This window comes from Anolis carolinensis, unplaced genomic scaffold (genome assembly GCF_035594765.1).
Source record: "Anolis carolinensis isolate JA03-04 unplaced genomic scaffold, rAnoCar3.1.pri scaffold_8, whole genome shotgun sequence".
Lineage (NCBI taxonomy): Eukaryota > Metazoa > Chordata > Lepidosauria > Squamata > Dactyloidae > Anolis > Anolis carolinensis.
Genome location: NW_026943819.1, coordinates 12,457,088 through 12,582,833, shown reverse-complemented (window position 1 = coordinate 12,582,833; position 125,746 = coordinate 12,457,088). Strand labels below are relative to the sequence as shown.

Below are 125,746 nucleotides of genomic sequence, written 5' to 3'. Positions count from 1 at the left end.
GCAAATCATAGTAGCTCTTGTAACCGCACCTGATTAACATGCTGAGAAAGTGGGCAATGGAGCAGACATAGAGGTCCAAAGATGCTGGTGGTCAGCTATGGACTTTGACAGAGTGCCCATAGGCTGGGAGAAGGAAGATAGCATAGAAATGAGGGAGAAATAATTGATTTTCAGAAATACTTTGCACAGCAAAGAGTGGACATAATTGTCAGTCTTATACATATTTTTTGTGTCAAGAGCGACTTGAGAAATTGCAAGCCACTTCTGGTGTGAGAGAATTGGCCGTCTGCAAGGACGTCCCAGGGAACGCCCGGATGTTTTACCATCCTGTGGGAGGCTTCTCTCATGTCCCCGAATGGGAAGCTGGAGCTGACAGATGGGAGCTTACCCTGCTCCCCGGATTTGAACTGCCGACCTTTTGGTCAGAAGTCCTGCTTACATACATCTTGAAATACATTTGTCTAGGATTATCCAATTACCCATATTTTGTTGAAAAAGTTAACAATCTATAAATTATTAAATATCAACATTAGTTAATTTTTTTATATCTTTATCACTAGCCATCTTTATCTTTATCAATGTTTGGTGAAATTATGAATGGATCAAACTGGATGGTGAACAAGGTGGGTTTGGCCTAGGCGCCCAAGTTTTAAGAAGCATCTATGAATTGGGCACTAGGTGGCAAAGGTACCTAGCTTTCTGAATAGTCACACCCCAGGTTTTATTTCTGGAAGTTTGGCTTTGGGGATTTTTTGCATAACAGAAGTGGGAGCAAAGCAATAGGAGGAACAGAACACCAGGGTTGTGTGTGCATCCCTTTTATAATTCAAACAAGAGCCCTGTTTTTCTTAAGGGTTCTTGAGATAAGAATGTCTTGTTCCAGCCTTTTTATGAGGAGAGCAGGCTTTTAAAAACTGTATTCACTGAGAATAAGTATTAGTTGAGCTAATTTGGCCACCCAGTTTTGAAAGCAACATCATTTAAATGGCAAGAACAAAGTCTTAGCCAATCTACTAGTGGCTTAAAATAGGTCTTCGGAGGGCTCCTGCATATCAGTTTCTCGGGCTCTGAGAAGACAGGGTCCTGCTCATATAAACAAACATATCAGAGCCTGACTGTAAGGATGCAGTGGCATTAGAATCTGCAACATTTGTGTAGGTTATTTGATCACAAACCACACTTGTCTCTTCCACACCTGTTTTCATTTACACTAAAGGCACGAAGTATCAGAATGAGTAAAACACTTCATTGAGGTATGGTTTTTCCTTTTTGTTTAATTTACATAACCACTATAACAATATAAAATATACAAATCCCAACCTTACAACTTAAATAACATAGCCTGCATAAATGGCTGCTAATAGCAAAAGGCACTGTCATCTATGGGGCACACTGGAAGTTTCTTATCGGCAGAAAAATGCAGGCTATTCATCTTTGGTAATAACCCATGGTAAGGGATCGTGTGAGTTTCAAATGAATAATCATTCCACTTTACAGGAGCTACAAAACCAAGATCAGTTCATTTTTTCTTTCAATTCTTCTTTCTTTTAAGGGACAGAGGAATGGAAGTGATCATTTTTTTTTAAGTTACCAGGTGAGGATCTTTGACAATGAGGCAAAAACACCCTTCATGGTGAGCCATCTTGTAATTGAAATTAGTAAGGATTCAAAGCCAGCCTTGTGCCTTCCAGATCATTTGCACAACAATTTCCAGTACAAATCCACTACGCTTCAAGGCAGCATATCCCACTGCTGATGGCTTGCCATCAGGAAGTCCTTCCTAATGTTTAGATGGAAAAGCTATGCATTACACCCATACCCCTGATGTTTAGCTCTACTGCAAATTCCTATAATCGCACCATTATGGTGTTTTTATTTCTCTTTGTCTGCCATCCATCCTATGGAACCCTGGGATTGGAAGTTTAGGGAGTGGCATCAAGAGAAACTTTAAGTCCTAGGGTTCCACAGGATGTAGGAGCCATGATTCTATGGCAGCTAAAGTGCAATACGAAAATTATACAAGGGTGGGTAAAAAAGTTTGGTCTCCTGTGTCATAAAAACGTTATGAATGAACATATAACAGCAGAAGTTGCTACAGATCATAGCCTGAACTATCCTATGACTATGTTGAATGGTAGTTTTGTGTCGAGAGGATAGTTCAGGCTATGATATGCAGCAATTTCTGCTGTTATAAGTTCATTCATAACATTTTTATGACAAAGGACGCAAAGCTTTTTTTACCCTATCTCATAATTGCATAGTGTAAATAGCCCCATAGTCTTTCTGTGGTAGTTGGAAGTATTGGGAACATGAGGTCTTCCAGATATTACTGACTCCCAAGTCCTACCAGGAGTAGGAATGGCTAGAGTAGCAGTTCATCAACAAACACAGAGATATCGCTTGCTCAGCAGAGCTTCTGTTTCTTCTTTTTCTTCTTGCTGGGTTTGTCAGCTCCTCCTTGGCTCCCAGTTTCAGGGAGCACTGTCAGGGAGCTCTGGTCCTCGGTTTCCGCCTGTCGCCTTTCCATCACCGCCACAAAGAATCCGTTGGTCAGCGTTTCTTTGGGCGATGCTCGGAGGCAGCACTTGGCCTCTGCAAAGACCCCAAGGCCCCGGGGGGTCCAAGATGGGAGGGCTTCCACCAGCCGGAAATCTCTTCCGTGCTGCTCCAGGACGTCGCGCACAACCTCCTCGTTCTCCTCCTGGTGCAAGGAGCAGGTGGAATACACCAAACGGCGCAGGGCCGGGAACTTCAAGGCATGCCCAAGCATCCTGCGCTGGAACCCGGCCAGGGCCTGTAACCGTTGGGCATCCGTCCTTTCCTCCTCTTCATACGGCAGGCGCCCCACAATGCCAGACCCGCTGCAGGACGGATCCAGGAGGATGTATTCTACGTGGCTGTATTTGGGATCTCCGGGATCGGTTGCCAGGAAGTCCTGGTGCGCCAGGTTATGGCAGGTGACCCCAGCTCTGGCCAACATGGTGCTCATAGTGGCCAGGCGCTTGGCATCGAGGTCAAAGGCAAAGATGCGTCCCTTGTTGCCCATGATGGCAGCCAAGTGGCTGGTCTTGTTGCCGGGGGCGGCACAGGCGTCGAGGACGTGCGATCCAGGTGTTGGGTTGAGAAGGAACGCCGGCAGGCAGCTGGCCTTGTCTTGGAGGATGACATGCCCAGCTTTGTAGAGCTGGTCCTCGTGTAAATCCGTTCCTGGGGGGAAAATGAGCACTCCAGGAAGGTGAGGGTCCAAAAGGAAGGTCTTCCCAGACAAGGAGGCAACCCCCTTCATCTCGGGAGAGGCCCTTCCTTGGTAAACAAAGCCCTGGCGCTTGAAGTAGTCCACTGCGTCATCGAAGCGTGTCTTGATCGTGTTGACACGCACATAGCGCGGCAGTGTGCCGTTCCCGCCTCCGCCTGCAGGGGGCGGCAGGAGGTCCTCGTCGCGGCTCACCCCTCGGCGGACCTTGAGGCGGGCCAGCTCGGCCTGGAGGCGGGCGCGGTGCTTGAGCAGCGGGGCCTTCCACGGCCCGCCCCCGCGCAGCCCTTTCCCGAAGAGCAGGTCGTACGCGAGGACCTTCGCCAGGTGAGGCGGGAGCTTCTTCTCCGCGCGGAGCAGGCCCGACGCCTCCAGCAGGGCCTCCAGCACCGGTCCGAAGCGGAGCGTCTCCGAGACCAGCGCCAGGAGCAGGCGAGGCCCCGGGAAGCGGCTCCCGTAGACAAGGGCCTTGAGGGAGCCCGAGCGCTGCTCCAGGCCCGATAACACCGAGGCGGCGGCCGCGTAGAGGCCTGGGCCGGAGGCCTTCCCCACGCCCGCGCGGCCTCGCTTCTCCCTCATGGCCTCAGAAGCCGGGCTCCTCGCGAGGTCTCAGGGCGCATGCGCGACGAAGGGAGGGGGCGGAGCAACTGCGCCTGCGCACAAGGCTTGAAGCTCAACATGAAACTAAACCAAAGTGAGTGTAAGGCAGGCATGGGCAAACTTTGGCCCTCCAGGTTTTTGGACTACAGTTACCATAATTCCTAGGAACCTCCGGTGGCCTAGGGGATAAAAGCCTTGCGACTTGAAGGTTGGGTTGCTGACCTGAAGGCTGCCAGGTTCGAATCCCACCCGGGGAGAGTGCGGATGAGCTCCCTCTATCAGCTCCAGCTCCATGCGGGGACATGAGAGAAGCCTCCCATAAGGATGGTAAAACATCAAAACATCCGGGCGTCCCCTGGGCAACGTCCTTGCAGATGGCCAATTCTCTCACTCCAGAAGCAACTCTGGTTGCTCCTGACACGAAAAAAACAAAACAAAAACTCAAAATTCCTGATCATTGGGTAAGCTCGTTGAGGCTGCCGGGAGTCGAAGTCCAAAACCACCCAATGTTGAGAATCACATCCCGGAGCAGTTCCCAAATGTTTATCCTATAGGTTTTTGGGACTCCCAGCGTTGGAAAAAACACATTGGCCAGTAGGAAGTTAGGAGTTGTAGACTCCCTTAAAAGCCACATTCCCTAAAGCAGGGGGTCCTCAAACCCTTTAGACCAGGGGTCCCCAAACTTTTTAAACAGGGGGCCAGTTCACGGTCCCTCAGACCGCGGGGAGGGCCAGACTATAGTTTTTTAAAAAAACTATTAACAAATTCCTATGCAGTGCACACTGCACATACCTTATTTTGAAGTAAAAAAAACAAAACAGGAATAAATACAATGTTAATCATAATAAAAATAATAAAGAGGATTGGAAGAAACCCCTTGGGCTATTTAGTCCAACCTCCTGCCTTTGTACACCAAAAGCACTCACAAAGCACCCCTTAATAATTAATTATTAATTAAATAATAATTAAAATACCATTATAAACAAGCAAAGCTTTGGAAGGCACGCACCAGGCAACAGAGGAGACAGGAAAGGTGCTCGCCTTTCCCTCCCACACCGCGCACACCGTCCTCGGTGGAGGAGGGAGCTGCCGCTGCAGGGGCCAGATATATGGCTTCGATGGGCCACATGTGGCCCCCGGGCCTTAGTTTGGGGACCCCTGCTTTAGACTGTTGAGGGGCCGAATTATCATTTGAAAAAAAAATGAACAAATTCCTATTCACACTGCACATGTCTTATTTGTAGTGCAAAAAACAACAACAATGAAGAAATAATACAATATTTAAAAAATAAAAACAATTTTAACCAACATAAATTCATCAGGACTTCAATGGGAAATGTGGGCCTGCTTCTGGCCAATGAAATAAGCTAATTAGGATTGTTGTTGTGTGCCTTCAAGACATTTTAGACTTTGGGTGAGCCTAAGTCTAAAATTTATTTATTTACTTACTTACTTATTTACATTCATTTACTACATTTATAACCCGCCCTTCTCACCCTGAAGGGGACTCAGAGCAGCTTACAAATTATATGTACAAACAATATATTATATTATTAGCATAGCACAATATTAGCATTATATATTATATACTATTTTGAGCTATACCACTATACTGTAATATTATTAGTAATATTATATGTAATATATAATGTAATTATATGGTATTAGTATTATATTTTATTACATTATAATATTATCAATATTATATGTATATACAGCATATTATATTATTAAAACTGATATACAAATATTATATTATAAAACTGAATGCTTTGAATGAGATTTTCCTGCTTCTTGCAGGGGGTTGGACTGGATGGCCTGTGAGGTCTCTTCCAACTCTATGATTCTATGAGGGCGGGGGACAGGTAAGTGACCCTGGAGGGATACATCTGGCCCACGGGCCTTAGTTTGGGGACCCCTGCCCTAAAGGGTGGCTCTCAAACTATGATACTCTAACCACCTGGAAATGAATAAAATGGCTTAACCAGTCGCTGCATGCACTGAATTCACCAGTATGTGATAGAGGGATAGTATGAATGCAATGCTTCACAAAAATACACTACTATTTCTTACTCGTGCAAATGAACTTACTTTGGAGTTTCATGAACCAGTGTCTTGGCTTCTGGGGCTTGAAAAAAGGTGTCACGCGATGATGCAATAAGCACTATGGCCAGTAGGGGGCAACAGGACACTCCTTTGGATTCTTCTTACCCAACCAATAGAAATTGAACATCACTCTTTAACCCAGAAGGATAAAATCTGAATCCACACTGCCATATAATGCAGTTTCAGAAGGCAGATTAACAACATCGAACATGATGTCATATGATCTAGTTAATTTGCTTTTTGAAATGCAGTGTTCCCTCACTTATCACTGGGGTTAGGTTCCAGGACCACCCACAATAAGTGAAAATCCTCAAAGTAGGGACACTATATTTATTTTAATATTTATACACTATTTTAGTAGTTATACACTATTTTAAGTCTTTATCAACCAATCGTGTGTTGATAAATTGCTTCCTTCTACCATTGCCGCTTGGGCTCCTTTTCTCTCCCCTTTGGCTTCTCCTTCCTCCCTTCCTTAGGCTGTAAATTGTATTTTTTATTATTTATAATAGTGTTGTTGTATGTTTTCCGGGCTGTACGGCCATGTTGTAGAAGTATTCTCTCCTGACGTTCGCCCACATCTAGGGCAGGCATCCTCAGAGGTTGTGAGGTATGGAGAAACTAAGCAAGGAAGGTTTATATATATCTGTGGGAAGTCCAGGGTGAGGGAAGAACTCTTGTCAGTTGGAGGCCAGCTTAAATGTTGCAGTTAATCACCCTAATTTGCATTGAATGGCTACATCTACTAGCTACTTTCTGCCTGGGGGCATCCTTTGTTAACTGCCCCTGGTTCCCATGTCTCAGAGTGTTGCTTCTTATTTACTGTTCTGATTTTTGAGTTTTTAAATACTGGTAGCCAGATTTTGTTCATTTTCATGGTTTCCTCCTTTCTGTTGAAGTTGTCCACATGTTTGTGAATTTCAGTGGCTTCTCTGTGTAGTCTGACATGATAGTTGTTGGAGTGGTCAAGCATTTCTGTGTTCTCACATAATATACTGTGTCCAGGTTGGTTCATCAGGTGCTCTGCTAGCACCAAAATATAATGATATATTGAAAACATTGACTACAAAAATGCATTGGATAATCCAGAACCTTGGATAAGGGAGACTCTACTGTACTTTATTTTTATACCTTGCTTCCATCTCCCCGCAGGTACTCAGAGCGGCTGACATGGGGCCAAGCCCAAATTTCCACAATAAACAAAATAAAAATACATTCACAATTAAAACCATCATTAACATTTAACATTACACAGGTCAAACCAACAATTAACAGCAATATAATGGTAAGTAAAAGGAGCCCCCGGTGGCGCAGTGTGTTAAAGCACTGAGCTGCTTAAATCCTCAGTTAAACCAACCTCTGGCTGATCTACAACAGGAGAAAAGTGAGTTTTTGAAATATCTTGCTTTAAGCATGGAAACCGAATCCGGTCTACCCTTATGCCAGCCGCGGCCAAAGGAGAGCGCGCGGGAGTGACGGTTGAGGAGAGGGGTTGTGGGATGTGTTGGGCGTGCGCCTGTCCCTGTGTGGAGCATGCGCAAAGTGTTGTTTTCTGTATTTTGGGTTTTGTGGGTCCTGGTTCGGGTCCAGATGTTTAATTTTGCTGTAGGAACCTAGAGGCAAGGATGCTGAATTGTGTTGCCAAATTTCTAGGTTCTGGGGCTTGTACTTTTGTTGTTTAGCAGCAGGGGGCGACACCATTAGTCTTTTATATATATAGATAGATGTTACATAGAATTCCTGACATTGCTTGTCATCTGATTTCTTAAAAAGCACATCCTCATGGCATGTGGCTGGGTTTTTTGTGTTCAACTGCTCTGTAAAAAAAAAGTCTTCTGAAAACTCTGGGAGGCTTATGAAAGAGCTCTCTCATCCAACTTTCTTCTTTAATGCTTTGATTTCATTGATACGACCAATCCCTCCACCAATTGAGATTTCAACTATTCCATGTAAAACTGCTGTTAAAAAAATAAAGTCCGTTTTGTGACTTCATAAAGAATCCATTTTCTCAAAGCCTACTGTGTTACAGACCACTGAAAGCACTAAAGTAGTTTGCGCTCAGTAAACAGAGGAGAAGAGGAGGAACCTTTCTCTTCCCAGTAGGTTCAGGCCAACTAAAATGCTGCAACCTCTCCTAGTTTTGCGGTCTCATGTGTCCCAGTTTTCCTCTTCGAAAAGCCAGAGGGTATGCTTTGTTTGGGTTCTGGGGAGAAACCAGCAGTTTGCCAAGATGTTCTAGAGTTCCAACTTTGAAGGATCGCTTAACTGGAACCAGCTGACTTAGTATGTGGCTATTGTTACAAAAAATTGATTAAGAGATTTTTGACTTCATTTGTACATGATTAGGGAAATCCCCAGGCTCCAATGCAGCATTGGTTACAGCTGCTAATTATTCTGGGCCAAAGGATGCTGGATTTAGAGCTGGAGGGATGTCCAAATCATTCACACTTACATAATTACAAAGAGGCAGGTTTCTTTTGCAAAATGTAAGTAAACAAATGATAACATGTACTCACATAAAGTCTGGGAACATCTCCCCTGGAGATGAGTCCCACCCATGGGAGAAAAGCGGGAGAAAAATAAATAAATACTGGCTTCATAATCTATAGCATATTTAGGAATAAATTCAGGAAGAAAATAAATTAAGGGCACCTTCATTTTATACAGATACGTAATACATATACCTCACTAGAAAAGAATGTCAGGGTCTGAATATGAGGATGTGAAGGTGGCGACAAAGAGACTTAATGCACTTTTACATTATATCCAAAGTATACAGAATTACCTTGGCTTAATTGGTAAAAGACCCTAGAGGTTTACAAATTCTTTTACCTTGATGGGGGGTTTAAAACAAAAGATGATTAAATACTAAATTAGCTTATCATGCCCTTTCTTACACCTCCTGAACACACCTCCTTTTTCCATTTGTGGATCTTTCCCCCTTCCTTTGATTTGATCATGTGGAATTCATTATTATTATTTGTTGCAATTTTTATATTTTTGCGTTTTATATATGTAATTTACTGTATATATTTTATGCTCATGTGTTTTTGAATTTGTCAAGCCATCAGGAGAGGCAGGTAATAAATGTACTACTACTATTATTATTGACACAATAACATAGTATGACACAGCAAACAAGATAGATATGCTGGATTTCGTATCACAAAATTACAAGTCCAACACTTCCCAAGTGTTTAGGATTGTGTGATGTATTTTCAGATGATGCGTGCAGATCCCAGTAGGGTGGCCTTTTGCAGTTGGCAGATCGTAATTTTGTCAATGTCTATTGTTTCCAAATGTTGGCTGAGATCTTTTGGCATGGCACCCATTATTATTATTATTATTATTATTATTATTATTATTTGGTGCAAGTTTTTATATTTTGTGTTTTCTCTATGCAATTTACTGTATATATTTTATGTTCATGTGTTTTTGAATTTGTTGAGCCATCAGGAGAGGCGGGTAATAAATTAATAATAATAATAATAATAATAATAATAATAATAATAATAATAATAATAAATAAACTTTATTTTTATATCCCGCCCCATCTCCCCGAAGGGACTCGGGGCGGCTCACAACAGGGACAAGCCCGAACAACAACAACATATTTAACATAAACTTAAAACATTCCAACAATACACAAAATAAAATAACGGACAAATACATTAAAATCCAAGCAGATAAAATCAGAGTACAGTAGAGTCTCACTTATCCAACACTCGCTTATCCAACGTTCTGGTTTATCCAACGCATTTTTGTAGTCAATGTTTTCAAAACATCGTGATATTTTGGTGCTAAATTCGTAAATACAGTAATTACTACATAGCATTACTGCGAATTGAACTACTTTTTCTGTCAAATTTGTTGCATAACATGATGCTTTGGTGCTTAATTTGTAAAATCATAACCTAATTTGATGTTTAAGAGGCTTTTCCTTAATGCCTCCTTATTATCCAACATATTCGCTTATCCAACATTCTGCCGGCCCGTTTATGTTGGATAAGTGAGACTCTACTGTAATTAAAAGCAACCCAGTGGGGACAGGTTTCATAAAGTGTTGTATCATGGAAATAAGTAGCAGTGATAAAGTGCCATATGCTTTTAAAACAGAAAGAAGTATTCTAATAACAGCTCTATTGGGCCTGTTCGTTTAAACGCGCTCTGGAACAACCATGTTTTCAATTCCCGACGGAAAATGGGCAGAGAAGGAGCTAACCTGATCTCCTTAGGGAGAGAGTTCCAGAGCCGGGGGGCCACTGCCGAGAAGGCCCCCTCCCTCGTCCCCACCAGCCGCATTTGAGACAAAGGCGGGAGCGAGAGGAGCGCCTCCCCGGATGATCTTAGGGTTCGCGTTGGTTCATAGGAGAGGAGGCGATCACGGAGATAGGCAGGTCCTGAACCGTTTAAGGCTTTATAGGTAATAACCTGCACCTTGAATTGGGCCCAGAAACTTATTGGTAGCCAGTGGAGCTGTTTAAACAAAGGAGTTGACCGTTCTCTGTAACTAGCTCCTGTTATTAATCTGGCTGCTGATCTCTGAACCAACTGAAGTTTCCGAACTGTCTTCAGGGGCAGCCCCACGTAGAGTGCATTGCAGTAATCCAGCCTGGAGGTGACTAAGGCATGGACCACTGTCATGGAACCAAGTCCCAGGGCTGAATTTCCAAGCCCTGGACTTGGAGTCATAACATAAATAACCCTGAAAGCACCTGGCGGGAGAAGATAGAATGAGCCTGGGAACTCAGGGTTGAAAGTATAAACAATTATAATTGGTATAGTGTGTGGGAATAGTAGAAATGTGATACAAAGGGTGGGGTTTGATGATGATATTTGCGTGTGGTGTTACGTTGCATCAGAGGTGATAAAAATGAGTGTATTAGGTCATTAGGTCATTCTCGACTTTTCCAAAGTCATGTATTCTTCAATAAAGATTGGATTTGAGAGCAGCTATCTCTGATCTGCGTTCAGACTGGTCCTTTGAAGTGAGCCTGACATTTAAGTCGAGAATCCCGTTCTCACCCTCCTGCGAATTCGCAGTGAAGTGATAATGAGTGGAGAAGGAGATCAAAGCCCAAATGGAGCAGAGAGGCCTTTGCCAGGGGCCCGGCCGTTGGAGGAAGAGACGCTGCAAGCCATAGCTTCCTCTACGGGGTACCCCAGGCCGAACGGCGTGACCCAGAGGATTCCCAGAGGAGGAAGAGGCGTTTCGGCGGCGGCAGAAACCAGTTGGGGATCTGGAGGAAGCATGCCGGGGACCGTGGCCCTGCGGTTATCCATCCTGGAAACGAATTTATCCAGGCTGTCGGAAACCGTGGGGAGGTTGGTGCCACTATTGGAAGAGAATCTCCAGAAGGAGCCCACCCGATATGGCGCCGAGACAGAGCCACGTAAGGAAGAAGATTGGAGCCAGAGGGGCCAGCGCGCCTCAACGCAGAGCCCCGTGGCGGCGAGGAGCGAGGGGGATGAAGAATACTGGCAGGAACTGGAGTTCCGAGACAGAATGGCGCGTGAAGTGGAGCGCCAGCAAGCTCTGGGAACTCTGAGGCCGCCAACTCCAACAGAACTTCCAACCCAACTTCCAACCCCCCGAATGGGCGTCGGGGTGGAAAGACCACTGAGGCCAGGGATCGGGTCCAGTGGATTAGCGGACGAAGGCGGAGAGGAGCCGGAGATCCAGGAAGAGGAGGAGGATGTGCCGTACGACGAGGGAAGGCGAGGTGCGGGGGCTACAGCGAGGCCCGCATTCGGATGGGTAGAAGGGCCGACAGCAGCGGCAGAATTTCGGGAGCCGCGCAGAACGACCGCCGGAGTGGGGCGCGGCGTGTTCAAAGGGGCCGTCCAAGGAAACCCGATGCAACCCTTCCCCATGCCTCCCAGACAGCAGCAACGGGCCGCAGAATGGATGCAAAGGAGGGAAGATCTCAAACTGGAATACGGAGGGGAATCATCTGAACTGAACTTTTTCCTAATTAGCATCAGAGGATATATAGAAGACAATGCACACACATTCCCCTCCGAAGCAAGCATGGTTCGGGCCATCGGCAACACACTAAAGAGAGGAGCGGCCAGCTGGTATGTGCAACTACATGCCAGACGCGACCCGTGCCTGAGGTCAGTGCCCCGCTTCCTCGCCGCACTGGAAAACCGGTTCAGAGACCGGCTAGAGCAATTGAGGGCTCGAGACCAGCTTAAAGGAATAAAGCAGAGGGACAAAACGGTGCCCGAGTACGCAGAGGAATTCCTCCATCTCGCGGAAAAGGTACCAGAGTGGTCTGAAGTGACCAAAGTGGAGATATTCAAAGAGGGACTACGCCCCGAGGTTTTTAGTTGGGCGGCGCATAGAGACGACCCAGAAACACTCCAGGGCTGGATACAACTAGCGGGGCGCGTCGAATCCACCCTGGCCCAGGTGAAGCGTTTCAGGGGCGGCGGCAGCCAGCAAAGACCGGCGGCGAGAGGTCGAGGAGAAACGAGGAAGCAGGAAAGGCCCGGAGGGAGGCCGGGGATCCCCTTCAAAGGAGATGACAACAAACCCAAGCCGGGATGCTTTGTATGTGGGAAGACGGGCCATCGAGCAGCGGAATGTTGGGCCCGGAAGGGGGAGCTGCCAAAACCCTCAAAGCCCAAGCCAGCAGCCGGGAGGCGAGCGGAGGAGGAGGTGCGAGCCCCAGAATCTCCGGAAAGGCTGGTGAGTCGAGACAAACGCATGCTAGTAGTGCCAATCTGCCTATCGGGGCTAGAGAATCGGGCCACCTGCAGGGCATTCGTGGATTGCGGTTGTTCTAGGAACATTATAACTCCGGAACTAGCAGGAGCACTGAAATGCCAGCAGACATTACTTGACTCCCCAATTGCATTTTCGCAGCTAGATGGATCAGTTGCTGCTGGGGAAGTATCTACAAAGGAAATACGAGGGGTCCCATGTAAAATAGGCAAATGGGAAGGAAGAATATCCTTTGTGATAGCCCCTATTGCCACATACCACGTAATACTAGGGATCCCATGGCTCGAACAGGCAAATCCTGAAGTAGATTGGAGAGGAAAGAGCCTAGCATTTAAAGAACAACAGACGCAATGGGAGATAAGCAAAATAGCAGGAGAGGAGGACGAGGGAGATGAAGCAGGTGAAATAGACCCACAGCTATTGCCACCTGAATACAGAGACTTTGTGGATGTTTTCAATCAGAAAGAGGCAAGTAAATTACCTCCCAAGAGGAATATAGAAGTAGAAATTGAAATAACCCCAGGAGCAAACTTACCAAAACCAAAAGTGTATCCCATGTCTGTTCAGGAGAAGGAGGAATTGAGGAAATATATTGATAAGAACCTGGCGCGAGGCTTTATTAAGCCATCCAATTCTCCTCTCGGAGCCCCAGTGTTATTTAGGAGAAAGAAAGACAACTCCCTAAGATTGTGCATTGACTATAGAAATTTAAATGCAATTACTAAGGACAATAAATACCCTATGCCCTTAGTAAAGGATTTAATTACCGTATTGAAGAAAGGGAGCATATTTACTAAACTTGATTTAATTGAAGCATATCATAAATTAAGAATCAAACCTGAGGATACTTGGAAAACTGCATTTTCCTGCGCATTCGGCCATTTTGAATATAAAATTTTGCCATTTGGATTAAAAAATGGCGGCAGTTGCTTTATGCAGCTTATAAATGAAATACTGCACCCATTGTTATACCGAGGGGTATTCATATTTCTTGATGATATCTTGATCGTGAGCGAAGATAAAGAAAAGCACGTGGAATTGGTCCGGGAAGTTTTGCAGAGACTAAGGGAAGCAAAGCTGTACGCAAAACTGTCCAAATGTGAATTTAATAAAACTCAAATTGACTTTCTGGGGTATCGGATATCTCCAGAAGGGTTAGCTATGGACCCGTCTAAAGTATCAGACGTAAAAGAATGGGGAGTACCTCAAACAAGGAGGCAATTGCAATCATTTCTGGGGTTTGCAAATTTTTATAGATCCTTCATAAAAGGCTTCGCGCAAATAACCGCACCCCTTACTGAACTTTTAAAAACAAAAGGGAAAGGGGAGACAGCAAAAGTGAAAGCTCCTGGCGCCAAACTGAGTTGGACGCAAGAATGCCAAAAGGCATTTGAAACCCTAAAAGGATGCTTCACAGAAGAACCCATCCTAAAACACCCCGATATCAGGAGCCCTTTCATAATCCATTGCGATGCTTCAGACTGTGCATACGGGGCAGTACTATTGCAAAAGGATCAAAATGGGAACTTAAAACCTTGTGGATATTTGTCCCGGAAGTTCAGTGAAACTGAAAAATGTTGGCCCATATGGGAAAAAGAGGCATTAGCCATATTAAAAGCCTTAGAATGCTGGCGACACTTCCTCGAAGGGAGCGGAATCCCATTCGAAATTTGGTCTGACCATAAGAACCTCCAGTATTTAAAATCTTCTCGAAAATTGTCCCCCAAACAAATTAGATGGGCACAATACTTCAGCAGGTTCGATTTCCAATTAAAGTTTTTCCAAGGGAAGCAGAATGTCTTGGCAGATGCTCTTTCACGCATGCCTCAACACGAAGGCATGACCACAGCAAAAGAGGGAACAATATTCTCTGATAAACAATGGGGCTTAGCTGTCAGGACAAGAGCGCAAACCCAAAAAGAGAACACTGCTATTATTGAACTCGACGGGGAAAATAGTTGGGGAAAAGAACTGAAACAGTCTTATGAAGGAGATCAGTGGATCGCATCCAACGCAGAAAAGGGGGAGCAGAAGGGGGGATTTTGGTTTGTGAACAAGAAACTGTATATCCCAGCAATATTAAGGATTAAGATTTTGCATTGTTTTCACAATAACCAGAGCGCTGGTCATACAGGAATTACAAAAACAACAAAGGCAATAGCAAAACATTGTTGGTGGCCAGGAATGAGGAAGGACATAAAGAATCATGTTGTTCAATGTGATGATTGTGCCAGAAATAAATCGAGGGGAGGGAAGCCAATGGGATTATTACAAACAGTAGCAGAACCTACCAGACCTTGGGAATGTGTAGCTATGGACTTTGTGGGGGAACTGCCGGTTAGCAAAGGACATCGTTATATTTGGACAGTATTAGACCTGTTTTCTAAACAGGCCCACTTTATAGCACTGACGAAATTACCATCGGCAGAGAAACTAGCTGAATTATACATAAACCATATTTACAAACTTCATGGATGTCCCAGTAGAGTAGTCAGTGACAGAGGGGTTCAATTCACAGCAAAATTTTGGGAAAAATTCTTGGAAATGCTAGGAGCAGAAAGGAGTCTAAGTTCTGCTTTTCACCCCATGACAAACGGGGCAGTAGAACGTACTCAACAGACGCTTGGGCAGTTCCTTCGAATGTACTCTAATATGAGACAAAATGACTGGTCTAGGTGGCTGGCTTTTGCGGAACTAGCTTTTAATTCGACTATACATTCAGCAACAAATAAAACTCCCTTTGAAGTAGTTTACGGGTATGAAATACAGCCTCTGCCCCAGTTGCCAAGATGGACAGAGAATGAAGAAACAGGGGCAGGGAAATGGAAAACTCAAATGCTAGAATGCTGGAGTCAAGTGACTGCATCCTTAAAGGAAGCACACAAAAAGTATAAAACGTTCGCAGACAGAAAAAGGGTGGAAGGCGATAAATTGGGGAAAGGAGATCTAGTGTGGTTAAGTACCCAAAACATCAAATTGGGGCTACCTTCGAGAAAATTGGGCCCCAAATATATTGGACCATTCAGAATACAGGGTGTTATCAATGAAGTAACTTTCCAGTTGGCATTGCCAAAAGGTTTAGGGAAAATACACCCAGTATTCCATCGCAGCTTACTGAAAAAGTATATGGGGACTTTGGACAAAATGGACACATAGAGTTATTGTTTGATTTATTTCAGGATTGTGATGAAAGAAGAACCGAAGAGGAGGACGAAGAAAAAGAGGGCGCCATGTCATGGAACCAAGTCCCAGGGCTGAATTTCCAAGCCCTGGACTTGGAGTCATAACATAAATAACCCTGAAAGCACCTGGCGGGAGAAGATAGAATGAGCCTGGGAACTCAGGGTTGAAAGTATAAACAATTATAATTGGTATAGTGTGTGGGAATAGTAGAAATGTGATACAAAGGGTGGGGTTTGATGATGATATTTGCGTGTGGTGTTACGTTGCATCAGAGGTGATAAAAATGAGTGTATGTAAACATTAGGTCATTCTCGACTTTTCCAAAGTCATGTATTCTTCAATAAAGATTGGATTTGAGAGCAGCTATCTCTGATCTGCGTTCAGACTGGTCCTTTGAAGTGAGCCTGACAGACCACCATGGCCAATTCAGACTTCATGAGGTACGGTCGCAGCTGGCACACAAGCTTTAACTGTGCAAAGGCCCTCCCAGCAACCGCCGACACCTGAGCATCAAGTGTCAGCGCTGAATCCAGGAGGACCCGCAGACTGCGGACCTGCGTCTTAAGAGGGAGTGCGACCCCGTCAAGCGCAGGTTGCCACCCTATGCCCCGATCGGCCGCACGACTGACCTGGAGGACCTCTGTCTTGTCAGGATTAAGTTTCAGCTTATTCACCCTCATCCAGTCCATCACAGCGGCCAGGCACCGGTCAAGGATCTGAGGGGCTTCCTTGGAGTTTGGTGGAAAGGAGTAGTAGAGTTGAGTGTCATCTGCATAGAGATGGCACCCAACTCCAAAACTCCGGATGACCTCCCCCAGCGGTTTCATGTAGATGTTAAAAAGCATGGGAGACAGAATAGAACCTTGCGGGACCCCACAGGTCAATGGTCAGGGGTCCAAGCAGGAGTCTCCCAGCTTCACCAACTGGGAACGGCCCTCCAGGAAGGAGCGGAGCCATTGCAAAGCAACACCCCCAATACCCATTCCGAAGAGCCGTCCCAGAAGGATACCATGGTCGATGGTATCGAAAGCCGCTGAGATGTCCAAGAGAACCAACAGGGTCACACTCCCCCTGTCAAGTTCTCTGCGGAGGTCTTCCACTAAGGTGACCAAAGCCGTCTCCGTACCATGACCGGGTCTGAACCCAGACTGTGATGGATCCAGATAGTCGGTCTCTGACAGGAACCCCTGGAGCTGCGAGGTGACCACTCGCTCCAGAACCTTGCCTAAAAAGGGAAGGTTTGAAATTGGCCGGTAGTTGTTAAGAACCAACAGGTCAAGGGACGCCTTTTTCAGGATCGGTTTAACCAATGCCTGCTTTAAGGTAGATGGAAAAAGTCCCTGATCCAGTGAGGCGTTTATTATCCCCACGAACCAATTTGCCAACCCCCCACTAGCAAGTTTTATTAGCCAAGATGGGCAAGAGTCTGAAGCGCATGTGGGTCGCTCTCACAGCTCCAAGGATTCCCTTGACATCATCAGGGTGAACAATCTGAAATAAATCCATTAACACTGGACAAGCAGGTGCCTCGGTCACCTCCACAGATACTGCCTTAAGGCTGGTGTCTAAGTCGCGCGTATCCGAGCGACTTTGTCTGCAAAGTGATGGGCGAACTCGCCACATCGAGTTGTCAGATGGCAAGGGGCAGCCCCCCCGTCACAGGGGTGGAGGAGCTCCCCCACCACCCGAAACAACTCAGCTGGTCTGTAATGTGGGCAGTCGAGAAAACTTTCCTGGCTGCCTGGAATGGCGCGGAGTAGGCCCTAAGAGAGGCTTTGGCCCGTTCTCGGTCGGATACGTCCTGAGATTTGCGCCAGATGCACTCCAGTCTCCGTCTTGTCTGCTTCATCACAGCCAGCTCCTCAGAAAACTAAAGAGCTGACCTGACTCTGCGAGACGATAGGGGACGTTCATCATCATCATCATCACCTTGTAGACTGCAAACTGTTAGCGGAGCAGCAGCAGACAAAACTATGTAGTACTTTTCAACTATTCTAAATCAAACTTGTCATCTTCTGTGACCCTAAAGAACTCGCTGACCGCTTGCTTTTGAGATCGACATAAATCTTAAGACATGATGCCCTTGAGGCCAGTGTCCATGTTTGACTAGAGCACTCTTCAAACAGAGCTAAAAGGGGGAAACTGCTGGTGTTCTCCACCAAGCCATTCTAAACAGTGTTGGAGCCACCATGAACAAACACCTCCCTGCCTTTTCCTCGCCTCAAATACAGAGGTGGCATTCTCTGCAAGCCAAACAGGATGGCCTTTGCAATATCCGAGAGGATGCTTGCTTCGGCCGTTACCATTCCAGCTCCTCGGCCATTTCCTTTCCAATCTCTCTCCCAAGTCTTTGGCTCCACGGATCCAAAGGGAACCGAAATGTGAAACCCTCCAGCCCATCCCTGCCTGAGGGTTACAATCCAAACACTGCTTCCCAAAGGGCCTGAGATCTGTGCAGCGTAGGTTCCTTTCAACTCCCTCCAAACCCTCTCAACACGTTCCCAGATAAACACTGACTCCAAGCCCTTGGAAGCCTCCAGCAAAGGCAAACAGAAAGGTGACTTACACAGTGTTGTAATAACACCAGGCTCTCCATTATCAAAAGGGCTTGGCTTTTCTCAAAGCAACACCGCTTGGAAAACATTCTGGGTTCATTTAAAGACTGAGCTAAGGATTATAATATATTTTTTATAAAAAATAAATAAATGAGAATGCCTAATTTTTCTGGACTAAGCAGTTTCAAGACTGCAAGCTACAGGGACAAGTATGCTGAAATGCTACCAAATTTGCTATCGAAAATGACCACACCTCTAATAGAAAGAGAGACATAGTTCTGCCACTGAGGGAATCAGTTTCCCCAAGGACGCAAGGCCAGAAGGGACCACGTTGGCTTCCGTCCCTCCAGTCTTCCTCGGCCACCCCCAGATTAGAAGCAGCAGACCCCCCCCCCCCCCCAACTCCATAACTTCCAACTCCCCACACATACACACACTCCGGTTCGGTTCAGCCCGAGCCAGTCCACCTCTTAGATCATCCGGATCTCAGCTGGAGATTGCTCCATGCTATCCCCCTCCACCAATTGGTGGTCCATCTTATTTTATTATATTGTTACTCATTTTATGTTTTAAATGAGCTTTTATGGATTGATGTATTGTTCTGCACAATGTCGTTTTATTGTGTTTTTACTCTTTGTAATGTTTTAATTGTTGTACTTTGGTTATTGTTTTCGGGCCTTTGTCCTGTGTTAGCCGCCCCGAGTCCTAGCCTGGAGATGGTGGTGGGATAGAAAAATAAAGTTACTTACTTACTTACTTGCTTCATGGCCCCACTCACTTGGACCATGGGTGATGGGATTTGTAGTACTTTCAATTGCTACAGCTCCCACTGGACACTGCCATGCCCACCAGTGACGGAACTGGACCTAACTTGGCACACAGAACCCCCATGAACCCCTTTCCGTCCTGGAGCAGATTGGGGGAAGATGGACCAAGTAGCTTCACTCACGTCTTGCTCTGGGAGTTGTAGTTCACCCTTATACAGACAGCACTGAATCCAGCCGACTTCGAATCTGGATCAAACTTGGCACACAGCCCCATCATGCCCAACTGTGCATACAGGCAGAGTTTCGGAGTGATTGACCTTTGGCTCTGGGAGTTGTAGTTCACTCTTATACAGACAGCACTCAATCCAGCTGACTTTGTATGTGGACCAAACTTGGCACACTGCCTCATCATGCCCAGCTGAGCATACAGGCAGAGTTTCAGGGTGATTGTCCTTTGGCTCTGGGAGTTGTAGTTCACCCTTATCCAGACAGCACTGAACCCAGCCGACTTCAGATCTGGACCAAACTTGGCACACAGCCCCATCATTCCCAACTGTGTCTACAGGCAGGGTTTCAGGGTGATTGTCCTTTGGCTCTGGGAGTTGTAGTTCACCCTTATCCAGACAGCACTGAACCCAGCCGACTTCAGATCTGGACCAAACTTGGCACACAGCCCCATCATTCCCAACTGTGTCTACAGGCAGGGTTTCAGGGTGATTGTCCTTTGGCTCTGGGAGTTGTAGTTCACCCTTATCCAGACAGCACTGAACCCAGCCGACTTCAGATCTGGACCAAACTTGGCACACAGCCCCATCATTCCCAACTGTGTCTACAGGCAGGGTTTCAGGGTGATTGTCCTTTGGCTCTGGGAGTTGTAGTTCACCCTTATCCAGACAGCACTGAACCCAGCCGACGACGGATCTGGATCATACTTTCCACAGAGAAGTATGTGGCCATACTTGCCACATGGACCTTGATTTTGGGAGTTATAGTTCACCTGCATCCAGCATGTACTGACCACTACTGACATCACATGTGAACCACGTTTGGCACACAGACCCAACATGGCCAATTGTGCATACAGGCCTGCTTTGGGGGTGATTGTCCTGGGAATTTGGAAGTTGTAGTTCACATTTATCCAGACAGTACTGAACCCAGCCGACGACGGATCTGGACCAAGCTTAAGTGATATTTCCTCACATTCCAAAACAACTCAATGCCTTCTACGAATAACCCGGGCACCGCCGGGTCCCCACTATTATAAACTGTAAACAAGTACAAGGGGATGGGATAGTGCGAATAGTAGCTAAGCAAGAAGGGCAGAGGAAGCAGAGCAGGGGAAGAAGGGAAAGAGGGAAGGGAGGGGAAGGGAGAGAGAGAGGGCAGGGAGACAGGGCGGTGCTAGGACCGCGCGGGGCAGGAGATGGGCGTGGGGCGTCCTGGGCGTCCTCCTCCCGAGCCTCGCGCGGGCCATGCCGCGGGGCCAGCGACGGCGGGGCGGGCGGCGGGGAGCCTGCTGTCGGGGCGCGGCGAGGATGGGCTGAGCCCGGCTCTCCGCCGAGGAGGATGCGGCGCCCGGGGCTGCTCCTGGCTTGGCTGCTGCTGCTGCTCGCTCTGTGGGTCCCGCTGCGGAGCTGCCCGGTGCCGGTGCGGGGCTGCAAGTGCGCGGGCGGGGAGCGGGGCAAGGGCTCCTCGGCAGCCCGGAGGAGGGTCAGCTGCAGCGGGGGAGACGCCACCGACACGCCGCCCGCCAGCCTCCTTCCCAACGGCACCGTCGCCCTGTGAGTAGAGGGTATTACTGTATCTCTTACACTGTGTCAAACAGGCATGGGTAAGCTTGGGTTTTGGACTCCCACTCCCATCATTCCGAACAGCCCCAGGCCCTTTCCTTTTCCCACTCAGCCGCTTAAGCGGAAAAGGAAAGGGCCTGGGGCTGTTCGGAATGATGGGAGTGGGAGTCCAAAACCCAAGCTTACTCATTCCTGGTGTAGCTGCATCCTCAGAGACCAATATTACAATTAATCCTGCAGGTTTTGAAGCTGCAAGGCTTTTCAGTACTAATTGCAACATTCACACTTGCCTCAAACACACCAGAGTTCTTTCTTTCTCCCACCCTGGACATCATTCCACAGATATATAAACCCGACTTGCCTAGTTTCCAACAGACCTCACAACCCTGACATAGATGTGGACAAAACGTCAGGAGAGAATGCTTCTGGAACAGGACCATACAGGCCAGAAAACTCACAGCAACCCAGCGATTCCGTGAAAGCCTTCAACAACACACTCTTATTGTTAATACAGTAGAGTCTCACTTATCCAACATAAACGGGCCAGCAGAATGTTGGATAAGTGAATATGTTGGGTAATAAGGAGAGGTTAAGAAAAAGCCTATTAAACATCAAAATAGGTTATGATTTTACAAATTAAGCACCAAAACATCATGTTATACAACAAATTTGACAGAAAAAGTAGTTCATTACACATTCATGCTATGTAGTAATTACTGTATTTACGAATTTAGCACCAAAATATCACGATATATTGAAAACATTGACTACAAAAATGCGTTGGATAATCCAGAACGTTGGATAAGTGAGACTCTACTGTAATAATAATAATACTAATACAGTAGAGTCTCACTTATCCAAGCCTCGCTTATCCAAGCTTCTGAATTGTCCAAGCCATTTCTGTAGTCAATGTTTTCAATATATTGTGATATTTTGGTGCTAAATTCGTAAATACAGTAATTACAACATAACATTACTGCGTATTGAACTACTTTTTCTGTCAAATTTGTTGTATAACATGATGTTTTGGTGCTTAATTTGTAAAATCATAACCTAATTTGATGTTTAATAGGCTTTTCCTTAATCCCTCCTTATTATCCAAGATATTCGCTTATCCAAGCTTCTGCCAGCCCGTTTAGCTTGGATAAGTGAGACTCTACTGTACTACTACTACTACTACTAATAATAATAATACTGGGATCTGCACATTGAGTGCTGTGCCAAAAGATCTCAGCCAGCATTTGGAAACAATAGACATTAACAAAATTACTACCTGCCAACTGCAAAAGGCCACCCTACTGGGATCTGCACGCATCATCTGAAAATACATCACACAGTCCTAGACACTTAGGAAGTGTTCGACTTGTGATTTTGTTATACGAAATCCAGCATATCTATCTTGTTTGCTGTGTCATACAATAATAATGGTAATAATAATAATAATAATAATAGTAATAATAATAATAATAAACTTTCGGGGTGGCTTACACAGGGATGAGCCTGAACAACAACATAATATAGCATTACATATATAAAATTTAACAGCAATTTAAAACATTCCAACAATAAACAAAAACGACATAACAAGACAATTTAAAAGCCTGAGCATCAATTTTGCACACGGCAAAATCTATTGTTTTAGATGTCTGATGCATAGTGAATGTGGTTAGTGGTTTGAGTTTTTGTTTACTGATGTATTGTTTATTGTCACTGTTTTTTATCTAATATTATCTGTGAGCCGCCCTGAGTCCCCTTCAGGGGAGATGGAGGTGGGGTATAAACGAACTTATTATTATTATTATTATTATTATTATTATTATTACTAGGCGAGCGATGCGTCTACACTGCAGAACTTAAAGCAGCTTGGCACCACTTTAATGGCCATGGCTCAGTGCTGTGGAATCATGGGAGTTGTAGTTTGGCGGGGGACCATCACTCTTTGGCAGAAAAGGCTACAGGTCTTGCAAATTCCATAGCACTAAGCCGTGGCAGTTAAAGTGGTGTCAGACTCCACTAATTTTGTAGTGTAGATACACTCTGAAATATTTAAATTTAATTCCCATCCTCTGCTGTTTTCTCTCCGAGCATCCAGTACAGCCAGTATATGGTGGTCCTTGGTTGGCTATGTACACATAGATACTTGAAAATACTGGATTGATGTGAGTTTTCTGGGCTGTATGACCATGTTCCAGAAGCATTCTCTCCTGACGTTTCACCCACCATCCAGTTCAGCCAGTATATGGAGGTTCTTTGTTGGCTACATACACATAGATAGTTGAAAATACTCTGTTGCTGTGAGTTTTTTTGGGCTGTCTGGCCATATTCCAGAAGCATTCTCTCCTGACGTTTCGCCCACACCTAGGGCAGGCATCCTTAGAGGTTGTGAGGTTTGTTGGAAACTAGGCAAGTGGGGTTTATATATCTGTGGAATAATGTCGAGAGTGGGAGAAAGAACTCTTGTGTGTTTGAGGCAAGTGTGAATGTCGCAATTGTCCATCTTGATTAGCATTGAATGGCCTTGCAGCTTCAAAGCTTGGCTGCTGAATGTTTCAATAAAAAGCCAGTGAATACCATAAGAGGGAAAGAGCTAGTGAGGCTGCATTGGTCCACCTAGGCTGTGCTGAGATGCCACCCTTTATGGCTTGACAAAAATATATATATTTTTCCACAATGATGGCACATAATGAAAGTGGGAGGCTGTATATCCAAAGCATGCGGTTATTACTCCTCCCTTCCCCTGTCAGAAATCAGGCCGTCTCTTTTCATAAAAGTCTCGCCCTTGTGCCAATTTTCCTTTTAGTGGAGGAAGGGACCTTTCTGCCAGAGGGGTTCACCCTTGTGCCTCTTTGCAGCGGGGCCTTCAAGGAAATCTCTGCAGCTGAGTTTTGGCAGGAAGACGGGGAAACTCAGCTTGAGACGCAGAAAGTTAATACCTCACATTCAGGACCGTGGCTCATAAAGGGGAGCGGGGCACACATTCCTCGCTTTCTCCTTTACTAATGAGGATGGAAACATGCTTGTAGCATATAAGTCGAATAATCTAAAGATTGACAAAGAGAGTCTCTTTCCAAGACCAGAGGAGATGTGAAGTTAGTTTATAATCATCATCCCCAATGACGGATCCTTTTGGCTGGAAAGCAAGCTATAAAAGCAAAGCCATTTCCCTCCAACGTGTGTTTACTCTGGTATTCAAGTCCATTTCCGTTTCCCATTCTTTATTACTTTTATACACTGCAGAGGCCTCCCACAAGCCTGGTGCCTTCCAGATGCATTGACTGCAATCCTCTTCAATCCTAAAGAGTAAAAATCAGAAATCATAAGATCTACATGAGAGAGAGTTGGAGAAAAGTGGTAGAAAATGTTGTACGCTGTTAATGATTTCAAATTAAAAGATGTGCAAAACATTCAGAGCCATGTGTTGTCGAAGGTTTCGTGGCCAGAATCACTGAGTTGCTGTGAGTTTTTCAAGCTGTATGGCCATCTTCCAGAAGCATTCTCTCCTGATGTTTTGCCCACAACTATGGCAGGTTTTGAGGTCTGTTGGAAACTAAGCAAGTGGGGTTTATATATCTGTGAAATGATGTCCAGGGTGGGAGAAAGAACTCTTGTCTGCTTGAGGCAGGTGTGAATGTTGCAATTTATCACCTTGATAGCATTGAATGGCCTTGCAGATTCAAAGTCTGGCTGCTTCCTGCCTGGTAGAATCCTTTGTTGGGAGGTGTTAGCTGACCCTGATTGTTTCATGTCTGGCATTCCCATGTTTTTTTAGTGTTGTTCTTAATTTGCTGTCCTGACTTTAGAGGTTTTTTTTCTACTGTTAGCCAGATTTTGTTCATTTTCATGGCTTCCTCCTTTCTGTTTCTACACAAAGAAGCCTTTATTGGCACGTGTTAGCTGGCCCTGATTTTTTCCTTACTAAAAAAAACACTGGAATTCCAGACAAGAAACAATGCAAGTTCCACGAAGCCACCCTGAATAAAACTGAACTTTTAAAAAATCAAAAATATTATGACTGGTCACATAGACATATTGTATAGTTTCTGCCACCTAGCCTTCTAGAGAATTCGACACATGCAACTATCAGGCCCTGATTGTTTGCAGTCTGAAATTCCCCTGTTTTCTGAGTGTTGTTCTTTATTTACTGTCCTAACTTCAGAATTTTAAAATACTAGTAGCCAGATTTTGTTCATTTTCATAGTTTCCTCCTTTTTATTGAAATGGTCCACATGCTTGTGGATTTCAATGACTTCTCTGTGTAGTCTGACATGGTGGTTGTTAGAATAGTCCAGCATTTTTGTTTTCTTGGATAATATGATGTGTCCAGGTTGGTTCATCAAATGCTCTGCTATCATTATTGATTCTATTGACTGTGCGCAAGATCAGGTTCTTCCAGCAGGAAGGAAGCATGTATACTCATCACTTTAAGTCTTGAAATATACGAAGATTCAAAGTGGCTCACAACTAAAAGCATTCAAATACAACTTAAAATATACAAATATTAAAACAACATTACATAACATTAATATTGTTTCCATTAATATTTAAACAATCCAGGTTAAAACCGTAAAAGCATATAAAACCACATCACAAAATCTCAGTTGCCCTTGATGGTCTTAAACACCTTCACCTTTAAATGCCTGCCTGAATAAAAAGGTTGTAGCCTGCCACCGGAAAGACAGCAGGGAGGGGGCCATTCTGGCTTCCTTGGGCAGAGAGTTCCAGAGTTGAGTTGGGTGCCACATCTATAATGATTAACAGTCAAGAGGCAGCCAGGCTTTGAAGCTGCAAGGCTATTCAATGCTAATCAAGGTGGCCAGTTGCAACTCTTGCCTCAAACAGACAAGACATCTTTCTCCCACCCTGGACATTCCAGATATAGAAACCCATTTGCCTAGTTTTCATAGACCTCACAACCTCTGAGGATGCCAGCCATAGATGTGGGCGAAGCATCAGGAGAGAATGCTTCTGGAACATGGCCATTTAGCCCAGAAAACACACAGCAACTCAGTGATTAACATCACTTTTAAATGTTGGCATTACACCGCAAAGGGACTGACAATCGTTTTCATTGCAATTGCAATGTAACATTATAATCATATACCTTGCCATTGTGATGTAACATAAAGTATCTTTGTTATTGCAGGAAGAATTTAAATAACTCATTATTTGTAGCTAGTTAGTAAGATCAGGTTCTTCTTGAGTGCCCTACATCCAAATGGAAACATGTAGCCAAACAACATCACAAATGAAAACATGTGGCCAAACAACATCAGCGTTTGGTCAAGATGGCAAAACATATTAATAAGGAAGAACAGACAAACTTGGAAAGGTTGTAGAAGTTTGTCCTGGCCTGAGCCAACTTGGAAGAGCAAGATGCTGATTTTTCCTTGTTTGACGGAGTGCACTTTGGACACAGTTTGCAGCAACAGAAGTAATTTGGAGACAGAGGGGGAAAGTGGGTGGACAAGAGAGAAACTGGGACCTTGTGAAGGTTCCTGAAAATGTGTAATGGCAGAGGATGAATTGGAGCAGTCCTTGCCAAATCAGAAGACAATGCATGTTAGTGCTCAAAACCCTTCTGGCTTACAAATGGACTTTGCTGGCACATAGCTCTTGGTTTTGTCCTTTGGGCAGCCTGCGATGCCTGTCTTTCAAGATGCTGTGAGGTGGCAGGACCTATCTGGGCATGTACTAACAAGGTTTTAATTCTCTCCTTCGCTGGCCGACCCCTGTGCTAATAGCTTAATGGAAAAAGTACTGTATTCCTAACAAGAGACAGATAGCTCTATAAGGTCATAGCCAGCCGGGCTGTCTCTCACGCAGGAGCCCAAACCTCTTCCAGATGTGGAATTTGTGAGTGAGGCCTCATTTATGCGCCCAGCGTGATTGCTCTGAAATTGCATATTGTCTGGGAGGGGCGAGAGGTGCTGAGAGTGTGGGGAAGAGAAGAGAAGAGGAGATAAAGTTTCAGCTTAATGTCAATTTCTAGGTCTATTAGAACTCTCTACTGAGGTCCTTTTTCTTCTGTGCCTTTATCTCAGTGGATCCATTCTTAAGGAGGTTCCAAATGTCCAAACTACACTACAGGTCTGCTTAAAGATTTTTGTCCCATCTCTCTTTATAAGAGAGATTTGTGGAAGAAAATTATTGCAGTGTGGGATTTTAAAACAGTGTGTCCGAACAACTGATGCTTCTTGGATTTCTAATGTTCCAAACCCTACAACTGTTTGGATTGGATAGAGAGGTTTCCGATTAATCCTCTGTCATTCTATTTTTTCAGCATCTTTTAAAATGTCTCAGTTTTTCTCTCTCATCCTTCCCCTTTGTCCATTGTTTACTTCAATTACTGCAAATCAAGTTCACAATGTAAAACTGATTTGGACTCTAGTTAGGGAGGAGAGGGGAAGAAGGGAAGAAATTTGTTTTTCCTAGCAAGCTCAGGCAAAAGCAAACTCCAGTAGCCTCTTCCAAGCTATTTACTAACCTAAGCAATGATTCCTGTTTTATTTTGAAATTTTTGAAATGGGTACACTTACTGACATGTGTCTATGGTTACTTAACCAACATTTAGAGTAGTTTCAATCCCCACAGTCAACGTGAGTGGACTATATTTGGAAGAGTGCTGCATTGAAATCCGCCTTACTCTCCAGGGAAACAAATCTGAATTTCATAATATCCGTTTCATAATATCCGTTCCTGATATGTAAATTTCCTTTAAAAACTACCAAGTATGCTTGCTGAAATTTAGGCGAGTGATTATACGTATTATTGCACATGAAGTTTTACGTAACTATTTGTATATTATGTCTTTTATAGGCAATTTTAAATGGTAATTTTTGGACTTCTCTTTGGTATCCCCTTCGAGACCTCGCTTCCACCCAAATATTCTATTTCCACTCCCTCTTCCACATCTCTCTCCCTTTCTCTCTCAAATTCTCCTCCACTTTTCTATTGATTTTTCCTCTCCTTATTTACCTTTCCCTTCTTGTGAAGTGCTCTCACACTGGGTTGCTGTGAGTTTTCCAGGCTGTATGGCCATGTTCCAGAAGCATTCTCTCCTGACGTTTTGCCCACATCTATGGCAGGCATCCTCAGAGGTTGTGAGGTCTGTTGGAAACTAGGCAAGTGAGGTTTATATATCTGTGGAATAATGCCCAGGGTGGGAGAAAGGACTCTTGTCTGCTTGAGGCAAGTGTGAATGCTACTATTTATCACCTTGATTAGCATTGAATAGCCTTGCAGCTTCAAAGTCTGGGTACTTACTGCCTGGGGGACTCCTTTGTTGGGAGGTGTTAGCTGACCCTGGTTGTTTCCTTACTAAAAAAAAAAAAGGTGTGGGGGGGGGGGGAATTCCAGACAGGAAACAATACAAGTTTGATGAAGTCACCCTGAAAGAAACTGGGCTTTCAAAAATCTAAAATATTTTAACTGGTCAGATAGACTATGTATAGAAACATATTGTATTGTTTCAGCCATCTAGCCTTCTAGAGGTTCAATGCATGCCACTTCTTTTGGGTCTGACTAGAGTTTGGGATCTAGTTTGATTTGCAAATGGATTGGCACAGCCCAGCAACAGTTAACCAAATTTCCTGCCTCTTTTCAAAGCTTGGCAGCGTAAAGCATACTGTATGACCACCCTTGTGTCATTCACAAATACTAACTGGGCGATCCCTCTGCACTTTAAAAGCACTGAACAAATTGGGCATTCCATCCAAAGCATGTTGGGTCAGAGGGAGAACTGCATGGGAAAACATAGCAGGGTTTTGGTTCACATCTTTGCATCTTTAGAGCAAAGAAAGTCTACTTTTTAGACCTTGCTGGCCTGGGGAATTTTTGGAGTCAGAGCCCAAAAAATAACTTTCCAAAATCTTGGTAGGACACTCCCCTCCACACACTCTTCATGCACTGAAAATGGCCTGTCTCTCATTAGCTTTGTATGCATGTGCTTTGAATTACTGCAGTCTTAACAACAAGCAAGAGCAGAGCTAGGAAAGCGAAGGAAGCATGAGACCCTTTTCTTTCAACTCCCTCTTTTGCTATCCAAAGGTGGTCAAGGAGAGGGCTGCTTTTTTGCCATTTCCTTCCCCCCATCTTTTGCGGCACACCTCCATCCTCCTGGCGGCTCTCTGACTGAATTTCCCTATATCCTTTTTAGGTCTGGCTCAGAGGAAGTTTATTGTTTTAGCGGCCCGTTTCTGGAGCTATTATTTATCCAAGTGGATTCCAGTGTGCTTGAGAAAATAACCTTGTGTTTTCCTTTCAGATTCTCATTTGAGGATTAGACAGGGAGGGGTGTGTGTGTATGTGTGCATTGCCAGCAAATAAGCCAGACTTTTCAGTCCCTTAGTGGCCAGTGTGTGCGCAGCTCTCGGATGGTGTGGCCACAAGAGATTTGTGCCCGGCAATTAAATGGCATTAGCCTCAAACTGCAAGAAACTCAAAGTGACTGTTAAGGCTGCTTTGGAGAGGGTTGGCTCAGAGTGGGACGTGGCACTAGATCAAGGCTGGGCTTTTAAGGAAATCCCATTTTCTAACCAAAGGATCGTATTGGCCCTTGCTTTGTCCAAGGGGAAGCCCTGCACGACAGTACATGTTTGCCTAGTGGCCTACTTTGCTGGTTATTCAGTTTGACCGCAGTTCTTTCCTTCCTAATCCACACATTGTTTGCTGGGATCTCTCCATCCTTCACTCAATTAGGCAATGACTTTATTATTTGGCTTTGCACTCCCCAGAGGTAGGCCAGCACAGATCGTGGGATGTTGCTTCCACTCCTGCTGCCAAATTGTGGTGCGGTCTCTTTCCCTCACTAACGACAAAACATTCAGGTGGAGAAATGTGTGGGGCATTGCCATTTATTTCCATATTTGATTTAAATAAACAGTTTCTCTTAAAATAGTAATTGTATTAATATGGGGTTAAAATATGGACATGGTGTAAAGCAGTCAAAACAATGAAAAACACACCACTTAAGAAAATCTATACACATAATAAATGTGAAAATCTGTATGTTGTCCGTAGTCGCCTCCAGGTCATGTGGCCAGCATGAGTGCTGTTACCTTCCCGCCAAAGCGGTACCTATTGATCTACTCATATTTGCATGTTTTTAAACTGCTAGGTTGGCAGAAGCTGAGGCTAACAACAGGAGCTCACTCCATCCTGCAGATTCAACCCACCAACTTTCTGGTCAGCAAGTTCTGCAGCTTAGCAGCTGGATCTACACTGCCTTTTATTATTTATTTATTTATTTATTTACAGCATTTATATTCCGCCCTTCTCACCCCGAAGGGGACTCAGGGCGGATCACATTACACATATAGGCGAACATTCAATGCCTTTTAACATAGAACAAAGACAAACAAACATAGGCTCCGAGTGGGCCTCGAACTCATGACCTCCTGGTCAGAGTGATTCATTGCAGTTAATTGCAGCTGGCTTGCTCTCCCGCCTGCACCACAGCCCGGGCCCAGATCTCAGGATCTGATCCCAGATTATTTGCTTTGAACTGGATTATATGAGTCTGCATGCCCCTCACTTCTTACTTGCAGTGCCATTGGTTGCCTACTGTGAGAACAGGATGCTGTACAAGTTCTGCATCCTATTTTTAATTCAGCAGCCATTCTGGTGGCTTTCAGAAGGGCAGAAGCAGAGTCTGAAGATGATGACCCTGCCTCTACTCAGTCGATCTTCAGAGCATGCGGGTACTTTTCCATTTGTTTTTAACCCCCACCCCTCCTTAATGCTAGTGATTGTTTCTACATTTTGAACTCAAAATTCCATAAATTATGTTTATGCTTAATAATCCTTTTTGTCTGTGGCCAGTTGAGACAGCCAATTGGGTTTCAAGTGAAAGAGGACCTTCTTTCGTGTGAAGAACCTTGGTGGATTATTTTGAGTGGAAGACTTTGCCAAACAGTGCATCCCGCATTCTGGCATCAATTATGTGCTGGCTGAGGATGGGGGAATTGTGTTTTCCCAGCAATGCTATTTTGTGGTTTAAATGCTATGAAAATGCAGTTTGTGGAAGGGTTATAGCTCAGCACAGAATGCATGCTTTGTTTAGAAAAGATCCCAAGTCTAGAAAACATTCCTGGCATCTTACGATGAATCTTGTCTAAACCAGTATAGATCTAGGATAGCGAATGAATGGCTCTCCAGAAGTTGTTGTACTTCATTTCCCATCATCTCTCACCACTGGTTTAAGATGCTTAGGCCTGATAGAAGTTGCAGTGAAATTATTCTTGTGGAAGACCATGTTCCCAAAGCCCCTGATGTAGATCTTAGTGGACGAGTTTGCTTAATTGCCAGTTCATTGGTCCATTTCTGAGCATTCAAATTCATGGATTAACTATGTACAAATTGCAGGATCCATGCTTCTCCTTTCTTCTTCTCTCCATGATATGTATTGCATTTAGTGCAGAGAGCTTGGCTTACTTAAGAGAAACTCCCCAGTTTAAACTAGCAATGGCAATGAAAGTGCTGTCAAACCTATTTCCAAATTGGCTCAGGCAAAAGCAAGCTGTTTGTGCTCTCTTCTTCATTGTTTGTCATTTTGAATCACACATTGATGTTGCTTGATCACATATGTTCTGGTTTTGACATGTAAGATGTTGGAGGGGATGCTGCTGGGGACTTTGTAGAACAGCCTACTCTCTTTCATAAAATGCTCACGATATTTTGCTCTATTATCCCCATCCTTCACTATGTAGGCACTCAAATGAGTCTGAACTAATGTCCAATTATTGAAAACCTGATTTACTCGCAGGCTTTCTAAGGCAGGCATGCCAACGAGACCAAGATTAGCTTCTTCCAAGACCTCCTTTCAACCTCTTTCTCTTCACAATATCAGTCCAGTTCTAAGCCAAACCCAGAGTGCACAAGTCCTGTGTAAATAAACAGAACAAGAAGCGGGTCAATAACAGGAAACTGGCTGGTCAGCACAGGCAGGAGACCAGTTTAGTCAATGCTCCATCGCCAAACAGGCTGTGCCTATTCACAACCTGGGTCTGTCATATAATCCTGTACGCTCAATCACAAACCTCTGGAAATGGCTAGTTCTGAGGAAAAGCTTCTTTGGGACAAATAAGGAAAGCTCTGCTTGCATTTACGTTCTGATTTTTATAGCCTGATATGGATACCTCCAGAATGTGTTTCTTGGGTTAGACTGAGCGATGAGGGAGAGACAAATGAGAAATGTCTTACATCTATAAATATTTATGGGTATGCAAAATTGATGTGAATGTATCTGAGTGTAAAGACACCTGGAAGATTGGAGTTTTGAAATTGCTGCTCTAGATCCTACATTCAAGTCAACAAGCATGTAGACAATTTCAACAGAAAGGAGGAAACCATGAAAATGAACAAAATCTGGCTACCAGTATTTAAAAAAACTCTAAAATCAGGATAGTAAATAGAGAACAACACTAAAAAAAACCAGGAATTCCAGACATGAATCAATCAGGGCCAGCTAACATATCCTAGAGGAGCCCTCAGTAGTGCAATGGATTAAACCCTTGTACTGGCAGGACTGGCAGTTTGAGTAGGGTGAGCTCCCATCTGTCAGCTCTAGCACCCCATGTGTGGTTATGAAAGAAGGATGGTAAACATCAGGATGATAAAACATCAAACATCCGGGCGTTCCCCGGGCAACGTCATTGCAGACGGCCAATGCTCTCACACCAGAAGCAACTTGCAGTTTCTCAAGTCACTCCTGATACACAAAAAACACCTCCTAACAAAGGATTCCCCCAGATAGGACGCAACTAGGTTTTGAAACTGCAAGGGAATTCAATGCTAATCAAGCCATTTGCAACATTCACACTTGCCTCCAGCAGAGAAGAGTTCTTTCTCCCACCCTGGACCTTCCACAGATCTATAAATCCTACTTGCCTAGTTTCCAACAGACTTCACAGCTTCTGAGGATGCCTGTTATAGATGTGGGTGAAACGTCAGGAAAGAATACTTCTGGAACATGGCCATACAGCTCGGAAAAGTCACAACAACCCAAATTTGCATTGACCACAGATTCATACTGGAGGGCACACACATTTTTAGAGAGCACATTTTCACCAAGTCCGTGAATAATCAAATCTATAAACGTCAGGACCATGAATGTGGAGGGATGACTGTAATGTGTTTCAGCTAACATTCTTTTTTCAATGGTGATAGCAAAGTGAGCCCACTCCAAAACTAGCGTGATAAAGATACTTCAATGGCACGGTGTTTCTTTTTTTACTTTCTAAAGTAATTTAAAGAGGATCTAGAGAAGTGTTTTGTCCCAATTTTATGCCTTTCCCTCAATAAAAAAGGAACACATAACACCATAAAAGTGCCACGGATGTACCATGCAATGGCAGCAAATTACTTTCGAAACAGCTGCACTGAGTAATAGAAACAAATCATTTTTGTTAGCATTCTGAGCTCTGATTGTTTGAAGCCATGAGAGTGGGCAAGAATAGTTTTCTCTCCCTCCTATTGAATTGCTTTCATCCATTGGGTCCTGGTCTTGTCTGGCCTGCGAGATAAGAGGATGGGCGGAGGGACAGGCAGAACATCCAGGAAGGAAATTCAGGCTGCACCCCCCCCCCCCTCGTTTGCTTGGACCGTATTCAAACCCCAGGCAGGATTTTGCTCATTTGATTTTTAGCAACCCTGACCCAGCTCCTTTGAGCCCCTCCTTGCGCCTTCAAATGTAATTGCCTTTGATGGGTCTGAGTCTCATTTGAAAGTGAGACTAAGGCCCCCATAATTGTTTAGGCGCCTTGGGAAAAAAAAGATTTTTCCCATTCCTGCCGTAATCTTTTGGGTACATACTTTTTTCATTAGCATAGTTTCCCTTTTAAACAAATGAGCCAAAATTCTGCTGCATGTGTGTTTTTTCTCATGCAAGATCAGCCTCATACTAACAGATGCTGGAAATAGATAGACCTCAGGGTTTGGTTTCTTCCTATGACTCCCAGCTCTTTCTCGCTTGAGCCCATGCAGGGCATCCAGACGTTTCCCTCTTCTTGCACATAACCCTGCTTAGCTGTCTTTCTAGTCCTCCTGGTCTCTCTGGCCTCATTGTTTGGACAATGTTGTTTGTTGCCAAAGTAAATTGGAGAATGCGAGCCAATTGCAAGAATGTTGTAATCTCAGTGAAGGACAGCTGATGCCAGAATCATGGAGTCTTAGGTCCCTTCTACATTACCATATAATGCAGTTTAAAGCAAATAATATGGATTTTATATGGCAGTGTAGAAGGGACCTCAAGGGCCATCTAGTCTAACCCCCACCACATAAGAATTCACAATTAAGGATGTATCTGCTCAGTAGAACAAATGCAGTTTGATACCACTTTTATGGCCAAGGCCCAGGGCATTGGAGTCACAGGAGCTGCATTTTTACAAGGTCTTTGGTCTTCTGCCAACCTAGCAGTTCAAAAACATGTAAATGTGAGTATATCAATAGGTATAGAGTATATCCCACTCTAGTGGGAAGGTAACAGCACTCCATGCAGTCATGCCAGCCACATGATCTTGGAGGTGTCTATGAACAACGCAGACTCTTCGGCTTAGAAATGGAGATGAGCACCAACCCCTAGAGTCAGACACGGCTGGACTTAATGTCAGGGGAAAACCTTTACCTTTAACTGGTCTTCTCTGCCACATGTCAATTTCCCATAGATAGGAGTATAATCAGCCCTCCATATTCATGGATTATGCATTCATGGATTCATCTGCAACCATGGCTTGAAAATATTAGAAATGCCAACATCCAAAAGCCATTTATGCTGTATAAGGGACACCATTTTACTATGCCATTGTATATAATGGGAGTTGGGTATTCATGGATTTTTATGTCCATACGAGATCCTGGAACGAAACTTCAAAATATACCAGAGGCTCACTGTAATCTATTGGAAGGCCATATGTCCATAGAGACTGGAGGTTATAGCATATAGATGAGTCTGACCATTGTAATCCAACCTCTTGTGTCTATTACACCACCCATCTTATTGTATGAAGTTAGGCTGAAAGCTGCTCTAAAGATTTCCTTTCACAAAGGGAGAGTCCAGCGTTTTGTGCCTCAGGCCCCTTCTACACTGCCATATAATCCAAATTATCAAAGCAGATAATCAACATTATTGTGATGACTCATGGGCCTTGTAGTCCTGCTCATGACATTGTGATGCCTGATGAAGAAGAAAACTTGGGTTTTTTACCTTCCCAGTCAGAACTGGAATCTTCTCAGCAAGATCTTTCCCAGGCAGATCTGGGAACCTTGCACCTGCAAGAAAGCTGTGTCCCAGAAGTATGTCAAACAAACCCTGAGCCTACATCTCCTGTGTTCTCTCGCCATGAATTTTGTAAACAACAGAGAGGTTTGGAAGCAGCCTCGCGCAGGAGTGCTAGAATAACAGCTAAGAATTTAGCCAATTAAGCCTGCTTTTCGTGAGAATCTTTAAGGAGTCAAACATCTGGCCTCAGAGTTTAGCTTTCGTTTCTGGTTCCCAGAGAACTGCTTCGGCGGGAAAGTTAGACTCTATATAGGTGTTTTACCCGCGAAGTAACTTTGCGGAGTCAATTCGTCAGCCTCCGGAGCGAGTTGTGTCTGGACAGCGCGCTCCGTTTCAAGCCTCGTTCCTGCTCAAGCCTTGTCCTGGTTTCCAGCCTTCGCTCCTGTTTCCCAGCCTTTGTTTACCTACGGACCTTGCCTTGTTTCCCAGGACTAAACCTTGCCTTGTTTCACGGATTTTACCAAGTTATTCCACGGACCTTGTTCTTGTTCCTCGTTACCTTGTTCCACGATTCAAGCCTTGTTTCAAGTATCAAGTTATTTCCTAGCCTTGCTCAAGTTCATGGACTAAAGGACCTTGCCATCTCCCCTCACTTTGCCTGGCAAAGTGAGTGTTTCGGTTATTGGATTACAACTTTGGACCTTAATATTTCATATTGGACATTGTTTCTTTGGACTAATTCTGACCTTTCCTGAAAGGTCTAATTCTGGACTATTTTCTACACTTGTTTTTATTAACTTTATATATTCCTTCAATAAAGATATTAGATAGATTCTGGCCTCTGTGTATGGTTATTGGTGCCTTGCAGCCTGGGTCCTGACAGTTTGACTCCGCCTCCCTAAGCACCAATTAACCTCGGCCAGTATGTCTACCGGAGCCGGACCTGGACCGGGCGGCCAGCCGATTACCTACACCATCGACAAGGATGAGGTGGACCGAATCCGTGATAAGCTCAATGCACAGGATGGGGAAATAAAGGGTTTGAAGGAACGCGGAATCCGTCTTCCGGCCATGGCGTTGCCAACCAAGTTTACTGGAGAAGCTTCTAAGGTTCATGTTTTCCGTCACCAATGTCAAGCTTATCTAGAGGCCCGTGCTGCCGAGTTTCCCCAAGAAGACATCAAAGTGGCGTGGGTTTACAGTCTTCTAGACGGGCCAGCGGCCAACTGGGCGACGGCACTGTTCGACCAAGCCTCTCCACACCTAAGATCAGCGCAACGCTTCTTGGACCACCTTAAGGAGACTTGGGGAATCGAGGACAATTTGGAGACAGCCGGTCACAAACTCCGCCGCCTCTTCCAAGGAGACAGACCCATGTCTCAGTACATAGCCGAGTTCCGAGTGCTGGCCCACAACACCGGCTGGAATGATGTAGCCCTCAGAGGACAATTCCGGGAGGGTCTCAACATCGAAATGCTGGAGGAAATCTCCAAGGTGGATCCTCCCCAGACCCTCGAAGCACTCATTGATCAATGTTTACGGGCTGAAGTCATGATTGCCAACAGGAAACAGTGGGTTCGAGGCCAGAGCGGTAGAGCTGGGGCAAAACCCCCCGCTCCCGCCAGCGTTCAGCCACGTCCAGTGTGGAGACCCCCACCACCAACCCCATACCCCAGAGGAAGCGAGGAGGTGCCGATGCAGTTGGGCAACGTGCGTCCCAGACTAGATGCCGCCGAGAAGGCCCGTCGTCAACGCTTAAACCTCTGTTGGTACTGCGGGAACGGGGGCCACTTCGCCAGAGAGTGCCCAGCCAAAGGGAAGCCCGCCGCCCGTCTTGCGGCGGCGTCCTCCACGGAGACGAAGGCGTCTGAGGCGGCTGGCACACAGCCGGCGGGGGAAGCCAACGACCGGGCGTAGAGAGGCTCGCCAACCCGGTCAAAAAACCCATTCAAGAGCCGCCAACCGGGGTCCTGTTCCTTCTAGTGGTCACCTTATGGTCAGCAAAAAAGGGACCCGTCATGATCCACGCCATGATAGACTCCGGAGCCACCAACAATTTCATTGATAGAGAGTATGCCGACTCTCTGGGATTACAATATCATGACTTCAAGAATGCCCGTGTAGTGCAAGCCATAGACGGCCGCCCCCTCAAGACGGGCCCCGTAAGCCAGTGGTCGGAACCCACCAGGATGTGGATAAGAGAACATATGGAAGAGATTTCCTTCTTTGTTACTGAGGTTCCCCATTTCCCTGTGATTTTGGGGATTCCATGGCTGACACTTCACGACCCAAGCATCTCCTGGTCCAACAGGGAGCTGCAGTTCGCTTCAAAGTACTGCCAAAACCATTGCCTCGTAGCCAAGGTCTGCCATACCACAGACACCGAGCCCATTATCACCTTGCCAAAGAAGTACTCCGAGTATTGGGATGTATTCAATGAAAAAGAAGCCGAGAGACTACCCCCACATAGACCTTATGACTGTGCCATTGACTTGGTGGAGGGGGCCCCGATCCCGCGAGGGCATCTCTACTCCCTGACTGAACCGGAGCAAGAAGCTCTCAGGGAGTTCATAGAGACAAACCTTCGCAAGGGATTCATCAGACCCTCTCAATCTCCAGCCGCCTCCCCGGTGATGTTTGTGAAAAAGAAGTCAGGAGACTTACGCTTGGTGGTGGACTATAGAGCATTGAACAATATCACAAAGCGAAACAGCTATCCCCTGCCTTTAATCTCGGACCTTCTAGACCGACTCCGAGGAGCCAAGGTCTACACCAAGCTGGATCTTCGGGGGGCTTATAATCTAGTTCGCATCAGAGAAGGGGACGAGTGGAAGACCGCCTTCCAGACTAAATTCGGATTATTTGAGTCCCGAGTTATGAATTATGGATTATGCGGAGCTCCCGCAACGTTCCAGCATTTTGTCAATGACATCTTTCAGGATTATCTAGATCGGTTCTTGATAATCTACCTCGACGATTTTTTGGTGTTTTCTAGATCACAATCAGAGCATGAGAACCACGTCAAAATGGTGTTACAACGATTGCGGGATCATGGGCTCTATGCCAAGCTGGAAAAATGCGCTTTTGATCTACAAGAGGTAGATTTCCTGGGGTACCGCATCTCGCCTCTAGGGCTCTCCATGGACCCGGCAAAGGTTTCAGCAGTATTGGAATGGCGGGCGCCAACCAACAAGAAAGAGGTGCAGCGTTTCTTGGGGTTCGCGAACTATTACCGCAAGTTCATTCCAGATTTTGCCCGCTGGTCTGACCCAATCACCAGCTGCATCCGTGGGAAACAGCCCTGTCCAGCCCTGGACAGATCAAGCAGAGAAAGGGTTCCAGCAACTAAAGAAATTATTCACGTCCCAGCCAATTCTTCAGCACCCAGATCCTGAAACCCTTTTTGTTGTGCAAGCAGACGCCTCTGATGTGGCAATTGGGGCTGTACTCCTACAACCGGTGGGAGATCACCTTCATCCTTGTGCCTTTTATTCCCGTCAACTAACAGCACCAGAGAGAAATTACACCATCTGGGAAAAGGAACTATTGGCCATAAAGGCAGCCTTTGAAACTTGGAGACATTGGCTAGAAGGGGCCAAATTTCCCATTGAAGTCCATACTGATCATCGGAATCTAGAGCATCTAAGAACCGCCCGCAAACTAAATCAGAGGCAACAACGTTGGGCTTTATTCTTTGAACGTTTTAACTTCCAGATTCATTATGTAACCCCAGCTCAAACCAAGCAAGCAGACGCCCTGTCACGTAAACCGGAATACGCTGCAGGACGCAAGGAGACCTTTGAATCCCAACTATTACAACCCGAGAACTTTGCCACGCTCACAGTGGGGAACACCAAATCCACTCTCATTGATTCAACTTCTCCTACTCTTGGACCCCTCTGTGCTCAAGAAATCAGGGCTAGTCAGCAAGCAGATGCCTGGGCGCAAGACCAACTCCGTCAAGGATTGCAATTTCCCTTCTCACTTAAGGATGGACTGCTTTGCTATAGAAATCATGTTTATATCCCACCAGGGCAGGGCAGGGAAAAAGCACTTCGTCTGTGTCATGACTGCAAGCCAGCAGGGCATTTCGGACTATTTAAAACCATGCATTTGATCCTAAGAGATTTCTGGTGGCCCAAGATCCGCAAGGATGTGGAAAAATATGTCAACACCTGCCCAGTATGCCAGCGCTCCAAGACAAGACGGGAGAAGCCCTCAGGGCTTCTGCATCCCCTTCCTACTCCATCTCGCCCATGGGAAATAATCTCTGCGGATTTTATCACTGACCTACCACCTTCCTGTGGATTCACCACGATCCTAGTGGTGGTGGACCTTTTCACCAAGTTAGCCCATTTCATTCCCTGTGAAGGCCTTCCCACGGCCAAAGAGACGGCAGATCTATTCCTCCAACATGTTTTCAGATTACATGGATTGCCCAAGAGTCTGGTCACAGACCGTGGATCTCAATTCACCTCTCGTTTCTGGAAGGCACTACAAAAACTATTGGGCATAGACTCTCGTTTATCTTCAGCTCATCATCCTCAAACAGATGGGCAAACGGAGCGCACCAATGCCACTTTGGAACAGTACCTTCGCTGTTATGTAAACTACCAACAGGATAATTGGGCTTCTCTATTACCACTGTCAGAGTTTGCCTACAACAATGGAGTCCAGGCTTCTACAAAAGAAACGCCGTTCTTTGCAAACTACGGCTTCCATCCACGTTTCTTTCCCCCTGTCATTGAAACTTCAGAAGTCCCCGCAGCAGAGGATTGGCTGCAGGAACTCACAGCGGTGCAACAACTTTTGCTCCAACAACTAGACCAAGCCAAGGAGGACTATAAACGTCACGCGGACAAACATCGCCAACCGGGCCCCGAAATCAAGGTAGGAGATCGGGTTTTTCTGTCCACTCGCTTTTTGCCCTCCCATCGCCCTTGCCCGTTTCATTGGCCCCTATCCTGTGGTGGCGCAATTAAACCCCGTGACTTTCAAACTCCAACTTCCGCGTTCAATGCGCATTCACCCAGTGTTTCACCGCTCCCTGCTCCTTCCGGCGGATGGTGTGCGTCCTGATACAGACCAACCGGCCCCCCCTCCTGTTTTGATGAATGGGGAGGAGGAGTTCGAGGTTGAGGACATTTTGGATTCTCGCTTTCACCGCCGCCGCCTGCAATATCTCATTGACTGGGTGGGTTTTGGCCCTGAGGAACGTTCTTGGGAAGACGCCTCCACAGTCCATGCTCCTGATCTGACCCGTCGCTTTCATCAGACCTATCCCGCCAAGCCACGACCTCGCGCCTCGGGGAGAGAGTCCCAGTTTGGGAGGGGGCTTGAGGAGGGGGATAGTGTGATGACTCATGGGCCTTGTAGTCCTGCTCATGACATTGTGATGCCTGATGAAGAAGAAAACTTGGGTTTTTTACCTTCCCAGTCAGAACTGGAATCTTCTCAGCAAGATCTTTCCCAGGCAGATCTGGGAACCTTGCACCTGCAAGAAAGCTGTGTCCCAGAAGTATGTCAAACAAACCCTGAGCCTACATCTCCTGTGTTCTCTCGCCATGAATTTTGTAAACAACAGAGAGGTTTGGAAGCAGCCTCGCGCAGGAGTGCTAGAATAACAGCTAAGAATTTAGCCAATTAAGCCTGCTTTTCGTGAGAATCTTTAAGGAGTCAAACATCTGGCCTCAGAGTTTAGCTTTCGTTTCTGGTTCCCAGAGAACTGCTTCGGCGGGAAAGTTAGACTCTATATAGGTGTTTTACCCGCGAAGTAACTTTGCGGAGTCAATTCGTCAGCCTCCGGAGCGAGTTGTGTCTGGACAGCGCGCTCCGTTTCAAGCCTCGTTCCTGCTCAAGCCTTGTCCTGGTTTCCAGCCTTCGCTCCTGTTTCCCAGCCTTTGTTTACCTACGGACCTTGCCTTGTTTCCCAGGACTAAACCTTGCCTTGTTTCACGGATTTTACCAAGTTATTCCACGGACCTTGTTCTTGTTCCTCGTTACCTTGTTCCACGATTCAAGCCTTGTTTCAAGTATCAAGTTATTTCCTAGCCTTGCTCAAGTTCATGGACTAAAGGACCTTGCCATCTCCCCTCACTTTGCCTGGCAAAGTGAGTGTTTCGGTTATTGGATTACAACTTTGGACCTTAATATTTCATATTGGACATTGTTTCTTTGGACTAATTCTGACCTTTCCTGAAAGGTCTAATTCTGGACTATTTTCTACACTTGTTTTTATTAACTTTATATATTCCTTCAATAAAGATATTAGATAGATTCTGGCCTCTGTGTATGGTTATTGGTGCCTTGCAGCCTGGGTCCTGACAATTATCTGCTTTGAACAGGATTACAGCAGAGTCTCACTTATCCAACATAAACGGGCTGGCAGAATGTTGGATAAGTGAATATGTTGGATAATAAGGAGAGATTAAGAAAACACCTATTAAACATCAAAATAGGTTATGATTTTACAAATTAAGCACCAAAACATCATGTTATACAACAAATTTGACAGAAAACGTAGTTCATTACACATTAATGCTAAGTAGTAATTACTGTATTTACGAATTTAGCACCAAAATATCACAATGCAATGAAAACATTGACTACAAAAATGCATTGGATAATCCAGAACGTTGGATAAGTGAGACTCTACTGTATATGAATCTACACTGCTATATAATCCAGTTCAAAGCAGATAAACTGGATTTTGTATGGCTGTTTAGAAGGGGCCTTTGTGTGCCATCTTGTGAAACTGCAGTTTGAATGAGTCTTGTCTCCAGAGATCGTATCTTCTGAAACCTGCAAGATGATTTCTTTACCCTTTTCTCAATGAAAAGATGAATCGGAGGTTTCCCAAAGCTGTACTATATTATACTAAAAACTAGACTAAAAATGACTCTGGGGATGTTCAGACAAGGCGGAATGGGTGCAGAGATCGAAAGGGTTAAGAATTCTTGGAGGCCATGTTGGCGGCAGATCAGAGAGACTACTGATTTCATCTCAACTATCCAGTTCCTTGCCTTTTCAGGGAGGTGATCTGGATTTTGTGGCAGAAACTTGGAAGGTCCCTAGTTTGTCTTACAAGCTGAGCAAAAACAACCCCCTTGTGAACCCATCCTCCCACATCAATGTACAAAGGTAGCAAGCTCTGGCTTGTTGACTCTAGGTCATTGGGTTCTTTCCATTCCCAGCTAGATTGCCAGATTGCTGTCCATATATGAGCAGTAGATACATGTGGTCTCCTCTCCTGGCAATGAAAAGGGTGACATGAGGAGCTTCAAAAACAATTATTTCTGCTGGATCAGAACAAAGCTCTTCCTTGAATTAGGTTGGATGACATGGGGCTGGAACTGGGAAGTAATAAGTCACAAGTAATAAGTCCCTGGCAACTAGAACCTGTTTGATAGCAAATGTAAGCAAAGTTACATTTCAGAAGAAATGCAGTATAAACTAGAGAAGACATCATGCTCTTCCACACAGCCATATAACCCAGAATGTCAAGGTAGATAATTCACAATATCTGCTTTCAACTGGATTATCTGAGTCCACACTGCCATATGATCCAGTTCAATGTGGATTTTATACAGCTGTATGGAAGGGGCCATTGATGTAATGAGTAACTTTTGTAGTTACAGTCAAAACTTGCCATTAAAGGCACTTTCTGGGGCATTTTGATAAGAATTGTTCAGATTTTATGCCAATGTCCAATCCACAGCATTTGCTGACTGTCTGAAGCAGCGGTTCTCAAACTCCAGGGAGTTTTTGGGGCTCCGCGAGTGCCCCACCTCCTCTGGGATTTCTGTTGCTGCTGCTGCTGCTGTTGTTGTTGTTACAAAGACTGGATGGCTGTCTATTGGGGATGTTTTGATTGTGTTCTTCTTGCTTGGCAGAAGGGGGTTGGACTGGATAGCCTCGGGGGTCTTCCAATAAATAATGTTTACTATTAGTATGTGGGATGTCACAGGTACTTTGGGCATTCCCTGTTAGATTTCCCAGTTCTGAACAAAAATAGCTGGAACGAACCCTTCTTCTAGAAGTTCCAAATGCTTTTTGCAATACCCAAGTTTCATCCCTTGGCAGTCTTTAAGACTACATAATGACCGGATCAACTTTGCATATTAGATGTGTGTGGATATCTTACTATGTGGCCTTGGGGCAGATGGCAAAAAAAGGCGTCTTGTCTCGTAAAGGCAGCTGGAATTTCCTCTTTGAACAATAGGGAACTCTAAACTCTATTTTCCACTATTTGTTTTGTTAACAGCTTCCTCCAGTTCTGAAGCACATTTAGATGCGCAAGAGACTGAAACAGTGCTATCATCTGATTATGGGATTTTTTTAAGTGGCTGAGGGGGGAAAGGAAGGGGCCTGAGGCTGTTAGGGATGGTGGGAGTTGAAGTCCAAAACAGCTGGAGGGCCAACGTTTGCCTATGCCTGCTGTAGAGGGAGATGGTGGCTGGTGGAAACTCAAACAGGAATACTTTAAAAGCAGCAACATTTTATTGATGGTCCATCTAATGACATGCAAGGGAAGAGGAACACCGTGATTTCTCCCCTGGTTCCTGCCCGTATTTTATGAATGAGCAGTTTGTATTCAGTTTGCTTGAGGACATTCTGTAAACATGGTGACAGTACTAGAAATCCTCTGTTCTGGAAATCATCCATCTGTGTTTCTTATTAACAACCAAGAAAGCAAGGCATTTAAAAGTGAGCATGTACCTTGCCTTTGCAGAGTATGTCGGAAGCCTGGTCCTGTGTTTGTCTTCCAAACCACGATTGGCTTGTTGCTGGGAGAGCTTCTCTGAGCAGTCAAGTCCCTTTATCCTGTGTGGGTCCAGGGTCCTCCCACCCCCCTATCAACCAAGTCAGGGTTTTGCCAGAGCCAGAGCAGAGGGCTTTCCGGGCCTCTTTATCATAAAGTAAACAGTTTAGCGGACCACAAAAGCAGCCTTCTTTGGGTCTTAGTCCCACGAGGGAGAAGCCAGCTGTGCTGAAAGGAGAGGGAGAAAAGGCAAGCACCCACCGGTTCCCTCAGCCGCTCATTAAGAGCTTTTCTAATGAGCAATTAGCATTCCCAAACAGCGCCTTCTGTCAGGAGAGCCACCGGGCAACCCCCCAGCTTCTGACAGCATGTGGCTGAGAGCCACTCCAAACTCTTCCCATTCTTTCAGTCGAAATGCCTATTGCCTTCTCTTCAAGAGGCCCTTTGGCAGGCATTGGAGCAAAGCCACAGGCCGAGAGGCTGCTGCATTCCGTTACAATGGGAGATGGCGTTCCTGCTTTGGTCATCCCAAGGGAAACCCTCCTCGCCTCCTGTAAATATGCAGCATTTCTGGCTCTGCTATTAAATAGTTTGGCAATTCCAGTGCAGGGCTCTCTCTATACTTGCAGTTTGTCCAATAACAGGCAAACAGGTTATTATACTAGAGGTTGCTTCCTGGATAACATTTTCTCACAAATGATTTTTATTGTGATTTTCTCAACAAACAAACAAACAAATAAACAAATATACATTAACCATAAGACAGTATAACAGACAGGGACAGAATTGAAGGACGTGGAGGGGGGGGAGGGGGGGGAAGGGGAAGGTAGTGGGTGGGTGCGTTAGTTAACTTCCATTTCTAATTCTTCTTACATCTTTTAATCAATCTTTACTTATTTGTATCTTATTCCTTAAATAGTCCTCAAAACTGGTCCAGTCAGTAGCTTTCACAAATGTTCCATTCGTTCTTTTGATCAGGAAGGATAGTTGGTCCATATTTTTGATTTCCAGTAGTTTTTCTAACCATAATTCTTTTGTTGGCACTTGTGTGGATTTCCAGAGTCTTGCGATCACGAGTCTTGCTGCGGTAATAAAAAGGGTAAAGAGCTTGTCTGTATTGGGGTCGATCTTATCCCTAGGGTCGTATAGACCTAGTAAGAGCAGTTCTGGTTTTTTAACAAATTTAGTTTTCAATATTATATTACTCTCCTCCAAGATTACAGTCCAAAATTTTTCTAATTTCCTACACTTCCACCACATGTGGAAGTAGGAGCCTGTATGGGTTTTACATCTCCAGCATTTATTATTTATATTTTTATACATTAGGCCAATCTTTTTTGGTGTTAAATACCACCTATGTATAAGTTTAAGCCAGTTCTCCTTCAAGTCTACAGAGTATGTGTATTTGATTTTTTTATTCCAAATGGTTTCCCATTCATACATCTGAATAGGTGTTTCTATGTTTCTCGCCCATAGTATCATTGCATTTGTTACGGTCGCAGTTTCCGTATCCCAGGACAGTAGGTTGTTATACATTATACTTATATTTTTCTTATTTATAAGGATAAATTTGTCCCAAAATCCCTGATCTTGCTCAAAACCCACCAGATTATCTCTTTTATAGGCCTCCTTAATTTGAAAATACTGATACCAGGACACATTTTTGTTTATCTCTTGTATTGTTGTTAATTCCTTCAATTTTGGAGGGGTTTTTTTATCATTCTCTATAACTAACAATTCTCTATATGTGGGCCAATTTCTCCACCCTAATAATCTTCTATGGTTGGCTTCTATTGGGGATAACCATAGCGGGGTTTTGGTATAATACCGGCCTTTATACTTATCCCATATTCTCAGGAGGGCAGATCTTATAAAATGATTACCAAATTGTTTCTCGATCTTCGTTTTCTCGTACCATAAATATCCGTGCCAGCCTTTTCTCAATTCATGACCTTCCAAGTTTAAAATCTTAGTTTTTTCTAATTTAATCCAATCTTTTAACCAACAAAGAGCACACGCATCGTGATATAGTTTGAGGTCTGGTACACCAAATCCGCCTTGGTTCTTCCATGAGATCATCGTACTATATTTTATCCTAGCTTTTTTATTCTTCCAAATAAATCTCATAACTTCTTTTTGCCAATCTTTAAATAATTTTGTACTTCTTATAATTGGTATGTTTTGGAAAAGGTAAAGGAATTTTGGGAGAATATTCATTTTTATTACTGCTATTCGTCCCATTAATGAGATATTTAAATTTTTCCATTTTTCCAAATCACTTTTAATTTCCTTCCAAATTCTGGTGTAGTTTAAATCAAGTAGTTGGTTATTTTTTGCTGATATCCAAATCCCTAAATACTTTATTTTGGATGGTGTTTCCAGGCCTACGATGTCCTGTAGCTCTTTTTGTCTCTTTTTGGACATGTTTTTAGTAAGAATCATTGTTTTCTCTTTGTTAATTTTAAGGCCGGCAACCTTTCCGAATTCTTCAATTTTCAAGATCCAATTTTGAATGTTCTGAATTGGGTTTTCTATGATGCAAATAACATCATCCGCGAAGGCACGATATTTATAATCTTGTTTGTCTAATCTGATACCTTGCAAGTTTATGTCTTTTTTAATTGCTTTCAGGAGAATCTCTAAGGCCATAATAAATATTAACGGCGAGAGGGGGCATCCCTGTCTCGTTCCTTTGCTGATTTTAATTTTATTCGTTTCTTGCCCATTGATTTGTATTTTCGCCCATTGATCCTCGTAGATACTGTTGATACCATTTTGGATTTGTATACCTAGGTCTAATTCTTGAAATAACAATTTAAAAAAAGTCCAATTCAAATTATCAAAGGCTTTCTCTGCATCCACAGAAAGAAAACCTACTTCTCTTTGATTGTGTTGCTCATAAAATTCCACGGCGTCTAATTATTCTTACGTTATCATTGATGGTTCTGGAGGGGAGGAAACCTGTTTGGTCTTCTCCTATCCATCCATCCAAGAATTCTTTAAGTCTATTGGCCAGGATTTTTGTAAAAATTTTGTAATCAGTATTTAAAAGCGATATAGGTCTATAATTCCTGACTTCGGTCAGGTCTGCACCTTCTTTGGGTATCATTGTTATAGTTGCCTCCTTCCATGACTCTGGGATAACTTGGTCTTGTAAAGCCTGATTCATTAATTTTTTTAGGAATGAGATCACTTCTGGTTGTTCTAATTTGTAAAAGCCTGCTATAAAGCCATCTGGTCCTGGCGTTTTATTACTGTCTAGGTTTTTTATTGCCTTGAGGATTTCTTTTTCTGATATTTCCCTGTTAAGATCCAGTCTTTGTTCGTCTGAGATTTTATCCAATTTTTGTTTCCCTAAGTACTCTGTTATAGTCTCCGGATTTATATTATCTTTAGAGTATAGATTCTCATAAAATTTTTGAAAGGCCTCTCTTATTTCTTTGTCCGAATTTACTATTTTTCCCTCAGTTTTAATTTTCATGATTTGTCTATTTTGTTTTTTCTTTCTTATTAGCCTGGCAAGCCACTTCCCTGGTTTATTTGCGTTTTCAAACGCTTGTTGCTTGACCCATTTAATTTGTTTGGCCACCTCTTCTAGGTCCCGTTTTTCTTTCATTTTAACTAAAAGCGCTAGGTTTCTTTTTATCTCCTGATTTTTGGGGTTAGTTTTCAATTCTTTTTCTTTTGCCTCAATTTCTTTATTCAACCTGCTCCACTCTAAATCTTTTTGCTTTCTTTTGCTGGAGTTTAATTGTATAAAAAAACCTCTTGCTACTGCTTTATAAGCATCCCATACCATTTGGGGGTTCGTTTCCCCATTATCATTTATACTAAAGTACTCTTTAGTCAAAGCCTTAATTTTGTTAATATCCTGCTCCTTTTTGAGTAGGTTTTCGTTTAGCCTCCATTTTTTTGAAACATACTTCTTGTTTATTACCATTGTTAGTGGGCAGTGATCTGATAAATCTCTAGCTAATATGTCTATATGGGATATTGTTGTCAGCAGTGATTTAGAGGTCCAGATCATATCGATTCTGGACCATGCTTGATGCCTGTTTGAGAAGTGTGTGTAATCCTTTCTCTTGGGATTTAATTCTCTCCATGGGTCTATTAAATCATATTCCTCTTTTACTGCTATAAGATTTTTCGGTAGGGAGGATGATTCTTTCACTCTCTTAGATCTATTTGTTTTGTCTAACTCTATGTCTAATACTCCATTAAAATCCCCAAGAAGTATCATATGGTCAAATTCTGTGTTGTTAATATTTTCTCTCAATATTTTGGTGAATTTTGTTTTGGGGCCGTTAGGCGTGTAAATGTTACAAATCAATATTTTTTCCTTTTCAAAATCTATAGTTACCGCAATTACCCTGCCCTCATTGTCTTTAAATGATTCTTTAGCTGGGAATTTGTCATCTACATATAAGACTACCCCTCTTTTCTTAACATTATCTGCCGCAATAAAAGATTGGCCTAAATAACCCTTATTTTAGAAGCTTTATATGCTTGAGGTCTATATGTGTTTCTTGTATTGCTATAATGTTGTATTTTTCTCTTCTTAATTTATTAAATAGTCTGTTCCGTTTATTCGGCGCGTTTAACCCATTAACATTATTTGAAAAACATTTTAATTGACAACTGACTTTACTCATCTCTATGGGTTTCTTCCTCTTCCTGTTGTTCTCCCACATCCGAGTCTTCTTGGTCCGTATTCAAATCCAATTCGGCCACTGTTGGGTCATTGTGTTTGGGTGAGTCGAATCTTCTTTTCTTGGTTTCTTTAGGATTTTTACCGCTGCCTGATGATGATGATAGTCTGTTTACGTTTACATCTTTCTTTAGCATTCTAAAGAATTCTTTTGCTTCTTCTTCTGTAGTTATCCAAATTTTATCATCTTTGTATGTTGCCATTAGGCCTTCATATTTCTCCCATCTGCATTTAATTTGTCTCCTCTTGAGTTCGTCTGTGAGGAAGTAATACTTTCTTCTTCTGTTTAGCGTCGACTTTGGGTACTCCTTTAAGATAATCACTTTCCTCTCTTTGTACCAGATTGGGTTCCGAGCATTTCTTCTTAGCACTTCATCACGTGTAGTTTTTTTCAGGAAGTGTACAATAACATCCTTAATTGCTTTGTTTTTTTTGTAAAATTAGACTGCACTCTATAGACTCTATCAATTTGCCCACAGGCCTCTTGCTCGGTACATTGTAGGAGTTGGGCTGTTAATTGTGTTATCACCCATCCTATGTTCTCCTTCTCTTCTTCTTGCACATTTCTATATCTCAATTGGAATTCTAATGCTTGGAATTCCAATCTTTCCTGTATTTTTTCCAACTTGGTCCCCTTTTCTTCTATGGACTCAATCTTTTCTTGCAGTTTGCTTTGCGTTTTGTCATTCTTCCTGTTTGCTATTTTTAAGTCACTTATGTCATTAGAGTTTTTTATAATTTCTTTCTTCATTGCGCCAATCTCCTCTCTCCATTCTCTCTTTAAATCTGCCATTTCTTCCTGAAATGTTTTGTATTGCAGGTCTTGTTTCTTGGCTATCATTTGGACCTCATTCTGTAGAAGGTCCTGCTTATCTGAGATTTTCTTAATCTCTCTTAGAATATCTTTTAGACCCCCCTCCTCTGGAAGTGAGGACCTTCTTACATTTATTCTAGAGTCCATTTTCTCTTTCTCTAATTTCCACTTGGGGGTTGTCATTGCTGGGTTTTGTAGTGGTTAGTGACGCAGATAGGGCTGCGGGTGTCCGTTCTTTTACCCCAATATGTATGGATATCGATAAGTAGACCAACCAGTTATTCCAAACCTTCAGCAAGCAATACTGCTTTGGAACTGGGTTGGGCCTCCCCGCTTCCTTTTTCCTTACCACTCTCCCGTTTACTCAGCCCCGGGCCGTTCCGTTTGTTTACCGCTTCTCCCTCTGCTCCGTTCCGTGGTTCGGTGGGTCCCTACTATGGGGGAACGGCGCTTTAGTTTATTTGTTTTGTTTCGGTTGGCTCTGGATTTTGCTGGGGTTTGCGTTGTGCCTCACTAAATGGTGTCCTCTCGGTAACGCTTGCCCGTTCCCTGGGTTCCTTTCTGTCCCTTCCGGGTCTTTAGTAGTTGGCGCTTACGTCAGAATCCGCTTCCTGTGATTTGTTTAAAGAAGAGCACTCTCTAGACAAAACAACATGGCGTCAAGGACATCTCTGCTCTCCCGAGGCAACACAGTTCCTCGTGGGACCCCTCCTCTCCACCTCTGCGACCTCCACCCCACGAACTTTCCTCGGTCGCTTCCTTTCCTCTCGTCTGGCGAAGGAAACCGTGCGGGTTCGTTTTATTTATTAGTTTACTAGTTTACTAGCTAGTTCTTTCGGCTAGTTGTTCAATTGTTCAATAGGCGCTTGTAGTCACCCGCCCGTCAGTTTACCGCGGTTACTGACTTTTAAATAGGGGTCATTGTTTCGGACTATTTATTTTGCGGTAGCACTCGGCTTACCTTTTATTCTCCTGTTAATAATTGTGCCGTGACTAGGCTGGCAGATAGTGCGGTCGATTCCCCGCTTCCCGCCTGTCGACCCGCCGGTCTTGGTTCTCCGGACCCGCTAGAACCTCACCCTTGAGGGGTGAGGGTCGTTTGGGGCCGTCGGAGTAACCGATGATACCAGCGTCTCTTCCCAATTCGATCCAAGGGAGGAGAGGGAGCTGCAGCTCTACCCGGTCAAACTTGCGGTTGGTTCTCCCAGAGCCCTGGGTGAACCCAGCCTGTCGCCATTGTCACGCCACCGGAAGTCCCCCCTGGATAACATTTTCAAACTAAAAAAATAATATTAAACTTATTTTAAGATGATGATGATAATGATGATGGTATGAAACAACCTGAGTTAATCATGCAGTTTGGTTCTGTTTAACGATATAATCAGGGATACTGCAACATTACAGACCATTATATGATCATGCTGACTTTGTGAACATAGGCTTTATTTTGAGTTCATCATTATCAACAATTCGTATGTGTATTCAATGCAGAAATATGATAAATAAAAAAGGCATTTTTCATGGAAATGTAAAAATACTGTGGAATAAGAGAGGTTCATAATTTCAAACCTATTTTTGTACAGGTGTCCTACGGGACATACAGAATTACACTATAGAATTAATACAGTTTGGCAATCTGTTAACTGCCATCGCTGGACTGAATTATATGAACTGGATAATATGGCAGTGTGAACTCAGATAACCCATTTCAAAGATGATATTGTGGATTATCTGCCTTGATATTCTGGATTATTTGGCAGTGTAGAAGGGGCCCTAGAGAAGTGTGACCTTCTTAGAATATCTAGATCCTCCAGCATCACTTTGTGATCAACATCTGCTGGAGATTAACTATAAAATCATGTTGGGAGACCTAGGGATTCATATTAATCAAATCTACAAAAGTTAAACCTGCAAATGCAGAGAGCCTACTGTAGAGGCTTATTTCAAAGTACAAATGCAACTTTCAAAATAATATCGTCAGGCCTGAAATGAAAATGCAATAAATGTATCTTGCCATAATAGAGCCAGATAGTGACCAATTCACCTGTGTTGGTGCACCTGAATTTGTTCAATCTGTTTTGGTGCATGTGAATTTTACATGCATGACATGGTTTTCAAATATTTTCTCAGAATGGGAAGGGATTTACTAAAACGACTTAACCTTCTGTTTCTGCAAAAAACTGGTCCACCAATTGTTAAGCATAAATACTTATCCATAACATCAGTTGGATGGGGTCCAAGGCTATAAAACCTTTTGAATAGTGGGATGATGAATGAGTGACTCCAACATACTTTGAATTCCTTGAATGCAACTGTTATACTGCTCACCTGTTGCTATTTTGTACCGCTGTTGTCTTTTGAATAAGAATGGGAAGAGATAAAAATGACAACATCACAACCTTGAACCACAACCTTGGAAAGAGGATTGTATTGAATATAGAAGTTGAATTAGGGGGAAATGATGGATGATATGTACATATGGGGCTTATATATGTAGTCCATCAGATAAATGGTCCCCAACCTTTGGTCCTCCGGGTGTTTTGGACTTCATCTCCCACAATTCCTAACAGCTGGTGATCTGGCTGAGATTTCTGGGAGTTAAAGCTCAAAACATCTGGAGGATGAAAGGGTGGGAACCACTGCATTAGACCAAGGTGAACTATCATAGGACTGGTTTAAAAAAAACCTTGTGAAATGCATTCTTCCAACCAAAAGCAGGTATAGAAAGCATATATATTAAGAGCAGGTTGTCTCTGAGCATCTTTTGAGTTGTGGAATTTGTGACCAGTGCTGGAATTTCAGAGTCTTCTGTCACTGGAATCCATCCCTTCCTAATGTTATTTTGGAGACTTCTAATTTGGGAGAAAAACATTGTAGTTGTTGCTGCTAAAGTTGGGAGTTGGAAGCCCTTGCTGATCTACTGCAAATCATTGGAAACTCAACCATCAAATCCAGATGCACCTTCTACTCAGATTGTCCAGTTGTCATTTAAGAAGGACTAACTTCTTTGACATACAATCACCGTTCTTTAAATTCCTTTTTCTCAATCCCAAGTTTACACCTGCCAAATGTCACCGCTCCTCAAAGAACTGGCGTGAGAACAAGCAGATGTTAATAATTGATGGAGCATTTTGCATATGGAGATGTATATAAGTGAGATAGGCATCCCTTATCTGGAATTCCAAAAGCCAAAATGTTCCGAACTCCCAAGTTGTTGTCATGGATAGTTGAGATAGGGACACCTTTTCTTTTTGATGAATCAATGTATACACATTTGTTTCATGCACAACAGTATTGATAACATTGTCCAAAAGCGCCCCAAGGATATGTGTATAAATACATTTTGTTTTGAGACTTGGACCCCATCCCCAAGATGTACACAAATTCCAAAATCAAAATCCAAAACACTTATGGTTGGATAAGGGATACTCAATCTGTACATAGCTTGGTAGAACATCTTCATGTTGGCATTCATTTCATACATTATTCATACGTGTCATTCCTTGCCATTCTCTCCCCATAGAGCTGGATATGGCTGAGGACCACACAACTAGCACCCACCGACTTCAAGCCATGGTTGTCTAGTTAACATAGAATTAATAATTCACTCTCTCTTTCTCTCTCTATAGGCTCTTGAGCAACAACAAGATAACAACCCTAAAGAATGCCTCTTTCTTTGGACTACATGCTCTTGAGAAGCTGTAAGTGCCATTGTGTATTGTATGCAGTTCTGGGTTTTTTATGAAAAACTGGGAAATTATCAGTCAAAATGCTTGGAGCACACAATCAGCTACTATAAGAAGCAGTGAAGAAGAGCACTTAAATTTTACTATAGCAAATGAAGGATATGTTTTGAGTTTTACACAAGAAGTTAAACCCTTATGCCGACTGAACTGCTGACCTGCAGGTTGGTGGTTCGAACAGGGTGAGACGGGGTGAGCTCCTGTCTGTCAGCTCTAACTTGTGGTGGCATGAGAGAAGCCTCCCAGCAGGATGGTAATACATCCGGGCATCCCCTGAGCAACGTCTCTGTAGACGGCCAATTCTTTCACACATTAAAGGAACTTGCAGTATGCTAAAGTCACTTCTGACACGATAAAAAAAAGTTTTACACAAGTTGAATGTTATTTCCTGGGTATCCAGTGTCCTAGTAAAGAAATACTGTATACAGTTCCTTATTCCTATATAAAGTATGTGAGTATTAGAAAATAAGCAAGTTTCGGTAAGAAATTCATTTTACTATACATACGCATGTATAAGTTTGTTTATATGTTGTTTCTATTTATCATGAAAGAATTCACCAACTTGCACAAACTTCTTATTTGGGAAGGAAAGATCATATTATTTTAAGAAAAATCCAGTGCAAGAGAAAGTAGGACTCATACTTTCCCATCTCATTACTAAAGCGAAACTCTGGGGCAAGAAAAGATGTTGGATTATTTTGGATCTAAAGGAGAATCTTTGGGTGGCAGGAGTACCATGAGTAAACAAATGTGATGCAATGTTTGGATGTTGGTTGGGATTTTGGTTTCTTGTCTCCACCAAACCATAACACTCACTGAGTGACCGGATGCTAGCCTTCCTCGCTTAGCTCACAGAAGTGGCATGAGAGTAAACTGGGAAGATGGGCAGCCACAGATGTAAATATAAGCTTAGCGGATAAAAGATTAAATAGAAATTTAGCTAATAAATACATAAACAAGGAGCTGTCGTGGTGTAGCGGGTTAAGCTGCTAAGCTGCAGAACTTGCTGACTAGAAGGTTGATGATTCAAATCCGCAGGACAGGATGAGCTCCCGTTGTTAGCCCCAGGTTCTGCCAACCTAGCAGTTCGAAAACATGCAAGTGTGAGTAGATTAATAGGTACCGCTTCAGCCGGAAGGTAATGGTGCTCCATGCAGTCATGCTGGCCACATGACCTAGGAGGTGTCTATGGACAATGCTGGTTCTTCGGCTTAGAAATAGAGATGAGCACCACCCCCCAGAGTTGGACTCGACTAGGCTTAATGTCAAGGGGAAACTTTTACTTTTACCTTACATAAAAGAAATTCATTTAGAGTGAAGCGCATTTTGACTTGAGATGGAAGGATGTTATACCTTCAGTCCTTCCTATTTGAACTACTAATGAACTGGAAACAGGAGGGAAAATAAAAAATGTCAAGTTCCTGGGAAAAGAAAACTAACTTTTTTTCCCCCCTAGCACAACTGTTCCCAACACAAATGGAAGTCCTCCTTTGGAGGAAGTGTCTCCACAGACACATGCCTCCCCTTTTATGATTGATTTCCCACATTCACGTCCATTTCATCTTAGAAATGTGAAGAGCCAGTCCGGAGACTGGGTGGCCTCCATGCCTCCAAAGAAGGAACCAGCCTTGTTCCTCTGTCAGAAGACAAGGCGGATCTGTGGGACTCAGTGTGAAAAGGAACATTGTCCCCCTCCAACAAAGTCAACCTTCTTATCTCCTCATGAAAGGCATCTTTATAGTGCAAACGTTTTATAAGGAGAGGTTTGTGTGTGTGCATTTGTCCTCCCTCCTCCTATACGGATTGGATCCGTAGGTGGGTGAGGAAAGGGTCCTGTTGCTACACTGAGGAGGGTTTGTTCCAAGATCTTGAGTTTAAGTAAACCCCTGCATTCCAAGAGGAAACGTGTGACGATGTCTTCAAGCATTAGAAGCCCGGCTTCTTGAGGGCTACAGGGTTGGGTGAGTGAAGATATCCAAATTGAAGCAGGGAGAGAGGGAGAGAGACTAGCCTAGATCTGTTGTAGGCAGAGAAATGGGTAAGAGATTGTGTTCTTTGTGAATTCCAATGTGAAGAAACATGAACCACACTCTCAGTTAAAGGCACCTGGATACCTGGAATGAGAGGAATGAGAGGAATGAGAATAGGGTTCAAATTCCTGCTCAACCATGGAAACCCATTGTGTGATCTTGGACAAATTATACTGTTTTAGCTTCAGAGGAAGACCATAGCAAATAAGTCAGAATCAACATGAACATCATAGCAAACAATATTTCAGATCTCAATATGTTTTGCTGCTAATGATAGAGCACAAGATGTTCCTCTCTCCAATTCCATATAGAAAGAGTCAACATGAAGGCACATAGCAAACAATATTTCAGATCTCAAGATATTTTGCTGCTAGAGATAGAGCACAAGATGTTCTTCTCTCCAATTCCATATAAAAAAGTGATCCAGGAGCCCCAGAAGTTGGAGGCCAACTCCAGATCTAACTTCTGGCCGCAAAATGGACTGTTAGACACTGGCCAACCGTTATCCGTTGTGGAGAGATCTGTGGAAGGCTAGCTCAACATTATAGCACTAAAGCTAAAGGTCCAGGCATCATGGGACTACACGGGTGGGTGTTTGTCCTGTTATTAAGCATGAGATATTCAGCAACAACCACCATTGAGAAGGACATACCTTCAAAAAAAAATCAAGTAAAGAAGAATGTGAAATGTACATGGGCACACTTTTTATTTCCCTGTATATTATTTTAGTGTGTTTTATCAGGGGTTTTGTATTTTATGATTTTTTTGAATTTTATTTTATTTTATTTTTTAGTCTTTATTTTATTTTATTTGTCGTCAAGAAAAAGCATACAACAACAACAATTTAAAAACAATTGAAACACGTTCAATGCCCTGGAGCGGTATAGTTGGTACTTCAATCTTCAGACTAATTATTTATCCTGTATTTATTATGTCCTTACCTGTGATGACTCATGGGCCTTGTAGTCCTGTTCCTAGTACTATTGTGGCAGACGAAGAGGAAAACATGGGGTTTTCGCCGGTTCAGCAAGAGCCGGAGTCCCTTCACCTGCAGGATGTTGATGTTTGCCCTCAAGAATTCAGCCAAACAGGCCTTGGGCAGAACTCCCCTCCGTTTCCCAGGAAGGAATCTTATTCTAGAGAAAGGGGAGTCAGAGAAGCCCAACGCATCGCTGCCAAACATCAAGCTGATTAGGCCTGCTTCCCTTGGGAAATTCTAAGGAGTCACACATCTGGACAGAGTTGGGTTTCGCTTCTCGTTCTCTAGGGAAAGAGTTCTGTTGGCGGGAAAACGAGACCCAATATAGGTGTTTGGCGCGAGGGATTCTTTGCGGAGTCAATTGATCACCTTCAGGAGAGAGATCGTGTGTGGACTTCGTACCCCAGTTCCTTGCTTCCCGGATCAAGCTTCAAGCCTTGCCCTGCCTCGCGGTTTTACCACGGACCCTGCTTCATGCTTCATGTTTTGCCTTGTCTCCAGTCACGGACCTAGTCAAGAATCAAGTTTATTTCCAGCCTTGTTGTCAAGCTTCATTGGACTCTAAGACTCTGTTATTTCCCCACACTATTGCCTGGCAAAGTGTGTGTTTCGGTCAAGTGGATTAAAACTTTGAACTCTAATATCATTTATTGGACAATACATTTTTGGACTATATTTGACCTCATTTGAAAGGTCTGCTTCTGAACTATATTCTTCACTTGTTTTTATTGATTTTATATATTTCTTTAATAAAGATATTAGATAGAGACTGGCCTCTGTGTAAGGTTATTGGTGCCCAGCAGCCAGGGACCTGACATTACCATTTATGTGTTTTAAATGCAATTTTTTATCCTTGTATTGTTTTAATTGACTGGTTTTAACTGTTATAATACTCTTGTTTCATATTGTATTACTGTTTTATCTTTTTATATTGTAATTTGTATTATGTTGTTGTTTATTTTGTCCTTATGTTGTTTGGGCCTCTGCCCCATGTAAGCCGCCCCAAGTCCCCGCGGGGAAATGGTGGTGGGGTATAAATAAAGTTGTTTATTATTATTATTATTATTATTATTATTATTATTATTATTATTATTATTTGTTTATTAAGTTAGTTAGGTTGCTTATATTGTCTAATGTGCCTTGTCTTGATGTAAACTGTTTATATAGTTTTCTTTTGGCATTGAAATGGTTGCCGTATTGTTGGACACCATCCTGAGTCCCTTAGGGGAGATAGGGTGGCCTGTAAATTTTATATATATATATATAGCCCTGTAGACTAGAGAACAGAGTTCAGACCATGGGATTTGGGAACTCTGTGCTGGATGCAGCTGACAGCGTCTATCGCAACATGGCTGGATCAAGAGCAGCTGGACATGTTTTCATGCATGTTTTTTCCTTGACCACAGGTAAAGCAAATCAAGTGGTCAATATGTATTAATTTCAGCTTACAAAGAATGCATCTAAACTGTAGACTTAATGCAGATTGACAACACTTTAACTGCCATGGGTGAATGCTATGGACTCATGGGATTTGTTGTTATAGAAAGTCTTTACCCTTCTCTGCCAAAGGATGTGTGGTGCCTCACTACAGCTCCCAGGTTTCCATAGCATTGAGCAATGGCACTTCAAGTGGGGTCAAAATACACTCATTTTGAATGGTAGATGTATCCAAAGACTAAAAAGTAAAAGTTGCCTCTTTAATATTATATTTCTTTACCTTTTCCTGTTTCTTTATTAAACGAAATCCTATTCTTTTTTAAAACTCATGCTGCCAACTTCTCTAAAACATCTCTATTTTATTTTTCTGCTGTGCAAAATGTGCCCACATGCATATTAGAAGACCATCTGCAAGACATACGGGCAATAAAAAGATCTGCAAACAGATGTGCAATTGTGCGGTCTCACCCAAGTCTGAATGCTGCAATCAGAACTATTTACCCCTGTTCTAATCTATAGGGCAGATTGGTCAAAGACTGGGGGAAGAAGTGGAAAGAGGCTTGAACGCATTAGCTGTTGTTTCTTTAATTCTGATTTCTTTCATATGCCCCTCCTCATATTTATGAGGTTCAGTTACACCCCTTGGATCCTGGCACAAAGCTCTCATTAATGGGAAGGAATTACTGTTTGCCCAACGAGGGGACAGAAGGCTGCCACTTGGAGCTGTTTGGAGCTAGTGAGCTCTCCCTGTCCTGGGACATCCTTAGCAAATCAGTATCGACATTTGGAAAAGGGACTGTGTTTGGCACAACCCCTTCCGGAAGTCACCAGCTGGGAATTCCTGGGAATTGTTGTCTCTAAAAAAGCCATGCTTCCAGGTTGCTGTCGATACATCCCTTGGTTAGAAAGAGTCTGTTTGCCTTTTTCCAGAGTGTCACTGGCTTTGGGTGTGTTAGGCACCCCTTGAACTTGACTCCAAGCTATGTTTCTTTTGGCATAATCCCCCCTGCCTTGTTCCCTCCTCCCCACTTTTTTCGGCTGCCAACCTGGAAAACTGTGTCTAATTGGGTTGGACCCCGGAGTGCTGAAAATCTCTTTAAAGTCTCATTGTTCTGGGAGACCTGAACAAACAGCCAGACCTTATCCTCTGTGTGCTCCAGATGGCATTAACCCTGCGGTCACCTCTGGAATGTTCAAATTATGTTGGAAGACCAGAGCTGTCCATCAGAGGACACCGACAGGCCCGCCTCTCAAGCCTTTCTGCCAGCACAGGATTGTAATTTCTGCCTCCCAGATCTCCATAGGCAAAGGCGGATGTAGCTAGGATTGCATAAGAGCTTTTCTTCATTGAGTTATAATATATTGTACTGAAGCTGCTGCAGAGAAAGGAAAACAAAGGATGCATCTACATAGTAGCATTGATGCAGTCTGACACCACTTTAACTGCTCTAGTTCACTGCTGTGGGATTTTGTAGTTTTTGTTTTACAAGGTCTTTCACTTCGGGTTACTGTGAGTTTTCCAAGCTGTATGGCCATGTTCCAGAAGCATTCTCTCCTGACATTTCACACACATCTATGGCAGGCATCTTCAGAGGTTGTGAGGTGTTGGAAACTAGACAAGTGGAGTATATCTGTTGAATGTTCAGCATGGTAGAAAGATCTCTTGTCTGCCTGGGGCAAGTGTGAATGTTGCAATTGGCCAGCTTGATTAGCATGGAATAGCCTGGCAGCTTCAAAGCCTAGCTGTTTTCTGCCTGGGGGAATCCTTAGTTGGGAGTTTTTAACTGGCCCTGATTGTTTCCTGTCTGGAATTCCCCTGTTTTCTGAGTGTTGTTCTTTGTTTACTGTCCTGATTTTAGAGTTTTTAAAATACTGGTCTCCAGATTTTGTTCGTTTTCATGGTTTCTTCCTTTTTGTTGAAATTGTCCACATACTTGTAGATTTCAATGGCTTTCACTTCCTCTTCCAAAGAGTGCTGCTCTTTGGAAAACTACAATCCCCAAGGTTCCCATAGTAGTTTAAGTGGTGTCAAACTGCATTGATTGTACATGGAGATGAACCCGCACTAACCCAGTCCATAGACTGAAATCCAGACTGGACTACTGTGTATTTCTTGTTGCAACATCCCTAGTAATTTGTGTGGGTTTTAAAAAAAATGCTTGAGTTACCAGATGGTTTGGGTTGGCAGATTTTGGATACATTCCAGTGTCTTGATGTAGTACAGGGCGAGGAATTTCCAGCTGGTTTTGCTTTTCTCGCCATCTCTGTGATGGAAAATATGCATTTTCTAAACATTTATGTCTCTTACCTGCAATTAATATAGTATGGAAATGGAAGTTGAATTTTTTAGTGACTAGGGGTTTTACTACCAATGTATGGAGCCAGCAAAGAGTGAGGGAGAGGAGAGTTCCTTCTTGGGAGCTTATTCATTTGCCACTTGGCCTGGCTGCTGATGGCACCAGCAAGGAGGGCCAATTACTGCCAATTGAGATGATGGCCTTTGTGTGGCAGACACTTCTAACTAGGCTGCGCCCTGTTGCGCACTTCACTCAGGATTGACAAGCAGCCAGCAGATGGGAACGCAGCACTCTGCCCCGGCGAACCTGAGCTGGGCTTGAACCCCTGACCCGGCAGAGGGGGGATTCCCCTTTTCCTTCAGCCTTTCCTGGCTTTGCCCGCTCCATTTTGAACCTTGTGAGGGTGGAAAGAAATCATGTTGTGACACTGCCTCCTCCTTTCTTCTAGCAACCCTCCCCGTTCTCTCGCATACAATTTCGGATTTGTGACACTTTGCTCCAGGATTGACCCCTTAAGGCAAAATCAGACTGGAACATTTCTCAACCATTACCTACAGTGTGCTGGGGATTTCAGCCCCTAAACTATGGCCAAGTCTAAGCTTGATCAAAGTTGGGCCTGTTTAAAGTCCTGTGTGCTTAGGATATAACCATGTGATTAATAGGTAAAGGTAAAGGTTTCCCCTGACATTAAGTCCAGTCATGTCTCACTCTGAGGGTTGGTGCTCATCTCCATTTCTAAGCCGAAGAGCCAGCATTGTCCGTAGACACCTCCAAGATCATGTGGCTGGCATGACTGCATGGAGTGCCCTTACCTTCCCGCCAGAGCGGTACCTATTGATCTACTCACATTGGCATGTTTTCGAACTGCTAGGTTGGCAGAAGCTGGAGCTAACAGCGGGCGCTCACTCCGCTCCCGGGATTTGAACCTGGGACCTTTCGGTCTGCAAGTTCAGCAGCTCAGCGCTTTAACACACTTCGCCACCAGGGCTTCTTGATGTGATTAGTAATCCAGCCAAAAAGTGTGGACCCTAATAGCATGTACAAAGTCTACATATGTGATATGTGATAGTTAAACCTAGACTAAGACTGTTTGGCAACCAGAAGAAGGAATGGCAGAGTAGGTGATACAACATCTCTCCTGTGATAAATAATCAAAGAGGGATTTAAAAAAGATTGCTGTGCAAAACATCCAATGACCTCTTTAGACTTTCTGAGCCTTAGACGTCTCCTCCTAAGGATCTCAAGATACAGTAGTGTCTCACTTATCCAACAATCGCTTATCCAACTTTCTGGATTATCCAATGCAGTCTGCCTCCCACCCAGATCCACAGCTGTTTCTCCAGGCAGCAAGGACTGAACTTTTTACGCATTTAATTTCCGACAATGTTGTTACTGTAAGTTCATTTTATTTATTTATTTATTTATTTATTTGCAGTATTTATATTCCGCCCTTCTCACCCTGAAGGGGATTCAAGGTGGATCACATTATGTACATATAAGGCAAACATTCAATGCCCATAAACACATCGAACCGAGACAGAGACAACAGACAGACAGACGCAGAGGCAATTTAACCTTCTCCTGAGGGGATGTTTGATTCTGGCCACAGGGGGGAGCAGCTGCTTCATCATCCACTCTGATGGCACTTCCTCATTCCAACGTTGTAAATTAGTTAAACTTGCCTCCCCACTTTTATAAGTGGTACCTTATTTCCTACTTGATAGATGCAACTATCTTTCGGGTTGCTAGGTCAGCAACAAGCAGGGGCTATATTTTATTTTTAATTGACAGGTGCTCACCCCTCCACGGGCTGGCCTCGAACTCATGTCCTCATGGTCAGAGTGATTTATTGCAGCAGCTGTTTACCAGCCTGCACCACAGGCAACAGCAATTCTATTTTTATTTGTAGTCAATTTGTTAATAGCCAAAGTTTTTGTAGTCAATGTTTTCAATACATTGCGATGTTTTGGTGCTAAATTCATAAATACAGTAATTACTACATAACGTTACCATGTATTGAACTGTTTTTTCTGACAATTTGTTGTAAAATATGATGTTTTGGTGCTTAATTTGTAAAATCATAATGTAATTTGATGTTTAATAGGCTTTTCCTTAATCCATCCTTATTATCCAACATTTTTGCTTATCCAATGTTCTGCCGGCTCATTTATGTTGGATAAGTGAGACTCTACTATATCTTTGTTTAGAAGAGGCAGAATTCTGTTGTTTTCTTTGTGTGTTGTGAATTTCCTGTGCTTTTGGAACTGTGATCCAGAGAGTAACCTTTTAAAAGTTGTTGAGGTGTCTGTCCATTCCTTTGTCCATGTGTGCTATGCGTGTGCAGTGTTCCCTTGCTACTTCGCGGTGCACTTCTCGCTCCCTCACTGTTTAGTGGGTTTTTGATTACTATTAATGTACACATTTATTGCGGTATTTTCACTGTTTTGCAGTGTGCAAAGGGTTTTGGAAGGGAGGGAAAAGGAGAAATAAAGATAGAGAGGGGGGGTAGAGAAGGTTTGGAAACAAAAAGGGGTTAATTGGTTTCCATTCTTCTTCTTTACTGGTGTACTGTGTACACGGTGGCACAGTGTGTTAAAGTGCTGAGCTGCTGAACTTGCAGACCGAAAGGTCACAGGTTCGAATCCAGGGAGCGGAGTGAGCGCCTGCTGTTAGCTCCAGCTCCTGCCAACCTAGCAGTTCGAAAACATGCAAATGTGAGGAGATTAATAGGTACCGCTCCGGCAGGAAGGTAACGGCGCTCCATACGGTCATGCCGGCCACATGACCTTGGAGGTGTCTACGGACAATGCCGGCTCTTCGGCTTAGAAATGGAGGTGAGCACCAACCTCCAGAGTCAGACACGACTGGACTTAATGTCAGGGGAAACCTTTAGCTTTTACTAAAATAAAGTACAGACTGCATTGTAGTAAGTGGTCTGTGATTTGCTCTCCTCCACACATAGAATAAATATAGTGTCCCTACTTTGCGGATTTTCACTTATTGCAGGTGCTCCTTGAACATAACCCCCGCGATAAGTGAGGGAAGAGCTTGTAGCACAGTGAAGCAAACAATCTACGGCTCATTTCAGGAATCTTCTAAGTCCATCAAGGCAAGCTATTCCTCCACATCAGGGCTTTTCAGTGCAAACATCCCATGGCATTTGGCCACCTGCTCCACGGAAGAGAATAGATGTAAAACACACAGTGGCAATGCCAAGGTCAACAGCTCCTTTGGGCTGGGATGAAGTGGAGGATTGGCGTCACCGCAGCCCCTTGTCTCTAAGCTCAGCCTTTTGCCGCAGCTTGAAAGCTCTTGCCATAGGGGAGGCGAAAGAATTACCCCTCTGTCTGTTGAGGAAAACCTGAATGGCACTTGGTCTCTTGTGTGCCTGGTGTGGCAGCTATAATTTGAGCCTTTTCCTTTCCAGAGACTCTGGGTGGGGTTTATCCTCACCCAGGGCGGTTTCAGTTTGAATGATAGCATGAAGTGAAAGCCGCCTAAAGAAAACAGTGAAGAAAGCTGGCAATTCTAAATTTGCTAACATTGAGAATGTTAGTTGGTACAGATGCATTTCCTCCACTGGGAAAAAGCAGTGATCATTATTTTTAAGAGCTTCCTAGGGGATGTCTTGATGGTTCTGTATCTCAAATTCAGCAGTTGACAGAACAGCACGTCTTGTTCCACGGTCATTTGGCCATTAAGGTCAAGGGGATGTTTTCTTTCAGTTCGTTTTTGATAACAGCTTACCAAAATTGGCACTTCTTTCATATTCGGGATGGAAACAACTTGAAAGTATTTACAAAATGGAATGCAGCAGAAACCAAAATTGCAGATTGATTCACTAGGGGCGCAAGTCTTTGAGTGCTTAACCTTTTTTTTTTTAAAAAAAGGGCTTGCATCATTCCATCCAACGTGCCACTTTTGCAGCCTCTTTTTAATAGGTCCCTGTAGGAAATCACTCTCATGTTTTGCCTCAGTTTATACTGTAGTTTGGTTTAATCTATGGAAAGTTGTTGTGATTTGTAAAACACATAATGGACCATGGTGAAGAGAAGAGGGCATTCTATATATGAGCAAAATCAAAAATAATGTCTCTCATTATTTATTTATTTATGGTATTTATAACCTGCCCTTCTCACTCCAAAGGGGAATCTGAGTGGCTTACAAGTAGGCAACAACTCAATGCCGCAGAAACATACATAAAAATAAAATAAACATATACATTAAAAACCATAAAGTTAAAACATCTAAACATTAAAAACAGTTATTGAAACCACACAATCCAAAATCATAATCTAGGAGCCATTCCGGTCGTAATTGCACTTATTCCGTATCCCTTATTGCACTGAATTTACTGTCCAAAGGCTTGGTCCCACAGTCACATTTTTAGTTTCTTTCTTTCTTTTAGTCAGGAGGAGGGGGCTGATCTGATTTCGCTGGGAAGGGAGTTCTATAGTCGAGGGGCCACCACTGAGAAGGCCCTGTCTCTCGTCCCCACCAAGCGTGTCTGCGAAGGATGTGGGACCAAGAGCAGGGCCTCCCCAGAAGATCTTAACCTCTGAGGGGGTTCATAGAGGGAGATATGTTCAGACAGGTAAGCTGGGTCAGAACAGTTTAGGGCTTTATAGGCTAAAGCCAGCACTTTGAATTCTGCTTGGTAGCAGACTGGCAGCCAGTGGAGCTGACATAACATATCTAAGTTAAAGCCTTTGCAGAGTTGATCACACTTAGAAACAAATGTCATTTTTTTTCTACAAAATAATCATTGTATGTTGATTGATTTTCAGTGGGTAAATTTTAACTGATGGGAGAACTCTAATCATTCTAAAACTCTAATTCTTATACCTAGTCATCTTTGCAAAGGAGTGGTTTATAAAAGTCCCCTCCATCTCATTTTTATGCATTTTGAAACTTGCTGCAAATAAAGAAAGTGTTATATTGTATTCTCAGTTTGCCATATTGCTTCCTTGCTAATCACGCCTTTCGGTTCAAGGGGCATTTGAGTTTTTTCATGCTCTTTCTGTTTCCTTTTTTTTTTGAAGGAGAAAAGCAGAATTTAGGGAAATTGTAAAGGATTTCTGTGTCATATGAAGGGTTAATCCTGATGAAAAGTGACAGCTGTGAACTCTCACACTGAACTTATAAATATGTGTTGGCTGATAGTAACCAGATGTCCTGTGCCGATAAATTGCAAAGAGTGTGTGCGCATAAAAGAGAGAAAGAGAGAGAGAGATTTTCTTTCCAATTCATGAAATAGTGGCAGGAGGATGATGACATCTGCCAAATTGCTATCTTGCTCTCAAAACTGGTCTTTCTGTTATGGCTGATGTCTTCTGCAGAATCAGGTTTTCTGTGGTGGTTTTCTGAGAGCAATTTAAATCAAATCCATAAGTAATCCAATACAAAACCAAAAATGTGGAGGGATCACTGTATCTGTATGCTTGCAATTTTTCTTAGTTCTGGAATGGGGTATTTGTGGGCTTCCATATCTTGTGGGCTTGCAGTTCCCATGTTTACCTTTTAGTCCCTGGGTTCAATGATGTTATGGGGTCCAGTTCTCAAAGAGTCAAAGTGAACTGACTTCCTGATCACCAGAAACAATTATGTCATTTGCAATTCCACTCATACTTGTCTTTTCCTTATAACTTTAGCTGCGATACAGCCTTAAAATACAAGTTGCTTCCATAGAGAAGTTATTATCACCAATATGCTGGATCATAGAACCTTCCAATGGTTGCCTACAACAAATAGATGCAATCATTTCTTGTTATTGGTCAGATTTCTAAAGACAGCATTAAAGCAGAAACTTAACAGAGACCAGCAAAGGAACACATCCTCCTCCCAGGACATTCTTATCTCTCTTCATTGGGATTATTTGGCTTTAGAAAACAACAACCCCAGATCAAAGGCAAATTAGATTGAGCAGCTGCCCAACTGGCAATAACTTATTTTGGAAGATGTCTTCGTCTTTGCATAACCATGATATGTTTATGTGTTTTATTTGGATTGAGCATCCCAATAGTTTGTTTAATGGTCCTGATTGATGCGTGCATGCATTAACTTGGCTTATGTATTGCTTGTTCTCAAAATTGTAATTTGTTTATTTCCTTGTTAACTTGATTTATACTTCTTTTGGGTCCAAAACAAGGAAGCAGTAAGTTACAAGGAGGATGATTACCTATAACTAGCTGCAACAAAGCAGTAATTGAGTTGGATTTCTAAATCAATGTAACAAGAGCAAGAGCTAAGTTTTGTTTTTGATAAACCCATTCCAGTTAGTTTCTGATATTACTTTTAAAGGACATTTTTAGAGAAATTATGGCAGGACTAGGTTCGCCCCAGTGGCGAAGTGGGTTAAAGCACTGAGCTGCTGAACTTTCAGACCGAAAGGTCACAGGTTCAAATCCCGGGAGCGGAGTGAGCTCCAGCTAACCCTGTTAGCTCCAGCTTCTGCCAACCTAGCAGTTTGAAAACATGCCAATGTGAGTAGATCAATACTCCCGGCGACATGACGTTGGAGGTGTCTACGGACAACGCCGGCTCTTCGGCTTAGAAATGGAGATGAGCACCAACCCCCAGAGTCAGACATGACTGGACTTAACGTCAGGGGAAACCTTTACCTTTAGGTTTGTAGGTGGCCTCTATCTATGCAAGTCATATAACTGTTGTACAGTCATCACTCTGCATTAGTACAGAAACATCTTGCCAGTACATAGGATTTATAAGAAGAATGTGTGGTCTCTGAGGATGTTCAACAAACATTCATTTCCCCCCTTGTTTTCCTTCACTGTGGGACTTCTGTCATCACCCCACATGAAGACTCAATTACTATTTATATTGTAAATAGCTTGTATATTTTTAATGTCTTTTGAGATCCCAATCTTTCTGATTTTAGTCATAGAGATCTTATGTGATAATGTGAGGGAACTTGGCAGAGGACCATGCAAGTGAATCCATTACAAACATGAGATTTCCATCTTGGCATGCAATCCAAATCCTTCTCCACATCCACTGGACTTCATTGCCACCCCCTTCTCTTCCTCTTTTGAGATGTCATGCCATTGCTACTTCCTCCTTCACTAGAAGGTTATGTATGAGCTAAAAGGTCTGCTGATTGTGGTTTCACATAGTTAACATAACTAGTCCAGATCCTTAATCTCTTGGTCTCACAGTTTTCATGCGATGTGCCAGCTTGTGCCAGCTGTGGAGTTTGCCTGTTTTTGCTGCCCTTTGCAGCTGGTCTGGGAATGGCATTTGCCATTAACCCCAGCCTTCCTGAATGCAGCCTTGTTGAGCACACCAACTATAAATGCAATTTTTTGTTTTCCATAACTCTGTATAGTGCTTGCATCTAGCATTCCCACGAAGCAAGGGTTGACTTGAACAGTGAGCCGCTGTTTGGCTCAGCTCTTCGGCTATCCCTTGCTTATGCTCTGGGTGGAATGTGGGGTTAAAGTCCCAGAGACACAGCTGCCCCAGAGGTCCTACGGGGCAGCGGGAGTTTATATTATCTTGGGCTGCTTATGTTCATACTAGGAAAGACTCTGGTATGTGTCCAAATTGCAATCTCTGTAGTAGAATATGAGCCGGCTCTGCGAGGCTTTGCCAACAGTCATTGCTTGAAGGAAATTGCAGAAAGATTCATTAACTCTTTGTGAAAAAGCTCTAATTTGAGTGTTCCTCATGGAAAAGAACTTCCAGAGTTCTTTTCCACGAGGAACTTCAAAAAACTTGAAAACGGTTCTATGCAGGTGCCATAAATATGTATTGTTTCTAGTTGTTGCACAACTAGTAACAATACATACTATGAATCAGTAGGGTTTATTGGGTTGCTGTGAGCTTTTTGGGCTATATAGCCATGCTCCAATAACATTCTCTCCTGATGTTTTGCCTGCATCTGTGGCAGGCATCCTCAGAGGTTTGTGAGGTCTGTGGGATTTATATGCTGATTTATCATTCAACTGTTGATTAAGTGAGTCACACACACAGCCTTTATTGGCATATAACAACAAAATCACAACACAGATATATACAACAAGAGGTAGTCACAAATAAAAAGGAAAAAAAAGTAAAAATTACAAATTTCAAGGATAAAATTTGCAACAGTCTCACAAAAGAATGCATCAGGGTTCTTCAGAAGATAATGGAATTCCTCTATTTCATCCATATATTATCATATTTGGGGCAAACAAACAGAGAATGATGAAGCATGGACAGCAAGGATATATTGGTTACCCTTACTGTACAAAAAAAAAACCCAATATATTGCTGCAATGTTGGTATGTGCAGAAGCCATTACTGCTTGTTCCTGTGAGAGCCATGACAGGTTATATCTATAGCAAATCCCAAGGTGTCAAAAGTATTTGACGCATTCAGTTTTGTGACCCCTGATCTGGATTGAATGAGTCTGCTGTACAGTCATCCCTCCACATTTGTGGTTTTGACTTTTGTGGATTCTATGTTCAGCTTCCAGGGAAGGCTTCAATTTCAACAATTTACATATACGTAGTTCTACATCTTTCTTCCACTTAACATCCAACAAACTATTTACTTCTCTGGGTTGCTGTGAGTTTTTTGGGCTGTATGGCCGTGTTCCAGAAGCATTCTGTCCACCCATATCTATGGCAGGCACCCTCATAGGTTGTGGGGTTGTGAGGATGCCTGTCATAGATGTAGGTGAAACATCGGGAGAGAACAGTTCTAGAACATGGCCATACAGCCCGGAAAACTCACAGCAACCCAGTGATTCCGGCCATGAAATCCTTCGACAACATATTTACCTCTCCTTGTTTTCACATTAAAAAAATAAAACTCAACACTATAAAACTCCAAATCTGCAACAATAGTATTTCTGGGTTGCTGTGAGTTTTTTGGGCTGTATGACCATGTTCCAGAAGCCCTATGCTTCTAGAACATGTCCATGCAGCCCGGAAAACGCACAGCAACCCAGTGATTCTATTTATGAAAGCCTTCAACAAAACAATCATATCTCTTTTTTGCCTCTCTCGTATAAATATTGATAAAACTGTTCCCATTCTTCTTAAATTCAATTTAACAGCTTATTCTTTAGCAAAGTTTTTAGCTTATTTCCATTTCTATGCAAGGGATTTATGATAGGAAATTATTTGGAAGACTACGGGTTGCCTTCCCCAATCAAGAAGCATTCTAGAAATAAAATATATTGTTGCTTCAGCCCTCAGTGTCTGTGCTCAGAATTATGATCCATGAATTCAATGGATAAATATAAATAGACTACAGTTCCAGTTTGTTTCCAGAGTTGTTGATGTTTTTAGTCAATGATTTCTGCAGCTATTTGACCCCTCTTGTTCTTACCTGTCTAGAGACATTACCCAGGTGAGTGGGAGCTGTCCTTTCAGCACCAGCCTTACCTGGAGTGTTTTCTTCTGAAATGGCTACTAAATACCATTTCATTGCAAATTGTACAGCAAGAAACTCTTTTGTCTCCTTTAGCAATGTGGTTATCAGTTGTACTATCAGGATCCAATTCAACTACCTATCTTCCAAGGAATGTTTTATAGCTTGGTGACAGTAGTGTTGGTCTATTGAGTAGGGTGAATATCAAAATCCTACATGTAAAATTATGAAACATTATGAGGATGTAATTAAACAAGTAATGGATTCAAATGACAAGAAAGGGGAATCTTCCTGAAGATTAGGAAGAATGGTAAGAGCTGTTCAACAGTTGAATATGCTATCTTGGTATCTGGTAGTCTCCTTCTAAACAGAGGCTGGATGGCCATTTGTTAGGAGTGCTTTGATGGGGATTCCTCCATAGCAGAATAGGGTGGACTGAGTGACCTTTGTAGTCTCTTTCAACTCTGTGAATCTATATTTCTGTGATCCAAACCCTGGTCTCCACAGTCATATTCTAAAGCTCAAAGCATGCTAGCTTATTGGAAACATTGTTATTGTTCTCGATCCTTCAATCTGTTGTTTTAATGTTATTTGTATGTTGCACTGAGATCTTTTTGATATAGAAATGGTATAAATATTTAGAGATGTACATAAATAAGATCCTGTTTGGACTGTTCGGGCAAGATTTAACTCAGAGCTCTGGTAGCTTCTGTATCTGGAACAGAAAGACAGGGAACCGACCATTTGGTGCTTTGCCTCAAGTAGCAAAATGATTTGTGTCAGTATTGTGTCAGCTCAGGTAGTGGACAGCACATTTCAGTTGGAAAGCAGGGGTTCCTTTCTTTTCCGGATCATAGCCCCATTTCGTCATGCAAATACATTCCCATCTGGAGAAACCAGAAACAAGTATGGCTTGAGACAAGTTGGAGCTGCAAAGGAAAAACCATATTCCATCACCTACAGAGGGAGAGACTGGGCAATGCATATACACTCGGCCAGGAGTCAACCCACAGGGCTCACGTAACCTCCCAGAACAAAGATCACCCTGTTCTCGTTCGATGGATGCTCATTTCCTTTGCGACAATAAAGGCCTCCTCTCCCAACTTGTTTTTTCCTGACCTTGGTGGTGGACTTCTGCTAGCTGAAGGCCTCCTTTGTCTCCTGGGGGACTGTGGCTTCATTCAACTGCCTGCAGTGGGGGAGTTTTAGCAGCAGGTGGTTTTTACAACAAGGGTTGCTCCTTCCTAAAGAGAAATGCATCTAGCCATTTGCTGGTGCCATGCAGTTACTTAGTAGCTGAGTCACCTAGAAAGTGGGAAAAGGCAATCCTTTAGCGACAGTAGGGCCCCTTCTGCACTGTCATGTAATTAAGATGATCAAAGCAGATGATCTACTTTGGATTATATGAGTCTACACTGCCATATAATCAATTTCAAAGCAGATAATCTGGATAATCTGGATAATTTATTTCCAATATTTCTATCCTGCCCTTCTCACCCGCAGGGACTCAAGGCGGCGTACAATTGGCAACAATTCGATGCCGACACATCACTAAAAACAAACAGCATATAAAATCTATTACAAACAGTTAAATACAGTATAAAATATAAAACATGGTTAAGATCCGTTCATCCAATATCCTTGTGCTTTATCCATACATCAGTCTGGGTCGTCTTTGGCAATGTAGAAGAGGTCTGTTGGAAATAGCAACCTTCTAAGCCTTCACTATTTGTTTATTGATGTATATATTTACTAACCTGTATTGTGTGTGTGCGTGTGTGCGTGTGTATTGATTTGCCAGTTTGACTGTACCTCTTTGGTGTGTGAGGGGCTATAGACATGTGATTGTACTGAGCATGTTCAGACTCAATACTCCATTTTGTTATCAGTTCGCTTTAGACCTCAATGGAGGTGGATGCATGTATGCTTATGGACTTCAGTAGAGAAGTATGTGTTTGGACTTCAATGGATATAGTTTTGGACTTCAGTGAGCACAATTATACTTTGGACTATGGACTATTGATTAAGAATGATACCCTGTGTACTTGACACAGAGAAACTACATCCTATCTATAGCTGAACTTTAATAAGAAATGTGCCTGCATGGTGAATTCATACAAGATGCTTGTAAGTAAACAAGATATGTTATTTTTCAAAGAAGACTTTGATTTTTTTAAATCTCTGAGTGCATATTTTAAACTTAGATGTTTCAAAGGAGTGTTTTTACTTCGCTGAAACTCCAGCCACCTTAAGAACTATCCCACTGATGTCACCAACCAGAACTGGCTATTTAATCCTATTAATCACAGGCCGTTATGTTGACAGATGTTGCTTTTAAGCTAGAAAAAGTCATCTCCTAGAAGACCTTTGTGTTGTGGAAGACAGAGAAATGTAGGTGTATGTGCATCTCCATACATGCGCCTGCAATCTCCATTTGTGTCTGCGCCCTGCGAGTAATTGCTTTTAAACACCATGCAGCTGTAGCCATCTGTAGAGTGAAGTGTGGCAGCTGTTTGATAGGAAAAGAGCAGGAAATGAAGAGGGACAAGGCAGGAATGCAGAGATAGAATTACAAGGGGAGCTGGGCAAGGGGTTCCCTTCCCCTTCCTTTTAAGCGATGGCTACTGTGTTTACAAGGCTTCAGATGAATCCATACTTTGGCAACAGTTATGAGATCATGGATTTCTAATCCCCAGTTATTTGAATACTCCACTGGTGGAGCAAAACCATTGATATACCCTGTTTCCCCTAAAATAAGACATCCCCAGAAAATAAGACCTAGTAGAGGTTTTGCTGAATTGCTAAATATAAGGCCTCCCCCAAAAGTAAGACCTAGCAAAGTTTTTGTTTGGAAGCATGCCCGCCAAACAGAACACCAGAGCATGCACACCATAGAGTATTGTACATGGAAATAATGGTAGTAACAAATTCTTGATAGGGTTCACAGTTTGTCTGGTTATGCTGGTTTGTGATGACAACTACTGTACAGTATATAATAAACATTCAATTTTTTTGTTCAACAATAAATGTTAATTCTTCTTCATGGAAAAATAAGACATCCCCTGAAAATACGCCCTAGCACATCTTTGGGAGCAAAAATTAATATAAGACACTGTCTTATTTTCGGGGAAACACGGTAGCAGCATGTTGAAATCCACCCCCTCTGCAGGTTACAGGCAGTCAGAGGCAAAAAAGCAAATGCATATCTTTCAAAAGTGCAGAGGGAAGCATACACAGTGTTCCCTCACTTGTCACTGGGGTTAGGTTCCAGGACCGCCCGCAATAAGTGAAAATCCGTGAAGTAGAGACACTATATTTATTTTAATATTGATACATTATTTTAGTAGTTATACACTATTTTAAGTCTTTATCAACCAATCGTAAGTTGATAACCCCCCCCCCCCCCTCCTCGTTCTGTTGCCACTTGGGCTCCTTTTCTCTCCCTTTGGCTTCTCCTTCCTCCCTTCCTTAGGCTGTAAATTGTAATATTTCATGATTTATAATAGTCTTTTAGAGTTTTTTGAAAAACCGCGAAACAGCGAATCCGCGAAAAGTGAACCGCAAAGTAGTGAGGGAACATTGTAGATAAGATTGTAATGTCATAATGAGGAAGAACTCACAGTCTAGAGCCCCTTATACACTGCCATATAAAATCCAGATTATTTACTTTGAATTGGATTAGCTGGCAGTTTAGACTCATATAATCCAGTTCAAAGCAGATCGTGTGTATTATCTGTTTTGATAAGCTAGATTATTTGGCAGTGTAGAAGGGGCCTGAGTCTTTTGACAATGGCAAGACTATGTCTCAATTCTCCACTCTCAGATGAGTTTATTGAGTTCATACTACAGTAGAGTCTCACTAATCCAAGCCTCGCTTGTCCAAGCCTCTGGATAATCCAAGCCATTTTTGTAGTCAATGTTTCTAATATATCATGATATTTTGGTGCTAAATTCGTAAATACAGTAATTACAGCATAACATTACTGCGTATTGAACTACTTTTTCTGTCAAATTTGCTGTATAACATGAAGTTTTGGTGCTTAATTTGTAAAATCATAACCTAATTTGATGTTTAATAGGCTTTTCCTTGATCAGTCCTTATAATCCAAGATATTCGCTTATCCAAGCTTCTGCCGGCCCGTTTAGCTTGGATTAGTGAGACTCTACTGTACTTAATGCATTTTGAATTCAAGTTTGCATCATTAGAAATAAGCTGAAGGCAAAGGGGAAAAGTGGGTAATGGAGAGAGAAACAAGGGCATTTTAAACTCAACTAAAAAAGTGGGGAAACTGATTTTTTTTTCAGGAGTATCCCTGCCAAATCTCCCCAGTTATCAAGTATGTAGATGTGACATGATTGATCTGGGGTTGAGTATTTGATATTGGTGTCTGATGGTTTGATATCGATCACATGAGATCTCCGTAGGAAGAAGCAAATGTTCATATCAATAAAGACTTTGTGGGTGGGGATTCTGGGATCATTTCTGAGTAAGTAAAGTAAATTAATGCCAGGTTCAGGAACCATAGTTCCAATCATTTCTTTTAAAGGCAGTTTTTGTGCATTTAGTGTTGTGCCTGAATTGAACCAATATAGATTGAATTGTCAGATAGTCTTTAACAGTTCTAGATAAATGCTACACATGAGGATCATATGAAAATGAGGATCCCATGGAAATGACCCCACTCCCATTGTATGCCCCCAATCTATTTCAGGGCTACTTGCTTCAACCCAAGTGTGGCTGCTATCTGTACCAAACGGCAAAAGTAATTTCAAAGGCTTTCATGGCCAGAATCTCTGGGCTAGATAAAGAAGCTGTATTTAGAACCAGCTCGCCACCCAGAAGGCATGCCCTCTCCTCCTCTCCCATTTTTCACCCTTCTTGGATGCTACCATTAAAAAAAAGCAGGAAAAATGAGAAATCTCCTTCTGAGCCCAGATGAATGTGACCCAATGGTCATTGTCTGCACAGAAAACATGCATGTCCACAGAGCATGAGCTGTTTCCTTTCCCCATTTAGTTCCTTGTGAAATCTGGATGGATTTCCTTTCTGTGCTTGCTGGATCTATAGTAAGTTCTTACTCAGCTGTCCGTTCCAGATGTGTGCAATAATTTTAACAGCCAGAACTTTGAGAAGGAGCTATTTCCCTCACCCTCCCTTTCAGCCTTTCATCCTTGACTGGTGTAGGGATTGCCATGCCCCACTCATTTTCAGACTAAATCATCACCCATCAGCTATGTTCTACCAAGAATGGTTATTCCCAGAGTTGTTGTTCCCGCCGCTACCCCTAGCAGTGCTATGTTCATTGCCAGTGAGGTTGGCAGAAGATCTTAAGGAGGGAGGACACACAGCAAGGGAGCCTGCAGCAGTTTGCTTTTGCCTCGGCCTGCAGGGAAGGGCAAGGTGCTATCTCTCCTCTGATCTCACTTATGCTTCCCCTTCTTTTTGCAATTTGAATTTAAATTTGCAGCAATTGAAGGAAGTGGATAGGAAAGAGGGGGAAAGTGGGAAGAGGAGCTAAATAGTGGGATATCTTAAAAAGCAATTCAGAAAGTGGGATAGCAGAAGATTCATCAGAAGTATATTTTCCAAATCCCATGAATTCCACTTCCACAAACAGCTTCTTCATCAGTTCATTAAATATTAAGTGATCCATGCAGGAATTACTTGAACTTGGTTTGGTGCTGAAATGAATTGTGCATTTCACGTGCATGGAATCAGGTTGCCACACATTAAATGACAGTACGTTAATGTTGGGGGATTAGTCTCCAATTACATTAGCATCGAATTACACCTTTTCAGTGAAGTGACATCGGTTCTCCTGAAGTTACCGTCTTCTTTTACTCTATGACTCAGTCATTTCGCAATCTCACTCATTTTACTTGTCGTTGTGACATGAAACAGGGCTACTGCCCTGCAGAGGCCTACATATTGTCCATTACAGCTGTGGGTAACTATGTTGTGCATTCAGTCTTGCTCCGTCGCAGTTCTCACACATCTGCAATTACCCACAAGATCCTCCAAGAGAGAGCTAATGAAAACTTTTGAGCTTCTTCCAAAGAGAACTCTAGACAGAGAACCTTTGTTGACTGCCTTGAGAAGAGCCCTTCATTCTTAGTTATCACATGCTTATGAGATAGTTGCAGCTGAAGTAACAACTTTGCCCTAAGGTCTTTGGCATGTGTTCATTGCTCCTCTACTCCTCCGCTCAGCATTGCCAGCTGGTCTGAAGAGCAAGTATGTTATGATGTCTGATTTCTACATATAGAGGCAAGAAATTCATATTTGATGGAACCCGATTGTTTGCAGATGTTGTAGCGTGGAACTTTGGCTTGTGAAACTTATGCTCAGCCACTAGGTTATGGCCCTCCTCAAGGTGTGATGTAGAAATGGTGATGTATCACGGCCCCTATACTTGTGGGACCAGGGCGTCGGTTTCACCTACTTGCGTCTAGCAAAATATATCTTCTTTGGGATTTTCCAATGTTCTCCAGATGGCTCTAAGACAACAAAATAGACATATACATTAAAACCAACTGCTTAAACATATCAAATACAGTAGTCTCTCACTTATCCAAGCCTCGCTTATCCAAGCTTCTGGATTATCCAAGTCATTTTTGTAGTCAATGTTTTCAATATATCATGATATTTTGGTGCTAAATTCGTAAATACAGTAAATACAACATAACATTACTGCGTATTGAACTACCTTTTCTGTCAAATTTAGTTGTATAACATGATGTTTTGGTGCTTAATTTGTAAAATCATAACCTAATTTGATGTTTAATAGGCTTTTCCGTAATTCCTCCTTATTATCCAAGATATCCGCTTATCCAAGCTTCTGCCGGCCCGTTTAGCTTGGATAAGTGAGACTCTACTGTATTAAAATTATTAAAATCATGTAATCCAATATCACAATCCAAGACCGTTCCAGTTACCACTGCACTATTCCCACATTCGCTTTATTGCACAAATAGATTATCCAAGAGCTTGGCCCTACATCCACGTTTATAGTTTTTCCTGTTTTAATAGCTGCAAATTGAGTTCAAGGTGCAAAAATCATTTGCACACAAAAGTTGGGAGAGGAAAAGAGGGATGAAATCTTGCCTGTATGCTGATCTTATTTAACCACACGTGTTCCAGTTTTCATTGGAGAAATATTGGAAGTTACGTAGGATGTGGATGTGTGTGTATGCCTTTAAGTTGCTTCCAACTTATGGAAACTAACATAAACCTATCATGAAATGTATTTGGCAAGATTTGGTTAGAGGGAGTTGTCTTGCCTCTGCGGCTGAGAAGAGATGACTCGCCAAAGGCCACCCAAGAAATGTCCATGGCCAAACAGGGATGTGGACCCTGGTCTCTCAGAATCCTAGTCCATTGTTCTCATTCTATGTGGGAGAACTTGTAAATTCTCTCAAACCTTGAAGCATCTGTGGTGAAACAATGTAAGCAATAGTCAGCCATGAAGGTTGTTGGCACAGGCTGCTGACTGCCAAGAACATGACTCTCTTGGTTTTTTTGCTCCTTCCTTTGTTTGGCCTTATTTCTTATCTCCCAGAAGTTGGAGAGCAGTCTTTCCCCCCACATGTTATCATGACTGCCAACGATTTGAATTGCCAAAATGCTTCCATCCCGGGTTTTTTTCCTTCTCTCCATTTCTCTTTGTTTATTAATTCTCTGAAATAAAACCTCATTTAAACAAAGGCTCTATCTTCCACAGTCCTGGCTGGAGAGGATTTTTGCCAAAAGGGAAAAGAGTTTCATTGGAGCATGCCCAACGTAGCATCAGAAGGGAACACATCATATACATGATAAAGATGGGAACTCAAGTCTGAACAATAAATTAATTTATATTGCATAGACACTTTATACACATAACCTGGAGGTAATTTTATATATGGTGTTTTTGTACAGAAAGCAGAAGCATCATCATCTCAGCCACACATAGAGACTATTTTGGATTTTGGAATTCCATAGAAGAGGTGATCAAAGAGACACATTGATCAGCGTATGGACTTGGACAACTCATTAAAATTCACGTGAAGGTCATATTAGTGGGCACAAAATACTGGTTGCCTGCCTCAGAGAAAGGAAAGAGAATGGCCTGCAATGGAGTATCATGGACTTAGGCATAGCTGTCAGACTTGGATCCTGATGTTTTTTTCATGTCAGAAGCGACTTGAGAAACTGCAAGTCACTTCTGGTGTGAGAGAATTGGCCGTCTGCAAGGACGTTGCCCAGGGGATGCCCAGATGTTTTGATGTTTTTACCATCCTTGTGGGAGGCTTCTCTCATGTCCCCACATGAGCTGGAGCTGATAGAGAGAGCTAATCTGCGCTCTTCCCGGGTTGAATTTGAACCTGGCAGCCTTCAAGTCAGCAACCCGCCCTTCAAGTCACAAGGCTTTAATCTACTGCACCATCAGGGGCTCCTTGGATCCTCAATAAGGAGGACTCTGCATTGTAATATTTTGTTCCACAGACCAATGCATGTGTAGCAATAGCAACAATGAAATCTGGTAATGATTTGTAGCTGGAGAACTGAGAATGTTGCGAGCACACCCATTTTTCTTTGTGAAGTATTGGACAATAGGGCTCTCAGAAAGACGGTTTACTTGACACGCACACTGGGCTGTGTATGGCTCTCTATGAGTCAGGTGTTTGAAGAAGAGCTTTCTCTTAATGCTTTCCAATCCTGGTTTCTGAGTCCAGCTGTCTTCTTGGGATTAGGGGAATGGTTTCTCTTGCAGCTTTTGTTCTTTTCCAGCTTTAAAGTACGATTCGGGGCAGCAGCTGCGGGCAACGTGGTCTGCCTGACTTTGCTCATCTGTCCTTTCCCCAGAGTCGGGCAGAGGAAGCAAAGGAAACAGCAACAGGTTAATGTCTGGAAGGCTACAGATTCCGATTTTATCACCAACAAGTTTCCAAAATGAGTAATTTTCAGGCAAAGTGCCCGTGTTTCTTGCCTGTCTCTAGAGATTGTGAGGGGAAAGAGAGATTTATTTAGTGTGGTAGCGTGCCCTCCAACATTTCACAGATGAAAACCAGAACACATGGCCAAGCAAGATCAGAGAGTGGTCAAAATGGGAAAACATATTTATGAGAAAGAACACACAAATTAGGAAGGACTGCAGCAGTTGTTATTACTATCGTTTGCTTAAGGGTGCACCTACAGTGTAGAATTAAATGCAGTTTGACACCACTTTTAATTGCCATGGTTCCGTGCTATGGAATCCTGGAAGTTGTAGTTTGGTGAAGCAGCAGTACTCTTTGGCCAAGGAAGCTAGAGACTTTGTAAAACTACAACTTCCAGAATGTCATAGCACTGAGCCATGGCAGTTTATGTAGTGTCAATAAAAACAAAAATCCATCCCCGAAATACTTCTGGAACATTTTGGATAATGGCTACTAAATAATCAGATAGCCCTGGATCCTTTTATTATATTCTAAATTCGATCTCCATTTCATTCCCTAAGATTCAAAAATTTCAAAGGTGGATGCATTTCAAGCCAGGAGGATCTCTCCTTTCCAAGAGCTAGGTGGATGTGCTTTCTTTCTGCCACATTCATTCTGCCTTACCAGAGCTTTTAGGCAAGCGTGCGTGCATGTTGCTGGTCCCTTACTACATAGCACGAATTGTGATTGTGATGGAGAAGTCACAATTAACTGGGGTGAGGAATGGCCCAATGAGGGATCTTAAATGAATTACAGAGGAAAAGCAAACCTCCTGCCGTTCCAAGCATGCTTTGATGTGAAGTTAATAGTACTGAGTGCCTGTAGGCTCTATAGTCTGTCTCCTTGTCTCCCTGGGAAGAAAATCCAACACTTGTATTTCCCAGGAAAAGAAAGAGGTGGAGAAAGAAATAAAACAAGGGGAAAGAAGAAGAGACGTTGCAGGTTGATAGACTTAATGAAGGAAGCCACAGATCTGCAAGACTTGAGCAGGACTGTGGAAGACAGGGTCACCTGGAGGCATCTCATTAAGTCAAAGTCAATGGTAATTGATAAGAAATAGAGCAGTGGTTCTCAACCTGTGGGTCCCCGGGTCTACAATTCCCAGAAATCCCAGCCAGTTTATCAGCTGTTAGGATTTTTGGGAGTTAAAGGTCAAACATCTGGAGACCACAGGTTAATAACCACTGAAATAGAGGGAAGGACAAGACTCACCTCCTCGGTTTTCCCCAGTGCTGAATTCATTGAGTGCCAAAAACAAAAGACCTGTAGCACTTTAAACTCAGTCGGCAGTAATTGAAATAAGTTGAATACCAAAGGGGAGGAGAGAAAGGGAAACTGGGACATTTCAAAAGTAGCTGGAAAAGTAGGACAGCAGAGGATTGCTTGGGATTGTTTCTGCCAAATATTGTTGGTTTATTTTATTTTCTAAGTTCCTACAGAGCTGATATTTACCACCAAGAGAGGAAACATTTGGTCTTCAAATAATTGGGTTGAATTATTTATTACCTTTCAAAAGAAGTTTGTGCTGTGACACCTTTTTCATTTAATGAATTTGGTTTGTAGTGAAAAATCTGGAATACCCGAGGTTGTGAATTCTGGGGAAATGTGTCTTTTGTGGATAGACCACATGTGTGGGTATGCAAATACATACAAACTTGCACACACATAATTCTGGGTGAATTATAACTAGGTAGAAGTAAATGCCTGAGAAAGAGTTGAATGAGTATTGTTTCTCTATGTATAATTTTTAAAAATGCTGCTAATAAAATGTTAACAATAAGGAGTTCAGTTAGCTGTCCACATTTGCAGGTTTGATTATTCATTGATATGATTATGTTTTTATTCTATTCAGTTTTGCTATATAACCAGAAGTTGGCCACATCTCCAATGCAATTCTGTGGTTTATAAAATCACAGTTTTCCCATTTTCTCAAGGAACCTGCACCTCTACCCCCAGTGAATGTGGAAGGCTGACTAGGTCAACACTATAGAGTCTAGATATATGATTGTAATCTGATATGACCTAGAAGCATCTCATTGAGCGGGGCATTTTGCTTCAATCCTTCAAAGAACTGACACATTGAGAGCAATAACTTTGGGGGTGACAATTTCCAGAAGCCTCTAGCCTGGTAAAAAGCATAGGTAAAGGTAAAGGTTTTCCCCTGACATCAAGTCTAGTCATGTCCGACTCTGGTGCTCATCTCCATTTCTAAGCCGAAGAGCCAGTGTTGTCCGTAGATGCCTCCAAGGTCATGTGGCTGGCATGACCGCATGAAGCGCTGTTACCTTTCCGCCAGAGCGATACCTATTGATCTACTCACATTTTATGTTTTCAAACTGCTAGGTTGGCAGAAGGTGGGGCTCACAGTAGGAGCTCACCCTGTTCTCCAGATTCAAACCGCTGACCTTTTGGACAGCAAGTTCAGCAGCTCAGCGGTTTAACCCACTGTGCCACCAAGGGCTCATATTAAAAAGCATGCTTTTTCAAATTCTGTTAGTCCCCACATAACCCACAAACCCAATATCTCAATGGATTTGCTTCCCTTTTTCCAGGGATCTAAAGAACAACCTGATTAGCACCATCCAGCCTGGAGCTTTCCTTGGTCTCTCCGATCTGAAACGTCTGTAAGTACAGTGATACCTTGAGTTAAAAGTTTAATTTGTTCTGTGACTGAGCTCTTAACTCAAATTGATCTTATCTCAAATAGAATTTTCCCATTGACTGTCAATAGATGGTCACACTTGCATAAAACTGCCGTTCTTGGTCTTCAAATGTTGTAACTCCAGATCTTCTTGCCAGATCTGCTCTGGTTCCTCTTCTATATCCTTTGCTTCTTCTGTTTTCTTTCTTTCTTTTTTGTGACAGAGATCTCTCTAACAATCGCATCGGCTGCCTCAACACTGACATCTTCCAGGGTCTGACCAGTCTCATCCGTTTGTAAGTAGTTGGTAGCATGGAGGGTGGTGATGATCTTTGGATCCAAGTTCCTGGCATGCATGCCTACCATTCATCTGAATGATCCCTTGTACTGACAAAGCTGGATAAAAGATCCCCATCTTTCTGGTTTTGGACTTACCTATAGGATCTCATTAATATCATACAGGAAACAGAATTGCTGGGCTACAAAGACCTTTGGTATAAGCAAGTAGGTGTCCTTCAGATAGAGCTGCCATATTTCCCATCTCAGAATTATATAGAAATCCCAATTACGTCTGCAAATTGATAGAACTCAGAGTTATATCATGTAATCTAAAACTTGAGGAACTTCTAAAGCATAGATACACCTTAGCATAAGAGTAGGGGATCTGGAATCCATCAATATGAGAAATATAGGTTCCCAAGACTGGCTCTCAGCCCTTTCTGTCTGTGTAGTTGCCCAATGTACCTATAGGAATCAGTTTCCAGGCTCTTGGAGAAAGCGATGTGCTTGTTTAGATGGACATTTTTTTCTGACCTAATGGGGCTCTTCTCATTTCCTCCATTCTCTTTGATAGGAACATGTCAGGGAATATTTTCTCCAGCCTCCACTACGGAGTCTTCGATGAGCTAATATCTTTGAAAGTACTGTGAGTATTTTCTTTTGTGTGCATTTAAAACAAGGGGAAGGCAGGGAAGAGAGTTGGTTTTAAAGTGACTGGTGCTAGACATGAGAGGTCAGCAAAGTGACGGCCTTCTTAGCAAACTGGAACTAGTCTCGGAACCATTGCTAACCTCTCAGAAGGCTATGGATGCAGAGTTCCTTAAATATGTTGCTTCTCTTCTTTTTTTTTTGCTGGAACCCTTCTACCCATCCCTACCAACCACAAAATGTGGCTCTGCCCTTCTCCAGTGACTTTGCCACGGAACACCTGACATGCGACTGCAACTTGCGTTGGGTCCTGGCCTGGTCAAAGAATCATTCCGTCCAGATATCTGACAAGACCTTGTGCATCTACCCCAGCAACCTACATGGGAAGCCGCTACGGAATACCAGAGAGGGCCAGATGCGCTGTGGTGAGTGGCCTGGCTGTTTACGTTGCAGCAGGAATGGACAAAGTTACTTTTCGGGAGTATGGAATCCTTTCAAGTCACTTATCAACTTAGGGCAACCCCATTAATTTCAGGTTTTCTTAGGCAATGAACCCTGAGAGGTGGTTTGCCATTCTCTTCCTTTGAAATGTAGCCTACTCCACCTACAATTTCTAGGTGTCCCCTGCTTCCAAGTCCTAACCAGGCTTGACCCTATATAGCTTCTAAGACAAGGGTGGGCAAAGTGTGCTGTATGGACCACTTGCTAATTCTACATTGTGCCACAGTGGCACAGTGGATTAAACCCCTGTGAAGGCTAAACTGCTGACCTGAAAGTTGCCAGTTCGAATCTGAAAGATGGAGTTGAGCTCCCATCTGTCAGCTCTAGCTTGTGGAGACATGAGAGAAGCCTCCCAGCAGGATGGTAACAGATTCGGGCCTCCCCTGGGCAACATCTCTGTAGATGGCCAATTCTCTCACACCAGAAGCAACTTGCAGTATGTTCTGAAGTCACTTCTGATATGATTTTAAAAAAACCTCTACAGGGCTGTTCTTGTGGACTTAGATTCCCTAGATGTCAAAGAAATTGCACCAAGATGGTCTCAACAGCCCTCTTGGGATCATAGGAACATTTTTGTCATGTTTTGGAAATTAGGTCTAGGAGAGACTTTCACTTGCTTTAGCAAATCAAAGAACATCTTATGTCCTGAAATGGCCCGAAGAGGTATAAAAATATGACACAAATGACCCCAGATTAACTAGAAGGTGTTTGTGAACATCTGAGGGAGATTTCTAAGTGACAGTGAAGAGGCAGCTTCCTCAGATCTGTGTTGTTGTTTGCATTACACGGCCATCCTAAAGGTTGTCTCCCTCTCCCTTCCAATACAACTTCAGTGGGTTCTCCTCTCCCTCTTACAGAAGGGGCTCCGGAGCTACACACCCACCAGCTAATCCCATCCTTGCGACAGGTTGTTTTCCAAGGTGACCGCCTGCCTTTCCAGTGTACAGCCACCTACCTGGACAATAGTACACACATCATTTGGTACCACAACCATGCCCTGGTGCAGGAAGATGAACACAGTGGTGTGATCCTGGAAGAGAGCCTTGTCCATGATTGCACCTTTATCACAAGGTACTGAAGCCTGGCTTGGGTGGATTGGAGGGTGGGGAGGAAGTCAAGGGGATCTGATAAATAATTTGAGAGCAGCACTTCTGCCATCTCTCTTCACAAATACATTTTTCAAGTATGAACGTTTATGGGTGAAGTCCATCCCAAGGAAATGCCTTGGGAACCACCATCTTCAACCATTTAACTGCTCTGCTACTTGAATGGTGTTTCCCAAGCCCTTTTGTCAGTGAGATCCTTTGAACCAGAAATGCTGTGAATCAAGATATGGGGACTCTGGTGTAGAAGGAATATGTTATACTGTGTGGGAAGGGTATTTGGTTCCAAATGACCAAAACTACACAATTTCTGAAAACATGATCTGTCCTCAGCGAGCTCATCCTGTCCAACATCCATGTCTCAGCCAGTGGTGAATGGGAGTGCATCATCCTCACTGCTCAGGGCAACGTTAGCAAGAAAGTGGAGATCGTTGTGCTGGAGACATCGGCATCCTACTGCCCACCTGAGCGAGTTGCCAACAACCGTGGAGATTTCAGGTGAGGATCAGCATGAGGCTGAGCCAGAGACCTCATGAGTAGCAGAACCTGGATTAACATCTGGAAGCCAGGCTAATAGGGATTGAGTTCCTAGTCAACCTGTGTCTAGGAAACACAACTTCGAATTACTGATGCCATTTCTTATTATGAATTTTGTTTAAAAAATAGATCTTTCAGGTGTCGTTTGCTGATACTCCATAGCAGCTACTGAGTTATTGCATGTGGATCTAAGTAATGTCCACAGCATCAGGAGAGAATACTTCTGGAAGCTGGCCATACAGCCCAGAAAACTCAAAGCAACCCTACAAGATAAGCAATGATTTTTTTTTTTGCTTACTTAAGACATAATGGTAACGGCGCTCCATGCAGTCATGCCGGCCACATGATCTTGGAGCTGTCTATGGGCAATGCCGGCTCTTCGGCTTAGAAATGGAGATGAGCACCAACCCCCAGAGTCGGTCACGACTGGACTTAACGTCAGGGGAAAACCTTTACCTTTTAAGACATAATTATCCTAAATACCCTAAAGGTGCCATATCCCACCTGATCATTGAAGCTAAGCAGCATTAGCCCTAGTCAGTCCTTCAATGGGAACCCACCAACACATTCCAATTATTGTAGGCTATAATTCAAAGTAAGGAACTGGCAAAACCACAAGTGGGTATTCCTTGTCTAAAAACCCTGTGAAATGCATGCCTTCACATTAGCTGACAGGCCAAACATACACTCTAGGTATAACTAAGTTACGCTGATCTCAGTGTTTCAGCAGATATGTAGTGATAAATAACATCATTCCTTTTTAGGTGGATAACTGTAGCACTCTTTTAGTTACTGTTGAAATTATAAGTTGTTGGTATCTAATTTATGTATTTTCAAAATAATCAGAAGTATCTATATTAGCTACTTTTAAATAAGGAGAAATGAAAGAGTTACTTACAAGTATACAGTAACTACTTTGGGGACCTTTTAAAAATAGTTTTCTAAACTGTACAGTATTCTAACATAAACAAGCCTTTGACGAGATGCTCTTTCTTACTCTGACCTTCCTTAAAATTCAAGCACCAAGGCAGCAGAGGGCAGACGAGAGAAGATATCATAATGTTCATGTAACCGTTCCTGCCAGCTTCCTGTGAAGCAGTTGTTATAGTGCTGGATAAACTGGGGGATGTGTGTTTGGTGCAATAAATGATTCTTTCTGAACAACAAATGTCAAAAGCCTGGAAACTACAACCCTATCATGACTTACTTTGATCCCTATGGCATTTTCTGTCTAATAGTATTCTAAATATTGAAATTAATTGGGGGAGAAAAAAAGCATTTTGAGATTCCCAAAAGCCATGATCCCTAAATCCGTCAACTTTGGTCTCCATACTACTGTGACACTCCATGTGCCCTTTCATGGTCATTGCCTTGTCTTTTTGTTGATAGGTTTGACCTATCATTTAAACAGGTTGATTTGAAATCCTTCATTCAACCCAATTCGAAGGCTGTCAAAAACCATATGAAAAAGAACAAGCAGAATATTAGAAAACCAGAAATAGAATGGCGAGTGCAATGACAAAAAATAACAAATATAAGTCTTAATTACAGGAATGAGAAACTTAGTCAGAATTCGGATATCCCAAGGGACAAATCAGCTCTGTGCAAATCCCAACTGTTGGGGCAAAAATCTGCACAATTTCAGGAATGCAAGGAAGCGCAATAGCAGGGTGCTACTATCTGTGATCAGTTTTGTGTGATAAAAGTCCTGTGACATCTCTTTCAAGTATTTGAACAGTGCAGTTATGCTGTTCCTCCTCTTCTCTTCACATGCAGATTTTGTACAGAGGCATTGGTGCTTTGCCTGGAGATGCAAATCATTTTTATTGGCTTTCCATGACCCCTAGTGCTTTTCATCTCGGTGGGAGCCCCCGTCACCAAATCTCTTTCAGCAGAGGGTTTGGCTAGGGGTAAACTGGTATGACTGGGCTGCCTCGGAGCCCCAATGGTAGGGAAGAAGTGCTGGTGGGAAGGCTTTGGCGACGGGGCCTGGGAATGATTAAGCGTCTGCTGTTGCGCGGGAGGGAGGCCGCCGAAGAGGCCCCGCTCTGGCAGCGCAGACAGACTCCAGAAGCAGGAGGTGTTGGAATTTCTCTGGCAAGAGAAAAAAGGCTTATGGAGCTCGCTGTAACCTTGGCGGGGTCTTGATGGAATATAAATTACTGTGAAGTCAATGTGGCTTAAATTAACAGTGGGTCTGTCTTCTCTTCTTCTCCCCTCCTTCCTTTCCCGTCTCCACCTCTGCCTCCTCCTCCTCCGGACTTGCATGACGGGGATATGACCTGGAGTGAGATGGCAGGAGAATCCTCCAGAGTGGATCACAAGATCCACCCAGTGGGTCTGGCTCAACTGGGATTCCAGCAATGGTGGCCACCACGGATCTGTAATCTGTAGAGGAGTGGATTTTTCTGACACTCGATGAAAAGGCTTTTTGTGTTTTGGTGGGGTGATTTCTTTGATTGGCTACAGCTGCTTTAACAATTAAAACTACGACTCCTCTTGTCCTCCATGGGATGCAGCCATCTTTCAGTGGAGACAGCTGCATTCCAGTTCAAATCAGTGGGAGAGCCATGAGGAGGGACCTCTTGGCTATGTCTTTGGCAAGAACAGCAAACAGCTTAGAAATATGTATAGGGGGAGGCCATGTGACCAACATATGGTTTCCTTCAGTCCATCCAGCTGTTGGAATTGGAAGGACAGAAGGGATGTATGAAAAGTCTTAGAAACCAGATGTGGAAGCAGCTGGGCCAAGTGTTCAGTTCTAGGGAAGGAAATAAATTGCCCCATAAAAACTCTTGGCATCTGATGCTTTCTTCTTGCTGAGAACTCTAAGGAATAACATGAAGACATTCCACCCCATCTCCCCACCCCCGTGATCTGCCTCATCCCCCTCAGCCCTTTCTTTGCAATTGCATTCATCAGTATCTGCTTTCCTAACAGTTTATTTTATATGCAAGCCTTCCTTTCATCTGTCTTTAATGACATTGATAAAGCTGCTGTGGACAATAGGAAATTCTGATATAGTTGAAACTACTAGTTTGAGAGAGGCCAGAACTTGGGCAAGTTGTTTTATTTTATTTTAATTTTTTTTTTGCCATGCTGCCTGGGGCATACTGGAAGTTGTAATCCAAAACTTTTCCAAACTTAGTGGAAAACTTAAATTCTGAGATATATTCCCCAACCAATTCCCTACCCTGATTTGGTAGAGGCAGTCTGGTTGATCTTCTATCAACTCACTTTTGAGATAGGTTGCTGTGAGTTTTCTAGACTGTATGGCCATGTTCAGGAAGCATTCTCTTCTGATGTTTCACCCACATCTGTGGCAAGCATCCTTGGAGATTGTGAGGTCTTTTGGATAATAGGCAAGTGGGTTTTATATATCTGTGGAATGTCCTGGGTGGGAGAAGACAGGGGAATTCCAGACAAGAAACAATCAAGACCAGCAACACCTCCTAACAAAGGATTCCCCTAGGTAGAAAGCGGCCAGGCTTTGAAGCTTCAAGGCCATTCAATGCTAACCAAAGTGGTCAATTGCAACATTTACGCTTGCCTCAAACAGACAAGAGTTCTTTCTCCCACCCTTGACATCCCATCGATATATAAACCCCACTTGCCTAGTTTCCAACAGACCTCACAACCTCTGAGGATGCCTGACATAGATGTGGGAAAAGTGCCAGGAGTGAATGCTTCTGGAACATGGCCATACAGCCTGGAAAACTCACAGCAACCCAGTGATTCCAGTCATGAAAGCCTTCGACGACACACTTTTGAGGCAAAAGCAAACTGCAGCAGTTTTTCCCAATGTGGGTCTTCTACACCATTAATAACACTTACTATCTGATATTAGTTGACTAAACTGTTCCAGTTGTCATCTGTGAAATGTATTCATCTGAGAAGAGTAAAAAACAAAACAAAAACAAACAAAGATCTGTGTCTTCTTATCTCCTTGATGTAATAGTTTCCAGTCTGTTGATGCTGTTTCCTCTAATTACAAATGAGTGCAAGACTTGTGGACCTAGGGATCTGTGGCCCAAAGCAGGAAGGCTTTAGTGGAGAGAGCTTTCTCACTCATCGTCTTCTTCATTTCTACCTTTAGATGGCCACGGACGTTGGCTGGCATTACGGCATACCAGTCCTGCCTCCAGCACCCCTTCACCTCCGGGAATGGCGGGCCCAGCCGCGAGAAGCAAGCCTGGAGGCGCTGCGACCGCACAGGACGCTGGGAAGAGGGGAACTACTCCCATTGCCTGTACACCAATGATATTACCCGCGTTCTCTACACCTTTGTTTTGGTGAGCTTCTTCCACATAAGGACAGGGAAATGTTTTTAGCCCAAGTCTGTAGGACTTTTTGGAAAGAATCTTCAGATGAGAAGGATGTGATCAAAAAAGGGGTTTGGCTACTGGGTTCCCAACCTTTTTTTGACCAGGGACCACTTTGACCAGGGACCACTCTCCAACATTCATACCAAAAGGGTTATGAATCAGTTTTTGGTCAATTTGGGTGCTGATTCAGAAAATTGCATTGGATAGACCGCATCAGCTCTAGTTTCTGATACAGAACATATGCCATCCAGTAGTCGCCATCTGCTCACCCACAGAAAACCATATTTAATAATCTAATTATTTATTTTATTTATTTATTAGACTTGTATACCGCTACTCCCAATTTGGCTCGGAGCGGTTTACAGAAATAGATTAAAACAATACAATTAGCTTTAAAATAACAATAAAAACAACAATAAAACCAACAATAAAAACAAACATAGCCCCGAGTTTTTCACCCATCAAAAGCCTGTCGGAAGAGAAAGGTTTTGCAGGCTTTCCGAAAGGCAAGTAGGTCTCGGATAGTTAGACTTTCAACTGGCAAGGGATTCCATAAATGAGGGGCTACAATTGAGAAGGCTCTCTGCCTAGTAGAAGACAAATGATAAGTCTGTATGTTAGGGACTTCAAGCAAATTTTGGTCTTCGGACCGAAGTAATCTCTGGGGTTGGTAGGGGGATAAGCGGGACCTCAGGTACGCTGGCCCCAAACCATGTAAGGCCTTAAAGGTTAGAACCAGTATCTTGAAAGTAATCCGGTACTCAATCGGTAGCCAGTGCAGCTATTGTAGAATTGGGGTGATACGCCACCTCTCCGGCACCCCGGTGAGAAGACGAGCCGCCGCGGTTTGCACCAGCTTCAGTTTCCGGATCACTGACAGAGGAAGGCCAATGTAGAGGGTGTTACAGTAGTCGAGCCTCGAGATGACCGTCGCCTGGATCACCGTCGCCAGGTCGTTCCTAGATAGGTAGGGAGCCAGTCGCCTAGCCTGATGTAGATGGAAAAATGCAGATCTGCTCACAGCAGAGACCTGGGCCTCCATTGTGAGCAGAGGGTCTAATAAGACACCAAGACTTTTTACAGAAGATGACGGACGTAGTGTCTCGCCATCCAGGGTAGGCAGCTGGATCTCCCTCCCACGCGGACGGCCCAGCCAAAGGATCTCCGTCTTCGCTGGATTCACCCTCAACCTGCTGGCACGCAACCATCCAGTAACGGCCTCAAAGCACTGATGGAAACTATTGGGTACGGAGTCCGGCCGGCCCTCTATCCTCAGAATGAGCTGAGTGTCATCTGCGTACTGGTGGCCCTCGAGCCCAAAGCTCCGCACCCGTCGAGCAAGCGGTCGCATATAGATGTTAAGTAATAAAGAGAGAATAGCTCCCTGTGGGACCCCACGTTAGCGGAGACCACTCTGAAACCATCCCTCCCCTCACCACCCGCTGTCCCCGATTTTGGAGGAAGGAGGACGTATCCCCCTAATCCCCGTCATGGCTAGGCGGTGGGTCAATAGATTGTGGTCGACCGTATCAAATGCTGCTGTGAGATCCAATAACACGAGCAGCGCTGATCCGCCTTGATCCCTCTGGCAGCGAAGTTGGTCTGTGATGGCAACTAGCACAGTCTCCGTCCCGTGCCCCCTACGGAAGCCGGACTGAAAGGGATCAAGTCTGGCTGTGTCATTGAGGAACTGCTGCAACTGTTCCACTGCTGCCCTCTCAACCACCTTGCCCAGAAACAAAAGATTTGAGACTGGGCGGTAGCTAGAGGGAACCGAACGATCTAAGTCTGGTTTCTTCAGCAGCGGAGATACCATCGCCTCTTTTAAACCCTCTGGAAAAACTTCTTGCTCAAGTGAGTTATTTATTATATTCAACAGAGGTTCACATAATCCCTCCAGGCAAGATTTTACTAGCCAGGAGGGACACGGATCGAGGGAGCAGGTGGTCGGCCTAGCTGCAGTCCTGATCCTATCGACAGCCTCCGCATCCAGCGGGGTAAACCGGTCCAGGATGGGCCCAGCGAGTGGCCACGGGGTCTCAAGTTCAATTACTGTATCAATTGTTGCGGGGAGTTCCCGGCGGAGCAGCGAGATCTTGTCTGCGAAATAGCTCTGGAAAACCTCAGCAGAAGGGGCCAGCTCATTATTGTTTTGGACAGAAGGAATTGTTGGCAGCGATCTAATAATCATGAATAATTGTGCTGGGCATGAGCTCGCAGACGCTATCAAGGAAGCATAATAAGAATTTTTTGCCTCGGTGATAGCCTGCTCATAAGACTCTCTGAAAATCTTATAAGCTGATTTCGATTCCTCGTCACGGCGTTCCCGCCACACGACCTCTAGCCGTCTCTTCTCCCGTTTCATCACATGGAGCTCCGCAGTAAACCAAGGAGACCGATTCTTGCGGGGTCGGAGCGGAAGTCTAGGGGTGATCTCATTGAGTGCATTGGATAACTTGGTGTTCCAAGTATCCACTTGCACCTCTAGTGAGTCGCTGACAGGTTCCATGGCCTTCAGAGCATTCAGGAACCTGACCAGTTCCATAAGTCTCTTCGGGCGAACCCATATAGCTTTGGCGCCCAGACTGGGTGGGGTTGTATGCTCTATACGGATTCTTAGGGCTCAGTGGTCCGACCATGGAACCTCCAGAACGGAGGTTAGTGTCACTTGGATTCCAACTTCGAAGATCAAATCTAGTGTGTGACCAGCCTGATGTGTAGGCCCTGTATTACAAAGTGAGAGTCCTAGTGTCGCCATGGTCGACACCAGGTCTTCAGCTGCTGAGGAAAAGGAGCCTGCATCAGCGTGGACATTGAAATCCCCCAAAACGATAAGCCTGGGGAACCTCAAGGCCCACTCCGACACAACCTCCAGCAGCTGTGATAGGCTGTCCACTGGTGCCTTAGGCGCACTGTACACCAGTAGAAAGGCTATACTCTCCTGTGAATCCCACACAAGGCCGACACTTTCAATACCAGAAATGTTTGGAGTGGGAGATAAATTATCCCGTGCGAGCATTGCCACTCCACCCCCACCCCCACCCCCCATCTCCCAGTCCGCATCTGGTGGGTGATAACAAAGTCTGGAGATGATAATTCCTGAAGGAGGACCTCATCGCCCTTCTGCAACCAGGTTTCTGTAATACATGCTAAGTCGGATCCACTTTCAGTAATGAAGTCCCTGATGGTGTTGATCTTATTCCGCACTGACCTAGCATTCACCAACACCAGAGTAGGAGGGGAGATATTTGGAGACCTGTCACCGGTATGCCTAGGGATAGCACGCAGGTCAGAAGAGGGTCGGGTCTCCAAATGACTCAGCCTCCCTCTCGCATACGGCCTGCGGCCACCGCTAAACTTCCCCCTCCCCGAGATTACAGGGATTTGCAATCCTCGATTTGACCCTGTGTGGGATGTAGCTAGGTGCCTGGCCGTCTGCCTGCCCCCTGAAAAGGGGGTTGTGGAGGACGGTCTGCATCACACTCATTGATGGCATTTTCAGATTGATAGCTAGTAACAATAGCTGTTGCCTCAGTGCAAACCAATAATTGTCCACAAGATAAGTCTTCTGGTAGGGCTCTTCCGGTGTTTAGGCTCTCTAAAGCTGATGTGGTCTATCCTGTGCAATTGTCTGAATCAGCACCCCAAATAACCCCAGAAACAGGCATAAAAATGAAGACAGCAAGAAAAAATGTTTTTGCTTGGGCTGTGTTATTATTCGTAGTAGTAATGGTGAGGCCGTGGATCATATTGTAGTTCTTGCGGACCACTGGTGGTCCACAGACCACAGGTTGGGAACCACTGGGATAAAGCAATGTAATGTTTACCAAAAGGAGCATTTAATGGCCAACATACAAATCACAAGTCAGTTCCTCACATGTGTACAGGGAAAGAGTAAGGTTCAGTAATAAATAGTAAAGGAGAACTGTATTCAATGTAATATCTTCCGGACTTTAAGTAAGTCCTTTTCTTCCATTTTTCATCACAGACAACTACTTCTATTGTTCTGCAGGGGAAAATATAAAATGATAGATAGATAGATAGATAGATAGATAGATAGATAGATAGATAGATAGATAGATAGATAGATAGATAGATGGATAGACAGACAGACAGACAGACAGACAAAACCACAGCTTGTAAGTCAGATGGAGAACTCCCATGAGATGTAACTGGCCCATAGGTTGTATCCACTCCACAGATTGGAACATTCCCTCATTTTTCTTCTACCTGTTTTTGCGTTGTTCATGGTCATGGTTCTCATCTTTGAGACAAGTCCCAGAATCTCTAGTGATTGTCCCCACTCTCTGAGGCCTCTGAGAGTTGAAATCCAAGACATTGGGAGAACCAAAGACTGGAATATGTCCATAGCCAGAAGTAGTGGTTAAAATAATTGCTGTTTAAAAACAAATCCTCAGACTTGAAATTTATTGCAAAGACCACCAGCACTCTTTTCCATCCTCACAGATGCCCATCAATGCTTCCAATGCACTGACCCTGGCTCACCAACTGCGTGTCTACACAGCTGAAGCGGCAAACTTTTCAGACATGATGGATGTAATCTATGTGTCCCAAATGATTGAAAAATTCACTGGTTATGTGGACCAGATCAAGCAGGTAAAAAGATACGATGGAGGAGAAATGCCTGCATGTCTTGATTCTTTCTACAATCATTTTTCCATATTTGTTTTCAAATGCAGAGGGTCCTAAGTCCCATAGTGAAGAAAACATTTTTAACATGTAACTGCAGGGAAAAGAGGCGGAGGAAATGCTTGTTTAGCCTTTGAGATAGTATGACTTTGATGACGCTATCACTTTGCTGGATGAGGAGCAATGGAGAGAGCGGTGATTGACCCATTGTCTATGCCATTATGAAATCCAAATGTTTATTGACCAAACTGTTAAGTCAGCTTCCTTCATCCTGTCTCCTTTGCCAGTTGGGAAATGCTTTTCCAGGAAGTCTCAACTGGTAATTAATGAGGGTTTCTGTTATGAAAGATCTGGCTTTTTTGCAATAGTTTGAACAAGCTTCCATAAAGTAATCTAAACAATCTGAAATTACCCTCTCATTGAGAAAGAGAGGTTGTGTCATTTATAATATTTACACTGTGATAACCTTAACTAAGGATGATGGGGAACGTTTGAAATTATAGAAAAACAAAGTAAAAGAGTGTGATGATGGTCTCTAGAGTATGCTGAGATATCTCTCTGATACCCCTTTCACCCACCAACCATATACAGGTTGGACATCTCTTATCTGAAATGCTTGGGGGCCAGACGTATTTCGTATTTTGGATTTGTATGGATTTTGCAATACATTTTTCATTGTGTCAAAAGCAACTTGAGAACATACTGCAAGTTGCTTCTGGTGTGAGATAATTGGCCGTCTACAGAGATGTTGCCCAGGGGACGCCTGGATGTATTAGCTGGGAGGCTTCTCTCATGTCCCCGCAAGCTAGAACTGACAGACGGGAGCTCACCCCGTCTCTCAAATTTGAACCGGCAACCTTCAGGTCAGCAGTTCAGCTGGCACAAGAGTTTAACCAATTGTGCCACATAAAAAGATGTCTTATAGATGGGATCAGGTCTAAGCACAACATTCATTGGTATCATACGAACCGTATATACATAGCTCCAATATTTTTAAGAATTTTGTGCATGAACCAAAGTTTGGGAACATGGAACCATCAGAGAGCAAAAGTGTCACTACCCCAGCCATCCATGAGGACAGTTTTGTATATTTTGGATTTCAGATAAGGCATGTTCAACCTGTATATGGAGTTGGAGAAGTGTTATCTTGTTCCTCTTAGCTTCTTGGGTCTTTCTTCCTGCTCCATTTTTGTCAGATCATTAGAGATGGTAAAACTGCTAAGCAGAAGTGCTGGTTTTACACAATATATAATATATATCATTTGAACAAATTTAGCTGCTGCCTTGAGGCTTCCTACTAATGCCTCATATCCCAACTTGTCTGCGTTTTCCCAGCTCATGGATGTCATTGTGGAGATGGCCAGCAACATGATGCTAGTGGATGACCACGTTCTTTGGATGGCTCAGATCGAGGACAAGGCCTGCACCAGTATCGTTCGTTCTCTGGAAAAGATTGCCAGCTACACCCTCAGCTCTAATTCTCAGCATGTGGCTGTGGTAAAGATCCAAGCTTTTCTGGGATGGTGAGCTGGGAAAGGAGTAGAGAAAGCACAATGTTCAGCTGAAGGGGGCTGCTAGTCAAGGGTGAACGGCATGGACAAAGGTTTAGAGAAGAAAGGAAAGGACTGGTGACCTGGAAGAACTTAAGTTTGAGATGATGGGGAAAGCATTGTAGATTGACTGTTATCAAAAATTGCAGTCAGCGCAAGGTTTTTGACAGTTGCTAGAGTCCAGGTGGTTGTGAAGAGCTAGGTGCCCTGTCAGAACCCACCTGTGTTGAGGATTGATCCCAACTGTGGACTTTCTTGGTGGCAATTTCTTTCTTGGTACCTGCCACTTTAAATTGTCTACAGTGCCCCAGAGTAATGCAGAAGCCTTTCATGAGCCTTTCAGAAGCAATAGGTGAGGGAGGAAAGCACAACACAGGATGTGTTGTCAGGGAACCAATCTTGGAAATATGGAAAAAGAATTGCAATTTGGGTGGAGGTGAACCCAAGAGTATATGAAAACCAAGCTGTCCTGATTATGATTCCCACAACCCTGTGACTTTGCTGTATTGACCATGAGCTTCCTTTTACAGAACTCCAGGAATATCGCTTTTGAGGCTTACTTGATCAAGCCAGATAGCTATGTGGGCCTGAGCTGCACAGCCTTTCAGAAGCGGGACATGATGCTCGGTGGCCGCCCCCCACGGCAGGAGCGGTACACGGAGCCCTTGGCAGACCAACAGATCAAGTTCCGCTGCACAACAGGCCGGCCAAACATCTCCCTGACCAGCTTCCACATCAAGGTGAGGTGGAAGAGGGGAAGAAGAAAGGGTCAAAAGTATTCTAGTAGACTTGTATGGTAGGAAGAGCAGAATTATTTGTGGTGTTTTGGCTTTCATGGCTGGAATCACTGGGTTGTTGTGAGTTTTCAGGCTGTATGGCCATGTTCCAGAGGCATTATCTCCTGACATCTTGCCCACATCTATAGCAGGCATCCTCAGAGGTTGTGAGAAGAGAATGCTTCTGGAACATGGCCATACAGTCCAAAAAACTCACAACAACCCAGAATTATTTGAATTCTGCGACCCTTCAACTCAGACTAGACATAACATGGAAACTTCATAGGAGTAGCAACGATTGATAAATAAATTGGAGAGGGACCATAGCTGAAGAGTGGAATATACATATTTCAAGCAGATTTTAAACTCTGTCCCAGATTCAGTTCCTGCTATTTGTAATTTCGGAAACTAAGAGGAAATATGTGTGCTTGAGACTTTTGAGGGATCTACTAGAGCTTTGAGCCTTCCGTAGCAGGTTAAATGGACAGTAATCTCATAAGGTTGAAAGGCAGTTTCTGTACAGAAGTCTACAGTCTACACTGGGGTGGGATTGGGATGCCTTGTGTTCCACCACTGACCCCTTGGTTCCCTGTCCCATCAGAACAGCATCGCTCTGGCCTCCATTCAGCTGCCTCCTGGCCTCTTCTCCCCACCGGCACCTTCCCACCCCCCACCTCCCCAGTGCAAGCTACAGTTCCTGGTTTTCCGAAATGGCAAGCTCTTCCGCAGCATTGGAAACTCTTCGCACCTGGCTGATGATGGCAAGCGGCGTAGCGTGGCCACGCCAGTGATCTATGCAGGCACACGTAAGGGCCTGGTTGCAGTGGCAGGGACCTCTCCTGGTATCCTACAGATGCATTTGGGCTACAACTCTCTTTAGCCTCAGTCTGCATGGAATGGAGGCTGTAGTACAATACATTTGGACAGGTTGGGAAGAGGTATTCTGGACATGGTCTGGGAATTGCCAGTGTGGATTCTAACCCGCCTTAGCCTCAAAGTATATGCATTACGGATACATATCTGAGAAAAGACAGCAGGATTGCCTCAGCAGCCTGCATATTATAGTAAGCTAATATCCCAAGTATGAACCCATAAAGTAACCAAACGGGCACCATGTGTATGCCGAAGGGAGGTAGCCATTGGATCCAGGAATCACCAGGGTTACAAAACTCATAAGAAATATTTAGGAAAGCAAAAAAGGCCAGTAGTGGGTGGGAGAAATACCTATTTTTTTCCTGTCAGGAGCGACTTGAGAAACTGCGAGTCGCTTCTGGTATGAGGGAATTGTCCATCTGCAAGGACGTTGCCCAAGGGATGCCCGGATGTTTGATGTTTTACTATCCTTTTGGGAGGCTTCTCTCATGTCCCTACATAGGGATCTGGAGCTGACAGAGGGTGCTCACCCTCTGAGAATTGGATATGTTCATTAGGTGTGGAAATGGAAAAATGGAAATGGGAGGCAATTACAATTTCAAAGGAAAAGCTTGTTTGATAGACTGACAGACTGAAGGCTGGGCAGGATCACTTCTGTATGACAACATCTTGTTGCAAGTCCCTTGTGTAACTAAAATCAAGTTATTTCTCTGCTTCAAGAAAGGGCACCATAGACTTAGTTCCAAAATCTACCCCTTTCCTCTTTCCAAGAACCAACCTGCATGGAGCATGCTTTAAGAAGCCACCTTGTAAAGTTTATGGAGGGTTATATTTAAATGCACACTTGGAAGATCACCCGCAGTCTATTTTTTTAAAGCCTCTTGCTTCCCACGAACCCAGGTGGCTGTGGAGTGAGCAACCTGACTGAACCTGTCCTCATTTCTCTGCGGCATTTGGACGAAGGGATGGACCATGTGGCTGCTTATTGGGACTTTGACATTCTGGGGGGCTACGGGGGCTGGAGAATGGAAGGCTGCCAACTGATTGGCCAGGGGCCCAACGTCACCACCATGAGCTGCCGGCACCTCAGTAACGCGGCTGTGCTGATGGTAGGTATGGGAGAGGCTGGTGGGGTGCCAGGGACTGGGAGCTGATGGAGTGCAATAGTTGAAGCGTTCCCAAATGTTTTCAAGGGCACAGTAGCTCTTGGAAGTGATATGTAAAATAATATAATGGCAATAAAGCAAATCAACAGCAGTTCTCCTAAGTTTGTTTTGGATCTCAGTTGGATGTAGTAGATTTATTTATTTATTATTTATTTAATACATTTATATCCCACCCTTCTCACCCCGAAGGGGACTCAGAGCAGCTTACAAATTAAATTTACATACAATATATTATATTATTAGCATAGCATAATACTGGCAATAAATTACCATATTGTACTGTATTAATTAATATTATTATATTGTATTATCAGTATTATATTGTATTGCAAAATAATATTAATATTATATGCATATACAATATATTATAATATTATATATTATTGAATATATGTATATATGCATGTGTGTATACATACATACATATATATACACATATACACACATATATATGTGTGTGTGTGTCCCCTCTCTATATGTAATGACATTGGACTCTTGGGGCTCTGATCCCCTCCGTTATACAATGTGTGTGTGTGTGTGTGTGTCTACAGGTCCATACACATATATGATTTCTTCAGTTATGGTTCCTGAAATGTGTGCACAGGCCAGCTACACATTTCAGGAACTCTAAATCTGTTCTCTTGTGCAGAAATCTAGAGCAACCAGACATTTCAGTTCAGAATATCTCAGTCTCTCTGAGATGTTGGGCTGTCATTTCTTCAGAGATTTTGGACAAAAGTGGCCTCTGCTTGGAAGACAATACCATAATCCACTGAAGAATTCTGGACAGTGTGTCTAAACTGCCACCTACTTGACATTGCACACTTTTGAACCCTTTTCTCAAATGCAGGAGCTGAGCAATTTCCCGCGAGAGTCGCAGAGCCCAACAGAAGTGCTGCACCCTGTCATTTATAGCTGCACTGCCCTCCTTCTCCTGTGCCTCTTCACCACCATCATCACCTACATCATTAACCACAGGTGAGTTGTCGCTAAAGGTCTGCTTCTAATGGCCTTAAATCTCTCCATATGGATTGGCAGAGGAGTTTGAAGCAGGGAACTATTTGGGTTCTGTGCAGAGTTTCTGTGCAGTTAACCACTGTGCGCCCCTAAAGTCGCCTGCTGCCACCTGGTGTTGTTGAAGATGTCTTGCCACATAAATAGAAGCAAGATTTATTCCATGTGTAGAATCTGAGACATTTGAGTGTCAAAGGACAAGATAGGGTTTTTGATCCCAAAATATTGTGGGGCACCTGAGCTTATATTTTTAATGGGATGGCTTTTGTTTTTTTCCTACTTTTTTGTGTATTCTGCCAGACATACAACTGCACTGGAAAAGTGAGCATCTTATACAATGTTCTTGTTTCATTCTGAGGTTTTGAAGATAGTTTGGTGGTCAAAACAAATATATGATATTCAGAAAAAAGATTTGCTAAATGGTCACTATTTGGGAGTGTGCTGAGGGAGAAAACATTTCACTGATTTCCTGCTACTTGGCAGGGGGTTGGACTGGATGGCCCATGAGGTCTCTTCCAACTCTACTATTCTATGATTCTATGATTTTCACAAAAATATGAGTTTTGTTTCAAACTTATAACCTGGCTGAGGGGCAAGTGGGGAACTGTGGCTGGGAAGAAGTTCAGAATTGTTGCATGGCTTTGCAGCTTTCTTCATGGTACGTGTACTGTTGACGGAAAGATTTGAGATACACATCTGTTGGTGCAAACTGTGGGAGAAGGATACCCAAAGAGTATTGAATGACTGGATCATTGTCTTTAAACCAGGCAATAGGATGATAGCATCCCAAATTGAATCCTACTGCCTCCTGTGGTAGATATCAAGCGGAAGCTGCATTTCATCAACTGCATTTAATGTAAAATAAAGGGGCGAGATGGGAGAGGCAACCCAAGAATAATCTTTTTTTGCTAAATCCAATTTTAGACACAACCAGGGCAGGCATATTTGAAACTGATATATGCACAAGCAATGGTTAATAATTTCAATTCATTTCAACCTTTTTACTCCTGTTGGAACTAAATTTGGTTTTGATTTACAAGGAAAGCTGCCTTCAGTCATGTTATTTAACCATCTAGCCCAGGATGGAAAAGCTCTGGAAGTCCAGGGGAGCTTTTAGTGCCTGCAAACACAACTCTGGGGTGCCACGTGTGACTTGTGTGCATCCCAGTCCTGATCTAGCCCAATATTATATATCCTGGAAGACAGAAGTACTCCATGGTTCTCTCCTTCTGCATCCATAACATGCGTGTCTTATTGTACCTCCCAAACTTCCTTACTGGCATTCATCTGGTCCTTTATTTCAGCACCATTCACATCTCCCGTAAGTGCTGGCACATGCTGCTGAATCTGTGTTTCCACATCGCCATGACATCAGCCGTATTTGCAGGTGGCATCACCCTCACCAACTATGTAGTCATCTGCCAAGCAGTAAGTATAACTAAGGGCCCAGAGCTCTTAATACTGGCATTTCTGATGACTTCATACACACCTTATGCAGTACTGTAGTAAGGATAAACTTGCATGGTGCACAAAGCGTATACCACAAAGGGAATAATGGGGATCTTCCAAATCCCCAGTGGCCTTTGCAATGTTACTTTTGTAATCTTGGATGGGAGGAGGAGAGGGGAAACATAGAAATTATGCTTTGCCAAAAATAATTTCACTTCTATTGGAGTATTTGCTCTAGAAGGCAAATGCAGCATAACAGCATAACCTTTTTAGAATGTGGAATTACTCTCTTTATTTTTGAAGTTTCTTGCCGACTTCCTGCCCTCCTAACTGCCAACAGATGTAACTTCCTCCTCTCTTCAGCAGTTCCTTCCATCCTCCTAGTAGTGAACCACATGTTGAACCTACTTGCTCCTGGGGCGCTTTCACGCTAACCATTTTTAACACTATGATTGTACTTTAACTGCCATGGAGACATTCTAGGGTTTGTAGCTTGCTGAAGCACCAAAGCTCTTGAGCTGAGAACTGTAAATGCCTGTCCTTAAAGCGCAAATTCCAAGATGTCATAGACCATGGCAGTTAAAATGGAATCATTTGGTGTGAAAGCACCCCAGATTTCTCTCATATGGGGTCCACTCAAACATATTAATGTATAAACAAAGCTTTTGTATTTGATATGAATGGGAACTTACAATCAAGGAGATGTTCTGGACTTCAGCTGTCATAATTCCACACCAGCATGGTTGATAGCCAATAGGTAATGGCAGTTTTTGTCCAGCAACATCTGGAGGGCCACAGGTTCTTCTTCAATGATGTCTAGGATCCACACACATGGGTTATCTGCACCTGTGCAGTGCACTGTTTTGGCAGTAGTACCATCGACTCCCAGTAAACCCTGTTAGCATGTTCTAATAAGTGTATTTCCTTCCTCACAGGTTGGCATCATTCTCCACTATTCCTCCTTATCTACACTTTTATGGATGGCAGTGATGGCACGAGTGATCTATAAGGAGGCCATGTGGAAGGCGCCACAGCTACAGGAAGGGGAAACACCCCCGCCAGCCCCACGCCCAATGCTGCGGTATGGAGGAAGAAAGACAGCTGTGGGGAGGGGGTGGACTATATAGAAGAAGGCATAATTGCCATTTTGCTGAATCCTGGCCCACTTGAGAAGCCCCAAATCCAGCGCAGGGCACAACGCTTCTGTTCTCCACTGTTAAAGTACCTCTTTTGATGGCTACAAATGGTGTCTTATTTTAGTCTTTCTCCCAGTGCTATGAAATGTTTCCTTATCTAAATTCCATATCTGGGAGGCAGGTTCTCAATGGTGGCTTTCTTTATACTTCCAGATTCTACTTGATTGCTGGTGGGATCCCTCTAATTATCTGCGGGATAACAGCTGCAGTCAACATCCACAATTATGGAGATCGTGAGTTCTAGTAAGTAATCACAACCTCTGGTTTTTTATGCCATAGTACCAAACATTATGTCCATATTTATGAACATGGATGACAAAGATAATAGCAAATTCAGGCCAAGATCCTTTTAAACATTGCTACGGTATAAAGTTCCACCAGTGTAGTCATTTGGGAAGTGCAAGAGCCAAAACAACAGCACTGCAACCATCTTGAAACCCACTCAACCCATCAGTGGTTGTAGACAGTGGAAAGGCAGAGTTTCATCTGACACCATCTGGTTGCTGTTTCACAGCAATTTCCTAAAACCTGAATAATATTTCAAGTGCTCCGCTAGAGTAAAAGGTTGGCCAGGGCCAGTTTAATGCATGCCCCTTTGGGCAATTTCCCAAAAAAGGACTTACTTTAGTACAATCTCCAAAAATGTCAGCATAAACCAAAAAGAAGGTTCTAGTCAATGAGTCCTTTTCCCATGTTCAGGAAGGCACATGAACCAAAGCTATTTCCCCTACTGGAGTTTCCCATTCACTTGCCTGCTCTTCTGGGCACAGGTTGCCAGGTTGACAACTCTTATACAGTAGAGTCTCGCTTATCCAACGTTCTGGATTATCCAACACTTTTTTGTAGTCAATGTTTTCAATACATCGTGATATTTTGGTCCTAAATTTGTAAATACAGTAATTACTACGTAGCATTACTGCGTATTGAACTACTTTTTCTGTCAAATTTGTTGTATGACATGATGTTTTGGTGCTTAATTTGTAAAATCATAACCTAATTTGATGTTTAATAGGCTTTTCCTTAATCCCTCATTATTATCCAACATATTCGCTTATCCAACGCTCTACTGGCCCGTTTATGTTGGATAAGTGAGACTCTACTGTATTTTAACAGTTCCATAACAGGGTGGGGTGATGCAAACCTTGCTTTGAGGTCAATAAGTTTGTTATTATTTTCTTCTTTTTGCTGCAAGCCATAGGTTAGAGTGGCTATTGCTAACTTTGCTGAATCTTTTTCTTTTCTTTCCTCCGCAACACCACCCAACACAGTTGCTGGCTGGCTTGTCGGCCAAGCATTGGGGCCTTCTACGTGCCTGCCGCTTTCATTGTGCTTGTCACCTGGATCTACTTCCTGTGTGCTGGAATCTGTTTGAAGTGCCAATCCAAGAAACCCAAAGAGGTGCCCAAGCCCTTGGAAACTCAGCAGCACCTCGGTGGCAGCAGCAATCTTTTAACTGACTCGGGTTCCATCTCTGTCACGCTGAATTCTGGGCCACATGCTGTCGAAGTAGACGGGGTCTACTCCCTAGGGGTACAGTTCTGGGCCCTTGTGATCACCCATTTTCTGTACATCAGCCTTTGGATGTTTGGGGCCATGGCGGTTTCCCAGCGCTGGTTCCTCCTCAAAGTCATCTTCAGTTGCCTCTATGGAGTGATAGCTGGCGGTTTGGGGCTCTTCATCTTTGTCTACCACTGTGCCCGCCGTCAGGATGTGCAGAGTTCATGGTTTGCCTGCTGTCCATCTTATAGGAATGCTTTACCCATGCAAGCCTATGTGCACCCTGGGGTGGGTGTGGAGGATGGTTCCCAGATCTTCATTGGCTGCAGCCCTGAGGTGGCCCCATCTGTCAAGTCTTCGTCCTCCCCCAGCAGCACTAACTCAGCCCCAGGACCTTGCAAGCTTAACAACTTGCAAGTGGCCCTTAGCCAGGCAGATGTGAACCCTTTGCCACCTGTCTGCTGTGAAGAGGCCGAGCCTTCCAATAGCAAGAGTACCCCCCCAGCCAGGTATGCCAACAACTTGCATGGGCGCAGTCGGCACCACAAAAGTCGGACTAAGCAGTACCGAGAAGGGAAACACCAGCGCCTGAAGGTGCTACGGGGACCTTCTTCAGAGCATCCCACCAGTGAAAGTGGGAGTCTCCACAACAGCCATTCAGAGAGTTACCAAAGTAGTCGGAACAGCCCGCTGAACAATTGGTATCCAGGGGTGGTACCAAATCTGGAGTCAGCCCTGACGCAGTCCGACTTGAGTGATGGCAGCGGTGGCCATCAGTCATCAGATTTTGGCCGTGCCAAACAGAGAAGCGCCAGCAGAGACAATCTCAAGCACCAAGCTAATGCCCCTATGGAAAAAGAGACTAAGAGGCGATCGTTCCCGCTCAATACCACCAATCAGAACGGGGGCCTGAAGGGCAGCAAATATGACATTAACCTCACAAGTACTGACAGTGCAGCTGGCATGAAAACAGGCCTCTGGAAGAGCGAGACGACAGTATAGGGGAAGCCCAAAGGGCTGGGTGACAACCCCAGCCCTTATTTCCCAGGCAGAAAGCTGTAAGGCACAGTATCTTATTGCCAAAGCAAGCTGCCAAAATGGCTGTTATGCACTATTATATACACTCAGGCAGTTTAAACAGGAGTGATCATACTCCTTGCCGGAGTGCCTGCAGTACAGAGGAAAGTCCACCGGATATTTGAGTGGCAGAGGTGGTTGGGCATGTCTGTGTATCACATCACAAGCTGCACAGGGCACACCCTATCTTTGTTGATGAATGCACCAGCTAATGCTAGTCGGAGGGGAACATTTCTGTTTCCCTGGAATGAGAAGCAGATGACTATTCCACAAGGCACTAAGGTTTGTGAGGTGGAAGACAATCATTTAGGCTTTTTAAAAAGCATTCTGGAGCGTTGCAATCTTATATCCCTTTTGCATGTCACATAGATCCCCAATTGCTTTTGTATAATATACTGAAGGCAGTATTATTTATAAGCTGAAAGCTCTAGTATCTTATGTACATGTGTATAGGCCAAATGTGCTATTTGATGAAAGTGCCTGCAGACGTTTTGTCAAAACAGTCCATGTTCTTTAAAGGAGGTGTCACCTCCAGCTGAGCTCAGGGCCACATCTTGTGTCTAGTTTTGGCTCATCTTGGGTGCCATGAATGAACCTGCTTGCTTTGACACAGCTCTGCAACACATGAGGAACGGAAGGTGATGTGCACACATATTATTTCCATTCCATGATCCACAGGATGACAATCCATTCTCCTTGACAACTCTTTTTCTAAATAGAAGAGTTTTACTTTTATTTTTGTACCAGTTAAGCATCCATGAAAGTGAAAATTAAGTCTATATCTTGCAGGATTTTGTATATAAACTTGCAAAAATCTGTGATTGTTTGCACCATAATCAAAAAGTCAGCAATTCTGGCTAGCCATGCTCTGTCCCCATATATTTTTGGGAAAGGCCAGGTGAGAAGAGCATGTGTCCATGGCTTCTGCTACCCAAAAATGCACATAGCACCATGTGCCCCTCTCTTTTTCCAAAAGAAGGGAATGTTGTGTGCCATTGCCCAGAAGTGCTGTCGTATATTCAGGAAGCAGCAGACAGTGCTTTCCATTACCCCCCCTTTTTTTTTTTTTTTTGCTCATGAACATGAAAACCCAGCTGGGGAAGATGAGTTGTCAATGAATTCTACCTGAAGCAAGGTAGACTGTTTCCTTCTACCTTTGGAGTTGGAGGATTGGCAGAGAGCATAGCACAAATGGGCCAGATCCTGTTGGTGACATATGTTCAGATGTTTCTTAACACTGACATTCAGTGCTTCCTTGCACAATCAATTTAAAGGCCGAAGAAGAGCATGGGACACATAGGCAACAGTTCTCCAGTAGGGAGGAAAGAGTTGGAATTCTTATTAGTTAGACTTTCCTCTGAAAACAGATGTATCGGGGCACTTCCACACAGCGCCAAAACCCACACTGCAGCGGATTTAAGTAACTTGCTTCTGCACGGGTTCCTGTCCCCACTCCCTCACCCAAGCCCCAGGCTTACCCAGGGAGGTGGCTACATGCCATCCCAATTGAAATTGGGATGACATGAAGCCACCTTTAGCCCCCCCTAATTTTCCACTAAAAATTAATTAAAAAGTACCTCGCTGCCATAAAGATTTACCTTGCATCCTCCTGGTATGAGGAAATAACGCCTGAAGAGATGGGAGGGGGGGGGGGAGAAGGAACCCCTCCCCCCTGAGTCTTCTCACACATCATTTTGTTGCGCCAGGAGGACGTGAGGAAAACCTTAATGGTAGCAAGGTACCTTTTGACTTTCAGGAAGCCCTGTAACAAACACAGGAAACCCTGGTTTGTTCTCAATTTGTTTTTACTGGAGGCGTCATGTGGATGCCTCTGATAAAAACCAAGACAGGTCCCAGTTTTTGGGCCTGTCTGGATGTACCCCTAGATTGCTGTATATTAATGAAATTAATAATTAATTGGACTGCAGATTACAGATTAATAACCTAAGTTACATACAAGCACTTACCAGAGCTGCTTAAAAGCATTATTCTCATTTCTCCAGTGGAGAGTTCTCTTGCCTATGTTGACTGTTAATGTCAAGTATGCTTCTTTTTTCGGAAATATTGTTCTTCTGCTTGTTCACTATGAAATCACACAAATGATACAGACACCAAGACTCATTTGTGTGCATTCATAGGTCAATATATCCCATCATGCTAGCACATTATTTCAGAAAGGATGATGCCACAGAAGGGCATCTTCCACAATAACATGTATAATCTGTAAAAGCAGAAAGAATATGAAGAGGTTAGCCGTATGTGTTGCTTTACAGAGTCCTCTCTTTAAAGGGTCAGTTTGGTTTATAATTAAAGATACAGGATCCCTGAATTTGTCAATGAATAGTACACCTGAGTAGCAGAACCACAGGTCACCTGGTTACAATTGTCTCCCAAATTTGGGCAGGGACTACACATGAGAAACAAATGTAGTCTTGGTATACGTACCTACACAAAACAGAACTCTTGTACCTTATTCTTACCACTCCATGATAGTATAAGCAGAGAACCACATTTTTGTAACAGAAAGCAAAAAAGTAGAAATAGCCTTCTGTATGAGCCGATACTAGCCGCTTCCTTGCCTATATAAAAACCTACCTCCAAGGAACTACAGGATTGTTTTAGCCCAACTTGTATGGGGCTTCAAGCCAAGAAAAATAAGCTATGGGTCAGTAAGGATCTGCACTGGCTCAGGCCTGCCTTTGAAAATTGTAGCCAATGAGATTATATAGCACTTAATCCCCGAATCTCCCAAAAACTGTTGACAGGTGCTTCTTTCTGTCTTGCCTTAGGGTTACTCCTTCTCTCCTATCTCTGGAAAGAACCGCCTTCTTGGTTTTGTATGTATCTTTAATAAAGCCTCAATCATTTATAGGTCAGTACTACAACTCGCATATTGGCGTTGCTGAATTTGTTTATATATGCTTGCTACACCGAAACAGTATTATTGGAAAAGCTTTGTATTTGTTCATTTGTTTACATTATAAGCGAAAATGACATATCAGACAGAAAACTCTTTGAGAGATAACTGTGCCAAAGAAAGCATTTAAAATAGTTGTTTTGTGTGTTTGATTGGGGTTTTTTGTTTTGCATTTTATATTAATGAACTGTTTCTAGCAGATGTTTCTTCTTTAATATATTAAAGATTTGCAACATCCAATAACTGAGCTGTACTTTTCTTGAATCTCTGATGCTTCTAGCAACCCACACATTTCCCAGGAAATCCAGTATTTGTCAATTCTGTGAAATAAAAGCTCTTCCTTAAGCGCACGAACATCGGAGAGAATTCAAGGCAATTTGAAATTGTTAATGTAGTACAAGTGTTCCTGGGCATTATAGAGAATGTAGAATGTAATGTGGAAAGAATAGGAACATCACAAAAAGGAAGAGCAGTTCACAGAGTTTCAACAAACTTCATTCAGAACCAATAATATCCACACGTGAAATGCAACAAACAAGTCAAGAAGGTCTGTATTTGTCTCCAGCCTTTCTTCACCATTATGCTATTATAGAGGACAAGGAAGAAAAGCTGGGGGGCAGATAAGTATAAAAAGACTTTTTAAAGGAAAGGCTTTATTAACTGGGATATGAAGTTCTTTTATTTCATAGATGCCCTTTTTGATGTGGGTGCAAGAGAAAAGTGCTATTTGAACCATAAGAGAAGAGCCCCTAAAATAAAAAGAAATCGCTCTCGGATGAACCAACACCAACTGCCGTTTGTACATTCCCAGAATCATTTGTGGCTACAGTGATTTAAGGCTCTCTGAGCCTCCCTAAATACCTCCTCTTCTTCTGACGTTCGGATGTATTGTTCTAACTCGCTATCTGAAATTGGCTCATCCCCGGTGATAGCAGAGTCCTCAGGGCGCAGATCAGGAGACTTCAACAACTTCTTGGGATTCAGCATGCAAGGTGGGAGCAAAGGCACCCGCTTACGGCCACCTTTCTGCCCCCCTCCTAGAAGGGATTTTTTCCCCATCATTACAGAGCTTCCTTTTATAAGCTGCTGTGGTACCTCTGGTGCTGAGCCCTCTAGATTACAACCTTCAGTGCTATCCATTCTGGAAAAAACAGTCTGCAAAAGCACATGACGATGCTTCAGGAGGTCATCAACATACTTTGCCACAGTCCTCTTATTCACTTTGAGCACTTGGAGCCAGGCCAAATGAGAAGCCATCTGGAGAAAGATGTTATGCAGCTCTCTCAGCCTCCGGTGAGCTGGCGGTGGCACATCTGTGCCTGCGAGTTTGCAGAACTCAGAAAGAGTGCAACGGAAGCGATCAAGAGGTCTCAGAGATTGCCATGCCAGGAAGGCTGCTGCCATCACAATGGGGATGGGACGCCGGCCAGTCACCAGCCATGTTTCACTGGAAAGCTCCACTATCTGAATAGTCCTCTCCACCAACTGCTCTTTGTCTTCAACAAATTTGGGTGGGATGTCAGATGACTGCTGAAAAAGCTTGAAACTGGAAAAGAGGGAAAGCAAAGCATGCCATTTACAAGGATTATTCTGTCTAGACATGTGATGGGAGATCTGAGAGCAAAACTGACTGAGCTAAAGTGGCCATTGTGTTGACAAAGGCTTTCATGGTTGGAATCATTGGGCTGCTGTGAGTTGCCCATATAATGAGCATTTCTTGGCCAGATTCGTCCAGAGCGGATTGCCTTTCTCTGAGAACAGTAGGGTATAACTGGCTAAGGTCATCCAGTCAGTTTCTATGGTCAATCAGCAGTCTAAACTTAGATTTCCCAGTGTCCTGGTCAAATCATTGTATCATGTTGGCTCTGGCATTACATGGACAGAGTTGTATATAATAGGTGAGAACTGTTGCAACTCATTCCAGCTAAGGGCAGCACAGCCAAAGCTAACAAAGTTGCAATTCAAGATCATTTACCAAAATCACTACCTCTGCCCTGAAGTCCCCTTCAGAATCCTATTTATCTTAAAATTCTGTGTGCTTTGCTTTGCAACGCCCAGATACCAACAACATACTTTTTTTTTGGGGGGGGGGGATGTTAAAAAACTACTTTTGTAACAAAAGTAGAATCCAGCATTCAAAGAATTTAAGAAAGTTTGATGCCCTCTTATCTGCATGAAAAAAATTGAAACTAGAATACTATAACTTCCCCAGCCCTTGACAACAAAGGGCTTTATGATGGGGAGAGCAGGAAGGTCTGTAGATACCACTCCTTCCCTCATTTATTTGTTCATTATTTATGTTTACATTCTACTTTTCAGTCAACAAGCTCAAAAAGCCATGCACAACTCCTCTCCACCTGATCCCAATAAGTACCTGGTGTGGAAGGACAGCCTGAAAAAGTGATAGACCCAAGCTCAACCATTGTGACATGTAGCTCATTGGAAATTAGAACTGACCTTTCAAATCCCTATCCAACCTTCAAACCTCTAGAGCACAATGTCAGATTTTCAAAGGGCTTTGTGCATTCAAATCATCTGACACCTCTATCCTTTTAAAGCAGATGAAATCTCTATCCAAAAGAGTTTCCCACATAATTTAGAATTCAAACTGTACCTTTTCTATCATGTTGAAGGCCCAATGTCCCTGCCAAATGCAATCAAAGAGATGGCCACTAGTCTTTACAAAAATGTATACACACACACACACACACACACACACACTGTCTTTCATCAATGATAGAACTAAAAGCAATGCACATTATGTTCTCATTTCAAAAAACATGCCATGCTTCCTCAGCAACCACATCCCAACTTTGAGAAGTGTATCAGGAAAAGGGAAGAGGGATATTAACGTACCTGTTGAGATGTGCCTTCACTAAATCTATCAAGCTCAGGGAAGGAACATCCAATGACATTTCCTTCAAAAACTGCATGTAGACCCCAGCAAACACCTCTTTATCGGCATAGAGTAACAAGCAGACTGTGCCCATAGTCAGGGGCCAGTTGTGTTGCCGGCAGGTGACAAAGACACAGCAGCCCACAATAATCTCCTTCTTCTCTAAGTGGACCAAGCTGAAGCAGGGGTGCTTGATGGCCTGTTGGTAATAACTCACAGCTGTCTCTTCAAACAGAGAAGGAAGATGAAGAACTTTGCAGAGATCCCGAACACGTTTGATCCCTGCAAGAGAAACCACCGTATTAGTACACAATTAGTATTCCCATACACACATTTGTATTTATTTTTCACATGCAGCTCAGAGCTTTCCCTGGATTATTATGTACCTTCAAACCAATTATAACTTATGTCAACATCAATCATAGGATGTTCTTATCAGAAGAGATTTATCGCTGTTTTCTTCTGAGACTGAAACAGTATAACTTGTCCATGGCTGGACAGAGAGTTGAAACCTAGTCTGGAGTCTTGGTTCAACATTCAAATTACTATATTGTGCTGCTCTGACACCACATTGGCTCTCTTGCTTATACATTAAGGTAATCTAGTAAAGTTTTTCTTTCAATGCCCCCCTTCTCCAAATGTGGGTCTCCCTGGCTGAGTAGGGATTTGAACCCTGGTTTCCAGGGTCCAGGTTTAACACTCCTGCTACTACACCATACTGGCTCTCACATTCATTTTTGCAATACACCAAAAGGGACTGATGGAAGGTGAAAAATACTTGCCTCGCTGCAGACAGCGGCTCAACTGCTCGTTCTCACCAGTGCTGCGTGAGTAAGTCACTTCTGAAAAGGAAAAAAAAACACCACATCAGATGCACAGATATACCTCATATTCAGAGAAAATCATAACTGTGGAAGCAACCTGCCCATCCACAGTTGGGATACCCCCAAAATGTAGAGACTCAATAGGATGAAATTCATTTTTCAAACTACTATTTCGTTTTTCTTTCTTCTTCCTTTCAAAAACCAAGTATTGGAGGAGAGAAGGCCAAGAGGGGACAAGATAGACATGTTTAAACATTTGAAAGGATGCCACATTGACACAGACATCTTGATGTCTGGGTGCTTTATTTTCATCACAATACATTGCATTGCGTCGCAGGTAAATCACGATACGTTCCTTTCAACTTAACCTTCTCTGCATCTCTTTAATACATAGAGAAGCATGACCAACCTAAACCATCTTGCTCAGCCTTGTATCCATCAAAAATATCTATCTAATTATCTAATAGTTTGAGGAGCTATTAATTGTCCATTGAAAGTACTGCATGGAGTTGTTGAATCAGGCATGGGCAAACTTGGGCCCTCCAGATGTTTTGGACCTCAACTCCCATAATCCCTCACCAGGGAGATTAAGTTAGCTCCCTTTCTATCCTCCTTCAGGAAACAACTAAAGCCTTGAATGTTTCAGTTGGCCTTTGGTGAGACAGTCATTAGATAATCCACCCCAGATAGTATTATAATTCTATCCTGTATTTTATTAGGTCTTTATCATCTATGCACATTAATTCATCATTTTATTCTTGCATTGCTGCTTCAGTTTCTCCACATATGTAGATGATAGAACTGTGCCTGGTGGTTGATTGATATTATTAACTGTTACAATATTCTCGTTTTACATTGTATTACTGTTTTTATCTTTTTATACTGTGAATTATGTTTATGTTGTTTTGTTTTGTTCAATTATGTTGTTCGGGCTTTTGCCCCACGTAAGCCGCCCCGAGTCCCCGCGGGGAGATGGTGGCAGGGTATAAATAAATTATTATTATTATTATTATTATTATTATTATTATTATATTTTATTATGACACAGCAAACAAGATAGATATGCTGGATTTCATATCACAAAATCACAAGTCAAACACTTCCCAAGTGTCTAGGACTGTGTGATGTATTTTCAGATGATGCGCGCAGATCCCAGCAGGGTGGCCTTTTGCAGTTGTTGTTGTTGTTGTTATTATTATTCCTGACAGCCTCAGGCCCCTTCCTTTTCCCCCCAGACTCTGAAGCGTCTGAAGAGGGGGGAAAGGAAGGGACCTGAGGTTGTTAGGAATTGTGGGAGTTGAAGTCCAAAACACCTGGAGGGCCCAAGTTTGCCCATGCTTATGTTAAATTGTAGTTGTAGGGCAAGAAGCACACGAGGCTTGAAAGGCCTGGTAGAGCCAGGTGGGGAGGTTCTCCCAGGCCGCAAGCCATTAGGATCCCAAAGCCTGGGGCTCCTCTCGGCCTCACCTTGCAGATGCTGCTCCTCGGAGAAGGTGGTGGTGAGGAGCCCTTCGGTGAGAATGAAGCCACAGTCTGCGCACACCAGCTGGTTCTGAGAGTAGTGAGAGTCCTCCACGATGTCCAGGGAGCCGCAGTCTGGGCACTTCTTGGGGCCCGCCATCTTTGCAGCCTGGAAAGGGAGGCAGGGAAGCGCCAGGAAGCAATACACGTCTTTTCCAATCTGACCCGGAGCAAGGCCGGGGTCGAACTTTATCCGCCGGCCTCAAAGAATCAGCTTCCAATGTCACCAACGCAGCTTCATTGTTTTCCTTCTGAGACCGGAAGTAGTAGCGGGGGGGGGGGGAATTGTTTCCATTAAGGACCTACTTTTTTTTAAAGCGATCGCCATGACAACCAGGCACTCACTAAGCTGCTGCGCGAAAGTCTAGAAATGCTTCCGGTGGAGAAACAAAGAGCGGAAGAAAAAGGTTCCGGGTTGGACATTGAGAATGTACATACAGTAGAGTCTCACTTATCCAACGTTCTGGATTATCCAACGCATTTTTGCAGTCAATGTTTTCAATACATAGTGATATTTTGGTGCTAAATTTGTAAATACAGTAATTATTACATAGCATTACTGCGTATTGAACTACTTTTTCTGTCAAATTTGTTGTATAACATGATGTTTTGGTGCTTAATTTGTAAAATCATAACCTAATTTGATGTTTAATTGGCTTTTCCTTAATCCCTCATTATCCAACATATTCGCTTATCCAACGTTCTGCCAGCCCGTTTATGTTGGATAAGTGAGACTTTACTGTACTGTATTGGAAAGCTTGCTCGAGACATCATCTTCTGGTAGAGCCCCCAGTGGCGCAGTCGGTTAAACCCTTGTGCCGGCAGGACTTGAAGGCTGGGTTGCTGACCTGAAGGTTGCAGGTTCGAATCCAACCCCGGGGAGAGCACGGATGAGCTCTCTCTGTCAGCTCCAGCTCCCCATGCAGGAACATGAGAGAAGCCTCCCACAAGGATGGTAAAAACATCAAAACATCTGGGCATCCCCTGGGCAACGTTCTTGCAGATGGCCAATTCCCTCACACCGAAAGTGACTTGCAGTTTTTCAAGTCACTCCTGACAGGAAAAAAAATAATCTTCTAATTAGAATAATAGAGCTTGCCATCTGTCCAATAAATGATATCCACCAGAGTGGAAATCTTATGTCGGATAGATGGTGTTGTAGTTGCGCCAAGGGGCAGTTCTGGTACTACTGGTAAAATTGCTAGTAGGAGGAAAAGGGATAATGGTGAGCAGGTGTTTTATGAGGAACAGCAAGTAAAGTGGGTTCGGGAAATACTTATGGCTCCTACTGATGAGGAGACGTTTGAAGGGTTCTCTAGTGAAGAGGAATCAATATTGGAAGATGATGGGTTAACAGAAAGTAGAGGAACTAAGAGGTCAACTCGGGAGCAAGAGTCAGATGATGAAAGGGAAAGGAAGAAGATTCGGGATATACTCACTGCTCCCACAGAAGATGAAACATTTGAGGGTTTTTCTGGGGATGATGGGTCTGAGAGTAGGATGGAAGAAGCTGCAGATTGGACTCAAGTAAATGTGTGGGCAGCACCAGTTTCTGAGGGTGCATCGGGAGACTGGCATACTACTGGTACACCAGAGACATGAGGAGAGTTACGTCTTGAACAAAGATGGAGGGACTGAAGGGATGATGGGCGAGGTTCACATATGAGATCAAGATCAGCTGTGGATAATGATGACAGGGCAGAGGCCTCATCATCATCAGACTCCGAGGTGTAAGTTAAAAGTGGAGTTGAAAGTGAAGGTCCCTTGCAGAAGGCAAGGTGTCGTTTTTGGGACATTGCTTTGTCGCTGCCTGTTCTCCTTGGGTCCTGGCTGTACAGCTTCGTGTTCTGAATCCGGATTGATTCCTGACAACAGCGTTCGTTCCTGCTTTGGCATTCCTGACTTGGTGTTCCTGGCTCCTGAATCTGGTCTGGCTCCTGACGACGACAGCATTTGCTCTTGCCACGGCGATTCCGACTTGGTGTTTCTGGTTTGGCGTTTCTGGCTTCCACTGGCTCCTGAATCCGGTCTGCTTCCTGACGACGACAGTGTTTGCTCCTGGCTTGGCGTTTTTGGCTCCCCTTTTGGCTTTTGAACTTGGCTTGGCTTTTGACAAAGGTATCGTTTGCACTCATTATTTGAGAGCGTTTGACCCTTCCTTGACTCTCTGTGCCACAGCATAGCGTGGCGCTTGTTCCAGTGAACATTTTGGTTGCATTAGAACCGGATTATCAAGCTAGATAATCCGGATTATTTTTCTGTTCTTGCTTACTGGACAGGGGGAGTGTGTCCCTGCTGGTTCTGCTGGACCTCTCAGCGGCCTTCGATACCGTCGATCACGGTATCCTTCTGGGGCGCCTCGCTGGGATGGGGCCCGGAGGCACTGTTTTGCAGTGGCTCTGGTCCTTCCTGGAGGGTCGATCCCAGATGGTGTCATTGGGGGACACCTGCTCGTCCCCACAACCGTTGTCTTGTGGGGTCCCACAGGGGTCAGTACTGTCCCCCATGTTGTTCAACATATACATGAAGCCGCTGGGAGAGATCATCCGGAGTTTCGGGGTTCGGTGTCATCTGTACGCAGATGATGTCTAGCTCTGACACTCCTTTCCACCTGTCACTAAGGAGGCTGTTCAAGTCCTGAACCGATGTCTGGCCGCTGTGTCGGACTGGATGAGGAAGAACAGATTGAAATTGAATCCATACAAGACAGAGGTCCTCCTGGTCAGTCGTAGGGCTGAACAGGGAATAGGGTTACAGCCTGTGTTGGATGGGTTCGCACTCCCCCTGAAGACACAGGTTCGCAGTCTGGGGGTTCTCCTGGACTCATAGCTGAGCCTGGAACCCCAGTTTTCAGCGGTGGCCAGGGGAGCATTTGCACAACTAAGACTTGTGCGGCAGCTGAGCCCGTTCCTTGGGAGGTCTGACTTGGCCACGGTGGTCCACGCTCTGGTTACATCCCGTTTGGACTACTGCAACGCCCTCTACGTAGGGTTGCCTTTGAAGACGGCCCGGAAGCTCCAACTGGTACAACGGACGGCAGCCAGATTAATAACTGGGGTGACTTACAGGGAGCGCACCACCCCCTTGTTAAGCCAACTCCACTGGCTGCCGATATGCTACCGAGCCCAATTCAAAGTGCTGGTTTTGACCTATAAAGCCCTAAATGGTTCTGGCCCAATCTACTTGTCTGGACGTACCTCCTCCTTTGAGCCAGCAAGATCCCTGAGATCATCTGGAGAGGCCCTGCTCTCGGTCCCACCTGCCTCGGAGGCGCGGCTGGTGGGAACGAGGGACAGGGCCTTCTTGGTGGTGGCTCCCCGGCTGTGGAACACCCTCCCAAGAGAGATGCGTCAAATTCCAACCCTGTTGGGCTTCAGAAAAGCCCTAAAAACATGGCTGTGTGCCCAGGCTTTTAATCAATAAATGGTGAAAATGACACGGACTGAACTATGGACAAAGCATGAGGAAGAACGGATCTGATTTTATGTTTGAAATGTATATTTTTAATTCATAATGTATTTTAATAGTTTTAACTGTTTTATGTGCTGTTTTATATTGGTTAGTATGGGCATCTAATTGTTGCCACTGTTGTAAGCCACCCTGAGTCCCTTCGGGTGAGAAGGACGGGATATAAATGAGTGAAATAAATAAATAAATAGTGCCTTTTCTTGAAGCAAAGACATTTACTTTTGGTTGAAACACTGAAGTTAAGTGTTTATGAGTTCAAATTATCATTTAATAAACATTTGTTAACTTTACTTATTGTGTGTGGCTCTTTAAGAGGAGTCTGTATTGCGACAGATGACAAGCTATTTAACCTCAGCAGACTGAAAGCTAAAACCAAGGTCAGGACAACATCAGTTATAGAACTCCAAAATGCCAATGATAAAGTAATCTGTGTTCATTCAAAAGAAGACTTACACGTCACTCTAAACACCTTTGCTGAAGCATATGAGAAGCTTGGCCTCTCATTGAACATTGAGAAAACCAAAGTGCTCTTCCAGCAGTCACCAGCCAATCCCTCTGCAATGCCAGAAATACAGCTTAATGGTGTAACATTAGAAAATGTTGACCATTTCCGCTACTTTGGCAGCCACCTCTCCACAAAAGTCAACATTGAGACTGAAATACAACACGGCCTGAGCTCTGTGAGTGCAGCATTTTTCTGAATAAAACAGAGACGGGACATCCATAGACGGGACATCCATGGGGATACCAAGGTGCTTGTTTATAAAGCTATTGTCCTCTACAGGAAAGGAGATTCCACCTGAACACCAGGAAGAATTTCCTGACTGTGAGAAGGGCTGTTCGGCACTGGAACTCTTTGCCCCGGAGTGTGGTGGAGGCTCCTTCTTTGGAGGCTTTTAAGCAGAGGCTGGATGGCCATATGTCGGGGGTGCTTTGAATGCGATTTCCTGCTTCTTGGCAGGGAGTTGGACTGGATGGCCCATGAGGTCTCTTCCAACTCTACTATTCTATGATTCTATTATTCAATCCTGCTATACACCTGTGAAACGTGGACTGTCTACAGACATCACACTCAACTCCTGGAACGATTCCATCAGCGTTGCTTCTGAAAAATCCTGCAAATCTCTTGGGAAGACAGGTGGACAAATGTCAGCGTGCTGGAAGAAGCAAAGACCATCAGCATTGAAGTGATGCTCCTACGCCATCAACTCCGCTGGACTGGCCACGTTGTCCGAATGCCTGATCACCATCTCCCAAAGCAGTTACTCTCCTCCCAACTCAAGAATGGAAAATGAAATGTTGGTGGACAGGAAAAGAGATTTAAAGATGTGCTAACCTTAAAAGCTCTGGCATAGACACCAAGAACTGGGAAGCGCTGGCCCTTGAGCACTCTAGCTGGAGGTCAGCTGTGACCAGCAGTGCTGTGGAATTGGAAGAGGCATGAATGGAGGGCAAAAGGGAGAAACATGCCAAGAGGAAGGTGCGTCAAGCCAACACTGACCAGGACCGCCTTCCACCTGGATACTGATGTCTTCACTGTGGAAGATCATGAAGATCAAGAACAGAGCTCCACAGTCACCTATCTACCACCAAGACACTACACTTGGAAGGCCATCACACTTGGACAAGGAGGAATCACCTAACGTACATTGGACAAATCATTTGATTGGCTTCAACCTGATTTATGTTGCAGTGCAGTGGGGGATCCTTGGAGTCAAAACTAATTTTTCAGCATAATTACGGTGCCACAAAATGATACGTGTCTTTAAAAATGTCACCAACATGAAATGTTTGGAAAGCTCTGTGCTCAGCATTAGGCAAGTTACTCTCACAGTCCCTCAAAATAAGAGTGATCATGATGCTGACTGGGCAAGTAAGGAGGCCTGCTTTTATGTCTTGACTCTCAACAATTCTACTCAATAGAACCAATGAGGACAAGGATAAGGACAAACATTTCCAAGCCCTTTGGGACAGTTGATAAAATATTTCATATCTTCATAATGCTGAACATTACCATGGAGACACTGTGTAATATAATGGATCTTCAGAAGACTGGATTTGGGAGCTGAGTAGAGAAGAGGACATCAAGAATATATGTGTTTTTCTTCCCTTTTCAAAATAAGCTCCTAATGGCTTTGGAAATGAAGAAAATTACCAGTAACAATGATGGTGTATTCACAGAAAGATCAAAAGGCGGGTGCTGGAGATGTGATTCTAAGAATACACCGTGTTCCTTAAACTTTACTAATACGTTTACCATGTTTTCCTATTCTTTCCTTTCTGTTTTACAAGAGTGTTCCAAGCAGTGATAAAGACGCAAGTAACTGCTGGCTTTTATGTTTTCAGAAAGGAAAGCAGCTATTGCTTCTTTGTGCCTTTGTTGCCATAGGAGATGTATTTATTTTGCACCATGCCGGATGAATCTAATTATTTGGGGGGGGGGGGCATTTGCTGATGTAGGAGCTTTCCTATAAGTTCACTGATGAGTTAAGATACGGACTTGTGGACTGTGGAATGTGTTTGAGGGTTAGTGCAAGTGAATGTAGGTTTGTAGAATGTTAGTTTAGAAACTGTCTAGGAAAGGTTTAAGAAAGTAGGTTTGAGAAAGTCTGCGGAGAGATTGGTTGGGAAGTGTGCAATTGTATTTGAAGGTCTTGAGTGATAACTGTTGGAAGGTTTTTGAAAGTGACATAGGAATATGAACAAGCCAGGAAACTATAGGAATAATGAACTATTCCATCTATGCGACCTCATGGGCAAGTCGTTCGACCTTGTTTTATCACATCTCACTATGTTAAATGAGAAAATAGATCTCATTTTTAAGGGAATTTCTCTTATAGCGAGATATCCAGCCCAATGTATCATCCAGAAGGAAGAGGACGCTACAATGAACATTGAACCTAAGGACTGGTCGTGGGTTCTTGATGGGGAGGGTGGGGAAAGACATTCAGAACGTAATGTGTCAATGAGAGCTGAGGTTGTTGAGGGAGGGGGAGAGCAGTCTTACTCCTGCAGAACAGAAGGGAGGGCCAAACATAGTGCAGTGGATTTTGGTTGGCCAAGACCATTCACAAATTTGACACCAGAGTCAGTTTCTCGTCCATCAGTTCCGAAGCGCCATCAAACCCAAAATCTTTTTCTCCAGCATGGGAAATTGGCTTTTGAAATTACAGACTCAGGATTGAATAGGGGTAGATGGACCTCTAGGAGAGCGATCCAGAAGTCCCTGGCCCAGATATTATCGAAGAGCTTATCCGCAGTCAAACTGAAGACCGTTGGCTGTGTAGGGACTTCCAGTTTCGAGATCGTTTTATATCCCTTATTGCCACCTTTGATGATAGCTCATTAACAGAAGAGCTCTGGGCACTCAAACCCTTATTGTTATCTTGGGGAATTAATGTCAGAAGAGTCGTTTTAGACTCCTTGATTCGCCCCTTAATGGTAGGCTCGGTAAGAGATCATATTAGTCCAAGCATTGATAGCACTCAAAACTCCCCAATTAGGTCCCCTTCTTCACAAGATAATTGTCAAATGTCCCCTCTTTTGCTATCAACCACCTCTCAATCCACTTCTGATTTCTACCCTCAGTCACTGATTCTGTTCAGTCAATCTAGTTTCTCCGGTAGCTCTCTCCCCTCACCATCACCACCACCGTCACCATCACAAGATTTACTCTCTTATCATAGACACAATTCAACCTTGAGTAGCTCTCCGGTTACGCCCCAATCTCAGTTTTCACCTGCCTGGCCCCCAAGGGGGGGTGGGCTATGACCGGGGGGGGGGGGACCATTGAGACCGTGTGGGGGAGGGGGAGGAATAATCACCATCGACCCAGGGAGAAGCGCACTAGAGTTTTGGCGACCCTGGAGAAGGTTAGATGTGGTAGCCTCCATGACAGTCCCCTCGGATTAAAGCTTTTGCTGTTTAATGCCAGGTCCGTCAATGGTAAATCTGCTATCATCCAGGATTTGATCCTGGACGAGGCGGCGGACTTGGCTTGGATGAGCTCGGTGGGGTAAATCTCACCCAGCTGTGTCCTCCAGGTTTCGGGGTGCAAGAGCAGGCAAGATCCGGGGGGCGGGGAGGTGGGGTTGCGGTGGTCTTTCGGCAGTCCATCTCCCTGGTCAGGTGCTCCGTCCCGCAATCTGCAGGTTTTGAGTGTTTTCATCTTAAGGTGGGTACCCGGGACAGTGTGGGGATTCTGTTGGTGTACCGTCCACCCCGCGACACAGCAGTCTCCCTACCTGAGCTAGCAGAGGTGATCTCTGGTGTGGCGCTGGTCTCCCAGCATCTGGTAGTGCTGGGGGACTTCAACATCCACGCTGAGGTAGCCTTAACAGGCACAGCTCAGGACTTCATGGTTGCCATGACGACCATGGGGCTGTCCCAAGTGATATCTGGTCCCACCCATCAAGCTGGTCACACGCTCAACCTGGTTTTTGTTGCTATGGACAGTGGTGTCAGAGTGGAAGAGCAAAATATTCTTCCGTTGTCATGGTCTGACCATCACCTGATCAGTTTAAGACTTACCGTGGCCTCAAACCTCCGCAGGGGTGGTGGACCCATTAAGATCGTCCGCCCCAGGAAACTTATGGATCCTGAGGGATTCCTGAGGTCTCTTGGAGAGTTTCCTGTCATGGAGGCTGACGATCCTGTCGATGCCCTGGTGGACCGCTATAATAGCAAGATGTCCAGGGCAATTGACACAATTGCCCCTGAACGTCCCCTCTCTTTGTGCAGAGTCACTTCAGCTCCCTGGTTCTCAGAGGAGTTGGCAGTGATGAAGCGCAAGAGAAGAGGACTAGAGTGCCGTTGGCGGAAGACTCAGGATGCCTCTGACCGAGCACGGGTTAGTGCTGCTATTAGTGCCTACTCCGCGGCTTTGTGGGCAGCCAGGAAGACCTTCACGACTGCCCGCATAGCGTCTGCAACTAACAGACCATCGGAGTTGTTCCGTGTCGTCGGGGAGCTCCTCCACCCTCCCGAGTGTGGGGAGGCACCCGAGGACTCGGCAACTCGGTGCAGCGAGTTCGCGCACCATTTTGCAGACAAAGTCGCTCAGATTCGTCATGACTTGGACGCTAGCTTTGATGCAATGCCATGTGAGTTAACCGAGGCACCTGTCTGTCCTATCTTGTGGGATTCGTTTCAGCTTGTTCACCTGGATGACGTGGACAGGATACTTGATGCGGTGAGACCAACTACCTGTGCCATGGATCCTTGCCCTTCTTGGCTAATTAAATTGGCCAGAGGGGGGTTGCGAGATTGGTTTCTGAGGATAATCAATTCCTCTCTCAATCAAGGTAAATTTCCATCTTCCCTTAAACAGGCCATAATGAAGCCAATTCTGAAGAAGGCCTCCCTTGATTCGACCATTTTAAACAATTACAGACCTATCTCAAACCTCCCTTTCCTGGGCAAGGTCCTGGAGCGGGTGGTTGCCTCGCAGCTTCAGGGTTTCCTGGATGACACTGATTTTCTGGACCCATCGCAGTCTGGCTTCAGGCCTGGTCATAGTACTGAGACGGCTTTGGTCGCCTTGGTGGATGACCTCCGCAGGGAACTAGACAGGGGGAATGTGACCCTGCTGGTTCTCTTGGACATCTCAGCGGCTTTCGATACCATCAACCATGGTATCCTTCTGGGACGGCTTTCCGGGATGGGCCTTGGGGGTACTGCTCTGCAGTGGCTTCAGTCCTTCGTGGAGGGCCGTTCCCAGTTGGTGAAGCTGGGGGACACCTGCTCGGACCCCTGGCCATTGACCTGTGGGGTCCCGCAAGGTTCCATTCTGTCTCCCATGCTTTTCAACATCTACATGAAACCGCTGGGCGAGGTCATCCGGAGTTTTGGAGTGCGGTGCCATCTCTAAGTAGATGACACCCAACTCTACTACTCTTTTCCACCAAACTCCAAGGAAGCCCCCCAGATACTGGACCAGTGCTTGGCAGCTGTGATGGGCTGGATGAAGGTGAATAAGCTGAAGCTTAATCCTGACAAGACAGAGGTCCTCCAGGTCAGTCTGATCGGGGTATTGGGTGGCAACCTGTGCTTGACGGGGTCGCACTCCCCCTGAAGGCGCAGGTCCGTAGCTTGGGGGTCCTCCTGGACTCATCGCTGACACTTGATGCTCAGGTGTCGGCAGTGGCCGGGAGGGCCTTTGCACAACTAAAACTTGTGCGCCAGCTGCGACCATACCTCGTGAAGTCTGACTTGGCCATGGTGGTCCACGCCTTAGTTACCTCTAGATTGGATTATTGCAATGCGCTCTATGTGGGGCTGCCTTTGAAGACGGCCCGGAAACTTCAATTAGTTCAACGCTCGGTAGCCTTGGTTCTGACAGGAGCCCAATACAGAGAGCGGTCAACCCTCCTGTTTAAGAAGCTCCACTGGCTGCCGTTCATTTTCCAGACCCAATTCAAAGTGCTGGTGATTACCTATAAAGCTCTGAACAGTTTGGGACCCATCTACCTTCGAGATCATCTCTCCCCCTATGAACCTGCACGGTCTCTTCGTTCGTCGGGGGAGGCCCTCCTCTCGCTTCCACCAGCGTCAAAAGCGCGGTTGGTGGGGACGAGAGAGAGGGCCTTCTCTGTAGTGGCCCCCCGGCTCTGGAACTCGTTGCCTAGGGAGATCAGGCAAGCCCCCACCTTGATGGCGTTTCGGAAGAGCCTGAAAACCTGGCTTTTCACCCAGGCCTTTGGTTAAGATCGCCTATTCCCATCATAATTACAACTATACTCCTCGACCTTTTGTACTGGTCACTCTTTTCCTGATTACTTGATATTAATTCAGGGCTCCTCCCTACCCAATGTGACCTTGAATGAATCTATTGCACTTTATTTAAAAACCTGTAATTTATAATGTGCACCTTGCTTATCCACTATTGCAACCTCATTGTTTTTAATTCGATGTTTTAATACCGTGTTGTGTTTTTTTTCCCGGTTGCTGTGTATATATTATTACTTGTTTTGTTCTCTGATGTTTCATATTTTATTTTGTATTGTTTTGTATCCGATTTTGCTGTAAGCCGCCCCGAGTCCCCTTCGGGGGAGATGCAGGCGGGATATAAATAAACTTATTAATTATTATTATTATTATTAACTAGCTGTGCCCGGCCACGCGTTGCTGTGGCAAAGTATGGTGGTATGGGAAATAAAGTATTGAGGAATTGGTGGTAGTTAAAGTCAAGGGTAAAGGTTTTCCCCAGACATTAAGTCCAGTCGTGTCTTATTCTGGAGGTTGGTGCTCATCTCCATTTCTAAGCCAAAGAGCCGGCGTTGTCCGTAGACTCCTCCAAGGTCATGTGGGATGACTACATGGAGCGGCGTTACCTTCCCGCCGGAGCAGTACCTATTGATGCACTCACATTTGCATGTTTTCGAACTTCTGGGTTGGCAGAAGCTGGAGCTAACAGTGGGGGCTCTCTCCGCTCCCCCAATTCAAACCTGTGGCCTTTCAGTCCAGAAGTTCAGCAGCTCAGCGCTTTAACACGCTGCGCCATCAGGGGATATTATTTCCTAAAGGTTGTGAATATACAATATTTCTGACTGGTTTTTTTTTGTTTGTTGGAGGCAAGTATGAATGCTGCAATTAGGAAAAATGATTAGGATGTAATGGCCTTGCAGCTTTAAAGCCTGGCTGTTTCCTCCCTGAGTGAATTTTTTGTTGGGAGGTGTTAGCTGGCCCTGATTGTTTCCTGTCTGGAATTCCCTTGTTTTCAGAGTGGTGTTGTTTGCGATATTTTATGTGCTTCTACTGTCTGTGGCCCTGAGAAAACAGGATTTGTCAGACTTTGATGATGGGAATACTTTGTTGGGAGGTGTTAGCTGGCCCTGATTGTTTCCTGTGTGGAATTCCCCTGTTTATTTACTGTCCTGGTTTTAGAGATTATATTGTTCTGCATTATTCTATCCCAGAAATTATTTCATATTAAAGAAGAATCTCACTTATCCAACATTCGCTTATACAATGTTCTGGATTATCCAACGCAGTCTGCCTTTTCATAATCAATGCTTTTGTAGTCAGTGTTTTAAATTCATTGTGATATTTTAGTGGTAAATTTGTAAATACAGTACAGTAGAGTCTCACTTATCCAACATAAACGGGCCGGCAGAACGTTGGATAAGCGAATATGTTGGATAATGAGGAATTAAGGATAACCCTATTAAACATCAAATTAAGTTATGATTTTACAAATTAAGCACCAAAACATCATGTTAGACAACAAATTTGTCAGAAAAAGTAGTTCAGTACACAGTAATGCTATATAGTAATTACTGTATTTATGAATTTAGCACCAAAATATCACGATATATTGAAAGCATTGACTACAAAAATGCGTTGGATAATCCAGAACGTTGGATAAGCGAGTGTTGGATAAGTGAGACTCTACTGTAAATACTACATAGCATTACTGCGCATGGAACTACTTTTTCTGTCAAATTTGTTGTATAATATGATGTTTTGGTGCTTAATTTGTATAACGATTACCTAATTTGATGTTTAATTGGCTTTTCCTGAATCCCTTCTTATTATCCAACATATTCACTTATCCTGCCGGCCTGTTTACGTTGGATAAGTGAGATTCTACTGTATATTTCTAATCTTATATTATCTGCTCAGAACTGGATTATCTGAGGCCCCTTCTTCACAGCTGTATAAAATGCACACTGAAGTGGATTATATGGTAGTGTGGAGTCAAGATAATCCAGTGCAAAGCAGATAATATAAGATTATAAATGGGTTATATAGCTGTGTGGAAGGGCCTTGAGTCTACACTGCCATATAATCCAGTGCAAATTAGATAATCTGTGGAAGAAGCCTAAGTGAGGCCTAAACCTGCCTGTCCCCTAACTGAAACCTGGCTGTCCCTTGGTTGCTAGGCAACCAAGTGGGCAGAGATTAGCCCTCTAAACTGGCTGCAATTGGATAAAAAAAATATTGCTCTCCCTCTAATTAGGACTTTATTTTTCTTTTCTTTTTGTTGTATCAACCTTGAGGCGTGGATGATGGGTTGTGTTGTCAAATTTTGAGGTTGGGGGGCCTGTACTTTTGTTGTTTTGTGAATTGCCGTGATGCCATCACTCTTTTATATATATAGATTAAGCTTGCAGGACACTTTCTTGATTCCATGTACAGTTTGGATGATGGAGTGTTTCTATTTATTTATTTCAGTGAGGATTTAGGCCTCTTATCTCAATTCTCTTCCCGCCACCAACTCACTGTTGTTTTTGCTTGTGTTTATTCTAGATCAAGCTTCTAGGAAGCTTCTGGTTCGATCTTTTCAGTTGTGGCTTTTATCCTACAATTCCCCTGATTCATTCCCCTGGGGGTGGGGCAGTGTTGGTGAATGGCTATCATCTCCCAGCTTTTATCGTTTCACTGTTTTTTGGCTTCTGATGGAAATGGAGCATGATATCATTACAATGCCTGCGTGTGTCAGCCAAGCTTTGATATTTGCAGAGATATAAATACCGTAATCTTAAAGGGGAAAAAAGGGGGAGGGGGGTAAAGAGGATGCAGCATAGACAGCAGGCTCATAATGCTGGCTGACATGGGGGGAATAACAACGAAAGGATAAATGGGATGGTGAATGGATGAATAAACAAGGACACTTCCCACTACATTTCCCTGCAGCTCCCATTTACATCTACCTGGCCAAGACAGTTTGAGTGCTGTGGATGTGCCTACTTAACGTGCCCCAGAATTCCCACATTATTTGCTTACACCCTTTAAAAGGGAACAGCTCTCTTGCTATAAAAGGCTACTCATGAGCTTTATGAGAGGGTTCGGCACTTGGTATGTCAACAGCTATTACATAAACGACGTCATAAGCATCACATTCCTGATTTCTAACTCATTGAAGAGAGCAATCACAGCACATATGATGGATGACCAACTGGAAAAATTCTTCACTGAAATATATTTTGTTTTAAGTTTATTTGAAAGACAAGCTCCCTTTTAGAAAATCAATTTTATCCAGTTCAATTTTTTCCAGTTAAGCTTAATACATTGTTTATATTCATTTTCTGTTTCTAATAGGCAATACATCAGGGTCATGAATGTTTCCAGTTTTGGAAAATGATGTAGTCATTCAGATCATACCTAAGTGGATTATCATCTAAAGTATTTGTTATGTGATGAAAATAGAACGTATTACGTTTAAAACTTCCCATGTATTTTCATTTCAATCTCGTTGAGACATATGACTCACAGTTCCTTCCTGCTCTGCAGGTTTCTCACAATCATTTTCAAGCTGGTTTTGCTCGGCATGCTCAGTTGCGCTTTATGCTACAAAGGGAGTATATATTTGATTCAATACTACAGGATGTCAAAAGTGGTACTTATATGTAATCCAGGTTAACTATGAGTCAGAGATTTGATCTAACCTTGGTAGAAGTTTCACATTGAACCATCAATGTGCGATTTTTTTTCATGTGGCTAGACTGATTTACCTACCATTTTTGCTACTGACTAGGACCAATATTTTTATGAGACAGGCCATCTTTTAAAGCTCTATAAAGCTTATTTTCCAAACAGA

The 125,746-nt window shown here is 43.7% G+C and overlaps 3 protein-coding genes across 3 annotated transcripts; 1 reads left to right on the top strand and 2 right to left on the bottom strand.

Moving 5' to 3' along the window:
- Positions 1 to 1,254: 1,254 nt before the first annotated feature.
- nsun5 (NOP2/Sun RNA methyltransferase 5) lies at positions 1,255 to 3,895 on the bottom strand. The gene has a single exon (XM_003226728.4). The coding sequence runs from the start codon at positions 3,830 to 3,832 to the stop codon at positions 2,405 to 2,407; it is 1,428 nt and encodes a 475-aa protein (XP_003226776.2). The 5' UTR covers positions 3,833 to 3,895; the 3' UTR covers positions 1,255 to 2,404.
- A 16,791-nt stretch (positions 3,896 to 20,686) lies between these two features.
- Positions 20,687 to 106,740, top strand: adgra2 (adhesion G protein-coupled receptor A2). The gene is made up of 19 exons (XM_003226729.4): positions 20,687 to 20,975; positions 53,112 to 53,183; positions 80,851 to 80,922; positions 81,164 to 81,235; positions 81,793 to 81,864; positions 82,128 to 82,291; positions 83,225 to 83,438; positions 83,804 to 83,968; positions 88,104 to 88,299; positions 92,800 to 92,949; positions 94,318 to 94,479; positions 95,063 to 95,272; positions 95,910 to 96,114; positions 97,082 to 97,290; positions 98,198 to 98,325; positions 99,666 to 99,789; positions 100,746 to 100,891; positions 101,160 to 101,249; positions 102,275 to 106,740. The coding sequence occupies exons 1-19, from the start codon at positions 20,761 to 20,763 to the stop codon at positions 103,503 to 103,505; spliced, it is 3,897 nt and encodes a 1,298-aa protein (XP_003226777.2). The 5' UTR covers positions 20,687 to 20,760; the 3' UTR covers positions 103,506 to 106,740.
- Positions 106,741 to 106,974: 234 nt separating this feature from the next.
- Positions 106,975 to 112,063, bottom strand: brf2 (BRF2 RNA polymerase III transcription initiation factor subunit). Its single transcript, XM_003226743.4, has 4 exons — positions 111,685 to 112,063; positions 110,176 to 110,235; positions 109,354 to 109,675; positions 106,975 to 108,043 (listed from the first exon to the last, which is right to left on the bottom strand). Exons 1-4 carry the CDS (start codon positions 111,836 to 111,838, stop codon positions 107,311 to 107,313), a joined length of 1,269 nt encoding a protein of 422 aa, XP_003226791.2. The 5' UTR covers positions 111,839 to 112,063; the 3' UTR covers positions 106,975 to 107,310.
- Between the last annotated feature and the right edge of the window lie 13,683 nt (positions 112,064 to 125,746).

Excerpts from the sequence above, each read along its gene's own strand:
- nsun5 (XM_003226728.4), bottom strand. The coding sequence starts at position 3,832 with ATGAGGGAGAAGCGAGGCCGCGCGGGCGTGGGGAAGGCCTCCGGCCCA.
- adgra2 (XM_003226729.4), top strand. The coding sequence starts at position 20,761 with ATGCGGCGCCCGGGGCTGCTCCTGGCTTGGCTGCTGCTGCTGCTCGCT. Across the intron at positions 83,439-83,803 it reads GATTGCACCTTTATCACAAG|CGAGCTCATCCTGTCCAACA; the intron begins GTACTGAAGCCT and ends ATCTGTCCTCAG. Across the intron at positions 92,950-94,317 it reads ATGTGGACCAGATCAAGCAG|CTCATGGATGTCATTGTGGA; the intron begins GTAAAAAGATAC and ends GCGTTTTCCCAG.
- brf2 (XM_003226743.4), bottom strand. The coding sequence starts at position 111,838 with ATGGCGGGCCCCAAGAAGTGCCCAGACTGCGGCTCCCTGGACATCGTG. Across the intron at positions 109,676-110,175 it reads GAGCCGCTGTCTGCAGCGAG|GGATCAAACGTGTTCGGGAT; the intron begins GCAAGTATTTTT and ends TTTCTCTTGCAG. Across the intron at positions 108,044-109,353 it reads GTGAAGGCACATCTCAACAG|TTTCAAGCTTTTTCAGCAGT; the intron begins GTACGTTAATAT and ends CCTCTTTTCCAG.